Genomic DNA, 144,179 nt, shown 5'->3' on the forward strand with positions numbered 1-144,179 from the left:
CTGTCATAATTATACTATTTGAAATTAGGAGAAGTTTCAGCCGAATGTTATTATAATAAAAATGAATGAATATATAAACTTGCCAAGAAAAATATACGACTGAATAATAATGGACTTTCTTTTAAGAGGGAGAGAAAAATCAAATAAGTTCACAATTTATGACATAAAATAATACAAACAAGAAAAAAAAATGCTAAGTAATTTCTTGTACTGTTAAGCAGTCAAACATTGAGACAGTATTCATTTACTTATTTTCTACGCGAGTTCTTTCGAAAGGCAAGGAAGGGGAGAACCTTTCTGCGTTGTAATCAAAATTCTTGGAAAGTCTCTCAACGAAATCAGATCATAAACAAAGTTTTCCTTTTCTTCATTAGTCCAGAAGAATGTTTTACCTTTTTCGACAGGAAACTCAACGGTTACGGCTTCCTTTCTTCTACATTTTTCATTGTTTTTGCTCATGACATCAGTTCGCAAGACACGGCCTCGATTTAGTATGACTAAGGATCACTAGCATTCATATGCAAATGAAGGAACTTCCAAGCCTTTCCTTAATCGTTAATACACAGTTCGCAATTTATTCATTTTACAGATCATAAATAAGTTCTCGGGGAAAAAATGTAAGTGTGATTGATGTTTAAGTTCGTTTAGACTAATATTTTTTTTTTCATTTTTTTGCCCTATTATTTCTAAGAAAAGGAGAACGAAGTTTAATTTCCGATTACTGATTCTAACATCATAATATATGTTTCCCCTACATGTTTAGAATAGTAGTAGTTTTAAATAGCACCAAAGTATGCAGACACACACAAAGAACCATTTTACCAAGAAGTAATAAATTAAAACTTGTTTTGTATTAGACTCATGTCATTTGCAAAATTTCCCTTACCAGGATAATTTTGATTATTTGAATTACGAATTCATTTCAGGATGCTGCTTCGAGTTGTAATTTTGATTACCAATGTTATTTTGTTTAGCCTTCCTTTCGACTTAGGTTAGGATTTACTACATTTATTACCAAGCACATAATTTTCCACAAGTACCTGCTCATACTTAATAATAAGATACGATAATTGATATTTGCACGGATACTTTATCCCATACCATCTTAAGCCACTTTGTGTGCTTGAGTTAAAGAACGCAATGGAACAATGCTATTGCATCCTAGACCTACGAAATATTTATTAATAACTAGATATGCATTACGGTACTGAGATATGTACTTATAAAGCAACCTCGGAATAAAAATTGGCATTTTCACAAACGTTTGTGACAAATCAGACATTATTTAGTGAACATATTATCGTAAGAGTGCTGCAAAATTAGTTAATTCTACTAAGATCTTCATAACTCTCACTATCAATCTTTTGTACAATGTATTTAACCATGTTATGTAAATTGAATTATACATAGGCTATAATTGCTGATATACACTACCATATAATGATCGCTCAGAGGATTGGATAAATGGTTTCCAGAAACAAATATGTTCGTAGCAGTTTCATAAATAAATAATACTCTGCCATGAACATATTTTCAGATTTTACGGTAAGCATATTTTTGTATAGATAAAGAATTACTTCCTGCATACCTAACATCCGTAAATATGGAAGTACAATTCTAGTTGAACGCAAGATTTTTTAAAATGCGCGAAATTATAACACTCTTTTCGGATCATACCCGATGAGCATTGAAGTTGTATCATATATAATGTGTTGGAAAAGTTCAGGTTTCTAAGATTGACAGCCTTCTCAAATAAAAAGTAACACAATATTTTAGATTTGGTTGGCTGGTTTGAATTTTAGCGTCCCTTTTATCATCAGGGATATTTAATACATGAATCTATGTTTAAGAAAACACGTTCAAATTCCAAGGCTCTCCAACTGGCAACCAAACTGGAACCCCATCCACCGAAGACGCGCGCGCTAACCACTGGACCGAGGATTAAGGCTTTGTAAGGTAACATCACATTTGAAAACGCATAATAAAATGGTTACTTTCATAATTAAATTAAAATAATAATAGCAATAATAACACTCCTCAATATACCGGGTGTTCTAGAAATGGCGCCTACTAACAACAGAGCACTATTCTTCAGCTCAAAATGAAGCGAAAATTCAACATAATGGCAAATCATCCAGGACTTACCTCAGTTGATATAGTGAATCAAAAATTCCCTATGTGGCAACGTAAAATATTAACTTTGAACCATTAGCATTGTTCTGTGAATCTATCAAGCAGATATATTAATTGTTATGTAAATAAATGGTCGTAGTGTGAACGTGTACCGACTTTAACTTCATTCTGGAAAGAATCGATGCAACTATTTGATAGATTGGTAGATTTTTCATGTGGTTAATTATATGTGACGTTGCCACATAGTTCAATTCATGTCTCCACTTGAGGACTTGAAAGTATACATATAAAATGCATATAGGGTGTTTTAGAACGACACCGACAACGTTTGGAAGGTGATTCCTGACACCAAGATGAGACAAAATGCATAGACCAACCTGGGTGCATAACTGCTTCCTTTTGGAGTTATAGACTGTCGAAAACATGAAAAAAATGAACTTTAAAGGTCCATAGCTCCAAAACTACGAGACCTACCTTAATAGGGTTTAGATTTCACTTCGGAGCTAATATGTTCGCTAATAGTTCGCTTAGGAACTATTATATCTTACTGATTCTATTCTATGTGACAAACGTTGCGTATGGATATGCTTGATTTATACCACTTCCGGTTTGAGTATAGGATTAACGGAGGAAATAGAGCCTACTCATAATATGCTGAACCGGTTGGAAGAAACAGTTTATTGATATCTTCTACGATTTGAACTCTATTGAAATCAGTATTGGCACCGGGAGTAGTAGTAAATTAAAACCTTTTCCGTTTTTCTTATAGTGTTGGGGTGAACATGATATGTAGTCTTCAGATGCTGATTTTTTTTTTTTTTTTGTTTTTTGTTTCTTGATATGTGCTGCAACTTTCGTTCGACCGCCATAAACGTTCAAACCGGAAAAGGTTCACTGAACTAGCTCTTTCGGACTGAATAGAAAATTAGCAAATGAGACTAAATCTATGTATGGGGTAATGAATCGATTAAAAACAATTATCGACATATTTACCGTTTCTGCGCTATATAAATCAATATTGAAACCGGATGTAATAGCAAATTTGAACCACTTACATTTTCCTAGAGTGTTGCGGGTAGTAGTGATATATTGTATTGAGACGCTGAATGGTTTGAAAAGAAAAGTCTCTCTTTACATGTTACCGTTTCTGTCCTACAACGAAAAGCATTGAAACCGGAAATGGCTGACTACTACCACTTCCTCCGGGAATAGAAGATTAACGCAAGAAATAGGGCCTACGCTTGGAATACTGATTTCATTACAAAAGTTTTCTTATCGATATATTCCACAATGCTTGCTGTATTAATATCACTATTGAAACCGGAATAGTAAATCTGCACGAACTGCGGTTTCGGTAGAGCGTTACAGGTAGTCATATGTTACAGGTAATCATTTGCAGGAAAAAAAATACTTAGTTGCTATCGTTTCTGTTGTACACCGAAAAACGTGAAACCGGAAACATCTAATTTCAACCACTTCTGGCTTCAAGAAAGAGTTGACGGAGGATATGGAACCTATTCTTTGGCCTCTGAATCGATTGAGAAAAGAAATCTTCTCGATATCTCTTACTGATTTTGCACTGATACCTGTATATAGACAGACATGAGATAGCATAGTATAATCTATAAAACTTACGACACTTACGCGCTACCATAGTACGGCAATGTGTAAAAAAATATATAAATACGTTATTCGGTTATATATATATATATATATATATATATATATATATATATATATATATATATATATATATATATATATACAGGGTGTTAATCAGCTATACGGACAGAATGTAAGAGGTAATTCCTCACATCAAAATAAGTCAAAAACTTCCTATGGACCTTTGGGGAAAAGTACATAGTTTAAGATCTAGGTCCGTCCGAAATCGCGAAAAACCCAAATTTCAAGAGGCCCTATTTCGAATTCAGGAAATCGAGGAGTGCAAAGCAAGTCACGCAAACACAATGCAAAAATGCATATTTCACTAATGTTCAATGGGTGTGCAGAGTATTCCCTGGAGGGTGAAATTCCCAGATAAGCCATCAACCGAATTTTGAGATATGCTCTGACATTATGATTGATCGAACGTAGACAAACGGTAAGCCTTGGCAGCAGTGAACAAGGAATCCTTTGCAGCGATGTCTGAGTGTTGAGGATTGTAAACAGCACCGTCCCTCGTACTCGGGAAAAATCATGCTGTGATGTTTTCTTCACGCTTATAAGTGAAGAAATCTTGAAATATACCGTGATGAAATGCATCGCATCACACATTATCCCGAACACGATAAAACATTGAGCTGTCGATTCCTAACACTTCCGATTTCCCTCCGAAGCACTGGATGTTGATTGCTGTCAAGGTTTACCTCCTTGTAATCAATGTATATTTGAAAACTCTATTGAGAGCATATTTGAGAATTATACCATGCATAGAATACCCTGGACACTCATTGAAAAATGACTTAATATGCATTTTTGGATTGTGTATGTGTGACTTTCTTTACGCTAAGGTTCACCATCCACAGTTTCTAGAATTCGAAATAGGGCCTGTTGAAATTTATTTTTTTTTTTCGATTTTGGACATACCTAGCTCTGGAACTATGCACTTTTTTAATAATAGGTCCATAGGAACTTTTGTCTTAATTTGATATGATGAATCACCTCTTACAGTTTGGCGGTATAGTTCGTTAACACCATGTATATATTAACATAACAGTCCAAAGTATTTCTGCACAGCTTCTATCTAGAATATTAGAGATGCTATTCATATATAATCAAATGATATATATATAATCATGATTATTGGCTAAAATACTGGGGACTTCGAACTCTATTTGAAAAGAGAAATTCATTGACAATGCGTTTATTCGAATAGAATTAGACAATAAATATGCAGTGAATATTGTTAGAAAATGCAAATGCTAGAATATTCACAAAAATCTTATAATTTAACTGAACTTAGGGGAAAAAAATGAAGTATTAACTTATGACGAGAAGTTATCTGAAAATCTTTCATATGATCATTTAATTTATCTCTGGTACATTTAATCCGCATAACAACAAAATTGTATAGTTGATGTAAAACTAGGAAGATTGGCTAATATATTTTAAATAAAACTTCTACTGTGTTGTTTCGACAAGTGCATTTTAGAATAGTAATTACTTCCATTCGAATCATGATTTTAAGATTTTTTTTTTTGTTTAATCAAATTGTTTATTTGATAAAGTTCATAACTTGCTCAATTGACACTTTTATTAAAATCCACTATTATTTTGTTTTTCTTTTTTTTATTTACCTTATCAAATTATATATGTATTGTTATAAAGTGCTGTATTTTTTGCGCAAAATTTGTTCGCAGTACTGAAACCAATGCATTATTATTATACTATTATCACTATTATTATTGCATTATTATTATTATTATTATTATTATTATTATTATTATTATTATTAATAATAATAATAATAATAATAATAATAATAATAATAATAATAATTAAATTGTAGAATAACATTTCTAGTCGTGCTGGAATACAAAGCGTTAGAAAGAGAACATTTGATCGTTTGCTACAAAGGAAACCAAAATCTAAGACCTTTGGGAAGTGTTTTAGATGGTTCCCTGTCCACTGATCTCTGCTCCGCCTGTTCAATAGAAATGCAATGACAAGCTGAGAGAGGTAACTTGTCTAAAGAGCAAATTGAGGTCTTCAGGGCGGAGCCTCCCGTCTCAGCCTCGAAAGATTTACTGACTTAAGACGAGCACACTCGGACTCATGTGACAACAAGAATTGAACAGCTTTGATTTATCACGTGGCACAGATTAGTGCAAAAAACAAGGAAAGCAAACTCAGATCTATTTCCCGGAAATGCTTTCTTTTTTTTATTTTTCTTTTCTTTTTTCCCACAAATTTCCTCCTCATTTACCATTTTATGTTCTTTGTGGCTTTTCCTTCTTTTTTGCTGCTACGAATGTTGCATTAGGAAAGAGTATCATGTGCTTTTAACCAAATCCCAAGTTATAAATCACTGATAGGTAAATACCAGAATCAACGAACAAGAAAATCTACCTCACAAATAAGTCGAGTGAACATTTTCACTTCTTACGCATTTAATATTGATTACATGTCTTATTGTAGGTGATTAGGAAATTTTACAGGAATTCTGCAGAGATAATGTATTATACTTGGTGATTTCCTCTGAGCAATCATCTTACAAATTATATTAAAAAAAATAGAAAACGACACACATGTTCAACATAATGATTTATTTTAAACTACGAAATAACTAGGTGTCCCTCCACCTGGTACATAATGGAGCACTGTTGCAATCTGTACATTCTTGTTCAAAAACCTTGGGCATTCACCCGGATATTACTAATCTGAAGCAAACGAAATGTATGCAGTTTTTTTTTTTAATGTACGGAAGATTATGCATTTATCTGAAGCTGAAACACTAAGTTCGTCATTTAACCCTTTATATCCTGAATTATTTGAGCGTATTAGATTGTTTGTTTGTTTCATGACATATCTGTTTGTGTGCAATTTCGCACCGTCAAAATTATCGGCAAGAAAACGTAGTGGATTGCACACTAGTAGTTGATTTTGATACGCTTATTTTAGTTTCAAATACTGCGTATGATATCTATAAAAAAAAGCTTATTTCATTGTAACACAAAACCACATTACAAAATCATATTATGAATGGAGTTATGACTGAATTTTGTCTATGGCCATATTTCAGTATATTGGGCAAATGTTGGTCTCTGTGCACGAAGAGGATTTTGCTTTCGAATGCTTTTAGGAACAAATTTGTCAATTTCCTCATGTTTTTATTTGCGTATTCTGATATCGTGTTCACTAAGTTCCGTCTCTTTCTTCACAAGTGTCACGTTTTAGAACAACCAGTTACAATTGTTTTATAACAATCAGTAAAATCGAAAGTCAAAGTGTAATTTTTCACCATTATTTTATTTTTTAAATTTTAAATCCATGAAAAATGCCATTTCTAGAATTGCAGAAAATAATCAACTGCACATCTGTTTAGATTTTGGAAGGAAATACGCTTTATCAAATCCATAAATTGATGGGTTTTAAGATTTCTCTACAACAGGAACAGCTTTTTCTTTTCTTTCTTTTTCTTTTTTTTTTGCTTTCTTATTATGTTCTTGAAGTCTTATGTTCCCATGTTCTTATTGTTGTGATAGTTTGACAAGAGATGAACGCATTTGTTACAATTCAATTTGAAGTACCCTAACACTTGATCTATTGTGTGATAGTCAGTATCACAACTTTTCACGTATTTGTTGTCTTGCGATTTTCGAAGAAATTTCCTACTGGGACGCATGGTTCCACAGAAAATGTTAATATTGGCTCCAGATATTCAAACAGTTCATTGGATGTAAAGAAGTTGTTCATCACTCAGATATGCCAAGTGTTGGTGTGTTTGGTAACGACTGTTCTACCCAAACCAAATTTACTATTTTTATTGGCATATCTTGTTTTTTTTCTAGATGAACATCAAACTCGTGGATATAACTATTGATATCGCTTGTGAAGTCCTCAAGGAGCCAGTGGTTTGTTTACCATTGTTTCCCCGTCTCAATTGGTCTTCAACGATGAACTGTGTTATTAAGGATATAATTGCAGTATAATCTATAATTCATCTCTTGTTAAAAATTTAGATGTATCCATTGTTGCAAACGCTTTAAGAACAACTATTTCAAAATATAGTACAGCTCCTACACGTGGCTGATAAGAAAATCATTCTTGCGGTAAAGGACCGATGGTATTTTCTAGTACTAATACATATTTAGGTCAATAGCATGTTATTCATATCTTATATTTATATAAATAAAATATGGATTTACTTACTAAAGATTAAAAAAAGAACAATTAAAAGATTACCAGTCAGTTATACACATAAAAATGACCACAATATTATAGTACAGAATAATAATTTGCACAATCTACGTGCCAGAATTGCTACAGAGCTTCAACTCCACAAAATACCATGTCCATGGTTGAGATACTGAGCATCCTTAAACGCAGAAGGCATTGAATGCATATTACTCAAACTATCAACTGGATGTCTCATAAAATCCTGCCATAAATAACAGCCACAAGATTTGGATACAAGCATTAATTCGAAGCTGTACTCGTAATTGAACTAAAGAGTGACACATAATGTCCGGGTTTGTTTCACGGTTGGAGAGCCATAAAATTTGAACGCATTATGATAGCACGGATTCCATGTCTCATATAGCCTGAGCGCTGAAAGAGACGAGGCTAAACTCCAATCAAGCAAACAAAATATAAAATCTGACACGGTAATAAAAAGTTTGAAATGTATCATGATTCAAATTTTCAAATGTGCAAGTCCCTATGACGATTATAGCAATACATTAATAAAAAATTGGCATGAGATAAAATGCATTATCTCCCTCAGTGATAGATCCTCCCAACGGCTACCTTATTTTCTTCTAATTTAATTTGATTGTGAGATATATTGAACTAAGCATTCTACAACTACTACTAGTTTAATAAGAGTTTCTTCAAATGTCACAGACATTATGGTTAGGAAGTTTAACGAAATGATATACCTCTATCACTAAAGTATGCATACGCGCAGTAGTTAGTATAACGTTCACGATATTATAATTTACTCCTAATATAGTGGAGAGCGTTTTCAAAAAAAAAAAAAAAAAAAAAAAAAAAAAAAAAAAAAAAAAACGCAATAACTTTCGAATTTCCAGTTAGCTAACTCACGATGTTATTTTTGACTTAGTATGGCAGCTACTGATTATGCAAAGCTTTACTGCGTGGGTCAAGTACCTTCATCCATTCCTAACCTAATTAATCTCAAGCAGTTCCTTAATTCAGTTCCATGTCCTCAACCTTCGACTTCACAAATAGATTTTTCTCCCATGCCAAAGTTTTGTGCCGTAATCAGATTCAGTTACAGTACAAACAAATGTACGGATACGGAAACATGCAGCCCCCTTTCCATTTTTTTTCCTATATCAAAGTTTTGCGCTAGTTTTGTGCCACTTCTGTTTTCAAAATATGCTTCTATCTAATAAGCTGGAATCAATTTCCCTAGTTCTAAACTTTAAAAATTGAAAGGTTTTCTGTTTCCCTATGTCATAGTCTTCTGCTAGTTTAGCGACGTTTTGTGCCGCAATCCCCGAGTTTTGTGCTGCCGCGTTTTCAAAACATGCCTCTATTAAATATGTAGGAGTCCATGACTCCAGCCTCCCACTTTACAAATTTAAAGTTTTTTTTTCTTTCTACCAAACTTTAGTGCTAGTTTCTTTAATGTTTTGTACCACCCTCGTTTTCAAAATATGCCCCTATCAAGTAAGCTAGAGTCTATGTTCGCTACTCCCTCACTTTGTAAATTCAAAGTTTACACACACACACACACACACACACACACATATATATATATATATATATATATATATATATATATATATATATATATATATATATATATATATATATAGGTTGTCTCAAAAGTCCCCTAACATAGGGCAACTCTGTTATTTTCATAATTACAATAAAATGAAAGTAAGAGTATCCAAACATGATGTTTTCAATGTAAAGTGAAGTACTTTTTGTTTAATCGGACGAGCCGTTTGGGCTGTACACTCTTTATGCATCCAATGTTAAATAAAAATGTAACGTTGCCATTTACCTGAACCCAGAACATAAATGAATGAATTTTGCTGTTTGAAAGAGAAGTTAGTCATCGACACGTTAGCATAGAAAACAGTAAATTCACTCGGGGCAGGTATATGTATATATGTATATGTATGTATGTATACGAAACTTTAGTACTTATCTTTTTCAGGGTTGTCACGTATACCCCAAGTTTTAATCTACACCTGTTCTTAAGATATGTCCTATCAAATACATTTTTTTTTCTTTTTGTGACAGAGATACGTTATAGTATTGTAATGACAACATATTTGACAGTGTTTCGTAATTATATCACAATTCCAACGTTTTTACAAGTAATTCGTTTAACTTAATACATTTTCATTTATTAATTTTACCAATGGCAGTCCAGCATCGGGATATTCGAAGTTATTGGTTGCATTATTTCCCTGTATAAAACGTTTTAATGATACCATGTGCCATTCCTTGCATAAAATTGGTAGTTAATCGTTCGTAATATTCTATGTTTCCTTATTTGCCAGCGATTCCTTATAAACCAGTCGTATCTTCATTTCTACAATCGGTATGCAAATTCACTGAAAAATCTATACGACGTGTATGATACCACCAAATATAACATCATACAGTATTTATAATTACGCAAACTATCATATTTATAAACGGAACTTGCCTTAGTGCGTCAAGCTTACTCCTAATACCAAGCAATCAATGAAATAGGTTTCCAAATATGTGTTACCGCTTGCATGTTTGGCTCTAACAGATGTCGTTAGAGTCATTGCAGTTTGCCGATTTTAAAACATTGTGACGATTTGATTGGTACCTTAAAATATATGTTTTAGTTTAATGAGTTGGACTGGGATTTAGAATTTTTTTCAATGGCTAGAGTATTATACGTGAGATTATAGCTTATTGAGGATTCGATCTACAACTACAAGAGTTGTTAATTACCTAGGAATTAAACCCCGTTCTTCCGCGCCGTAGAAGTGTGCTCTAACAATATAAGCACGAGGGAGCTGATTCAATCTACATATTTCAAAATAGAAAATCATGATACTGAAAACGAACGTGATTGACATTTTGCCGCAAACTTCAAGTTTTCTGTCGTAACCAGTTTTTAGCTACAGTAGAAACAAATTTAGAAGTGCTGAAGATATACACTTTAGAAATTGAATTTTCTTCTATGCTATTGCTTTGAGGTACTAATGCACAGTTTTGTGCCGAAAACCCTGAGTTTTGTACTGCTCTCGTTTTCAACATATATCCTATAAAACATCCTGGACCGCATGCCTAAAATCTCCCACCTTAAAAATCGAAAGTTCCTTCTGCGCTAAAGTATAGTGCTAGTTTTATGCAGCAAACTCCGTGGTTTCTGCTGCGCCCATTTCCAAGATATACTCGCATCAAATGTGCTGGGATCTGCGTTTCCAGCCCTCCCCCTTTAGAAATTGATAGTTCTTACTATGCCAAAATTTTGTGCTGCCTTGTGGTGAAACCCCCGAGTTGTATGCTGCCCCCATTCTCAAAACAACTCCTATCGAATATATAGGGGCCCATGTCCCCCTCACAATTTGTAAATCGAAATTTGCTTGTTGCAGAGTCTTGTGATAGTTTTGTCCCGCAAACTCCAAGTTAAGTTATGCTCCATTTTTCCAAACAGACCCTGTTAAATATTCTGGGGCCCATATCCCCAGCCCCAACGCTACAAATTGAAAATTTTATTGTATACCATAGTTCTGTACCTAAAACCCTGAGTTTCAAGCAGTCCGCGCATCCAAGATACTCCCCTCTTAAATATGCTAGGACTCTTGTCCAGAACCCACATTAGAAATATTTATATGCCAAAGTTCTGTGCCGCACACCCTGAGTTTTGTGCTGTAACCAGTTTTAAGTTACAACAAAAACACATTTTCTGAACTATAAACATACATCTCTCAATTTACATATTTTTCTATAACCAAAGTTTTGTGCCATTCTATGCTCCAATCTTCGATGTTTATACTGAGCACGTTTTATAAATACCCTGGGCCATGTCTCCAGCCTCACCTTAGACATTAAATGCTTTTATATATCAAGATTTTTTTTGTAAGTTTTGTGCCGTTTTGCAGGCCACACCCATAGTTTTCTACCACAATCAGTTTTAAGTTACAATAAAACAAATTTTGGAGCCTGGAGGCATGCAACTCCTACTTTATAAATTGAAGGTTTTTCTATGCAAAAAATTTTGAGGTAGTGTTTTGTTGCTTTGTGCAGCAGAGCCCGATTTTGAGCTACCATCATTTTCAAAACATGTCTCTATCAATTATAGTATGTTCCATGCCCCCAGCCAACGTACCAGAGAACTTGAATTTGTTTTCTTTCTTTATGAAAATGTTTTACACACCGTAATACACCTGCACTATAGTAAGCCAAAGAAGCCAAAGTCTACCACTACCCAAAGTTTGATTCTGATCTTATGAGTTTCGTTGACAATTTTGTTGTTTTCGAAAATCTGACACAAAATTTGGCTCCCAGTACCTCTGAATCAAAAATGACGATACAACATATTGTACATGTTTATATAGCAGGTCAAAATGTACCATCATATCAAATTTATGAGTTCGGCGTATGACAGTGGTGACTTTTCTATGTTACCGCGTTTATCGCTGATAAGCAAATAATTAAAACATAATTTATTGTCGAAATTCCACAAATTACAAATAAAAATGTTTTAGTGCATGCAGGCATGAGATAACACTGATAGGGACAGCTATTACAGTGAGATGACTGATTGTTATTAGGACTCAAATTGACACATTGGCAGTGAGGCATGTGGCGTTTATAGAGAGGATAGTTTTCGTAATTCTGAATATTGTACAATGTTGTGTTTATTGATATCAATATACACCGAACAAATTGATCACTGCATTTACAGATAAGCACTTGTAGAAATGTTGGTGCATTATCACGAATCACTGAGAAAGAAATTGACATTTAATAGGTCATATCTTGAAAACGGGGAGAGCACACACGTTTTCTTTTTCCGGTTCAAAACTTTGGCATAGGAGACACAACTTTCAATTAGTAAAGCAGGTGGCTGCGATCATGGGTCTCCTTAACTCTTATACCGAATATTTGTGTATAAAAAAATCCGAGGTTACTCAGTTATAAGCAAGTATTAAAAAAATGAAAGAAACTTCTTGGAAACAGGTAGTTTTACATCTAATTTAAAATCGTAGAATCTCTCCAACTGCACTACACTTTTGAGTTTGTAATTCGTTAGGCACTCTATGTTATATATATATATATATATATATATATATATATATATATATATATATATATATATATATATATATGTATGTATGGGTGTGAGTGTGCGTTTCGGCGTAACTCTAGAACGTCTGAAGGAATTTTAACCAAACTTGCTAGATATATGTGCATCAGTCTGGGAGTTGCAAGACTTACTGTGGGAGTTGCAAGACGTGATAACTAAAAATAATACAAAACGAATTATGTTAGTGCGTAACCTGTAGTTTTCGGTGTCGTTGAAATGAATAGTGACGTTCACAATGACGCTTAAGTCGAAGTTCATCCCCATCGGCAGATGGTGGGGAAGGTGAAAAGTAAAATGTAAAAAGATGACTGAGATTTGTGTGGAATTCATAGTTTTCGTGGTGAGGAAAGCATCTAACCTGTTTGAAATAACTTTTAGTAGATAGATAGTGACCACTTCAAGATCTTTTCTTTCTTTTTCAATCATATGCATTTGGCTAGAGATGTATACTACGGGATAGATTGTTTCAATATATCTAGCAAAAGTAGAGCAGGGGAGGTGAAGGCATAATGGACACCTTAAGTTTGAAATATAAATAGCAACGTTGCTATGAATGGAAAGCCGATGATTTTGCAGTAAAATATTCTTTATTCTTTCTTTTACAAATGTAAATAGGTGTAAGGCATAAAAATTTTACAAAACAAGTTGTATGTGGAAATAAACTGACCTATTGTGAACGACCGTTGTACCAGAACCCCTGAGTAAAATGGGACCCATCCTGGAAACATATACATATTAACCAAATCATGTTCTGTTTTGATAAGGAAATGCTAGTTTCCTTATTCATTGAAAATTTTAATGAAACAATTAGATGTACAACTATAAAACAATGAGTGGAAAGCTATAAAAACGATAATAATACTAAAATAAAATTAATAAAAAAAGTAAAAAAAATGGAAGAGAGGGGCTGTGAAGAAAATTCGAGACTAGGTTTCTAACATGCGAACAGATGACAAAACAAGAACGCTCGCTTGATCACAGGGAGCCCTTACCTTTATACGTCAGTGTGTTCAGATACCCTACTGTGTGTATTGGTATGTGCATTCCATGCTATTGTGATTACATGTGTCACCTCTTTTTGCGATTCCAACAAGAATTACAAGCTTAAGTGGCATGCGCGTTTCTAGATTGGAAGAACATCAATGGAAGACGAAGAAAGATCAGGAAGGCATTCCCTGTACAATTTTAAGGGGCCATTTTGATCAATCCCGATATAAATTTCAGAAACCCTTTATCTGCTATCCGCAATCTGCCACAAGGGAATCATCCCTGATTGTTTGATGGCCAAACCTTTCTCACCATCTATATGTGTAACTTGTTTTATTCAAGTAATTACTTTTTATTTTTTTCAGTAACAGGTAGAATATTCACTACATACATTATATCGACCTACCGTGAAAATGTTTTTCTCCGCTTATTTCACACGGATTGAAGGTAGCGTTGTCTCCCTTTCTCAACACTTTGCGTCATACTAACTACGGCTTGTGCAGTAGTAACAGTTCTCTGTCATCAGAATAACACCGTTATATACCGCGGTGACCATCTTGCCCCGGGAGTTCATTATGCCCCCACTTCCCCCTACATTTTGTATTGCGATTATCACACTTTGATTGAAATTAATATTGTAAGTCGGAACAGGTTCCGAATATTTCCCATAAACCTATTCTCCCCATGCAAGGAGGGGCAATAATAATAATAATAATAATAATAATAATAATAATAATAATAATAATAATAATAATAATAATAATAATAATAATAATAACAATAATAATAATAATAATAATAATTCTACTTCATAAGGCTCTTCGAATAAAACGTGGCAGCTCAGCAAACCGGCACGAAACGCGTTTACAATGTTGTGTAAGAGGACATAGAACATGGAATACGTTTTGTATCAACGCTATACTTTCAGTATGATGAGGGCTCAAGGGAACACCCTGCTGGACTGGCAACATTGCTTTATTATTTAACATAGGACGTCATACAAGTGTGAGGTCCACACGACTGGTGCGATTCAATTAAAAATCCACCATTGAAACCCACGTATCTAAGTAACTTTAATATTTTTCCATTTTCACTGTCGAGCGACGAAAGAAGAGCAGGTAGTATAGTGTGGTGGTCGTGAAAGAAAAAAAAAATAATTCAAAATTTCAACACAATTACACGATATCGAAGAAGTGATTTTGCGACATTTATCAGTCTGTTTGTCCGTTTATATTCGTCCTTTCGTCCTAATGTACTTTCACCTAGAGGCCATACCGTTTAACGTATCTTAATCAAATTTTTAATGTAAGGTTTTCATGTCATCCACCAAAGGAGTCTTTCTTTTTCCGATTTTTTTTCCTTTGAAAATAGGGGTAGTTCACTTACGAAGGAAAATAAAAAAGTAAGATTTTATTTTTTAAAAAAGCGACTATAACGATTCCATTACATTTCCAGAAACAATTCCATTACGTGGTAGAAGTCATTTTTCTGAGAAAAATTGAGAACGAGTGGCTTATTCCTTGGGGCTACTTTTCTTCCTAATGATTTTCTCAAAATTAATCAGCGGATTTTGATCATACTTTACGAATACATATTTCATTAATAGCCTGACAATATGACGTAACTTATTTGCCCTGAAAAAATGTACGACGGCTAGTTTGTTCTTGCGCTTTTATTCGTACAGTTTTCTCAAAAACGACTCATATGGCTCTGTTCATATTTCATAAGTAAATATATCATCAATAACGTGACAATACAGCGTAACTCGTTCCTCCTTAAACAAATGTACGAGGGATAGTTTATTCTTGGGACGAGCTTTCTTTCGGAAGAATTTCCCAGAAACGGTTCGTGTGATTTTCTTCGTATTTCACTAATAAATATTTCATTAATAACTTGACAAAATAGAACAACTAACTAGTGCTCAAATAATATACAGGTGTAGTTTATTATTTTGGGAGTGATATTTTGGGCAGTTTTGTCAAAAACGACTAAGGGAGTTTTGTCATACTTCATAAATAAACATTTCATTAATAACGTGACAATATGGCATAATTCTTTGTCCTGAACAAATTAGTTTACCCTTGGAGATAAGTATATCTTTTTTTTTTTCTTTGGGTGATTTCTCGATAAAGTCTTTGGCGATTTTGTTCATATTTCTGAAACGTATTTTTAATTAATAACCTGACTATATGATATAACTAGGCCTAGACATATCTATTAGAGATAGATTATTCATTGTTGCAAGTTTTTTTTTTTTTTTTTTTTTTTGTGGACAGTTTTCTCAAAAATGACTGAAATTTCCTGATACTATTACATATCTCATGTGCTCTTCAAAATCTACAAGGCGTAGTATAATTTTGGAGGTGAGTTTTTTCCTTCGAACGATTTTCACAAAGATGGCTAAAGCCATTTTAATCACATTTCATGCATAAATATTTCATTACTAACTCTATAATATTTGCTTAAATTATTCCTTAGGAATAACGTCACAATATTTAGTACACGCTTGCGGTTGAAATTCTTTTCAGACTACTTTCTCAAAATGAACTCAGGCAATTTTGGCCGTATTTCAGAAATAAATATTTCATTATTATTCTTAGAATGTTACATAAATCACATGCATGAGAATAATCGCGAGATGAGGTTCAATCTGGAGGTGACTTTCTTCTTTCTTTCTTTCTTTTCTTTTTCTTTTTTGTTTTTACAATTTTACAAAATACGATTATGTGATTATCTTATAAGCACGTATTTCATTAACAACCATAGCATATGGCATTGCATTGTACTCATGTGAAAATCAAAACCACCCACTGGACACAAATTCTGGAAGTCTATAATAGCGTCAGACAATAAAATCATCATCTTCTTACGAGAGTATGTGAAGCAAGATATTGTTTGATCCCTCCTCCCAACAAAGTTTAAGCGGACACACAGGTGAACAACTTAATTATACTCAGTGGGTAGTGATATGTGCAATGAAAACAGAACCTAAATTTTAAAGAAATATTAACACATAGTATGTAGGTGAGAAAGCCAAAACACAGGTGAAAACCTGAAACTCAATTCAAATATTGTGAACTAAAAGAGATATGAAATATACTAAATCAAAATTAAACACTTAACACAACATATGGGTGAAATAAAATATTACAGAAGAAACAAACATTTAAAAGAACACTGTAATTCATATATTTTTTAAAGTTTTCTTTATGCCTTACGCTAATTTAGTTTCGTTCTTCAATTTAAAGAAATAAATTTAAAGAATGTTAACAATAGTAATTGATATTGTGGACTGGATCTGCAATTTTACTAACAAATAATGAGACAATCAGGACAGAACTGAAAACGGTATACCTCTACATGGCATGTGCCTCTTGAAATTGAAATAAATAAATAAATAAATAAATAAATAAATAAATAAATAAATAAAATAGTAACATGCAAATGTTACATTTGTTGTTAAGTAGAAGTATCTCATTATATAAAGGTAGCCAGAAACGTTATGTTGTTTTTGTGGAGATTTGTGTTCAATTGGTGGTCATACCGTGAGTTTAATGCGAATGGAGATAATGTGAAGGTTAGCTGTTAGTGTGGGTATATCCAACATACTACCTGGAACAAATTTTAGGACGGTGCGGTGACGAAACACTCGAAAGCGCAGCACAAGTCGGAAGACAAACACATGTACAAAATGAAAAAACTTCAGGCAGCAATTGAGGCGAATAGTGGCTAGATATATGAAGAACTGGAAATACAATTCAGTGTGAGTGGAGAAGCAATTTGGAAGCACCTCCATCAACTTGGGAAGCACTACAAGTTGTGTAGATGGGTTCTACATAGTTTGATTCCGGCCGGAAGGCAACACAAGCAGACACATGTGTTTCTTTGCTGTCTCGTTTGAGGAAGGAGCTATTTCTAGACAGGATGTTGACGTGATGTGAAGTGGGTCCTGTACGAAACCCCACGGCGATGTCATTATTGGTTAGTATCCCATTAATCGGTTGCAAAACAACAGAAACCACACTGCACCAGAGGAAGGTCATCCTATGTTTTTCGTGTACCCCTCGTGTATGGTGCATCGGAAACTGCTACCAGCTGGCCAGATAATCAATGCAACTGTGTACTGTCAGCAGTTGAACAGTGTTCAAGAAAAACTTAAAACTCTGGAGCCAGCACTTCTGAATTGCAAAAGGGTCCTCCTGCAACAGGCAACAGGCAAACGCTAAGACCCATGTGGCCATCATTCTACGCTTTGGCAACAGTCCATTTTGTGGGCCGACCCGCTACAACGCCATCTGTTAGCGACCGGTTGAAATACGTCCATTCTAGCGACGAGCACGTGGTCAGTGCTCTGCGTCGGTCTGTCTCTAACAGACTCATCAGGAATTTTCTAGACCTTCATTGTGTATATATTTACATGAAATGTTGTTTTCTGAGTGTCATGGTACCATAGAAATAAAATATTACAAATAGAGAAAGACTAGAATTAGGGTATAGTTGGTTGGTTGGATTAAAGTTTAGTATCGCTTTGATCAGAAAGGCTATATAAGAAATGGACCTACAGCTTATCGTGGGATTCGAACCACATGTGATCGAATCCCAGGTTCCCTAGCCATAGGTTCGAACTCGAACCATATAGCCACGAGAGAGCTTATTGATAGGTAGTGTTAAACCACATAATTTATATGTAGATATAACCATGTTAAAAGCCAGTGTTAAAAAACGCTTAAGTTCTCAGATCACAGTGTTGTGTTGATTTGAAGTAGAATCCCACTGAAAGATATACTTCGGATTGAAAGAAGAAGACAGAGAGTTAGATATTGAGAAGTTGAAATATGAGAAGGTAGAAACTTTTTTTTTTCATGAAATGTAGAAGAAAATGTATGAGTCAGGAGAAAATAGATAAACTATTGTGGGATCGTTTTCAACTTTTGGTATCGAAAAAAAAATCCTAAATTGAAAACGCAAAAAAGCAAAAAGAGGACTCCTCGAAGAAGTTATTTGAGTCACCAAAAATGACTTTTCTTTTTAAAAAAATGTTGTTGTGTACACACATTATGAACCAAGACAATTTAAATGGTGTTAAAGAGAATATTCACACCACAAGCACTTCCCACAGACATGTTTTTTTTTTTTCGAAGTTCCTACACATATCTTATGATATTATTGTTTAAACACAAAATTTGAATTGTAAGCTTCTCTCTCTCTGTCTGTCTCCCAAAACAGATAGATTGAAAGAGTTCGTAATTTGATTTTGCAAATAAGAAAGTGCCACTCGCAAACGTGATAAACAAAGGCGATATGATAAGCGAAATATGCAAACATTGTATTATACGCAAGCAAATCATTCAGTAAATGTGTATACTACACATGTTTGGAGTCTTATTTGTTGTATATACAATATTATGTCAGTCAAGAAAGTAGGTGCTGCAAATCGCCTTGTTAAGTAAATCCTAACATTCCCTTTAACTGCGGAATAAATTGATAATAATTAAAACACCACAATTTTACTCGAACAACATACTAAAAATTGCTGCGCACAATAAACGTAAATGAAATATTTGAGTTTTACGTCACACGCTTATGCCGGTTAGGCTAAAGGAGACGGTGATGATGAGTAATGAATGAAATGGTAGAATGAAGAAAGTGGGAGGAAACGGGAGAACCCCGAGGAAACCCACGCACACGGTGTTTGTCCATTACAAAGTTCACTTGGCGGGGGCTGGGATTGAACCCAGGACACCAAGCACCAGAGGTGAACGCTCTACCACTGAGCCACCGCGGCCCCGAACAATAAATGTGTGGCGTGTGATTTTCTTATCTTGACTCAAATAGTCTCTTGCTTCAAATAGCCTGGGCCACGTCTAATAAATAATTATTTCATTTTCTTGTTGAAATTATAAAATTTTGGGACACACACTATACGACTGTGCGACATATCGCAACACACCGGTTCATAATTACTGGCTTAATGGGATGGCATCAAGGGAAGTAGATTCTAACCCAAGCCGTATGAGATTGTACTGAGTAAAATATCATACGTGATCTTAATTGAGCTTTGAGCTCCTCCGTGGCTAAGCGGTTAGCGTACGCGCCTTTGGCGCGGGAGACCCGGGTTCGATTCCCGGCGGGAGCTCATGTGGTTCGGATTCCACGTTAATCAGTAGGTCCACGTCTCACATAGCCTCGGTGCTGAAAGGGACGCTAAACTGAAATTCAACTGAATTAATTGAGCTATGTCTTAATCTAATGTCATCTACGAGTAAATGCGACATACTGATATTTAATATTTTCTAACTTTTGAGTAAGCAAGAAATAAGGTTCACCATTCCCATCCATGAAGCTCACTGCAATGACACATACCAAACAAACTTTCCCTAACATCTACAGGTATATTTTCAAAATTAAACTACCTACATACTTTTCTATGCTTCAATCCCAATCAATTCAACCTAATGGCTGATTTTGACCAGAAGAGATGCATCCCATTACGTTCGCCGAAGCCGTTCATATATATCAGTATAGACAGTATAGACAGGACAAAATCAAGTTAATCTCAAAATGTAATTTAATTCTCTAAACCTCAAATAATCATTAATTTATGTTACTTCACTCGAAATTTGTAACCGCGTACAATGTTCTAACATTAATGTTAACACAGTCAACTAAAGAATAATTTCGTAAGTGTGAACTCTTTGGATTTATATGTAAGCAACACCAACGATATTTAGAAAATACTACTTTTAAAGTGAACTGTTTCATAAGAACTTGTTCCTTAATATGTCCACACGAATATTCATTTACGTACTACGAAATATGCAAAATTTTGTCAACGGAACAAAATAAAAAAAAGAGCTTTCACACATGATAACATTCATTGATACTCACTCAATACAGCTTGTAGTCTTGTTACCAATCCCCAACCAATCTTGTTCGAATGACAAAGGATCCATCTCTGCAGATGGCAACAATGGTAGGCAAGTAAAGAATCTTTGAAATCGAAGCCACCTTTCCAGTTCTCCTGTCACACGGAAAATTCATTTTCCACAATTGAAGCCTGCAGCGCCAAGCATGAAGAGAGAAGTCAATATTGGCAACCGGTATTCATTCGTTGAGAAAAGTGTCCACCCACACGGAATCGAAATTAAAAGTTACAAAAAGAAAAGTGGAAAGAAAAGTTGGAAAAAATACGCCAAAATCTAATGGCACAGGAATTTATCTCTAAATAAAGAAGCATGAAATGTAATAAATGCGAAATGATGAGGAATACGTTTTTTTTTTTTTTACATTAAATACAGAGCGCTATAAAGAAAATTTCCAATAGATATTTAATATATATATATATTCTATTCCAGTTTAATTCTTCCTCATTTGCCCCAGTAGCTGTTAACTATACTGCATGAAGTACTGTACAATACTACATGAATATAAATTGTATATACCGTGCTCGTGGGTTTTCTCGGGGTTCTCCCGTTTCCTCTCACTTTATTAATTTCACCATTTTCACTCATTTCTGATAATCACCGTTTCCTTTCGCTTAAGTGGCATAATTGTGGGACATAAAACTTTAATATTTCATTTCGTTTTAAATTGTGAATAGCATGAAACACGTCAGTGAGAATAAATTAAATGTTCGAATATCGAGGTTTACGTCTAAGAAGCGCTACAAAACGCAGTATATGCTAAGTCTTGACGAAAAGTTATTTGCATATTTTTCAGTATTGATATTTCTTATAGTAATTGAGATTTCACAACACACATATAAGAAAGTGATACTTATAGTACACGTTTATATCCTTTAGATTAGACAAGACAGATGATTCATGGACATATGATATTATGAAATAAAAGGTTGAATGAGAATGTGGAAGGAAATTTAATGTTCTCAAGGAAAAGAACAGGATAATATTCACAAAAAGTCACAGAATTTGAGATCGAACCAAAATCACCTTACACTAGAAAGAAGGGCTCTATCACTGAGCCGAATTGCTCCAAGCGAGAAACTGGGATATAGCGTGGTGTATGTGTTATTTAATCGAAAAAAAAAACGAAAGTATATTATTATTATTTAAGAAGTGTGGTCATGATATCACATAAATAATAATTCGTATTATACATTTTAGTAAAAGTAAAATTTTTAACGGTACATCTTAACATGAATGATTTGTCTTGAGATGCATTTACTAACAAATTTGACACTTTTCCTGCGTAATATAATAAACACATTGAACTTCATGCAAGGGCTCAGTGATCTGATCGAACAAAACATGTTCCGTTAGCTGTTCTTGATAATGTTCTCACTTCTCGTCACAAATGCTATATATATATTTACATCCATGATTTTAAATAATTAATTAATCGCTTGTAAGTTTGTAATTTAAGTTTAATTTGTGTTTAATTTTGAAAACTCGAAAGAAAATGTCTTTATCAATATAAGGACATTTTTTTTTCGAAGTCGTATACCACTCTGCATTACCACGTCACTTTCATGGAAAAGCTTCTATTTAAACTTTTTTTTTTCCTTTGCTATAACCCTAATTTTACAGCATCAGTGTTATTAATGTTGGTTTTGTTATGCAGCTTTTACTGCTATACCTTTCAATACACGTTGATCTTTGGCTGGCTTTCGAATTTTATAAATAAATCGATAAATAAACTAATAAATTATGCATATTTAAACTTTTGTTGTTTTACATGTTAATGTGTGCATAATATAAGGTGTTTCACTACTATTAAATTCTAAATAAAATGGATTAGTGGATTCAGATTCCACCTTACAATGTAGGTCCACGTCTCATATAGCTTCAATACTGGAATACACACACACACACACACACACATATATATATATATATATATATATATATATATATATATATATATATATATATATATATATATATATATATATATATATATATATATATATGTGTGTGTGTGTGTGTGTGTGTGTGTGTGTGTGTGTGTGAAAACGTGATATTCGTTGAGGGAGGCTAGAAGTTTGATTCCCAGAAGTACTTGCAGTTTGGATTCCACATCAAATTACAGTTACAGTCTTATGATTAATATAATGATATTACGAGTTAATAAGGAAAAGCATATTGTTTGACAAATTAACAGTAATATTTCAATGTTGTGACGCTCAATAGGGATAATTAAGAGCACATCATTATTTTACCTGAAAGTAAAATGTTTGGCCGAAGCATAGTGAAGTTTTTTCTCCGACAATATTCGTGTTGCATTGTGTTATTTTAAATTAGTTCCAGTGTGTCTTGTTAGCCAAGCGTCACACAATAGAATTAAATGGTGCACGTCACCCATGACAAACAATTGATGAAGAAAAATGTGTGTTCACGAGAAGACACAACTACATTGGTCTTTCATGACAACTCAAAGTCTGAAACATTGCAAAAGGCAACTTCGTTGATTTTTCTGCTCTCTGGTGCTTTAATTTCACGATTTTTTTTCTAATTCAGTAATGCTGGGTTTCCCACAACCAGATAGTTTAGATTTAAAAAAAAAAAGTTTAAATATTGATAATAAAGGAAAGCAATAATATTTTGCTGTGCACTTTGATTACAAAATTACGATTCGGTTGAGCAAAATTAGGGTTAAATATATATTTTTAAATCCCTGCCCCCCAAAAGGATAATAGCCCATAATTAATCAAACTATTTTTCTTCCCAATATGTTTAAACATTATTATGTATTTTCAAAAATAAATCTTACTACCTCCGTTAGAGGAAAACTTCATGCACTTCAACTAAGGAAAATATTGGACCTAATTGTCTTCTTGCGCCCTCAGTTACCGAACATATGTTGCTTAATCTTTTGAATCAAACTCTACAATATTTAAAACAGTTTGGTAGTTTTTTTTTTTCAAATAAGTATGTCGCCAATATTATATTTCATGAAGCATTACATACAGTGTTGATATCAGATTTCCCCTGGGGCGAATTTCAATATACTGGAAGCGAAAAGTAGCAATACTAAAGTATTGTTGATCTACAATGAGGAAAATGTGATGTATGCTCCACGGGGATGTCTGTGGTCTGGATTCGAATTTCCCCCAGGACACCCCCTGATATCATCACTGATCTCAGTTGCAATAATTTATATTCTATCACATCGTAATATATTTATTAATTGTAAATTATGATTCTAAGCAAGATTTTGTGCCAAAAAATAGTATGCATCTGATATTTTTTTTTTTTGAAGAGAGCAAACTTACAAACGCATGTCGTTGGCTGGAAGTGACGTCAGGCATATTGCAGTGTTGTCAGAGATACAGCTTTTAAGAAAATGTCATGTATGTCTTGCATTAAATATGTTCTACAGTGTAGAAATTTCTTCTCTATATGTTCTCAATACTTTACACATAGTTTTCCAGTATCGGATAGAAATACTTTGTGTAGCAACATTTCTGATGCTTTCATGTCATTCTTCAAATCACAAGAGTTAATTCAACAATCGTATGCAATATTAATCAAAATAAGAAATTGGCTATATCTAACTACTGCTGCTTCTTTTATGTTCTCGCAACCCTCTGAAATAATGTAGGAACTTGTTTCTGTCCCATTCAAACAACCTTTTTATCCGATAGTACTACGTAAACACATCATCGACTCCACAACAAATGCAGTAATTCATCAGATACATGAAAGTTGTTTTAGTCATCCAGAATATGAAGCGTATAATCAAAGAAACGTACGCGGAAAATATCTTACATTACATTTAATATACGTAAACCAGAAAGGTATATATTTTCTACCGTTCTTCTATATATTTTCTACTGCTCTATTTATGCATATAATTTTCCATACATAGGGAAAATAAACTCTTTTTATGAAAACATTTCTTTATGTATATAATATGTTATGCATTGTTTTGAAACTGCATTTCTTGATATGGTTTATGTTTTGCAACTTTCTCTGTCATATCGCTCCCTTGAAATGTCCCAGAAGTCAAATGTCAAGTGGTTGAAATCTTTGGACCTGGAAGGCCACTCGACAAGACCACGTCGATCTATCCAAGCATATAAAAATCACTGATCTAGCCAATAGTGTACGTGAATACCAAATTGCTTATTTCCCTATGCATACTATGGGACACTCTATAACACGTATTTATTTGTGCGTGTTTGTATGATGCATATTGTATGAAATTGAATATATTTCTACAAAAGTTACTAAGAATTGACGATTAACTTTAAGTTTTGGGTAGTTTTACAAAAACAGACATAAAAAAAAACTAGCGAACTCGTTAACTAGCCATGCCACAATATGTGAAGTAACATATTAGGAAAGCAATGAAACACGTCAATAATTCGTTATGTGATTGTTTTTAAATACAGGTTCCTTAGTTATCATTTGTGGCTTTAATGACGCGCAATTAACTTAATATTTACAATTTTGTTTGTAGGTGTCAACCGCTGTAAGATGTGTTCTGCCATTTAACAGTGTGATGTGTAACTACTATTACATTTGTTTCAATACTAGGAAATTGATTATGAATCGCCACCGCTAAAGTCACTATGAATATATTAACATATTTACTACATTAATGAACTCGGCCAAAATAATACCTCTAGCTATTTTGCAAAAGAAAATCGGTTGAGTTCAAGAGTTATCGTGCGTGGTAGCAAATCTAATAGCATTACAATTCTATAATATCCTAATAGTCAACTTTATAGAACAATTAAAACTTGATTCATATACTCTTTAATACAAAATTCAGGACAAGTACACATTTACTTATTGTACAAATCTGTTTTCAAAACTACCACAACGACGCACATAGAAACTGATCTACTCGTCCGAAATATTCTCCCAAAATGTCTATTTCTAATCCCGACTCAATGATCAAACTGAATGCATTTTAAATGTTAGTCAGTTCTCTGTATACGTCAGCGAAATTCAAAGAGACTCATTGCGAAGCAAGATTATCACTGCTTCTTACTAATGTTAAAAGTCGTGATGAAAATACTTTGTTTCGCCACAACTGGGAAACTTTAAAACAGAATTTCCGATCCAATTCTTACATTTAAATTGTCCTCAACTAAACGAAGCAATTTCTTCTTTCCGTACTAAAAGGAACGTGAACATTTTTTTTTAAAATAAAATCAGGCGATTCGTAGAATTGAAAATAAGAAAAAAAAAGTTGCCTTTAAAATGTAATTAACTTGAGAGCCAGAGAATAATCTCTCCTTTAAATCCAAATGAAAGGTTGTGAATTAACAATGAAGCTTACAAGTCTGTGAGATTTTACACTTGAATTTTGTATTATTATATATATGGGAAGTTCAAAATTATAATCTGAAAACTTCAGATACAAGTTATAAAAAATCCGGAAAACGAACGAAAATAATGAAAATCTAAATACAATACCATATTCAAAAAAAGTATGCATACTAACCACACATTTGTTTGCATAGAAATGTAAAATATATGTTCAATTTGGTGTATATTTCACCCTTTGGGGATCCTATGGTACAATTTGTACAATCCGAGGCAAAAAACCTGCAACATGAGCATATAAGTTTATTGTGAAATGACGAAGTGTTTTGCTTCAAAATAAGTGTGCACGGGAGGAGGCCGAGGTTTATCCTGGCGTGATTCGTTCCACTTAGACGTTATGTTCATTCCCTGTGCTGGTAGGCGTAGTTTCACAATAAACTTACATCCTCATGTTGCAGGTTTTTTGCCGCGGATTGTACCATACGCGTTTTTCATGGTACATTGCGTTATTTCTCTTCTATTTGAGCTTTTTCGTCCGTTTTTTTTTTTTTTTGTTGTTGTTGTTGTTTTCCAAGTCCAGAGGCCTTGTAGAAGACATTACGTATGGTTTCAGACCGTCCTGCGTCCAGACATAGAAGGTGATGACGTCATAAGTCAAAAATTTCTTTTCTCATTTTCTAAGCCTATGTTCAATATTTTTTGGCGGGCTTATTTTTCTGCGTAGAAGATTGAAATTTTGCACAAACATTCAGTCCACCGAGTAGTATTTACCAGATTTTTTTGTTCCGATGTCAGTGTTAAAACAGGGGGGAAGCAGAGTGGCAAAGTGTTAAAAAAGGGATTTTTTACCCCAAAAATCCCGTTTTTCGTCATTTTCCCGCCTCACATACATGACCACGTGAGTCATACCGTCTGAAAGGGCGTTCAATTCTGAAGAGAACGACGGTCGAATTATTATTCTAGGGTAATTAGGGCCGTCCCAGTGAATTTTTATCCAAATATACTTCTGTATAGGGTAAAAGTGGGGCATGGTAGGGAATTTTTTCTGGCGGGCCTATTTTTTCACGTAGAAGATTGAAATTTTGCACAAACATTCAGTCCACCAAATAGTATTTACCAAAAGTTTTTTTTTTCCGATTTCTGCTTAAAAACAGGGGGAGTCCAGAGGGGCAAAATTGAAACAAAGGAAATTTTGCCCCCAAAAATCCCCTTTTTCAGGAATTTCCCGCCTTAGATACATGATGGAGACATGTGAATGGTACCGCCTGAAAGACAGTTCTATTCTGAAGAGAATGATTGGCGGATTATAGTCCTAGGGTAATTAGGGATGTCTCAGGATTTTTTTCCCCTGAGATCATAGTGTTTTATGGTAATTTGGGGCATTGTGGGAATTTTTGATAAAAATTCTCCCGCCCTTACTATTCAAGATAGAAACTTGAAATTTGGCACACACATTCAGTATACAAAGTACTATTTATCAGATTTCTTAGATCACTGCGATCACACAGGGGGGTCCAGGGGGGCCAAAGGTCGAGAAAAAAAATTCCCTCCGAAATTTTCACTTTGACATTTTTCCCGCTTCTGGTATATGGTATGAGCATGCAAGTAGTACCATTTGAAAACCTGCTCTATTCTGAAGAGAATGAGGTATGAACCATGATCTTAGGATAAATAGTGACGATACAGTAGCTGCTTGACTGAAAGTCTAAAAAATAGCCCAAAAAGCCAGGATCCTTTAAGGGTTAATATTTGCTTGCATATTAATGCTAAACCAATCGCCAGTTGAGATGTGCCAAATTTTTAGCATTTGAATGTCTAATCGATAATTTTATTTATATACATGCAGTCAAACCTGGACACTTGATATCTGGAACCTCTTTTACTGGGATACTTGTCTTTCGGCATTGCGTCTATAAGTGTTTTTTTTTTTTTAACCTGGTAAGAAAATATATAAACGAGTATCTCTATTAGTGGCATTAAGCTGGTGGCCCCATGTGATCCCGCTTATTGACCGTATTATGTTCTACAGGATACATTTTGAGACATGCAATAATTTACAAGCACTATATGTATCACTTTTATTAGTGTCACTGTTATTAGTGTATATCAGGCAGAATATTACATTGCTAACGGACGACATACAATTTAGCGTCATAATACAGTAAAGCCTCTCAACTTGGACACCTCTCTAAGTTGGCTGAAAGGCGGAAATTTTAGCACCGGAAATTTTGGCATCAGTTGTTTTGACACGGTAATTTTGGCACCAAGAAACGAAGCAAACGGAAATTTTGGCACCATTTATAATAGAAGTACAGAAAATGTGAAAAATACTCTGAATGTAATAGATACTTAAATTTACAAGTGACTAACTAGAACTGATCCAGCGCAACGAATCAAACCAGTGACGAATGTACAGTCAGCGACATTTTTTTCTCTTCTGTAAAATTTATTTTGCTTATAACTTTGGAATTGATAGACTGATTTGAGTAGTTTTCTGAAATTTACCGAAAACTATATCTGCTTTAAGTTGCTGAATATTGCACTCAAATCTGTCCGTCCATTCGAGAGACATTCGCGGAAGAAATTTTAGCATAGAAAAATAACTTTTGTTACTGACAGTAAATACACCGGTAAAGATACTATTGACAGTTTCATTATATATTCAAAGCAAGTTAAAATTCCCCTCTAATGGGTTTGTATTTTAGTTTCAAGTGCAAACAGTAAAAGCTAATTGGTACCATGGAAATTGAAGTACAGATAAAGAAAATTAGAAAATGCTCTGTATATAATAGATGTTAATGTACCAATTTATTTTGCAGAGGAGATTACACCGAGATTATTTCCATCGAAACTTCCGGCTCCCCTCTCACGCATATCCCAAAGCCTCATTAAAAGTTTAAGATTGAAATTGAAACAAATTTCTGAACGTGATTGGCTTGTCACACGGCGGTGCTGAAATCCGATTGGCCGGTCAAAGGATATTGTCGAAAAGTGAAAGTATAAAGTCAGTATATGATTTTTACTTCATTATTTTCAGTAGTGTCATTAACTGAAACCATGGAGGTGATAAGTTCAACGCGAGGAAGCGAGAAATTGTGTTTAGAGGGTTATATGTATACAAAACATAAGATTTCGAAAAAAAAAAAGTAGTCGGTGGAGACGTTGTAAAAGAATTAGTCTTCAGTGCCCAGGAATTTTGAACAGTGATTTAAATAAGTGCAATACAGTTTTGATTCACGAACATAATAATATCGGTGACGAAGATGCAGTGAAGGTTGCTGTTAGGCGAGAAGAGATGAAGAAGAGGTGCCTTCTGTATGATGGAAATCCATCACAGGTTTTCGCTGCGGTTGTGACACAGTTACCTGAAAATGCCCGTGCAATTTTGAAAAATGTAGAACATGTAAAAGAACAATGAGGGATCAGAGAAGGAAGAAATGTTGCAAAAAAGCTAGTTGCCGGCTAATTCTATTTTAGGCGTGTTGTGTTTCGTACGTAACAGAGTCAAAGTAATTAACTGAATGTTAAACATTTGAAAGTTAGGGCCTAAACGTTGTCATTTTTTAATCAGTTGTGTGGAGCCTATCAACGTTTTATGACCACATTTTTCTAGCTTGGTTTCATACATAACTGTATTAGATCTCCTGGTGGTGTACCAACAATTCTAATTTCTTTTGTTTGCTCTTTCAGGGAAATGGGCACTCACTAATGGAGCCAAAACATTTTTATTCTATGACAATGGAGCGGAAGCTGAATCTAGACATCATTTTTAGGATAGAAAATTGTCTAAGATAATTATCCAGCAGTGAAACATGGCTTACGGACGGTAACTTTTATATGGCTCCTAAACACTTCACCCAAGTGTATGTAATCCGAGTGCCCACAGGACAAACGTCCATCACAACAGCGTATGCTCTGATGGAACGCAAGACTCAAGCTTCGTACGAGGAATTGTTTCAAGCCGTAATTCAACGATGCAAAGAACTGTCTCTTTACCCTGATCCTGAAGACGTTGTCATGGATTTTGAGATAGCAGCAATGAATGAAATCAAGACAACGTTCGGTGATTCCATTCGTGCACGAGGTTGTTTCTTCCACTTAGCTCAGTCTACGTGGAGGAAAATTCAAGAACTTGGGCTTATAAATCTCTACAAACAGGATGAGTAATTTAGTATATTTTGTGGAAAATTGAACGACCTTGCTTTTCTTCCAATACAATATGTACGTCAAGGGATGCAACTGCTTAGAGAAGAGGCTGCAGAAGAAGCAATAGGGCTTGTGGATTACTTTGACCAGATCAACGTTTCCAGTACATACTGGCGTATTCGGGCCTTTGGAAGAAACGACGATAACATCCGTCTGAGAAATGTGCGCCCTATTTTCCCTCCAAAAATATGGAATGTTCACGACGCGACACTAAATAACGAACCGAGAACAAACAGCATGTGTGAGTCCTGTAATAACAAGTTCAAACATCTGGTTGGAGTCTCTCATCCGTCAATCTGGAAATTAATCCAATGCGTCCAGCAGGATGAAGCCATGGTCTCGCCACTACTTTTGCAGATTGCTGTAGGGAAGCGTCCAGCCAAGAAGACGAAGCGGATCTATGAGCATCTGCAGAAAACACTTTAAAATTTATGCTTGGCCTACAATGCTGGAACAAAGAGCATGCAAGAATTTATGCATGCTGTTTCATTTAATGTTGTGCACAAAAAAGTTAGAGATGTAAAGAAAAGGTGCAATGTTTTACAATTGGGATTATTGTGAACCGTATGTTATTGCAAATCATGTGTTTTTGAAATTCTTTTATTCAAAGTAAAATACAAACCCACTAGGGGATAATTTTGACTCGCTTTGAATACCTAATGAAGCTGCCAATAGTATATTTTACTGGTGTTTGTACATTCGTCCCTCGTTTCATTATTCGTGCTGATACAGTTCCAGTCATTAACATGTGAACGTAAATATCTATTATATCCAGAGTATTTTCTAATTTTTTTTCTCTCTACTTCAATTTCCATGGTTCGAATCAGCTGTTACTGTTTGCACCTGAAAGTAAAATACAAACCCAGTGCAGTGAACATAGTGCAGTCTTCAGCAACTCAAAGAAGACACAGTTTTCCATAAATTACATAAAACTTCTCAGTCCATCAATTCCAAAGATATAGCAAATAAATTTTACAGAAGAGAAATAAATTTTGTCGCTGACTGTACATTCGTCACTGGTTTGATTCGTTGCGCTGGAGCAGTTCTAGTTAACAACATGCAAATTTAAATATTTATTACATTCAGAGTATTTTCTCACATGTTCTGTACTTCTATTATAAATTGTGCCAAAAGTTCAGTTTGCTTCGTTTCTTGGTGCCAAAATTACCAGTGCCAAAATTACTGTGTCAAAACTACTGGTGCCAAGTTGGTCACCTGCTTATCTTGGCCTGCTTCGTCTTGAACCTGCATTTTCCCGTAAGACATTCGTTACTTATTACTCTGTAAATTGGCCACCTGTCTATCTTGGAAGTTGGCCGAATTGAAGCAATGTTAACCCTATGATGATAATGATAAATTTGCATGTGTATCTTGGCCACGCCAAATCCTGTTTTGTTATTTTCTTAACTGTTTCGTACTCTCATATGAGAGGCAGATGTTCTGTATTTGTGACTGAAGACAGAGAAACAAATTCGCACAATTTGTTCTTGGAAGCCAATAACCAAAACACTACCTTGATAAAGGGGTGGTGAAGCAAGATGTGAATAAGAAAAAGCACGTACAGGAATTAAGGAAATGGCTGTACGTATATATTTTTTACCCTATCTGTTTTGGTAAAGGTATTAGGTATACCGGCTTCTTTCATCAGTGGAAAGCTTTAGTAATTCCAGAAAATCATCAAGGTTAAATCTAACCATCTGAATTGTCAACTATTGGGACATGACGGCTTGTCGGAAAGCAGTGGAGGTTTCAAGATGTGAATTCCTTTAAGATTTTCTCAAAACATTTTTGCTAAGAGGAGCTCATAAACAAGGCAAAAATAATAAAATAAATACGTCTAGAATGAGTTTGCAGATGACGTGTTTCGTTTGTACAACAGAATTGAAGTGCATTGGATTTTATCCAAAATGAAAATAACACAGACAAACAACAAGAAAAAAAGAGTAACAACTGAAAACAAGTCATATAAACTACGAATAAATTGTTCAATTTATAATTTTACTTTTCTTCTTTTCAATCTGAAAAACACAGTGTGTTACACTATCAATTTCAATAAACTGCATGCATATGTATCTATTTTATGGTTGTTGTGTTGTTGTATTTTCAATCTGAATAATTCAGTGTACCAGACTAGTTTTCAGATTAAACATACTGTACTACTTTTTTTAGTAGTATACAGGGTGGTAGGTAACTCCACCGAAAAACTGTGGGAGGCAGTTCCTTATACGAAATGAAAGAAAACAATGTAATAAACGTCGAAAAACGTCTCCTTTTAGAGTTGTGAACTACCAAAAATTCGAAAAATCACGTTTCAAAACTCTCTAACTTAGAAAGTATAGGACCTATGCCAAGCGGTTTCAGAAATCACATAGGAACTAGTATGTGCTCTATCTAAATATCAATGTTTTACCATCCTCCGTTATCGGTGAAACAAATTGTAAAAAGGAAGATGAGGTATAGGGATTTTCCTTTAAACAATAATGATGCGTTCTTTCACCGATTACGGAGGATTGTATAACATGAATATTTAGATAGAGCGCATACGAGTTTCTGTGTAATTCCTTAAACCGTTTGGGAAAGGTCCTATAGTTTCTAAGTTAGGGAGTTTTGAAACGTGATTTTTCGAATTTTTGGTAGTTCACAACTCTAAAAGGAGACGGTTTTCGACCCATGTTTATTACATTTTTTTTCTTTCGTTTCGTATAAGGAATTGCCTCCCACAGTTTTTCGGTGGAGTTACCTACCACCCTGTATATTGTTATGATTACTCTATATAGATTATTTAAAATTAGCTGTCATGTCATTGCTTGTTAATATTTTACAATCAAGTAATACTAAAAATCCTATAAGAAATACTAGAAATCAAGTAATAATACACCAATCACACTTATTTTCTGTAAGTTGCCCTCAAAAGATGTAATTTTGGTCATCACAATGCGATCTATAGATCGATGTATGTTGTACCTTCGGACATTATAACTAACTAAAAATGAAAATTTAGTAGTTAATCATTATTTCCGACTGTAAGGTAATGAATATTGATAATCGATATTGTTACTCCATGACGTGACGGTTACGTCATAAGGGGTTAACTGCAGCGTATAGGCTAGTGTTGTCTTTCTAGTACCATAATGAAAAGTTTATGTAGTGTACACATCAGTATTGGTTTCATTTTAATTAGTGGTGTGGTTATTGCCCAGTATTAAGTTTTAAGTTTACAAAAAAAAAAAAAAATGTTTTATCAATTTTCTAACAAAAATGCATGTGATGAGTTACAATAATCCATCAAATTTTATCCAGGTTAGTGTGATCTATATGTCTCATCTTTGGGCAAAATAGAAAAACGTTAAACGCCAATATCTAAAGATATTATTAAAGATACTATAATCTTAGTAACATGCTGCTAGTGAAAATAAAATTATGTAAGAAATTATGCTCTTCAATTCACATGATTGCTTCACTTCCCTTGACCTTCTCCATCAAACCGTCACTGTTGTTGTTTCGTAAAAGAATTCCACTGATAAAGTTTTAAGAGAATACGAAAAACTATTTTCTTCTCCGAGATTTTCCCTCCCTACGGGTGATTGCCTTGGCACATGACCATTTGTTTGATGAGGCGGATACGTGACCAGATTACGAGCAGCATCCATTGAGTTCTACTGCACACTCTTATGTTTGGATCTCCTAGTGGTTAAATAGTACTGGAGAGCAAAGTTTAATGGAAGTTTATGGGGTTCGAATCACATAGCAAATCGTAGAACATAAATAGCTTCAGAGCTGAAAAAAAAATACATTTTAGACTTCAAATCTGCCAAAGTAACCCATGATTGGAGGCAGTACAGTTTATCCCAGTGCAATTGGACTGTATAAATAAGAAATGATTTCTTTATAAAGATAATAAATATATAAGCATAAAAGAGCAGGTTATTTTTACACACACACACTTTATATGTGAAACATAGGAATAATTAGAAATAATATATTTTTTATATTAACGCCCTCTAATTGTAACACAAACGCACTTCGTGCCACCAGCAATTGGAAGACTATTTCCTCAATAGTTACCTGAGAAACACATACGGAACACCTAATGTTAATCATAGGAAGAAAATAAATAGGTAATTATACTGCAACTGGCAAAATGAAATTTGATTAGGACCTCCCTTTTAAGATGTCCAAGGCAGTGCAGGAAGTATTGTCATCTTGACTAATGTTCCAGCATTGTTGTCCGGTTGAACTTAAGCTGCCCTACAATAATATAAGCATGAAGCAATTATGTTTCATTTTGAGTTACACAGATAAATTTCTAATTTCTAAGGATATGCAAATGTGTGAACTGATTTTACAATTTATACATGTCTGGAAAGTTCTGAAAAGAGGAAATGATGATCTCTTATTATTCACATGGTGTACTTTTAAGCAGGACAAATAATCAAGCTACGATTAAATCACTACATTCAATAAGTTAGTTCGGAGTTTATTGTATTTTCAGTTTTGATGATACAGCAAAACCTGTCTATATTGGCCACCATCGATTCCATTGAAAAGTGGACAACTTAGACAGGTGGCAACTTACATGAAATAATTGTGATTGTTGCATTTTTAGAATAGGATTCCTAGTAATACTTGATTCTAAAACTGTAATAAGCAATGGCACAACAGCTACTTTTCAATAATGTATAGAGTAATCATAAAAATATGCAGTAGATCTTTTACCAGAAAAAAAAATAATACAGTATGTTTAATATATGTACTAGTCTGATACACTGAATTATTCGTATTGAAAACAGATTAACACATCATAAAATGGTAACTGTACGCAGTTTATTGAAATTGATATTGTAGCACTGAGTTATTCAGATTGAAAATAAGGGAAGCAAAATTATAAATTGAACAATTTATATGCAGTTCATACGACATTTTTTTTCACAGTGACAAATATTTTCTGTAGATACCTTCGAAAAAAATAGCAAATCATTTCTTATACAAATTTACTCATGGTGGTTCATTCTAAATGTATTTATTTTATTCTTTTTGGCACATATGCACATTCTGATTTTGTAGTTAACTACCTCTTGTTAATGAGCTATAAGTGTTTCCTTCGGAGCAAAAACGTTTTGAGGAGGATGTTAAGGAGATTCACATCACAAAACTTCCGCTACCTTTCGACAAGCAGTCAGGTGCAAATAGTTAACAATTGAGATGGTTAGCTTTAACCTTGGGGATTTTCTGGAATTACTAAAGCTCCCCACTGATGAAAGGAGCCGATATAGCTAATGGTTTCCCCAAAACAGACAGAGTAAACTAATACATAAAACAATTTCCGTATTTCATGTACGTGCTTTCTCTTATTCACATCTTCCTTCACCACCCCTTTATCAGGATAGTGTTCTGACTATTGACCTCCAAGAACAAATCCTGGGAATCATCTGCCTCTCATAGACTATGGGAATATGAAAGAGTTAAAAAAATAACAAATCGGTATTTTGAATGACTAAGACACGCAGGTAAATTTATTATCATTATCATATTATAATCATTGCTTCAATGCGGCCAACTTCCAGGATAGACAGGCGGCCAACTTACAGAGTAATAGGAAACGAATGTATTATGGGAAAATACAGGTTCAAGACGAACCAGGTCAAGATAAGCAGGTGGCCAACTTAGATAGGTGGCCAAGTTTACAGGTTTTACTGTACATGAAACGTGGTGCTATAACTTAACATTAAACCTGGACCACATGAACTACGGCCGACATCCGAACATACATCTCCCACAATAAGGACACGAACACTGTTCATATAGCCAAGATTAAACTCTCAGAAACAACTTACATCGAATAATATTGTGCATGCTTGTGTATGACCAAACTGTATTTGTGTAGAACATTATAACTTACGATGAGAGAATTGTGTCAGGTTTCATAGTAGATAGTGTTGGTTGCATTAAAACAAAACTAGCTCACTCTTTCTAATCCCCTATGTCGATAGGTGATGGCTTTGGTCTTAAAAGGCATTGAAAGAGTCGCTATTTATCTCAGTGAGTCCCAAAACTGAATTGGAGACCAATATCGGTCGTTTTCGATTATCTTTACACGTCACATCTTGCCACACCATCCTTAATCTTCATGTCTATGTAGGTCGAATTTTGGCTTAAACGGCATTTGAGATGTTAATACTCATGCTGGCGACCCCGAAAACTATGGATCGGACACAAATGGCTTTCGTTTTCAATCACTTTTACATGTCACAACTCCATTTTTTGCACAAATTATGGTTGCATGCCCCCTTAGGGTATGAATTTTAATCAATTTGATATCACAAAATCATTGGGAGGCGTAAGGATAATAATCATGTCAAGTATTGTTTTATTTGGTTCAGTACCTTTGTGAGATTTTATTAAACAAAAAGTCACGTTCCCTTTTACATTGGTCTAATGCAACCATGGTCAAACCTTAAAGGCATGTGTGGGTAGCAGCGGCAATCATAAACAGTTAGTACAAAATAATGTTTCTGTTAGTTCAGAAGCGTGAAACAGATGCACGGAGACAAAATAAACACTTGCAATGATACAGGAGCACTGAAAAATTTGGCTGACTACATTTATATCATGTAGGTAACAATATGTTGGCCATCATTAGTCTGTACTTTTGTTGGTATAATTCGTCCCTGTCGAGCCAAAGGGGCGTATCTCATTTTCTTAACTTTTCCGGGAGACAACTTTAAACTTTTTTTTCATTGTTTATTATATCCCCTTCTTTTAAAATTTAGTTTGATCTCGTAAGTTATTAAGAAAACGAGATACGCCCCTTTGCCTCGAGAGAGACGAATTGTTCAACACGAGTAGGGTTACCGCAAACATGTATACAAGATGCACAGCGTGCACTCATACTATAAATTAGATCATGAAACAGCTCATCTGGTAACGTATCCCACTCCTGCACAAGTTCAGCAATCCACCATGGTGGATGTGTTAAGGCTGCAATGCGTCGTCCGAAGGTGTTCCATTACATCCTCAATGGGATGGAAGTCCGGTGAACATTGATTTTACATATATTAAAAACGGTTGTTAAAATGGAATGAAATGAAATATTTACGTTTTACGTCCACGTTATGCCGGTTAGGCTAAATGAGACGGTGATGATGATAAATGAATGAAATGGTGGAATGAAGAAAGTGGGAGGAAACGGGGGAACCCAGGGAAAATCCACGAGCACCACGGGAGAACCCATTGTGTTTGTCCACCAAAAAGTTCATACGGCGCGAGCTGTGATCGAACCAGGGACCCTAAGCACCGGAGGTGAACGCTCTACAACTGAGCCACCGCGCCCCCAATAATTTTAATTGATTCGGTTGTTATTGCATGAAATGAACAGATAGATACTCGTACTCTCTTTTCTATAATAAGTTCAACAAAAACATGTATTGGGTAAAATACAATTATTTTTACATATGTTTGTTTAAAAATAAAGTAGTCCCTGCAGAGCATGACGCACTAACCCCGAATTGAATTATGTGATGTGTGGTTAGCACACAACGTTATTTATAACTTTTTAGACTGGATTTTGCTTCTTCTTAGCTCACGAAATCATCTAACTGTCTCAAAGTATTTTGATTAATACCTAAAATGTTATGTCCTTAAGTGAGTCGAATCTTTAACCATATGCACCGAAAATGCTTGTGCTAACCATTCGCCAGTAAGTGTATGCATTCTTAAAATAATACTTTCAAAGATGTAGTCTTGAAAAAAAAAATATAGTCAGAAACGATTTATTATGACCTAAAAATCGCAAGAACCTTTGTTGAAACGCGGAGAGCACCCTGTAAAATAGTAAAATACTATATAATATTATATTTTAATTACAGGTTCACAACATTTGTTTACCTACGAAGATTAAAGAGGTCCAAATAAACTAAAAATACACGAATATTTTCTTCCTGTGCAGACGGTAGTTACGGTGCAAAATTTTGCTTACGAACTTCAATCTCTCTCTCTCTCTCTCTCTCTCTCTCTCCCTCTCTATTCACACTCCCTCTCACGCACACAGACACACATACACACACTTTTTCTTCGAAGAATAATACTAGCAGACGGGGATCATGAAGAAATGCTTCGCCATAAATGTAACGTGGTTAAACCAGAAGGACTCATACTGGCTGTCTACGTTATTGCATTATCATAGCTTATCTTCTGGTCAGGCTCTAAAATTTTATATCACTGTAAAAAGTTTATCGTTGGACTCGAGCCCTCTATGTGAATGATACTTAAAGCCACTAGCACATGCATTATTCCAGTATGGTTGCTCCGCTCACACCCTGGCGGAATGGCCTGAAATTAAAATAAAACATGGATTCGGTAGTGCTCCCATTCTGCATAATGAAATTCAAAATGGAAACGCTAACGTTCTTAAGACATGTACTGCCATAGCTTTTTTTATTTCTTTTCAGAAATATAAAATACAGAAACGGAAGATTTTGTCAATATACAGAAACCATATTTGATGCACACACTTGCTATATCTAGTATAAAAAAAAATGCACACATTAACTAATTTGAATTTCCAAGTAATAAGATATCAAGCTAATTGCATAAGGAAAACCATATATTGCATTATATTGTAAGAGTTTGAAATTAATAAATATTTTACGATACCAGAGTTTCGAACAAACTGGATACAATACGAGCAAATTTAAACATAGCATTAGTATGAGAACCAAGTTGATTTGTACAGCAACATAAAGAAAATAAGCACAACAAATAAACACATGCATACTACGAAGCTATAACTACGACTGTAACTAACAAGCTGATGGTATCTTCCAACGTACAATTACTGTTCATATTTTAGAAACGTTTATAATAAAACTGACAATGCAATAAATTGCAACAGGGAACGATGCAACAAATATATTAAGATTCAGGAAATGATTTAGTACATAATGCATTCATAAACACTATCCGGTGATATGCATCCGGCGTCGTGAAGTGACTCCGATCAAAAAGTCGTGTCAATGGGAATCGATATATGCGTTAAGAATATACCTCTGAACTTGAAATTGTCTGCTGGTCGGCTAAAATTATTCGATATCTCTTTTTAAAAACTATTCTTTTGTGTTGTTAGAAATTCATTAATACCAAGTTAATAGTACAGAAATGCCTACAATGATTCATTATTGAAAATAAATGTGTGGTTGTAGTCTATTTTATATAAAATTAAAATTAATGTCCTCTATAAAATTAAATTGACAAATGAATATGCAAGCAAATATACACAAAGATGGAAAATATGATACGTGAGACTTTATATATATATATATATATATATATATATATATATATATATATATATATATATATATATATATATATATAGAGAGAGAGAGAGAGAGAGAGAGAGAGAGAGAGAAAACAATTACATATATTAGATAAAAGTAGTGAAAACACTGCTATTACATCAGCAGAATGTGTCTCAGCGTTACAAAGATTCCGTAGCTGGTAAGAAAATACGAGAAGATAGAGTGTGGCGACTGGTAACGAGTAGTAGTACCAGGTGAAGTAAAGAAGGAAAGTAGTAACGGCATAAGAATATGTTTTGGAAAGATAAAAAAGCGTGTGTGGATCACGATTGAAGTGCACGTGGGCGCAGTGCACAACAATCTCTTTAGGGACTTAGTGATGCAATGTTGCCGTTTCGCGAGGTTTCTCAATGTGGGGGTTTCATGAGTGTCGCAAAGATAAGCAGAAGAGATAAATATAATTGGAATATGATACCGGAACACATTTTTAAATATTATTTTCGATTTTGTTCTCATAGGCATATTTCTGTTTTTATACATACTGTTAAGAACAACAAAATATAGGTCTGCTATGCATTTTTAACAGGAGCACAGTTGTTTAAAAATCAACTTAAATGAAAGAGGTATGATATGAAACTAATGAGAACTGTATATTGAAGTGCCAGAAAATACAAATGCAACAAAACCTCCATTTTGAAATACATTTAAAATTGAAAGCTAATGAGATACCTGAGCATGGTGTGATTTCACTAGTGCGGCAATGTCCGGTTCAATCTTCGTGACGCACATTATCAAGCCATTTAAAATAATCATTTTTTTTAACAACTACCCAAGTTACTTTTTTTTAAACCAAAATCAGAAGTCACTTTTTTATCATATGATCCAAGTTAATGGAGTTGTGAAGTTTTAAATTTTTCAAGTGGCCTCCATTTTGAAATAGTTTTTCCGATCAGATTCGATACATGTAATATAAATGAACTGACCAAAGATAGCTATTAATTAATTCGCTTTTAGGAAAGTTACTGTATCCGCTATATACAAGAAATTGATTCTACTATTATAGAAATAGATGGATATTGTTAGTCTCCGCAATAGGTATATTAAAAATCCCACACAAGCTTATTACAAATCGGAAACTCTAAGTGGGTCGCTGGAAAAAAGATGTAATAAAATACGGGTCGCTGGCAAGATGTTGTAATAAAATGGGGTCGTGATAGGGATTAGGTTGAGAACCACTGCTGTATCATATAGTGGTGCGATAGGTGAGAATGTTTCTTGAAGGCAAGGATGCTGTTCAAGTCCGTCCCCATGCGGAATGATCCCAGCAGAAAACAAATAAATTCAAGTCCTTGCCTCCTTACTACATTCAGATCGTCGATGCAGTGCATGCGAATTATCCGCGAAAGTAGGTGTGTGCCACGAAACGCTGCTACTTATTCTGCACGAGTAGTCCACCACAAACTTACTTGGTTGGCGATCGAACCAGGGACTCCCCGCAGCAGAGATAAGCGCTCTACCACTGAGCCACTGCGCGCATCGAAATTAAACGAAGAGTAAAATATATAATATTATGCTTTGAAAGTGCTGTAATAGTATTAAATTTTTGAATGTTGATTCCTAAAGACCAAAAATTGAAAATGCATTTTATAATTTATCATTTTGTGACACAAATCTAATATAATATAGTACACAAAATACTTTAATTTGAAAATTAGACATCTTTGCAAGAGAAAAAAAATATCTATCATTTTATATCATTTCGCTTTTCGATCTACAAGAAACTAACACTTTGCAGTTATAAATCTGTATTTCCCAGTCCATGACACTAAGCCCTATTACTTAGGTTCACATCGACGTGTAGTTGAAAACCAATAAACGTTTCTGTGTTACAGTTTCCAAGCTGAAACGATTTTCGTCCAAACAGATCATCATCCAGTTTGGTACAATGTGTTTACCTCTCATTTCACTGTTTGTTTGGTGCTATCACAGGATGATGTTCAATAAACGAAGTATTTCTACCATATATATATATATATATATATATGCTGCTCGATATTTATATCTGCAAATATATGCAAGACTTTTTTTTAATAAAATCTGTTCTAAAATGATATTTTGTTTTCAAAATTGATATGATTGAAGTTAGTTTTCAAATGCACAAAATATAATACATAAGTACAGTATTTCTGGAAAAGTTTTTGCTTTTACCAATTATAGTGCCATAACCTCCTGCAAATCAGTGGATATGAATTTTTTTTTTTCACTCCTTACATCAGACCAGTTATGGAGTAATGAATACGGAACTAAATAAGTAATGATAATAAACGTTGATAAGTATACTTAAAATTATCAGAATCATTAGTAATAACTTTTAATGATGTGAGTAATGCATTTGAGCTTTGTACATTAACGATAAAAAAATGAGTAACTAAAACGATTAAATAATTTGTAGAATTGCAATAATGTAGGACTAAGTGGGAGTACTCTACAAGCTCAGAATTATTGTTCGCAAATCAGTTAACGCTTCCAGGTATGAGGAAAAACAAACGCTCACTCATGAATCTATTGTTTCTTGAGTTATGAATATATCGATGTTGATATCATGTGCATTGTGACAGATTTTCTCGCAGAAAAAAAAACGCATATTACAGAGGAACAAACAAATATGAAATGTTATATATATAGACAATTACATAAATATGGTGCTCGTATACAATAACCAGTCAATAGGTTACCGCAATGAGATTATTATTATTACTTTTTTGATTTAGAATTAAACATTCATAATACTTATAACAAAAACTGTGCAATCATTTTATATAATCCATTATTCAAATGTGGTTTTTCACTTACAGAAGATACTTACAACACGTAAAGTTGCAAATATGATAAATATCAATCGTCATAAGAATTTTGCTTTTCAAATCCTCTGACATAGTTTTCAAAGCTAACGCGCAAAATGCACTGTCAAATCTTAAAAATATGAGGATAAAATTAAACCAATTTATTTATTGATAATCTGGTTAGTTAAAAAGATAGAAATGATAATGTTTATTATTTACATATAATACCATGTCTTACTAATGTGTGGACTAAAAATAAATAAATAAAAAAGCAATGTTTTAGTTTCACTTATAAACACTTCATATACAGGGCCGGATTTAGGGGATGCACCAGAATACATGTAGTCTCCTTTACTGTAAATATGCACTATCTAAAATGAGAACCTAGCAGTGAAATAGCAACATTTTCCGAAACTTTCTGCTGTCATGTGTCCATTTGAGACTTAAAAGAAAGCTTAGTTTTGCAAAAGCAATAGTTTAAGTCGATTTTCTGAAGGTTAAAGGAAAGAGATTCACTGAACAACGTAATATTCCTCATTCACGTCACAGATGCCTAAATAAATTAAAAACTAAAAAAAAAAAAAAAATACATCAAATATAGTGGTAGTTATTGGTGCATCCCACTTTAAGAAATCCTGGATCCGGCCCTGTACATTTTTATTTAATATTCAACTGATATTATCGTAACTTGAAAATTTTAACTCAAAATTTCATGTCAGATTTTTATGAAAATAATAAAAAAAATGAAGTGTAAATTTTATCTAAAACGTAGTCAGTAACCATAAATATATTGACTCGTTCTAGTTTAGATTTCACGTTTAGTGCTAAATTCCCACCCCAAACAATGAATAAATGATTTAGGAGGGAAGAAAGGAGAATTAGAATGCTATATTTAAACTGAATCAAAAAAAAAAAAAAACTTTAGAATATTAAATTTCAAACTTTAGAGGGAAATACTAAAACAAGTTCAATAAAATGTATAATTTTAATGACTGTGAATAATATTATATTAGTAAATATCTTAAATGAAAGTGTTTTAGCAATACAATATCAACATATAATATTCAACGTGAAAGTGTGCATTGCATTCAAGTTAATGTAAACAAATGCAAGCTTAATTTATCTCGAATATTACATATGGTATCAAATTATCTCGTTACAGACTGCTAAATAATCGATCTATTATTGCTGCTAATATCTATAATAGCCAGTTGATTCATCGTCCCCTCAAATTCAAGGGATGCACTAAATATTTTTTTCCACAATGAGTTCATCAAGCCACGTCACACGTGAGAATTAGATAAACTGTAGCGATAGAAAGCAGACAAGCGAATGTAAATGCCGATGTGTCAACACCACAGAGATATGTGTAAATAATGGGATGTTGATTACCTATGATGTTCCAGGAGGAGAAACAACGATCATCAGCAGACACAAATTCGCAGGATGGGTGGAATTTTGAACGAACCTTGTTTCAAAAAATAAATGCTTATATAATAATTTCAAAATAAATGAACAAAACAATATATTTATTATGGTAGTTTAGACAATGCCTAAGCCTCATTTCCTGGAGATGCGTATCACTAGAATGTGCTATCAAATTAACTGTTTAAATGGGAGCACATTATATGTTTCTATGATCGAAAAACACGAAACTTACAATAATATTCACGATGACACGAAGTTCGGTACTTACACCAGCATGATTGCTATATTATTTTAATTTGATCTACTTAATATAGATTGAATTTTATTGCATCATATGCATGTACGTACTGTTTTGCTTATTCGTTTTACTTTGCGATTATTTATGCTGTATATTTTAAAACCAATAAATCAGTGACACATTAGTTATTGATTGGGTTCTGAAGGAACCCAAAAGTAATTTAAAAAAGAGAAACATATTTACTACAAGATGTTTATTATTTTATGAATTTCGCAATTATGCAAACATTCATGTTGTGAAATTTACGTTTCCTCTCCTCCACCACTATCGAGCACATTAGATGCTATTCAGTCATATTTTCTTTTCTAAAAGCTTTGATTTGTTCCGTGTATAATTTTCGAAGTTTCGTTTGTTCATGCCTATCAGTGCCTGATCTGCAATCATTTGAAAATGACATATTATATATATACTAGCTGAACCTGCGCTCTCTACACAGCGCATCATTCGCATATGATCATAAATCTCCTTCTCATTCCTCACAGCATCTGTACATTTCCCTTTACAGACACAAGTGAAAGACGTATTGATAAGAAAACAAGGGGTATAATAAAGAGGATACTTTTTTCGATTAGTTTTTTTTTTCTCAATATCTCGCACCGTTTGCAAGATTTGAGCCTACTTCCGGTTGAAGTTTCTAATTCATGTATGACCAGTGTTTTCTTTCTTCTTGCCTCCAGTATGCAATAAGCAAATACATTACATACACAATTAATTATAATGCCAGTTATATATGGTGTCATTGGGCAAAACACTCCAAAAATAAAGATTCATCTTAGACTGGAGAAATGGTAATCCTTCCTTTTTCATTATTATTTGGCCATAAAACAAACGCTTGAGACATATACAACCCCTATATACAACACTGTGGTGTTGGAATGTACAATGCGTAGAATGTGATGCTTTAGTTAGTTTTTTTTTTTTATTTTGAACACTTCCAATGTACCCGCAAAAATGTAATAAATAAATAGTGGCCATATTTTTTTTATTAATATTCAATTACAACTGAACAATCTACATGAGATTTGCAATCGATCAGTGAAAACGTCATCTTTCTAGAGCCTGCAGTTTCCGAGATCTCATTGTCGAAAGATTGACCACAAACATATAAATTTAGTATAAAAGATCTGGGAAGATGGCACCATAATTCATGTTCATTGATTTTAGAGAAGGCTTATCAAAATACAGAGGCTTTGAACAATAATTTTATATCATAAACTTTATGAAAATGATTTATTTAACTAATTTATTTAAAGTACACATTCTCAAATTGTTATGTTTGTCTCTGTTAAACGTGAAATCACACATAACCGTAAATGAAAGATTTGAAAGCCAAAGTTATAGGTTGGAGCTCAGTCGCTTTTAACACTTTCACCAGCTTGACGTACCATACGTCACAAGCTGCTTTTTGTGCCAAACCTAGCCTAGCTGGGAAGTGTTAACGTGCTACCGAGGATATTGTGTAGCATACGCTCTCACTGGGATTGACAGTACTTTTCAGTGCTGGAGTGTGGATCCCATCATCATCACTGATCATCTCACGTCACCTCATTTCATTTGGACATCTGTATTTGATCATTGTTATTCTCTTCTCATTATACTTACATCTAACACGTTGTACTGGCTTCGGCCATACCACAGTCTTCAAGATCCGTGGGTGTGTCCCCTCTGAACTCGATGGAGTGCAAGGGGGCCAAACCCAGAACGGGTCCCAATCCTCAAAAGCGATCAGGTGATACACTACAATCACAAAATAAGAAGAAAGAAACTCGATCACGATCTCCTTGCACTCAAGCATCCGATAGTGACATAGATGATCAAAATATGGACATTGCTTCAAACCAACCTCCACCGATTTTGAACTTTCTTCTCACCAATGCTGATACCAAATACTCAACTCCAAAACATATCCTAATCCAACTGATGAAATACTATTCAAGAGCCAATGTATCTGAAATAGTCTTCACTCGCAACGGAATCATCATCAAATCTCCAGACCAAAACTTCGCTACTACAATTCGAAATAAAGCAGGATTCCACATCTTTGGCGACAAAGCCAACCTTCAAGCTCTCGCATCAACAAGAAAAAAGCAACCACCACCACCTAGACGTCAGCCCATGTTTTCAGTAGTAATAAAAGGCGTTCCACCGGCCTATACTGACGAAGAAATCCTTGACGAATTACGTCTTGAATGTTATGAAATCCATAAATGCATTCGTATCATGTGTCAGTCAGGCCCCACCTATCTTGTTCGAGTCCTTACAGCATCCAAAGAAACAGTAGACGATCTGCTTCAAAATGGTGCCTATATATATCGCAGACGACACAGAGTAGAACCATCTCGCACTTCACCACCACTTCCTATCCGCTGCGAACGGTGCCAAACATATGCCTCACACCAAACAAAAAACTGTCCTAACTCACCCCGCTGTGGACATTGCAATGAAGACCATACAACCAACAACTGCCCCAACCTTAAAAAAAACACCTCTATGTAATACCTGCCATCAACAGCATCCAACCTACAGTTACAAATGCCACCAAAAACCTGCTCTACCAACTGACAAACCTGAACTCTCAGTCCTAATCCGCACTACCGATTCCGCTACAACTCCTACAAACTCCTTACGAGAACTTGTCACAGTAGAAGACTTGCTTCGCTTCACGACGCTCATTCTACAAAATATCCATCCCTTCTTACGACCACATATTCTTATGCAGGTCGATCAAATCGCCCAACAATTATTTGGCCTACAACTTTCTGCCACCTATACAGGTCCACATGCTCACTTTTCCATAACTTCTACTAAAACAGATCCAGAATGGCCATCTCTGTAAATACAAAACCCATCCAAACAACCTTTCTCATGTTATCAATCACCATGGCAGTCACCTTCCTCTTTCTTAACATTCGATCCCTTGTCACTCATAAAACAGTTTTTGAACAACTTCTCCGAGAGGAAAAAGTACAGGCTTTTACCCTAAATGAAACTTATCTCAAACCTACTGATTATATCCGCATTCCGCAGTTTCAATTACACCGTCATGACTGTCCTAGACCTTATCAACGAGCTAATGGTGGCACAGCAATTGGAACCTATCATACTATACCTGTGCGTCCTCATACTTTCCCCAAACCACATAATCTCCCAGAGTATTCCATAGTCACACTGTATCTTCGCACAAAAATCATTACACTTTGCACCATATATGTCAGACCAGGCCACCCTATTCCCTACGAATTTTTTCAATACATCGACAATACGTTCAGACATTACATAATCATGGCAGATATCAATATTCATAGTCGTCCTCAGACAGAGAAACAACATTTTCAAAACTACATTTATAATATTCTAGCCGTCGACTACCATCATCTCCCATCGCCATCACGCCCAATCAGCAATACCTCACCCGACATAGTGATCAGTACTCCTTCTCTTACTATTCACAATCTCAGAGTTCTACCACCTTTCGGCAGCGATCATGCTCCGATACTCCTTGATCTTATTATCACCACACACCCCAAAACACAACCCCCGCCAATTCACTTCTTTGATTACACACATGCGAACTGGGCTAATTTCCAAACCGACCTCACAACTTCATTGCAAAATCTACAGGAGCCCACTACTGAAGAAGAACTCTATAATCTTGTGGACCAAATCACAACATCCCTTGACACAGCCACCCAAAACAACATCCCTCTTCGTACACGTCATCCGCACAAACCTCCAATACCTCCACAATATCAATCTATCGTTGCTGCTTCTAGACGCTCTTTCCGTGACTTCCAACGTACACGTAATCCTATATCATTAACATATCATCGTCGCTGGAATCGCATGCTACACAATTACTTAGATGTCTACAAACGAAAACGTTGGAGCTCAGCCTGCAACACTCTATCCACTACCTCGCACCCTACCAAATTCTGGCAAAAATTTAATCAGTTAACTGGCAAAACCCGTCATACTTCATACCCAATCATCTCACATAACAATCCGCTTCAAACCGATACTGACAAAGCAAATGCTTTCGCCTCTTTCTTTCAAGACATTTTTACCCCAACCGTACAACCACTTCATCCAACTCTCACACGTCGTGTGGAACATCTCGCAAACCCGCACGCTCCTCAACTTCAACCCAATCTTCACCACCAACTTACCGCTTCTCCTCTTAACGATCTCATAACTCCTGAAGATATCTCTTCCGCCATCCGATCAAAACGAAACACAGCCCCCGGCTTTAATCACATTACCTATAAACTCATCAAATCATCTCCTCCCATCCTCTTTTCACTTCTCGCAACCATCTACAACTTCATTCTTCGCACCGGATTTTACCCTCCTCAATGGAAAATCTACAAAACTCTCCTTTTCATCAAACCAAACAAACCTCCTACTGCACTCTCATCATACCGACCAATCCAACTAACATCAGTCCTTAGCAAAATCTTTGAACGCATTCTAGTCAGCCGTCTGCATACTCATCTTTCCGACCATAATCTCATCCCTCTACATCAAGCCTGCTTTCGCCCACATATTAGTATTTCTGACCAGCTTCTGCGCCTCACCACTGCTATAACAAATCATTATAATACCTCAAAACCATCTTGTCTGTTACTGTTCGATCTGGAGAAGGCTTTTGACAAAGTTTGGCATGCCGGCCTCATCGCAAAACTTCACTCTTTCAATCTTCCTATCTCATACATCCGCTGTATACTTTCTTTTCTTTCCAATCGTATGACTTATATTAATATCAACCAATCCCTTTCCTATCCGATCTTTCTTCACTGTGGCGTCCCTCAGTGATCTGTCCTTTCACCTCTTCTATATATTTTATATGTCGCCGACATGCCCCCTCTCCCACCAAATGTCTCAGTATACCAATATGCAGATGATACCGCTTTTCTTGCCACATATAATACTGTTCAAAACATAAATAAAACACTTCAGCAGGCAATTGACGCCTTTACCTCCTGGTGTTCCAAATGGCGCCTCACTATCAATTCTCTCAAAACACAAGCTCTTATTTTTCTCCCACCTCGTTGCCGCTCACGAATCCATCGCAATGCTTCCCTTCTTCACATTAATGTAAACGGCACTTTCATCCGCCCTTCATCACAAGTTACCTCCCTTGGGATCATCTTTGACTCTAAACTCAGTTGGAAACCCCACCTACAAAAGATTCGATCACAGGCAACGAACCGCTTAAACCTCCTCCGACGGCTAGTGGGCACAACCTGGGGCTTACATACCGACACCGTCATCACGACCTATAAAGTATTCCTCCGACCTGCTCTCACACATGGCCATATCTGCTGGATCTCTGCCCCTGATGAACTATATAATAGACTCGTCATCTCCGAAAGACATGCTCTCCGACTTGCTTATCATATCAAGCTACCAGCACCGACTGCCGACCTCTATCGCCGAATCAACTTTCCAACAATATGTCCATACTTAGAAACACTTCGCACTAAATATATTACAAAAGTCATTGCAGACGGAAATCCGATATTCCTAGACACCTTTCAACAGGACATAATACATGATACGCCCCCACGTCACCAAGCCACTCCTCTCCAACATCTTCTCACTCTATACTATAACACTCTAGACGACGATGACCCTCAAAAGGCCGACTTTGCCATCTATCATCCACCTCATCTTAGTCCATGCATTTATCCATCTCTGCACTAGTGTTCCATCAATGTTGCTAGCAGCGGGCTTCATCTGTCTACATCAGCCCTGTGACGCCCCAGGGCAGAAGATAACCATTCACTCGTCCATAGTAACGTATACCCTCGTGTTTGTGACGTACACCTGCACTTCACCTCATCTCTCATAAAACAAAAATAAAATAAAAAAATAAAAAAATAAAAAAAAGATGCCCACAAATAAGAATGAAATAAAATAAAATAATGCTCCAAACCCTCAATGCCCCCTATAAATAAAGAAAATTACCCATACCTATAATCCTCGTCCCGAAGAAAGGGCGTAACCCTTTGATCGGCTTAACCTTAAAAAAATCGCTTTTAATTGCTATTGTAGCATTTTAATATATATATATATATATATATATATATATATATATATATATATATATATATATATTAATTTCCCGCCCGCAATCGTGGTATTTCTTATGAACGTGGTCCTCTCTAGGGAAATTAATCTTTGTATGGTGTACTCGAATAAGGTGGACAATATTTTGTAATGGAGGGAAGTGGAAACATTAATATTACATTTAGTAGTGTATCTAGCGGTAAGACATAAACTTTTTTCTTCTTTAGACAACTAACACTAACAAAATTGTCGTATATGGTAGCAGATTGTTCAATGTCAATAATACGATGAACGTATCACAATAGCCATTATGTGATGTATTTATGTACTACGAACTAAAACAGAAGAAACATATGATTTAATAGTTGAACGAACCACTCAATTAAGAGTTTTAGTTTTAAAAATATACTTTAGAAAATCAAGTCGTGTTTGTCATTATTAGATCACTTCTGTAATATTAATCTGACAACACTTATTGAGCATGATTAGCTGTCGTTTTAACTATAAATTGTATAGTATTCTTAGGCATTGTTAAATTATGTGAATATACCCAATGTAATACGCTTTGGGTAAATCGAAATTAAATAGAATTCTTATCGGAGAAACAAAAGTATTGCACTGTACACAACATACTTTATTTATTACATCTTATATTTAGGTTAGCATTCAAATTAAAGTTTTTCGTGTTGGAATGTCTGCAGTCATATTCCTGCCGCTTCCGCGAAAACAATCTGTCAGTTTAACGTCCTAGATTTATGCCCTTTAGTCTAAGGGAGACGAATGACTTAGACAGTGAATGATGATGGAATAATTGGTTTAATGGAAATGTGGGAAGAAACGGGAGTTCCCCGAGAAAACCCACGGACACGATATTGTCGACCAGAAGCTTACTTTTAGGGGATCAAATCTATCTAGAACCCCACGTACTAGAGGTAAGCGCTCTACCATTGAGTCACCGAGCTTCCTGGCCAGTTCATCGATTCAATGTCGATACTACGTCTTGTCCTTGGAGGCAAATACATCAGTCACTGCTTTTTCCATCTCATGCTGGTTGATGAAGCATGGTTTCAGGGAGTACAACATGGATCAAAACAAGTAGTCATTTGAAAGGGCAAAATCAGGACTACATGCCGGGTGTGACAAGTTCGATATCATCAAGTTCCTGATTTTTTGTAGCATTTTCTCGAGCGGAATGTAGTTTTACATTATCATATTACACAAGACAGTGATTTTTGTTCCACAATGCAGAATATTTCTCATGTGTTGTAGCGAACATCTAATCTAACTGATCGGAATAAAGATCGGCATTGATGGCACTGCTGTTAAAAATGAACTCTAACCGAGTTACCCCCTCGTAGTTCCACCACACGCATAGCACTATTTTATACTCGAAATAGCCCTGTTTGGCGACCGACTCCAGAAGTTGCCCCTTCCTTAACCACTGTTTAAAAAAAAAAAAAAACTTTGATTTAGTAAAAAGCAACGTTTCGTCACATGTAACAATCCGTTAACGGAATCGGACATAAACGGATTTTGCAGCAATTGTCGGTATACCACCACACTCCTCTGAACTGAGCTGGGGCCAAGTTATGTGATTAAAAAATAGCGGCAGATCCTGATTGTTTTCCCGAGTTTATGAAGGTGGCGCATGCAATGGACTGGAGCATACGTCGTGTGCTGGTGGAAGAAGTTTCCTGAATGGCGTGCAGCATGACACCGGAATCTGTTACTCTGGGGCAACCGTATGTTTTCTAATCTTCGACATTTTCACAACTTGCACAATGTTTCTAAAACCAACCAGTTTTAGTGCTTTGGTTCACTGCATTTCCTCTTTAGCATGACAAATGATTTAGGTAGCTGTTGGAGAGTTATGCCTGAGTTTGAACTTATGCAGTAGCAGTTTACGTATAATATATTGTTTAGCACTCACCTTCACTTCGACTAAAAACTGACTGATTTTATTTTTGGAGTGGCAGCCTCCCTGCTAATAGTCCGCTTTCCGCATTAATTCTTGGGTTAGTTTGACCTTGTAGTAACGGTCGGGCACGGGTATAGGCACTAATGCTTATTGGTTTGTGTGACTATTGCAAGCTGTTATGACTTTCCCTTGTAACAATAAGTTGAGGCTAGCGGAAGTAAGTTAACATGGCTACGATAGTTCAGAAAATGAGCAACTGATATATTTTAATTCCCAAATAATCGCAACATAATTGAAGAGATTAATTAAACTTAATATAATATTTTAATGTTGGAGATTTTTAAAATGTTATCACTATGTCCAGACTAGTTTAAAATTGATCCATACCGTTGTTGTGCAATTCGATGCTCTGGCATCGGGGATTGAACCAGAGTCTCGTGCAAGAAATGCCACTAGACTAACGAGAAGGGCAACCTTGAGAAGTTTTAAATGAATAAAGTAAATATTTGAAAATGCTAAAAAAAAAGATTTCAAACACAAGAATCTAAACATTATATCTATGCTGTTATTAATCATGAAATATTGAAAACATTTTTATTTGATACCATCTATTTAAAGTAATTTTATCTCTCTTATGTATCATATTTTGTTCCTCATTGAAGCTCTGAGGAAGTAAAGGAGATTTAACAGGAAATATAGCTTAGTAACCGGATCAATTTAACTGTATTAAAAAGATATGAAAGAGAAAAGAGACGGCAGGGGGACAGACCATCGTACGCAGTTAAATTCTCCAAATCGAAGATTCGAGGTTAGCTTTAGTACAGCTTTACCTCTGCAATTGGTTCTCTCAGAAGATGTCTCTCACTAGCGAAAGAATGAAATAAAATCTCGAGAGAGTTTTGACGTTTCCATGGAAAAAAGAGGGAGAAAGGGAACGACATAAGGAGGAAATGATGACTGAATACAACTGTGAAACGGAGATTTAATACTTGAAACTTTCAACATGGGCTGTATGATATAATAATACCTAATCCTAAATTCGAATGTAATATTATATTGTGATATGCTTTCCAGTCGTCCGTCACTTACAAAGCATAGTATGCACGATTTTTCCTGTAATAATTGAAAAAAAAAGAAAAAGAAAAAGAAAATAAAAAAATCGTTCAACATTTTTCCTCAAATACGGAGAGGTATTTAAGTGCGAAAAGGTAATATAGGAGCATAAAATAAGCACAAAGCTATACTTTAAAGATTCAATAGGCTCAACATTACAATACGTGCATTAATAGAATCATTAAGTTCGCAAACTAGACATAGTGCCATAGTTTTATTGATTTTACTTGCAAAACCAATTATCAGTGACTTTTAGTACTTTCGAAATATAACTGATTAGCAGAAAGAGAACCATACATGCACATTGATCAAAAGGCACCCTTTCCATAGGTACGTTAGATTAGAAAAGATGATACTAACTTGTCTATCGATGGTCCAAATCACCACCACGAATTGTCTCTATCTACTATCCTCTGTACTATCTCAGTAACAACAAAGGGTTACTGAATACTGCCTATGATTTCTGGTGAATTTATCCAATGTAAATGATCTTCTAGGTGACATGTGAACAACATGGAATAAATTATGTAATATTATGTCAGAATCTAGTCATTCTGTATATGCATCAGGTATTAAGACGGTATAATATGCAACCATATTGTATTCTAGCAGTAACTTTACCTATGCGTCACATACACCCAATGTGTGGATTGAAAATGTTACAAGCAATATATGAGTAGCTGTTAGGAATATTAGTGTGACTATTGGGGATACATGCGTGTCATCGTTAAGAGAATGTAAACCACAATAGAAGTGACATGTCATGTTTCCGCATAATAAAAACATAATAATAATGTATGCTTATTGCCAACGATCAACACACTTGTCTTGTTCAGCGCCATAAAACAGCATTTCGTTCTATTTCTCTAGAACTATTCATGAGAATTTTTCCTCAGCCATGGCATTTGTTCGACTAGATGCGATCTATCATTTTTATATGTTCTATACTTGGATAAATTTGTAGGTAAGCATAAATTAAAATTGTAGTCTTTATCGTAATATGAAGCTATACCACATTAGCCATGCCCCACAGTATTATCTTGCTAATATCGTGTTGAATATCTAGATTTTAGTATTCTTAAGTATCAGTTCACTTGAATCAGTGGCATAGTTCTTGTACAGCATTATTCTATAAATATGCATTTAAAATCAATTTTCTCGAAAACTGCATTTGAGCTTTCATACCCCTGCATACCACTTTGTCCAATTCAGTGAGATATTGATTGGTGTAAACCTGATTTTCGGGTATTCTTTTTTTTTCGTTAAATGTTAATAATATTGTAATATCCCACACATTGGATTTATTTATTAACAGCCAACCCTTTCTCATATTTATAAACATCAACCATGTGCGTCCTACTACGGACTACTACAGTGGCAGACGACAGAAACACCAGTGACGCCAGTGCTCATCTAACGACCAAGGACCACCAGCGACACCGCCACACTGGATCAACTATTAAACAGGAGGATCAAAGCGATTACTATTAGTGTCGGGTTGGTCAAATCTCTTTCCTTAGCTTGCAGTGGAGCTTTAGAATAACCTTATCCAACCCAAGCCTTTACCTCGCAGTGGAGCTCTAGGCCTCCTTTCCTACTTGGCTTGCAGTAGAGCTTTGTCGAGGTACTTACCTCTATCTCTGCTTGCAGTGGAACATTGAGAGATGCCTTTCACAATATCACCCAGTGGAGCTTGCAGTGGAGCTTCGTCATAGTCCTTGCCCGCTTACCTTCAATGAAGCATTGTCGGAAGGCTAACCCTCGTCCGCTCGCTGTGGAGCATAGAGTGTCCTACACATCCTCACTTAGCTTGCTTTGTGAGGGATCGTTCCTGAGACCGTCATGTCTAGGGGACGCCTATTTTAGACCAAATATTAGACACTTATTTTGTATCATACTATGTTAGAACGAGATATCGTAATAGAAATTTGAGAATGGGAGAAGACTATTCCCAAGTATGGTTGTTCTGCCTTTGCTCTACCTAAGATAAACTTCACAATATTGTAGAATTAAACAAATTGTATCTAGTATGTCTTTATTTTCTTCGGGACATTTTCATAGGTATTGCAAGGAAATACTTAATAAAGTTGAGTATTCTTCCAGTCGTTAAAATATATTAACATGTGTCAACTTGGTAACTAGACCGGAAGGGAATTGTGCCTTAACTTGTAAAGTGAAATGACGTTTCTTAACACTCTTCTTTTCCCACGCGAGACGGAAACGAAAGCCTCCTGTTTGATTTGAATAGCTTGTTCTTCTAAAAAAAGAAACATGACAGCAATATTTCGCCAAGCATTCGACAGAAACAACTATTCATTAGCTAATCGCTTTGAACATCATATTAATATTTAAGGCTTCCAGTACTACGTTATGTATAGTTTCACAAACAGTACCCTGGAGTAAATATCACATTGTGAATGGAGTTCACACAAGATTATATAAAAAAAAGGCGTCCATGTGGACCTGAATATTTTACATACGATGTGGAGCCTTGCTTCAATTTCGACCTCGGTGAAAACTCATACATCTATGACCCACAAAAAACTTCAAATCTCTGTGCCGGAAAAAGGAAACTTTACACTCTAAATAATTCATAATTGTTAAACTGTACACATAGTGAACTGCTGCATTATGTCATCGATACTACGTGTTCTGCCTATTGTTTAACATTTAGATTATGCACTAAGTAATCACCAAACATACGATTTCTGAATATTCCGTACTTTTCCGCACTGCACATATGCGCATCGCTCACGATATTCGTCCGAAACATGTGCGCATAAGTTGGGAGCACGATGACTCAGTGGTAAAGTGCTTCCTTCTGTTCCGTGGGGTCCTGGTTTGATCCTTGGTCGCGTGAGTTTGTGGTGGACAACGTCATGTCTGTGGGTTTTCTTCAGGTACTCCCATTTCCTACCACATTCTCATGACAATAATTCTACCTTCTTTATTCACTGCCTTAAGGTTAGTTTAAAGGGACAAGTGTTGCCGATAGATGACACTACAGTCTTCGTATCTCTCCCATGTAATTTTACCTCTCACGAAAATTTACAATTTATGTTACAAATTTCAACCTAGGTAGTCCAAATGTTTAGAGAAGGAACTTCATAACCAATGGAAGGCAACAATCCGTGCTGATTTTTTATTTAGAATTCTCTTCATTGTTGAAACAATTCCATTGTTAAAGATTTTTGATATACATTTCAACAATCAAGCCATTTCAACAGTGAAGAAAATTCTAAATATAAAATCGGCACGGATTGTTGCCTTCCGTTGGGTATGAAGTTCCTTCTCTAAAAATTTGAATTTTGTAGGTTGAAATTTGTAAGAAAAATTGTAAATTTTCGTGATAGGTAAAAAAAAATACATGAGAGAGATACCAAGACTGTAGTGTCATCTATCGTCAAAACTTGTTCGTTTACACCAACCTTTATCATCCGTCTCCCTTGGCCTAAAAGACGTAATCATGTGACGTTAAACTGAAAAAAAAATAATCATCACAAAATTAAGACATGTGACTCAGATATCGTGTCTCGATAAATAGCGAATCATTTTTCATGCAGTGCAGAGATCAGTTGCCTCAGCGGTGGTGGAGAAGAAAATGGTGGATGAAGCTTATCTATGCTTATTTACATAACTTAACAAATAATTTATTATTATTGTGTGTGTGAACCCTGTTCGTGGGTATCTTGTGGGTTGTGAGCCGTCTAAATTTGAGTCTATCGATTCACTTTTCGAGGCGAAAGGAACGTGGTCTCAAATAAAACCAAGGGGATTAAACATATATTATCGGCCTTTAATTTGTTAACTATTTGTTCACTATTTGTTCACATTTCTTATCAAGCTGTAAATCATAGGTTTGTTTCACTGCATACAATGTTGTGTAACGTAGATTTCGCTACTTTCATTTCTGAGATCATTGTTTTAAGTGTAAGCTCCTCCTCCGCATGACATTTGGCATGTATCCACTACGTGGATAACCTGCTATAGTTACCAATTGACTTGAATTTGTCGTGTTCTCTCTGGATGAATATTTCCGCTACTATGCATTTTCTTAACGTGGTATGAAACCTAAACTGAAACACAAATATTTAACCAAACCATAACACGAAATGTCCTTTCTTCTCAATCAGCGTAATATAGGAATGACGTGATCAATAATTAGTTCATAGTGTGTTCCAAGCGGTAGTTACCCCCAAATGTATAAAATTCACTTTCGGTGCAAGTCTCCGAGAGTGCTCAATAAGATTATCAGTATTTTTACAGTACTATTTTAACCTCTGGTTACTGAAGTTTCAGCCCGGAATAAATCATTTGAATTATCACCTGTTTGTATATGATTTCCTAACTCGTCTTTGTAAATATGCAACATTTTATAGTTTTGCATGTATTAAAATAATAATAATAATAATAATAATAATAATAATAATAATAATAATAATAATAATAATAATAATAATAATAATAATAATAATATAACTTTTTCATTGAAGTATGCTTTTTAGTTTCTAAAGCATAGAGATCCATATTGCTGCAAAAATAAATAAATAAATATTAAATAAATAATAAAATTAACTCTATCCAATTAATTTATTTAAGGCAAGCACGGTGGCTCAGTGCTAGAAGCCTTATCTCGGATACATGGAGTCCCTGGCTCGACTCCCGGACCACTGAGTTCGTGGCAGAGAACATCGTTTCCGTGGGTTTTCTCGGAGTATCACCCTTTCCTCCCACAATCTCATTCCATAAATTATTCTATCATTATTGACTTATCTTAGTCACCCGTCTCCCTTAGCCTAACAGCCATAAACTTCTGACATTAAACTGCAATATTTCTTTTCATTTTCATTTCAACTTAGTCAAACCTTTCCGTTTTGCATAACAGGCTGAATCTAGTGTAAAATAGTTCTAACATGTTATATCTACATTTTTATTAAGGACTCTATGATCAGGATTTTTTTTAAATAATAAAAACAAAATATAAAGTTGTGAGGCATGCTCCGTATAGTACACTCTTATTAGAGTACAGTTTACTTCTTATTATCTTAGTTATCAGACTTCGTTACTCTAAATTTATTGTTTACGTGCAAATGATGAACATGCACACTTTGTTAAATCTTTGAACTTCAACACACACATCAAGGAATTTCCATTACATTAATTTAACGTAATTTCCTTAATATTAAAAGTAATGATACCTCAAGACAAATAAGCACGTTTCTCACCGATAAAAGTTTCCTTTTCCCGTTCCTTAATAGCATATAATGAATATGCCTCCAGCTGTCTGCACCCCACCCTCTCAGCTCAAACTCAAACAAAGCTACGTAGTAAGTTCAAGTAACAATAGTAGTACGTTATTGTTGTTTATAACCGCACACGCTAGTTACGTTAACAGCTAAGGGAGCCAAATTTCCCTTCGGTCGTGTTTACGGCCAAGCTTAGAATTTTATCACCTCATTCAAGATCACGAAAGTGAACGTTGTAGCAATATGTGAAAAGAGTGTGAGGGGTCTGCTTAATTTCTTAAGACTCAGATATAACTGTAGTACTTTGACTTATACATGTAACAGCCAGCACAACGTTTGGTCTGTATTCTGTTCATATGCAGTTGAAAAAGTAATTAAGGATCGACAGTATGTAGTATTCCTCCATTACTCTGACAATGCTACTTTTTGCTATAAAATACCCAATTATTATTGAATTGGCTAGAAAAGCTATAGAATGCTTTCAAGTCAGAAGATTATATTCATACATAAAATATGTGTAACAGCCCTACAATGCCATATATACCAGCTCTGCACAACGTTGTTCCAAGTTCCATAGACTCGTATGATGCATATATATATATATATATATATATATATATATATATATTAATCGCATTATTTTTAGTTTTAATATTAGTACAATAATTCTAATATTTATTATTATTGACAACTCTCAAAAAAATTGCATATGATTAGGTGCAATTAATGTTGATTATACATGTACCATCTCCGTCGATATATTGGTTAGCACACTCGCCTTCCGTGCATAAGGTTACGGGTTAGATTCCCTGTGGAAGAGCCAGAAAAAATGAGAAAATCATGGTGGTTAGGACTCCAGCTTAAATTGCAGATCCCCGCGTCTCAGCCTCGGTGACGGAAAATACGCTATATTTCAATCCAACCAATAGGTCTATATTATTCCTGTACAAAACTACATATTTCCAAGCATTAAATTAACTATATATGCATTTTCACAATATTATATATATATATATATATATATATATATATATATATATATATATATATATATATATATATATATATGCATATTTATTATTTACTTTAACAACGATTTATAACAATAAAATGTATGTAAACTATCTATCCTCTTTTCTTTTTTCTTTAACTTTCTTAAAACAAGTTGTATGATTTCAATAAACTAATTTCTTGTAATTAATGTTTTCGTCCTCAACTAGAGTGGCCAACCGTCTGCTATTTTACTGGACATTCCGGTTTTTGACACCCTTGTCCGGTGTCCGGTACGACCTGAAAACCGGGCGTTATATGTCCGGTACGTTTTTCTCTATACAGGTCTTATTCTCTGTTCTATTTAGATTATTTTGGAATGTCGAAAGGAATCGTTTGTCGATGAGCATGGTTAAAGCAGAGCTTACATAATTCGCCTTGATATCGACATGTCGTGCACAGCCTTTGCTGAAGAGTTGAAAACAGGAAAATATACTGAACTAATCAAAACTGCTAAATGTCAACAAAACTGTATTTTCAAGAGCGGAGCTAGCACTGCTTCATCCTCAACTACATATTCAAATTAAATAATGCAACCAGAGCACCAGCAAAGCTGGTAACACTTATTTTACAAGTATATTTTGTGTGTATCATAATTGTGTTGCCTATTATAGTTGCATTCCTGTTTTAAATGCGATGTACTATTGATGGTTTGCTATAAAAAAAATGCATATGTCGACTCAACCAAAACAGGAATAACTGAAATAACTAGTGCCTCAAAAGTAACTAAAATTATTAAGTTCAAACTCCGAGTCGCTCAATTTTAAGTGAAGGAACCACTTTCAGATTTTTCACATTTTTGACGAGCGATGATGTCACAATCTTACGAGTATACATACTCCAGGAATATGTCCAGTATTTCCATTTTCAGCAGTTGGCAACCCTATCCTGAACAATTACACATTAAGAATGTAATTTATGTTGATTATGTCTTACTGAAATATCACCTGTCCGTGTTTATTGATGTAAATAGAAAACCTTGAAGCTATCAACAAAAATATATTGTAATAATTTCTAACTTGCAGTATATTCATATTACAAGAAAACAACTGGATTATTTTAAGTATAACTTTGTAAAGCCTTGGTAAAGTGAGTTTTGGTTAGATATAGTTAGATTTTCTTTATTTTGATTAACATATGCAGTTAAATGTACAAAGTAATTTATTTGTAGCTGGAAAGCAGACGATTTCCTACTTCGGTTTTTAATAACCAATTATGTATAAGAATAATTAAAATACGCAGATAAATTTGATTGGTTAAATTACACAAATTATTTTGATGAGTGCATTTCTCTAATTGATTCATAGCAAATGAAAAGATGTTTTCGTATTGACATAAAACAGTGAAGTAATTGGGAAACTAATAATAACTGTAAAACATGACTCTTAACTTAGTTTTAGTGTATTTTTCTAACAATTTATACGAACTGAACACTGTAATATAAGTTGCATACTTTTCATGTCAGTGCTCATTTCTGAGACGAACATATGTTAATTATTGCAAATGCATTACATTAAAGTTGTGAATTTATTTAATTAAAATAACACGTAAACAGTGTGTTTGCTCTAAGTCACAAGGAAGAACAATTTTGAATAGTTAACGAAACACCAAAAGAGAGAAAAACAAACCTAGAATAGGGAGGGAGAGAACCTGAATAAGAATAAAAAAAATCACATTACGGGATGCAATTTCCCGCTCACTAAGATTAATGGTGTCACGACGTAGCCAGGGTAGGGTAAGATATCACCTTCGTGAATTTGCTTGTTTCACTACAGTTTTCGAAATTCCTCACATTCTTCTCTGTGGGGAACGTTTCCAATATTTATCTTTCTTCTGTATTACGTATATATTTCTCTGCTTGGTTGGTGATCATTTTGTTTAAGTATATATATACGCGTATTGTATGTAGTCACAATTTGATTCATAAAGAATAATTATGCTGTCCAACTAATATGTTCATTCTTTATTTATGTATATTTCAGAAGAACAGTTGGGGCGTAGGTGCAAGATAAGTGGGAAGCGTTTCTAATGAATTTAAATGTAGACATGATCAAAATGTGAGAATCACAATAATAATAATAATAATAATAATAATAATAATAATAATAATAATAATAATAATAAATGTTCGTTCAAATATGTATATATATGGTGGGAAGAAATTGTTCTTTCGCTGATGCACTGAGAAAAAAGTGTAGGTGGCGTACTTAAAAGATAGGTTGCATGCGTAATTCCTGTAGTTTTTGGACTTAACGTACATCATACATATAATTGGGAACGCATGTTTTATAATACTTTCCGAATAAGTGTTTCACCTATACTTGCTTTCCGTATGAAATAATATAGTTGACCAGGATCTTACATGCAAAAGGACGTTTATAACATATAGCTGAGGAATGTAACATAAGTATATGCATGTGATATACAGAAAAAATGTTAGATGTGAGGCATCCTGCAACGGCATGATGTAACATCTAATAGTCGCCTGCAGATACGGTTTGATCCTCAAAAAAAACTTCTATAAAAGGTTTCTCAACGGTTTTCTGTAGTGTCAAATGTGCTGAATAACATATTGAAAGTTTACCAACATTTGACCACCGGAAAGGCCCAGTTTTCAAGATGGCGTCCAAAGTGGTTGCTAACTCATTTACAATCTTAGGCTTTCGTTCAGGTAGCTATTGAATCATCACTATTTATCCTAGGATTACGGTTCGTACATCATTCTCTTCGGAAGAAAACAAGCTTTCAAGCGGTGCCAGGTATAAAAGAAAGAAAGCATGAATCAGGTATGAAAGAAAGGGTAGGTTGTAGCTTCAGAAATGTTTCATTTGGATACTGATGTGTAAGAGACGGAGTGGTGGACCTAATATCACTTTTATTAAGACAAGATACTGTTTCGATGATAACCCTTTTCCGTGATTCTTAATCCTCTCCAAGAGTGCTGAAGTAAGATTTGTGATGTATTTTCCCTCATCGTTACAATATCATGAAGACGTTCTCCTTGAACAAAATAAATATTTCTGTGATTTTTTTTGTTTTAATTTTTCTTTGATGTAACTCTTTCAAAATGACTCTTAATTTTCTCTTTCCAGAAATTTCATCATTGTGTCCTGTAGGTGTGAAACTGTCAATTGTTCATCGTTATTATTTTCTAGGTAAGGTCAAACTTTCAACCATGCTTGCTCTTGATCTTTGTTTTTGAGTGCCTTTCACCTCTTACTCATTATGGAACTGTAGCAGTATGCATAGCTCAGAACAAAAATTACTGCTACATCAGAGATGGTAAACACAGTCAGGGCTTGGAGGTAAAGTCCAAAATATTATATTATTCATTTCACGATACTCGCCCGTTTATCTAAACGACTATCACAACACTCAATAATACTGTTCACAAAAATGCTTCGGTCTTCACATAACTTATACTAGCACATCCTGGTGTAACTGTAATACCGCAGAAGAGCCAATCTGTTTGGCTGTTAGAAGAACCTTGAGATATCCTGGCACTTCTGTTTGGTAGTTCAGATATTTTTTATTGCTTACTTTTAATGTGTTTTGTGTTGATATAGCGCTGCTTGCATTTGAGTGTATTTTTGCCCCTGCTGAAATTCACAACTTATCTCTTCTTTCTTAACTGGCTTTGTTAACCCCTTCAGTCTCTTCTGACGAAGTCGTACAATGTCTAAACCACAACTTAGGTCTCCATTGTCAATAGGACAGATTTTTCGGGTTGCAACGTTAGCATTCATATTGAAGGTTGAAAGGAACAAAATAAGATATTATTGCATTGTCATACTATGCCAATTAACCCAGTAAAGTAATAGCATATAACATAGTAAAATAATAGGATATCGGAATGAAATTTAGAACCCACATAATATATGCCACGTAGTAATTTTCAAAAAACATTAAGGCATTGTACTCTTATCTGGGGCCGCTTCAGAAGACGCAAAACTTCTGAAAAGAGAATTTGTAGGGGGAATTTTCCGAATTATCCACAATTTCCATTTCCTCCTGCATCATGGACGCATGCGAATGATACTATAGGAAAGTTTTGCTTTAATCTCAAAAAAGTGAGGTTCGAATGATGATGCCTGGATTAATAGTACTGTGTTACAAACTTTTATGTTATGTCCTGTTTCTTGTCTATTATATATTTGGTTAGGAATATTGAGAGTTGGATATAATTAAATATTTTATTCAGTCGTAGCTACTAAAGATTTTACAATGTAACTTGACACGTACATAACATATACCCCATAGTACTTCTCTAGGAACATTTGGGTAGTGTATTTTTACCCGGGCCGCTTCAGAAGGCGAAAAACTTTTGAAAAGGGATTTTTAAAAGGATAATTTCTCGAATTATTCTCAATTTCCCTTTTCGCGTACGTCATGTACACATTTGGATGGCATCTCTTGAAAGCTTGTTTCCTTCTGAAGAGAATGATGTACAAACCATAATCCTAGGGCAAATACTGATGATTCAATAGCTACTTGAATGAAAGCCTAAGATTGTAAAAGAGTTAACATCATTCTGGACGCCATCTTGAAAATTGCGCCTTTACAGTGCAGTGGTCAAATTTTGGTAACCTTTTAATGTGTTATTCAGCACATTTGATACTACAGAAAACCGTTGAGAAACCTTTTGTAGGATTTTTTTGAGAATTAGGTGCGTTTTCTCATATCTGCAGGGAACTACAATGACAGTGTCTATGTAGCATGGATAACGTATGCTGCGTACTCATTTCTGTATGAAGCAAGAGGATTTCGTATATTTGTACAATATACCACTGTCCGGAGAACGGATTTCTCATATTGTGGTAGCGAAATAATATGTATAATTACGTTACACGGCTTGGTGCTTGTTTTATGGCATTGTTTCATGAACCAGATATATTATTTAAAAATGAAGGAAATATTATATTACTAATCTGATTTAATCTCAGTACAACAGAATGAAGCCAAAACAAAGGGAAAGAGTGGCAAAAGTATTGTTAGAATTTAGCAAAATAAGTACAGAATGATTAATGTAATTCATGAATATGCTAATCTGCATTTGTTAAGGTGGTTAACAAACTTCCTAAAATAATTATAGTAATTATGTCAACTAGGTGAAACTAGGTATGCAATTGTTGCACCGTAGTCACTTACTCTTTCATTTGACATAAACATTAAATTAAAAAAAAATAGCTTATGTTAAGGAATCCGGAATGAATTGGTAACTGACCGGAAACCTCTTATGTACCCTACTGAATGAAATACCTTCATATGCTATTCAACTATTGCATGTATTTTGTTCCAATATTATTTTATGCTGCTCCCAATTCGTATGATTTTGCAAGCTATTTTGTATTGTAATATCCATAGATTCCCATCTTATAAAATTTAGCACAGGCAATTGTAGTGATAAAGGTCTTTAGGCATTTTTCTAATGGTACAAACTATTCGTGTTAAAATTCGAATAAATACTCATTTGAATGTTCAAATATCGAATTCTTTGAATAATTGGTGGAATAGGTGAAATTAGCCAATTATCCAATTATTTATAATTACTCGAACTATCATTAGATTAATGCATAATTATTGTAATAATTGTTCTATATTGCGAAAAAATATTAGGATATTTGAATATTCGAATAACATAATAAATAATCGGTTAATTATTCGGGTAATTTTAACAGAAAAGAAAACATGCAATAACTCAGTGCACAATAAAGTCCACAAAAAATGAATATGTTTATTAATACAATACTTTAATTCTTTTTTCTTACTTAACATGAAAAAAGGAGTTTAACATCCTATCTGAGAGTGCTGAAACTTTACGAATCTTTTCGCGCTGCGCTATAAATAAAAACTTGTAGTTTCATTAAGTAAATATTCCCAGTCTGAGTTTAAGAGGTAAGAGAGTACACTTTATCCTTTCTCTCATCAGTTTGATGGATTCAGATGCCCCATTAAAAGCTGCGAGTGACTAATGGGAAGCAGGGAGGTAGTAAACCACTGCCTATAGCTTGCTCTAATGACGACCGAGAAATGTACGGTTCGAGGAAGCCCTCCAGCAGACAACAGAAGAAGATGGAGGTTAACAATAAAAACACAGGCCATTGTAAATAGGTAGTATATATAGATCAAGCCATTAGCTACTTTCTAAAGAAACAAAATAATTGTCTTGGAATGTTTTATTCAAATATTATGCACTTTCTCCCAAACACAACTAATAGCTTTAATGACGTGTTATAAACATGCAAAGTGATATCGGAGATGAATATTCAATTAATTATAATTTGTACTTAAATCAAATCTAAGCAAATCAATACAACAAACAAATGTAATGTAAAGTAGGTCCTATTGATTATTTATACCAAACTGAAACAAACTATCATAGTGTGAATTAAGCATACCTACACAACACAATGACCTTTTCTATAAATTTTATCTCCCACGAACAAAAAAAATATTTAATACCAATATCACACGTCTTCGATATTCTACGCATACAACTTGGCGATTATCAATCATTTAACAATGACATTATTACCATATAGTAGAAATCACTTGTCTCTAGGGCTGAGCATTCCTAGATACTCTTTGGTCAGGAAAAAAAAGTTTGCACAAATATGTTCCGATTCGCTTGTTGAAATGACTAGTATGTACTTAGGGTATAGCCGTACAAGTGACAACTCTTTAGGAAACAACTGTTTCATAAAAAAATATATCCTATGTCAATTACAAGCAACTGATGGTTATTGTTACGCATCTTAGCAAAACAGTTTATTTTCGATCTACTTGCGATCGGAGAAGACTACAAACGGTGCTTCAGTCTGGAAGAGAGGGAGTAATACTCAGCAGAGCCACATCCTGAAATCAGATTGTGAAGTGTTGTTGAAAGAGGAATCCCTACAACAAAGAAATATGGTGTATGTTCCATGGACACTTCTCTTGACCCTGACAATTTCAAGGCGTCTAGAAAAGAGAATTGTTTATCAGTGTACTCCATTTCTTATAGAAAATATGCAGAAAAATCGTGTCCCTACGTGTATGCTGTTCACAGGCGAAACTAATATCAGTTTTGCAAGAGAAGGTACATAGCCAATTTGCGTGGTTATCATATGAGAATAGATGAAGACTTTCCTCAAATTATAGTAGAGTGTCCACAAATTTCTGGGCTGAAATCGTCGTAACTTTTATTTTATATCCGTACTTTCTTTCATATAGTTTACCTAGGGACACACGTCTTGTCATTCTTCAACATCAACTCTTTGGACGATGTATTTTATAGGTGTAAGGAAGGAAATGTAGTTCATACTTAATTGAGCTCCAAATTGTATGACAATGCTGCGTATATTTAGTTTTTGTAAATTTTATTTTATACATATTTTTTTACTATATGATGTCTAGATAGTAGCTACTAATAGATGTAGTGTTGATACAGTTAATTATTATTTTGTAGGTTGATGGGTTATAAAAAATGTAAACAGTCATGCATTGTAAGTGTATTATCAGCTAAAATAATTAGACCCTCATAACAAACGACATGTTTTACCCGTACAATAGTATCCATATCCTAGATAACCATTCCAATATTTCTCATTAATGAATAAATCGTATTTAATTTTCTTACGATAACCAAGGTTGTCACTGCTACCCACTTATTGTAAGTTCCTAATAATTTTGGTTTTATCAAAAATGTCTTACTAAATCTGATCCTTCAGTTTCTGAAACATCCACTCGAATAGTAGATTAGTACCTTCAATTAAAGCCACGATTTTTTGAAGGAATGTTTATTTCTGTAGACATATAGGCATACGCTTTATTTGAGAAAATAATTCAGAAATCCAGTATCAACGATGAAATTATTGTAAAAAAAATAGTGAGCTTTGTATGTGTATTATTTTCAATAAACAAAAAAAAATATTGGTTTAAATTTAATTGCATATTATATTGCTTTCAGTGATAAGCCGAGTGATTACTATGTTGTTGTAGTTACCGTATGTCTAATGTCCAGAAAACATATTGTAAACCACATTGTAAATCTATTCACTCGATTCGCAGAACGACCTCCAATGTTGAACTCGATGATGTACAGTCCACGAGAAGATTCATTTCACCATTTATTATCCTCTACAATACCTAATTTTAGGTCTTTCCAACTAAAATACGAGGCACTGACAATTCACATTGCATTTGTACACAGATGTGTGACAGGTCGTTTTTATTCGAGGCCATAGCTTAGTGTAATTCGTAGGGGAATGTCACACAAAGTCAATTCAGGTCCTTCTGTGGCGAAGGACAATTATTCATTAGATTTTGCATGTGTACACAACCGCTCAACGCAAAGTGTGAGGCTAATGAAGAATGACATTAACGAAAGCTGATTCGATTTGGAGAGCTAGTTAGCTGTATGATTGTCGAGTACTTGCTGGTGATGTTTCACAGTACTGATGGGTGCACATGTCTGAAGGTTAAGTAATATTCAGGAGAAAACAGAGCAAGCGCACATAGAATATCACAAAGCATATGGCTATATTACAACAAATATACAGGAAGTTCGCTTTACCACTATACCAAATTAATTCCCTCGTGGCTATCCGGTTTGCGTACACATCTTTAGCGCGGGAGAATCGAGTTCGATATCCGGCGGGAGATAAACTGTTGGTCCACGTTTCATGTATTTCACTGCTGAAATTAATGCCAAATTCAAACTTCAATCCAATCTCAATAGAGAGCAGAGTGACTCAGTGGCAGAGTGCTTACTTCTCCCTTGTGTGGGGTCCCTGGTTTGATCCCTGGTTAAGTAAGTTTGTGGCGAACATTGTGTTAGTGAGTTTTCTCGGGTGCTATTGTTTCCTCCCACATTTTCATTACACTAATTATTCCATCGTTATTCCTTGCCTTTATCATCCTCTCCTTTTACCTAAAGGACATGATCGTGGGACGTTACACTGAAATATTTCATTTCATTTTCCAATCCAATCCAAATTACATCAAATCTCATTCTGGCAGACATTACACAAAGGCTTTTATTTCGAATTTCTGGATTCACTAAATAATTTGAACGTGGTAAGAAATACGTCGCCAAGTTTGTCAATGCGAGAACAACCATAACAATTTACAATATCATTATGGATTAACGTACAAAGTGTCCAAAAGGTGAGGCATATGCTATTTAGTAGAACTCGTCGTGCTGAACCAAACGATATGTGTAAGTTTAAACTCTCATAAGGAATTTCAGAGAGAAAAAAAAAGCAGTAAGATCAATTATAATAGCGTACCACAAACTAGTTACCTATTAAGACGAAGGTGACATAGAAGCATATTCTCACCCATTCATTAATTAAAAACTCCGCCAAGAGGACAACGCGCAGTGTGGTTAATAATATATAGGCCGATATCAGTGGCGTATTTACAGGGAGGACTATCGGGCTCAATCTCCGCCGAAATTAATTTCGTATATGCACAATTTCATTAAAAATTTTTGGCACCCAAATGGAAAAAGTATAACTGCTTTTTCACGTGTTGCGCATAGCTCCTCCCGAAACAAAGTCCTAAATACGCCACTGGACAAAATTATAACTAATTCTAAAAATTTAGTGTATGTTTGCTTATGTTATTGCTTAAACCTGATACGTATATTAATCGATAAACACCATCATGCTGATCAAAATGAAATTTCCGAAAGTAAGTTATCATATTTAAATTTTGAGAAAAATCTAGAAAATGTGCAGCTTGGTGTCAATAATATTGAGTCTTCGTTTTTTTTTATTATTATTATTATTCTACAAGAGCAGGTTGTTTATATATTGATGTACTATGTATAAAATATGACGTTAAGTGACATATTGTTCATTGTATTCTCTTAGCGATTACTCATATACTCATACCAATAACATGCATACTCATTATAATGAAACACGTACTCCTAATACACACATTACTTGTAAATTGATAAAGACCAAATACTAAACTAATTTATTTCCATGTTTTTTTAAATGCATCTTTTTATTTAGTGCTGATATAATACGCTTCATGTGGTATAGAGGATATAAACATTTGCAGTTTTCTGCTATTGTAATTATTGTGATAATTGTACTCCCGTTCTATTGCTAGATTGACGTCTTATATAACTGGTACATATAATTGTTGTGATAATTACAGGAACCTTCCGCAATACTACTACTACCACTAATAATAATAATAATAATAATAATAATAATAATAATAATAATAATAATAATAATAATAATAATAAGGCTGCAGTTTACTTATAAAAGACTGTAAGAAATGCAAGTATTCAGGGATAAATTATATTCCTATATATTTGATTAAGTACTATTTAAATTCGACACACAGGCAGTATGAATGCGGTCCACATTGGACATATTAACAATACCAAATGTTATATACACTTTCAGAATAGTTATCGAAGGCATTTGCATTTGCATGTACTATATCAATATTTCCGTGATACTTAAAAAATGAACCAGAAAATATCATCATTATGACTGAGTAGCGGGTCTTAACGTGAAACTTCGAATGAAAAACGTTATTTTTTTTCAATATGTTAATTTTCCACTAATATTGTCTGCATTCTTTTACATACAACGGAGTTCATTAGATACACGGTTGATTTCTAGTAAAAACTGTAATTTAAATAAAACATCTAGCGGATATAGTTACAATAATAGTAAATTTAGAAAAAATAAAGATCAAATTTATTCAATAAACTACTTTACAGGCATTAAGAGTTACAAGTGAAATAATTTGTTTACAAGGTGAGAATGTGCTTGTGTGTCTACGTGTGCAAACATCTGAAGTCCATTATGATCAATGTATAAAAATCAAATTGTAAACTTCGCGTTTCTTTTCATATAGCACAGACGGGGAAATGAATTTCCTCTGTACATACAAAAAATAATAATAACTGGATTATTTACCTTATTTTACTTGCTTCATTATTTCCTTTTATATTGTTATGGATGCTATTCTACTAAAATATGAATAATATCATTCGATTAAGCAATAATTTTTAAGTGTTCCTTCCGGCGTCATGAGCTAATTTTATTTGTGCCCGCTTTTTAGCATATCGTCTTTAATATCATGCTAACTCACAAGATTGTTTAATATTCGCATTAAATTAAAGAAAACGAGATCGAAGTTAAGAAGAAAATTCCTCTCTTAATATTTGGTGTACATCAACTACTATCGCAAAGCTCTCATTACAATTTTCTTCCTTTAAAAAGTTACAGAGGAAATAAGGAGAGTTACGAAATTTGCAAGTCAAGAGTGCTACTTTTACTAGAGCTTAAAGCTTGACTAATGAATCAAGAAAATGTGCGTTTTCTTTTATTTTGGTTTTAAATTTTGCTCTGTACTTTTCTATCTCAATTTCCCATTCTTTTCTTTATAATTATTTCACTTCCATTCTGAATACTTAGCTTTTAACATTACAGTATCTTCCTTTTTTCAGCGACAAAATTATTCCCTCAATACTGCTCTACTTTGTTCATCAAAATACATTTCATTTGAGTGATTCTGATATTCTAAGAGAATTAAAACCCAAGACACTTATCATTACATCAGTTATTCTTATTTTAATTGAGAATTTATCAATCCAGAATGTTTAACCTTGTTTCTGTTTCGTACGTGTGGAAATTGAGTTCAGTGCAATAAAACATTTCGTGCCGCCTTTGAGATGGCATGATGCTATAGCTGGCATAATAAATGAATCGGTCATTGCAGAAAGGGCACATGTGACAATTTGGTCGAAATTGTGGTAACACTAGATTCATTATCTACATAGGTAGGCTCATTATTTGCCACAAAGAGACCTCAGGTATCGTCTTCAGAAGGCAGTTATTTTTAATATTAAAAACGGCGTTCAGTGCAACAAGGGCACATGTGTAACACCTGTGCCCTTTTTGCACTGAACGCAGTTTTTAACACATACTATTACTGAAGGTAACTCTTACATATAACGCGCTGTAGACAGTCATTTGTAACACTTTTCCCGCAAAATACGTCTTTATGGTTAGATGCCTAGTACGACACACTATGTCGTAATAGTTACACCGTTCGTTCAATACGAATGTTGAACGTGTTCACCTTGTGTTGTAATTATTAGTGCTGACTTTGCCATGTCTGGAAGTAGCGACGATGAATTTCCGCAGGCGAAGAAACAAAAAAAAAAAAAATATATATTTATACTGAGAAATACTATAGAAATGCCATGAAACAAGCTAAGGACTGCCACATACAGCATATTCTGGCAAGTATATTCCAGCTGTAAGAACACGTGATGATTGCCAGTGTAAATTATTTTTCAAAAATTACCGAAAGTGAGAGACGCAGTATACTGGAATATCGGGACATTCCATGTCAAATCACCTAGAGCACTGTGCTTCAATGTATCAAATTCTCTTCAAAAAAAATTCATACATAAATACAAATGGAATTATGCTAAATTATTTTTTTTACGATTTTTAGGATGAGAAATGCTCCATGGAATTTTATTTTGAAAAATTTGAGTTTGGCGTCAATTTCACTTTCTGGCACTCAGTATCATGGAACTAAAATTACCATGACTTCCTTATTTTTAAAGTTATTGGGCTCATCCAGCTGTCAAATGAAAGCTTAATTTTTGCTTTTTCAGTAGATCCTAAGAAACCTTGCAAAGGGTTCCACTGTCAAACATTAATGGGCATACAAAAAAATAGGTCTTTTTATAAATTGCGCCATTGCTCAAAAGTTACAACTATGAAACTTTTGAAACTATTTTGTACATTCATCTTAACACGTACATGATATGGTTAAAAATAAAGAGGGTGCTTTTTTTTGTATTTTTGTAATTATATATAACAATGTAGCAGTGGAAAGCATTAACTTTTATTTCAGAGCGAATATATTGGAAACATCAATTATGCATGGTAATTGAATGCTCATCATACAAACATTAGATGGCTGTTTGAAACCATACTCAAAATATATTCTGAATTTGAAAAAAAAAATCGCATATGTTGTGTTCGTGCTTTATGCAAAATTAGAGTTAGATTAAAAATGGGTATATCGTGTTATTGATGTGGCTATATTTATGAGACAAAAGTAATAATCTAAAATACAATAGTCTCGACATAATATAGAACTCGAAGCTATGTGCACACTAAGGCAAGATGGTGTTACAATTTAAGAAGCAGCCCTAACAGGAGAGATTAGCTTGGTTGGAGTTTAGCATCCATTTTCAGAACCAAAGTTATGTCAGAATGAACCTAAAGTTTAAGGTGGAATCCGAACCACCATAACTCGTTCACATTCCAATACTCTACCATCAGGAATCAAACTCACGAACTCGTGTACCAAACACTCGCGCGCAAGACACTAGTCAAGAGAAAGTGCTAGCAAAGATTTATTTTGTCGACTAAACCAATGCAAGGCTAAGTGAGTGAAACTTTTATTTGAATAGGAAACATTATTAGTTGTATGGTTAATCAGGTGATACGTTCCTCAAATTTGCGTAACGCTTCAAAGCATTCCGTACCAAGGGTACTGAGCACAATCGTTACCTATAACAAGACTGATTGATCTTATATAGGTGACATAGCAAGGAATGCGCGTATTACAAATATAAACTAAACTTTATGTTATCCAAAAATAGCACCAAGGAAGAGTATAAAAAGAACAATAAAATGTATTCAGGAAACAACGACACGTAAGAATAGTCTATTAAAAAGTACCAGAAATTATATTGCTTCGCTGATTTTTTGTTACAGCTGAACGCATTCTTTGAATTACCTTTTCTTTCCTTCTTTTTTTTTTAATTTTACAGCTTGTCAAAGAATTCATCATATGTCACAGGCTTTGACGTTTAGGTTCCTGAAAAGTTTTGCGTCTAGAATAAGAGAAAAGGAGTAGCCAAGAATGGTCTATTGTGTCGGCGGATGGAACACTAAGCTTAAAAATAAGTGGGAAAAAATAGGGAAAATCTGAAGCTTTCGTCTAACCCACGTCCAGAAGTGTTTTCCTTGTACGCGGAAAGAGCGATCGAAGCAATAGGGTAACTCAAGTGAAAGTGACGAATGACGCTGTAGATTTAGGCTAGAATCTGCACCGAACTTTTCGCACATTTACAGAAAATGTGATAAAATACCGTACCTTTAGATGGCAAGTCTAGCACGAAATTTCTACAAGATTTATGTAACCTGCTATAAAGCAGAATTAACTTATATATCTTTGTCTAATATTTCAGTTCACTACAAAAGCGCAGAGTGAGACTGTTGCAAGGAATTAACACAGAAGTTTCTGACGATTAAATGAACTTGAGCGTGTGCATCAGCTCTTCCCAGAACAATTAGATAAAATTTCTAGTTGAAGTAGATTTCAAAAGAAGTGTTGTATAAGTTATATATTTCTAAATATATTCTGAAGATTACCAGCATTTCTAGAATTCGTTAGTGGTAATTCTGGATGACTGACTAACAATTTGGAATTTCGAAATAACAAGGAGCTACTATGCCGCAAATAGCCTGTCAGAGTTAATTAAGTTTTAGAGGGATGAAGGTATGCAGCAAAACAACATGATGTTATGGAGTAAGCTTCAGTGAATGGTCATATTTAATGCGTTAAAAATTATTTAAATTTGTGCAAGAGCTTCATTTTCTGGTCTGAGGCGCCGACTTTTAATGCACTCAACGGGTTCTAACGCTTCGGTACGGAAATCACTACGTGTCATGGTTTAGGGTACACTATGACTCTGCGAAAGAGCACTTATTTCTAGTATGTGGGGTACCTGGTTCGATTCCCGGTCAAGTTCGTTTGTGCTGGACATAATATTGTCCGTGTGCTTTCTTGGGTATTCATATTTTCTTCCACATTTTCATTCCGCCATCATCCTGTATCCTGCGATTATTCTATCATCATAAACGTGTCTTCTTCATTCGTCTCTCTCAGCCTACAGGACATAATCGTATGGCATTAAGCTGGAATGTTTGATTACAATATGGCATTTTAGTTTTTTTAACAGAACTAATAAATTATTGGTTCTGTTTAGTATATGATATATAAATATATAATATACACAATATATTACATACCAATATAATATACAGTAAAACCTGTCTTTAGCGGAATCGGACCTACTCTCAAAGAGTCTGTTAAAGGTAGATTTCGGTTAACAAAAGTAAACCTATGCTGAAAAAGTGCATTCATATAATAAATATCCTGAGATAAAATGAGAGAGTGTACGCACTTTAGTCAATTTACAGTATTTATTTATGGAGCATTACTAAAATGCAAAACTTACGATGGGCAGAAATATACGTACTGTACACACGTTAACTTATTTTTATTTTTTTTTTCATAATCAAGAATGGTTTTCTGTACACTTCCATTTTCTCCTTCCCTTTTCTCAGAGACTTTAGCCTGAGGAACCACATTAAGCATCTCACTGTCATTTAGAAGTAAGACAAATGTTACAGTACCTTTAAACTTTTAACAGACTTTGATACGTATTTAGTCTACACTCTTCCTCCAATTAAATGTTTTATTTCTCTTCTTCCTCCACCTCCTCTTCTTCTTTCAGACTTTCCTTATAATTCTCAACTAAAACATGTATATCCGTCGTGTCTGCCTCGGTTTGTATATTACTGTCTATTTTGCTTAAAATATATCTAACATCTCATAGGATGTCTAAACAAAACCTAAATGCTGCACAACGAAACTTGAAATTTTCCGTTGAAATGTGTATTTTGATTTCCGTTGCCCACGTCATATAGCTTCTGTTTAATGAATGGAATCTAACACGATTTTTGCCAGTACGTCCATCCAACCGTGAAATATTTCCGTTTCACACAAGTTTCCGTTTAATACAAGGCCTATTGAAGACAGGTTTTATGCATATTACTATGATTGTCTAAATTGTATATTGAACCAAACTTAAAAATAATCAAATTTGATCTTCAGTTTTAAATATGTTTAGCAATATTGGCTAAAGGAAACATAGCAAAACTAAAATAATAATACTTACAATGAAACCTAAAACACCTGGAAATCATAGAACAAAAACTGAAAGCGACACAACCGGTTTTAAGGGTGCGCGGTGGCTCAGTGGTAGAGCGTTCACCTCCGGTGCTTGGGGCCTTGGTTCGATCCCAGCTCGGGCCGTGCAGACTTTGTGCTGGGCAAACACCGTGCTCGTGTATTTTCTCGGAGTTCTCCCGTTTCATCCCACTTTCTTCATTCCAATATTCCACACATCTCTCATCATCACCGTCTCCTTTAGTCCAACCGGCATAACGTGGACGTAAAACTTAAATATTTCGTTTCATTCCATTTTATAACCGTTTTTAATATACGTAAAATCAATGTATATACACGTTTCTTACATTAATAATAATAATAATAATAATAATAATAATAATAATAATAATAATAATAATAATAATAATAATAATAATAATAATAATAATAATAATGCATAAGCGTTTCCTGTACAACATGGTGATGAAAAGATACGGATACACACACAAAAATGGCACGGGAGATTTGCACGGTGTTATGCGAGGAAACCTAGAACAGCTCGATTTCGTTTATCAACAATGATGCATTCTTGACATCGTGAGGAACTACGAAAACAATCTGCTGAATCTCTATAGGAGATGAAGGTGATCGTCTAATGAATGGACCAGGTGATAATTGAACGGTATAATGTTTGGGGAGTATAGTGAATGCAATAGTGTTTCCCGCTCAATGAGTAGAATGGTGCATCAGGTCATCGTAACCACGTGCGGAGTTGTGTTGTCCTGTAACAGCAGGCCCCCTCTATGATTCAGAAGTGCTGGCTCCAGAGTTTTGAGTTTTTCTTGAACATGAATCAACTGCTGACAGTGCATAGTTGCATTGATACTCTGACCAGCTGATAGCATTTTCCGATACACGATACCGCTATTAGTTCACCAAACACACAGGAGGACTTTTTTTTCTGGTGCAGTGCTGGTTTCTACTGTTTTGCAACCGGTGCATGGGATGCAATCCGATTATGACGGCGTAGTGGAGCTTCCCACAGGAAAAAAACTTCCCATCACATGCCAACACTCTGTCCGGAAATGGCTTCTCCCTCAGAAGAGACAGCAAAGAAACACAGGTGTCTGCTCGCGTTGCCTAATGGACCGGAGTCAAATCATGTGGGGCACATCGACCCAACTGGTAGTGCTTCCCAAGGTGATGGAGGTGCTGCCGAATGATTTCTCCACTCACACTGAATTCTAGTCAAAATTCTTCACATGTCTGGACACTGTTCGCATAAATTGTTGCGTACAGATCTTAATTTTGTGCATGTATTGGTCTTCCCGCATGTAGTACGTCTTCGAGTGTTTCGTCAACGTTCTTAAACTTGTTAAACCCCCTCTGCACTGTCTGCATAGTCACGATACCCTCACCAAAGTCCTGGCGTATCTTCCGCCCCGCTGCTGCAGTGTTTGACCCCAGTTTAAATTCATACAGCATGCACGTCCTTATGACGCTCAGTGGAAGTCCCATGTTCACTATGTCCTTACGCAAGTTCACGGTGTAACTGAACTCCCACAACCAGGTAGTATGTTGGATATACCCACCCCAACAACTGACCTTTGCCTTATCTCTATTCACATTTATTTCAGGGTGTGAGGGCCAATTGAACACATACCTCCACAAAACGCGAAAGAACTTTATTGGTTACCTTTATAATAATAATAATAATAATAATAATAATAATAATAATAATAATAATAATAATAATAATAATAATAACACACCTAATCGGTAGATTGTCCTTTTTGTATGTAGGATCGGCACAGGTTTGGTTGCAGTCTTTACGACTATTTACCTACATTGGTCCAAATAATTATGAACCACGTTTTTGTTAAAACTATCAAATTCACACACAATATTGTTTTTTATTTCGTTCACTTCTAAAATGTTTAAAACGAAGACTAATTATTCTAGAACTAAATTATATATATATATATATATATATATATATATATATATATAAAGTCAAAACTGAATTGTACTGAAAGCGGTTAAATTACAAGAAAAGTTTAAGCCAGAAGGAAGTATAGGAAACTTCGAGTCGCTGTTTCTGCATAGGCTGGAACCTCTATTTCAATGTCTCACTAATGAAGTTACCAACGTTTCAGTATACTTAATAGTTTTGTTCACTCTCTGTTGGTGATGCCTACCCACATTAGTCAATTTCATTATACGTTATTTCATGTTGCATGACATTTCTTTTTTGTATGAAATTTCAGGTATATGATCCAGTCCGGAATTGTTATAGTTGACAATACATACAAAAATCTTATCTTATTAAGTCAATACAGTAACACGTTCATTTTCGATGTATCAGAATTGGAATTAACAAAGCTGCTCGTAATTTGGTGATATATACGTATATGTTCTGCATTAAACTTTTACGGATTCTTGTAATACAAACATTAAATTCTATTAAGCTGCATAACCAAAGCAAACTGCGCATTAGTTCGAAACGCGTAAATGCATATGTAAATTAAGTAGTACATAGTTTATTCATTGTGCTGTGTTTATGATCGCATCGTTGATGCTGTCAGTGCTAATAATATGCTGTAGTTAATAATTATGCTCCTCACTTAAGCAGCGTCACCTAATTGTTGTTGATAACACGTGTATGCAGAACATTTTCCAGACAATAATAGTTTAACACGCAATTATTCATGGTGTGCGCAGTGTAAGAATTTGATTCTAATTAGTATAGGTTTCTTGTTTCGATTATAAAATAATTTCTGTATTTTTTTTTCGATGATTTAATAATGTTCGATCAGCTTTGATATTGGTATATCAATAATGTTTTGAATGTGAGTTTCTAGCCCATTCCAGTACGAAAACTATATGTGACGAAGACCTATAGCTTAACGTGGTATCCGAATTACATGGGCTTCCACTGGAAATCGAATCCGGTTTTCTTATATCTAATCAATTACCGTGAGTGTAATGTAAATGTGCATTAGATTGCATCAAAATCAGAAAAAAAAGTCATATGGACATGGAGCTGTGGCGAATATTAGACAATTTAAGAGTTAGAGCCACCTAAAGGCGTGAAAAATACATTGGAATATACGCTATTTCGAACAGGAGAATATGTGGAGTGACCGTCAAAGTCGGCACAGAGTAGATATAACTCTCACATACGCCGTCCAAAAGTGAATATTTCAGCCATTTGTAATAGGGAGCAGGGAGTTGGAAGTGTTAGGGAACACTAACTCAAGGATAATAGTGTTGATAGAATTTTTTCCTTTTTGTTACGTGTTTGAACCGGAATTATGCACTTCACCCCACCTGCTAATACAAACTTTTTTTTCTTACTTTGATATGAGGAATCACCTCTTTCAACTTGTCGGTAAAGTTCACTGACATTTTGTACGAACACATGCGCACACACTTCATATTCCGTATATTACAGGGTGGGAGGGAATTAAATCCCTATTGGAAATTGCTTATTCTTAATACTTAACCAATTTTCATTAAGCAAACCAAACAACAACAACAACAAACGTTGTTCCTAACAGTAGTATAACGTGTTACACTGCATCTCATTAATATCATAGATCTCAGTAGCGGACCTTTTCGCAACGTATGACCTTCCGTGACTGGGCTCAGATAACATGCCGGTACGAAGTATGGCAGTCCGTTGTACACTCAGCATCAAAAAATTGCGACAGTTAACGCCGTGCAGTAAGGCCACCCTATATACACTTTATTATCCCATGATAGTGTCAGGTAAAGAGACCCCTCTCACTCTCCTCCTTTCTTCTCTCCCATACTAAAATTAACCAACAACATGAGCACAATTCTAATTTCGAACTACACAAGTATTAGTTTCGAAGAAATGAAATAACAAAACCGAGACGAAACAAGACTCATAAGTTGAGTAGGGAGAAACTGCAACATACTAAAACTAACTAACTCTATGGCCTATGAAACCCGGAGGTTCAATGCCGCGTTCACAAAAGCTCTCCACTGACTTCTATACTTAGCTAAATGCATCCAGTTTCTACTTGGTATTCCAATCTCTGCGAGATCCATCTTAATATTGTCCTCCCATCTGCGCCTAGGTCTTCCTAATGGTCGTTTTCCGATTGGTCTTCCAGTCAAGACTTTGAAAGCGTTTCTACTTTCTTCCATCCTAGCTACATGACCCGCCCACCTAAGCTTCCTAGACTTAACGACATTAACAATGTTGGGTAGACCATATAAATTATGTAGTTCCTCGTTATGAAGTTTCCGCCATTCCCCATTCCCGTTCCTCTTGGGTCCGAATATTCGTCTCAGGATCTTGTTCTCAAATACTTTCAGTCTATGTTCTTCCCTCAGAGTAAGTGACCATGTTTCGCAGCCATACAGAACAACAGGCATAATTATCGTTTTGTATATTTTAAGCTTCAAATTCCTCGATAGAATTCGCAACGACAAGAGATTTTGAACCGAATAGTAACACAAATTCCCTGCTTTTAGTCGACATTTAATTTCTTCGTGCATATGATTTTCCTATGTTAATATTGATCCTAGATATGTGAAACTATCCACTTTATCAAAAGTATTATTTAATATTTTAGCGCATCCATAATTTGCTGTATTCCGGTCCCGACGCACTTCAATGTATTTAGTTTTCTCTGCATTTACTTCTAAACTCATGTCCCTGCAAGCGTTTAATAATATATCTGCATTTCTTTCTATTTTTCTCCCATCATCCCCTATTAAATTTGCATCATCAGCATATGCCATAACCTGGTGAATACCGTTCAACTCTAGGCCCTGGTTGCTATCTTTGATTTTCCTTATAGCGTATTCTAGAACGAAGTTAAATAATAATGGCGACAACGCATCTCCTTTTTTCAGGCCATTTTCGACGTGAAAGCTCGTGGACAAAAATTTTCCAACCCGGACTTTACTTTGGGATTCATTTAAACATATCTTAATTAATCTAATTAGCTTTCTCGGTATTCCAAGTTCTGTAAGGACGGTGTATAATGCTTCTCTCCTAACCGAGTCGTACGCCTTTCTAAAATCAATAAATAGTTGATGTACCGGGGTATTGTATTCCCACTTTTTTTCGAGTATTTGGCGAATGGTAAATATTTGGTCGATAGTTGATCGATTTCGTCTAAATACGCACTGATAATCTCCAATAGTTTCATCTGCGTATGGGGTCAGTCTTGCTAACAGAATATTTGAAAGGATTCAAAAGAGAAATTCCTCGATAATTATTACAGTCAGTTTTGTCGCCTTTCTTGTTAATTGGAACAATGATTGATTCTTTCCACTCTTGTGGCAATTCTTCCTTGTTCCAGATAAGGAGAATGAGTTTGTGTGTCTTGTTCCACAATTTTTCGCCTCCAGCTAAAATTAACTCAGCCGGAATTTCATCTACACCCGGAGATTTGTGTTTCTTTAATTTCTTTATAGCGGTTTCTATTTCTATTCGGTTGGGTTCTGGAATATACGGTTCTGCGGTGTGTATAACCTTTTCTCCACGCACACTAGTTTTTGGTTGCGTGTTATGCAAATTGTCAAAGAAATCTTTCCATCTATTTAAGATGCTATCCGTGTAAGTGAGAACTGTACCGTCAGATTTCTTTAATATATAAGCGCGAGGTTGATAGCCTTTCTTAAATCCGTTGATTCCCTTATAAATGTCCCAAATGTTTTTTATTTTTACTATTATCTTCAAGTTTCTTAAGTTTAGCTTTCAGAAAATCGCGTTTCTTTGTTCTAAAAGTTTTGGAAGTTTCCCGCCTGATATCTGCGAAATTTTGTATAGTTATTTCATTCGGATTTTGCCTGTTTTCTCTTCTCTGCTAGTTTTATGCATTCCTGGTCGAACCATGATTTGTTCCTACGTATTTCCGCATGTCCCAATTTTTCTTTTGCTGAAATTTTAATGCTATCTCTAATTTTAATCCAGGTATCCTCAACACTAGTGCCCTCCGAATCTTCTAAGGCCGAGAATCTACTTGAAACTTCAATCTGGTATTTCTCTCTTACCTGGCTCTCTTCTAATTTCTTGAAATTTAATCTCTCCGTTTTCCGACAATGAATATTACCTTTATTCAACGATAACCTCTCTCGTATTATCGCTGCTACCACACTGAGAAAAAAAAATGTAGGTGGCATACTTAAAAACGTAGGTTACATTCGTAATTCCTGTAGTTTCTGGACTTAACGTACAACCGTATACAACATCCTGCAGCAAACGTATAGCTGAAGAAGTATGTATTATACAAACTGTCTGCATAAGTGCAATGACGTCAATCGTATGACGTCATCTTCAGTAACAAGTATATACGGAGGTGATATCTAGCTTTGTGACGTCAGGATCGTATGTAGCATGTGGGTTAATAATGACGACACACACTGACTATCAGGACGGAGCATAATTTCAAGAAGTATGCAATATACGTTCTGTACGTGTGTTTCTTGCGTTCAACCCCGAGACAGCATCTATATTGTACTTGTGCCCCGTACGTACGACTAGATACAGTATACGTATTGTACGTATGTATTATACAGATTTTCCTTATGTCGCACACAGCTTGTCCCGATACAGCATACAGAATATCCGTATGCACCATACAGATTGCACATATGTAGCTTACAGACTGTCTGCATGCAGCATATAGATTATACGTATGTCGCGTACAGGTTGGCCATATGTAATGTATGGATTGGATGTATGTAGCTTATAGATTGTCCATATGAAATATATGGATTTTACCTGTATCGCATACGTATTGCCTTGTTGTAATATATGAATTGGACATATTCAGGATCTAGATTGTACGTATAGTGCACCATTATTGAAGTGCTGCAACATACTGAGAAATGCATGATACATTCTTACTGTAATGTTGTCACTACATTGTTTTTCTCTGTATGGAAATAAAAATAGCTTAAAATATGGTTGATCTCCAATGTGCCAATAATAATAAAATTAACAATGCTACACTTTTCAAATCTTAGTTTAGAGCAGTGAAACTGTCCAAAGAAATGTATTAACCTACAGGGTGTCCTGTAAGTTTGGGCTTCCTGCTAATTCGTTGGAAAGCTACTGCAAAGCCAAGTGTTGAAAAGTGACACAAGCGTTAATTTTAAAATTATGGGCACAAAGAAGGTTAACCATATGTTAAACTATTTTCGTTTTCATACAGAGTAAATCAATATGTGATATATTACTGTAAGAATTTATCATATGGTTTGCAGTTAGTTGCAGCACTTCAATAATAATGCAAAATGCACAGTCATATACAATCCTATATTCAAACTCAAACCACAAGAGGCCTGAATAGAATTTTCCAGAAATAACATCTGTGTACATTTTAATTAACAGGTATGTTTTTTTTTTTAAATGTCGTAATAATTAAAAGTATGCTGATAGCCGAAAACGTGTTCGCTCACAAGATGATTCCTACTCAGTTCTCGCCATTAAAAAAGAAACACCAAGAAGGAGACTGGGTAGCTGCACCAAAGTTCCCAGGCAGATACATAATAGTAAGTGCAGAATATTCTTAAACGTCCGCTATATTCGCTGTGTGACAACGTGGTGACAGCGGAGGCGTTGTGCAGCCATCGACTAAACATATTTATCCTTCCCTGCTTTAGACATACTGCAAATTTGGACTTTCCTGGATGCATCCTTCTTAGTGCAACATTTTAAGCAACGATCAGTTTAACAGTCTCATACATTGCTTAAAGAAAGAGCAATGATTCTCAGAATTACTCGGAAGATATATATACAATAATTTAAAACAGTTATTTCAATCTTTGCAATTCAGAGCACGAAAAGAAGTATAGCTAAAGGAACACTGATTTTAGCCAGATAGTAACTAGTAAACTCAATCACACTCAGTACCATTAGTTGCTTGGTGTTATCCGTAAGTCAGAGATCATGGTATCTCATTTCGTGTAGATTTTTGCATTTGTTTAATGCTAAAAATGTATTTTATCGCTAATTGAACCCAGTACCATATATATACCGACAGGACCTACCTTAGTCACAAGGTGACATGAGTGATACACTAAACTATTCGATTAACACCTGCGGCCTTGTCAACACTAGATAAAGTTACAAAGTGATCAAGTAAATACGGAACATAGTTCATACAAAGTATAGCGATGTATGAAGTCTGCGTTTCATATGACTTGGATAAAGGATACATCTGAAATAGCAACAAAGAAATATATAGTGTTTTCTCTGGATAATTTAAATTAGTCCAGAATTCGAACACGTATACGTTGGTAAGTCCAGCTTTTTTTTCTTTCTTTCTTCGGATTCCCAATAAAACAACACCTTCGCTAGACATGTTCAGTATACACATTGCCTTACATACAGAACAATACATTAGTTATTAATGCATGTCTGAAATAATAGTGCTTCGTATAGAATTTTACTTCATCCAATTGTAATAGCACAAAGATAAAAAATATTGCGAGGGATAATGTTCTTATTACAGAGAAAAATAGTTGAAATGACTTAACACTAACAAACATTTTCTTTAAACAGAGATAATATTTTATTCTAATTTATGGGGGGAAAGAAATAATTTGTAGTACAGTATCTTTATTAGGGTTATATATTCGTACAAAAGAATGTAAATACAATTGGGTCTGTCTTCAGAAAGGACGTACTTTTAGCCACAACCTACACTGCTTCTTTTCACTGTCTTCCAAGCAGAATCCTGGTTTTGTTTTGATGCACGAAATACCTGAAACAAAAATCAGAAAATATTTAAAATATTAAATTCAGTGTGCTTAACTTGGTTGTACTTAACAATACAAAGTATCTTAACATTTTTGAGATTAAATGGACAAAATCTATTCGGTCAGGTATGGACTTTTGGGTTGCACGTAGAAAAACTATGAAGTGTTTATTGATGCTGAACAACTCAAAATGTATTACTATTCAAAAGTAAGTGGGTACCTCAATGGTGTTTGGGGTATCATGGGGTACCTAATGTCTGTATTTTTTTTAGATATGTGGAAATGTATGTCTCTAAAATGTAAGGAACTGACATTTGTTTACCTAAAACCTCAACTCGGTAAGCCTTAGGGATATTGAGATATGGGAAAACAAAGAGCGACACCATAGAAGTGTGGGGTTTGTGTACTAGGTGGTGCAGTTTCGGAAACGTAATTACGAGGGCTTACAACACCTCAAAAGTAGTTTCAATTAAATACACTACACACACGCCCTCATGGGGGTTTTCGGGTACCATGATATTCGCAGAACTCTCATTTCTAAATATTCTAAAATATGTCTTAATAACGTTTTAAAGAACGTTAGAGGTGTGTGTTTACCGAAACCGCAAGTCGGTACGCCTAACAGTTACCGAAATATGGTGAAATAAAAAGCGACACCATAGGTACGTGGAGCTTGCATATTAGACAGTACAATTTAGAAAATTAATTAAAATATGACTATCAAGATATTGTCAAATAAAGGGAGGATCCATATAGTTATGGGTTTTTCGTGTTAGGTGGTAAAATTTCCGAAACCGGTCATGTAAAGTTAATAAGCATCAGTAGCAATTTCATCTTAAAGTAATTAGGTATTTCCATGGAGTTTAAGAACATCATGGGGTCTACCAAGATTAAATTTTAAAAGCTTTGTAAAATATATTTTGACATTTTTAAAGAGTATTAGAAATATGTATTTACCTAAAACTTCCAGCTAGTACATCTAGCAGCTAGAGAGACACCATACAATACAAGCGTATTAGATCTTGAAATTTCAGAAAACAATTATTGATCCTAACAAAAGTTAAATAAGATGGTACTTATATGGGTTAAGTGAGTACCTCAGACTCGTCAGTACAATTTTGATCGAAAGATTAATTCAGCTCTAAATTTTCTTTGGACAATTCCAAGCGTTCATCGGGCTCTGAAATAAAGTGAACATTTTTTGTCAATATCTAATATAGCAAGCGAGATATAAGGAATTATGCATTTTATGACGTCGTAAAAATAGAGACCCACATGGATTTGTACTTTTGAGTATTTGCTGTAAGAAGAAGAAATTTCAGAAAACAACCGTATATACCTTAATAGACAATTAAATGGGCGAGGGCACGATGGCTTAGTGGTAGAGTGCTTACCTCTGGTGTACTGGGTTCTTGGTTCGATCCACGGTCAAGTCAGTTTGTAGTACACATCGTATTCGTGGGTTTTCTCGGGGTACTCTCTTTCCTCCCACCTTTGCATTCCATCAATTCTGTCAACAACATTCACTTGCTTTAATCATAATCTCCCTGAGACTAAAATGCATAATCGTGGGTCGCTACACTGAAATATTTCCTTTTATTTAATTTTAAAATTAAATAGGGAGTTAAGTATGATCGTATCTCTACAGGTTAAGTGAATACTTCAATAGTTTCTGCAAAAAAGATTAGTTAAATACCCTACCACTAAGCTACTGTGTCTCCGCCCACTGAATTGTCTATTAAGGTATATACAGTAGTTTTCTGAATTTTTTTCTTATAGGAAAGACCCAAAAGTACAAATCCGTAAAGATCTCTATTTTTACGTCATAAAATATATAATTCATTATATCTTGGTTACTATCTTAGATATTGACAGCGAATTTTCATTCTTTTGCACAGCTCGATGAACCCTTGGAATTGCCTGAAGAAAACCTAGGACTGAACTAATCTTTCGATCGAAATTGTAATGAGGTACTCATTTAACCCATAGAAGTACCATCTTATTTAATTTTGTTGCCACCAATAATTGTTTCCGAAATTTCAAGATCTCGTACGCTTTTATTTCACAGTGTTTCTCCAGATGTTAGATGTACTAGCTGGAAGTTTTGGGTAAACACATATTTCAAATTCTGTTTACAAATGTCAGATTATATTTTCAAAAGCTTTTAAAATTTAATTTTGGTAGACTCCATGATGTTCTAACACTCCATGAAGATATCTAATTACTTTAAGATGAAATTGCTACTGGTGTTTATTAACTTTCCATGACCGATTTCGGAAATTTTAGCATTTAACACGAATACCCCTTAACTGTGTTGGTCCTCCCTTTATTTGACAACATCTTGATAGCCGTTAGTCACATTTTAATTCAATTTCCGAATTGTAGCGTCAAGTATGCAAGCCCCACATACCTATAGTTTATTTTCCCATACCTCGGTATCCATAAGGCTTACCGAGTTGCAGTTTTCAGTAAAAAAAAAAAAAAAATCAGTTATTTACATTTTAGAGACATGTATTTCCATATATCTAAAACGCAGAAATTAAGTACCGCATTGGAACCCCATTGGAGTACTCACTTACTTTTGCATAGCAGGGTAAAAACGCCAGTGGTTCTCATTTTAAGGTTGAAAACATACTATTTTGTCTCTTCTCTGAGCATCGTGAATCTGTCGGAGCTGTACCATAGTTGGAAAGACTCACTGATCCTTCCTATAATGACCATGTAGTTAGAATTAAAAAAAGGAAAAAAATGAAATGAAATCTTTGAGTTTTACGTCCCACGGTTATGCCGGTTAGGCTAAAGGAGACGGTGATAATGAGAGATGAGTGAAATGGTGGAATGAATAAAGTGGGAGGAAACGGGAGAACCCCGAGAAAACCCACGGGCACAGTGTTTGTCCATCACAAAGTTCACTTGGCGGGGACTGGGATTGAACCCGGGATCCCAAGCACCAGAGGTGAACGCTCTACCACTGAGCCACCGCGCCCCCCAAATTAAAAAAGGAGTAGCCGTTGGAGGAAAAACAATATTTTAAAATCCTTGCACCAGTAGTTGTCACCTTAAAATCAAAATGTTCCAGTAGTAGTCAGGATTTTCTACCAGTGTTCGTCACTCAAATATCTTGACATAATTTACACAAAAACGCACTGTGTATCAGTTTAGGGTTAAGAATACAATATAAAGTAGTAAGCTTAATAACTTTGCATCACTTTTAGCACTCAAGAAATAAAATAAAAACGTTTTTACATACTTTTTAAAGCAATTTCAGAGAGAAAAATGTTAACTGAATTCAAAAGTTAACTGTATATCACTTCCACGTTAAGAGTACAATATTAAATACTATGTTTAATAACTATACGTCACTTTAAACTCTCAAGAATGAAAATAAACGTTTGTACATACATTTTAAAAAACAATCTGAGAAACAAAATAAGTTAACTGAATTCAAAATTTAATTATACATCACCTTAAGCTTGAGAATACACTATAAAATACAGAGATTAATAAAAAATGAAATCTTTAAGTTTAACGTCCCACGATTATGCCGGTTAGGCTAAAGGAGACGGTGATAATGAGAAATGAATGAAATGGTGGAATGAAGAAAGTGGGAGGAAACGGGAGAACCCCGATAAAACCCACGAGCACGGTGTTTGTCCACTACAAAGTCCACACGGCGCGAGTTGGGATCGAACCAGGGACCCCAAGCACCGGAGGTGAACACTCTACCACTGAGCCACCGCGCCCCCCGGAGATTAATAACAATGCATTACTGAAGAATGAAAACAAAAATGTTTTAGCTACCTATATTGTATTTACATGTTACCGGTATTTCTCATTAACTTTTTTTTTTTTGATACCTCATGATCAAATGTAGGGATGCGCAAGAGAAAATTTTTGAGATTGTCTCCTCTCGAAAAGGTGCCGCGAAAGTTATGTCTCGTCTCGAAAACTGGATCCGTTTCTATTGGAACAGCTCTATCTCGTCTCGAATTTCGTAACAAAAATTCTGTCTCGTCTTGTCTCGTGCGCATCCCTAATCAGGTCCATAGCCAAAAACTTCATTTCGGAGGGGGTTCGATAGGGCTTTGGGATATCCGAATTTAGATATAGATAATCGATATTGACAAACTATCGAAACTTGTTCGAAATATCGAAAAATACAGCAATATCGAAATATAAACAATATCAAAAATCGAAAATATAGAAATATGAAAGAGATCAAAAATATGGATATATCGATCAAAAATGGATATATGATCTTGGAATACGATTTGGTGGAATAATGAGGGAGAAAAATAATCATTGATTAAATATTAAATTGAAAAGAAATAAGAGCCTGACGCTCAAATACTTATCTATCCGACACCCATCTTGATCCCCATAAAATATCATGAAGTGCTTGATTGATTCTAAACCCAATAATAGTAATAGTAATTTAACAATAAACACAGAATATATAATTTACGCACCTTGAAATGTAGAAATTAATGTTTGTAATCCCCAGCTTTCCAATAGACGTTTGATTTCTCCAAATGAAGATTCGGATATCTTGTTTCTTCTCAAGCAATAATGGGTTACAATAATCAGTTGCAGTCCAAAGCCAAGTCACTAAGTTAAGCATGAAAATAAAGAATTCATTAGTTAGATGCATACAAAATCCTACGCATATAAATCCGAATCTACTTGTATTAAATTGTAAATTTAAACAAACTAAATTATACTACTTTGGAAAGCGTCTCCAAATATAATGTTTTCATTCTAAAGTGAAGGAATTTTTAAAATCGGATGACCCGTTTGCGCTGTACACTCGCTATGCGTCCAATGTGAAATGAAAATGCAACATTGCCATCTACCTGGACCCACAACGTAAGTGAGTGAAGTTACTGTCTTTTACGCTAACATGTAGATGTCCAGCCCCCATTTTAAACAGTAACTTCATTCACTTATGTTGTGGGTCCAGGTAAATGACAACGTTGCATTTTCATTTAAAATTGGGTGCATAAAGAGTATACAGCACAAACATCTCGTCCGATTTTTTTTAAAAAGTGTTCACTTTAGATTGAAAACGTCATATTTCGAGATGTTTTTCCTCTTACATTTTGTTGTAACTCTGATAATAACAGAGTTATCCTATGTCAGGGAACGTTTGAGACATCCTGTATACATCACAAGAAGTTCCTTTCTAAATTCTACACGGATGTGGTTTCATTGAATGTGAGGTGGGTGATACACATTAGGCCTTTTGGGAGTACGTCACACGGACGACCGTAATTTTGTGTTCAAAATTTTTATGAACTGATGGGATATGTGATACATATGGCCACGGACTAGAATTTTCTCAGTATGTCAAATATGCAATCAGATTTCATGCAGCTTAATTTGGTGAAAAGCTATTGCCAATTGAACGTTACATTTACCTCTTTCTTGCAGATGTTGAACCATGCCGTTAGCACGTGAGGAATGGATCGAAATAATCAAACTGTGGGGCAGGAGGAGTATATGTGCAGTGGTTGCCAATTGCAGAGTCATCCACAATGTGACTCTGTGTCACATGTTTCAGTGTCACAGTAATTAACTAAATTTGAGAAGACGGGGACATTCGTGAACATAAATCGTAGCGGTTCAAACCTTCCTACCCCTTTTTCCTTCCCCATTTTGAACCGGTACATGAAAATGCCATTTTCTCCATGTTTGCCTGCGCCGATTTTGAAAATTCCTTCACTAATCGATTTCTCTCGTCGAGTACTACAAGAATCAGTTAAAATCTCGCGGGCCCTTTTTTCTTCCCCATTTTGAACTGATACATGAAAATGCGATTTTCTTCATGCTTGCCTGCGCCGATTTTGACAATTCTTCACTAGTCGATTTCTCTCGTCGAGTACTACAAGAATCAATTAAAATCTCGCGGTTCTTTTTCATTCCCCATTTTGAACCGGAACATAAAAATGAGATTTTCTCCATGTTTGCCTGCGCCGATTTTGAACATTCCTTCACTAGTCGATTTCTCTCGTCGAGTACTACAAGAATCAGTTAAAATCTCGCGGGCCCTTTTTTCTTCCCCATTTTGAACTGGTACATGAAAATGCGATTTTCTTCATGCTTGCCTGCGCCGATTTTGACAATTCCTTCACTAGTCGATTTCTCTCGTCGAGTATTACAAGAATCAGTTATAATATTGCGGCCCTTTTTTCTTCCCCATTTTGAACTGGAACATGAAAATGAGATTTTCTCTATGTTTGCCTGCGCCGATTTTGAAAATTCCTTCACTAATCGATTTCTCTCGACGAGTACTACAAGAATCAGTTAAAATCTCGCGGGCCCTTTATTCTTCCCCATTTTGAACTGATACATGAAAATGCGATTTTCTTCATGCTGCCTGCGCCGATTTTGACAATTCTTCACTAGTCGATTTCTCTCGTCGAATACTACAAGAATCAGTTATAATATTGCGGCCCTTTTTCCTTCCCCATTTTGAACTGGTACATGAAAATGCGATTTTCTTCATGCTTGCCTGCGCCGATTTTGACAATTCCTTATCTAGTCGATTTCTCTCGTCGAGTATTACAAGAATCAGTTAAAATCTTGCGGCCCTTTTTTCTTCCCCATTTTGAACTGCAACATGAAAATGAGATTTTCTCTATGTTTGCCTGCGCCGATTTTGAAAATTCTTCACTAGTCGATTTCTCCCGTCGAGTACTACAAGAATCAGTTAAAATCTCGCGGGCCCTTTATTCTTCCCCATTTTGAACTGGTACATGAAAATGCGATTTTCTTCATGCTTGCCTGCGCCGATTTTGACAATTCCTTCACTAGTCGATTTCTCTCGTCGAGTACTACAAGAATCGGTTAAAATTTCGCGGGCCCATTTTTCTTCCCCATTTTGAACTGGTACATGAAAATGCGATTTTCTTCATGCTTGCCTGCGCCGATTTTGACAATTCTTCACTAGTCGATTTCTCTCGTCGAGTACTACAAGAATCAGTTAAAATCTCGCGGGCCCTTTTTTCTTCCCCATTTTGAACTGGTACATGAAAATGCGATTTTCTTCATGCTTGCCTGCGCCGATTTTGACAATTCCTTCACTAGTCGATTTCTCTCGTCGAGTACTACAAGAATCAGTTAAAATTTCGCGGGCCCTTTTTTCTTCCCCATTTTGAACTGGTACATGAAAATGCGATTTTCTTCATGCTTGCCTGCGCCGATTTTGACAATTCTTCACTAGTCGATTTCTCTCGTCGAGTACCACAAGAATCAGTTAAAATCTTGCGGCCCTTTTTTCTTCCCCATTTTGAACTGCAACATGAAAATGAGATTTTCTCTATGTTTGCCTGCGCCGATTTTGAAAATTCTTCACTAGTCGATTTCTCTCGTCGAGTACTACAAGAATCAGTTAAAATCTCGCGGGCCCTTTTTTCTTCCCCATTTTGAACTGGTACATGAAAATGCGATTTTCTTCATTCTTGCCTGCGCCGATTTTGAAAATTCCTTCACTAATCGATTTCTCTCGACGAGTACTACAAGAATCAGTTAAAATCTCGCGGGCCCTTTATTCTTCCGCATTTTGAACCGGTACATGAAAATGCGATTTTTTTCATGCTTGCCTGCGCCGATTTTGAAAATTCCTTCACTAGTCGATTTCCCTCGACGAGTACTACAAGAATCAATTAAAATCTCGCGGTCGTCTTTTCTTCCCCATTTTGAACCGGTACATGAAAATGCGATTTTCTGCATGTTTACCTGCGCCGATTTTGAAAATTCTTTCAGTAATTTATTGCTGTTGTCGAGTACTATAAGAATCAGTTAAAATTTCGCGGGCCCTTTTTTCTTCCCCAAGCCAATATTTTTGTATATTTTGAATGTATTCAAGTATGGAACAAAAGTATTATATAATTCCCTTAGTAGGTTTCTCAACTTAATATTTTTCAACTTAAATTTTATTTATTTTAATTATTTATTTTCTTGTGACTCAATATTTAATTGCAATCGTTCATTGGGGGGAAGGGTTGCCATTCTCAAATATATAAATATAGTATTCTTAAAATTTATGTGTTCTCGTACTATTAGTTTCTTCCACTAGACCTGGAAATTGCAAAATTAATACCTGGAAAACCTGGAAAATTCAGGGAAATTGAGTTTCATATTTATGTATGAACACTGCTATTTACATTTTTTTTTCGAATAGGGAGAACTGTACAAAAGGGTGTTTTGGGAATGGTATAACAATAGGTTTCTGGGAGTGTTGTTCGAAATGAAATCTTTAAGTTTTACGTCCCACTATTATGCTGGCTAGGCTAAAGATAACGGGGTGTTGTTCGGTGGGGGTCAATGTTGCCAATTTTGGGTAAAGTCGCTAAATAAGGCGAATTCGACCACAACGATAGCGTAGGTTGACCATAAAATTTTCAGTTAAAAACGGGACAGGTTCTTGCAACCCTAGACTTTTAGATCTACCTTTGTTCTTATCAGTGCCTTGATATCAGATTTCCTCCTCTCTCTCTTTGTTACAGAGCGGGTACTTATGAAAAAGGAAAGACACGTTAAAATTTTTTCAACACACAACCAACTGCTAAAACCTCTGCTGCCTTTCGAGCAGTACTGCGAACTATAGAGTATGTTTAATATAGGGAATTTCAGTTCAATTATTGCCTCTTTGTTATTATTAATTATTAATACTTTTAAAAGGAGTAAAGATACTGGGTTTGTTATTTACTTCTTTCATTTACATAAAACGGGACGAATACTACTTTTTTTCCATCTACTGACGGGACGGCCGGGACACGCCCCTAAAACGGGACTGTCCCGGTCAAAACGGGACGTATGGTCGCTCTAAGATAGCGACAAAAATATTTTTTTTCCGATTGGAGACTTTTTTGGGTGATTTTTAAATGACGATTTACCTACTTACACATTTAGCGACTTTTTGATCCAAACAAAATGTTCATCTGTAGAGAAGCATTATTAGTTCAAAACAGTTTTTACGTTCTTTTTTTCTGTTTGTTTGTTTTAATCAGCGCAACTGATGAAGAGTTTGGAAATACAGCATACTCACTGCCCCACAATCCTGCATTGTTATGTTACCCTTGCCCTCTAACGAAGAACAACCACAAACTTGATGTCCTTTAGTTCGCAGAGTTTCCGTTGAGAAACACACGTAATACATCATTACCGATAGCAACAAGATTAGCTATAGATGCGTGAATAAAGGCGAAGAAGATGTTTGTTATATTTGTCCTTTGGGGTCTTTTAATTATTCTGCACTTTTTATTTTACAAAAAAATTGCTTAACGTAAGTACTGTAGTGTTAATTATTTCGGATCTATTTTGACCACAATATGAACAAAAGTACCCGAAACAACCTGAAATGATCCCTGAATTAAAGGATTGGTTGCGCCCTATCTACAAAGATGTGAGTAGAACCAGCGGCGCAAATCTGTCTTCAACATTGAGGGGGGGGGGTGTTAGACCGTTACCATACTTTTTTTTGGCGATGTCCAAAATACTTATGAAGTTGAAAAACAATGTTGTGGAGGATCAGAGTTGTCTTCAGCGTTGGGAGGCTGCAGATTTGAGGCTTATTCTGGGGGACATCTATTTTATCTCACGTTCCTTTGTAGCAATCGGACAAAAATAATCAAATTTCTCCCAAAAAACACATTTCAAATCGGATTATTGGGGAGAAGTCCCCCTCAGTTCCAAGATTGGAGGGGACATGTATCCGTCATCCCCCCCCGGATTTGCGCCAGTGAGTAGAACATATTGTTTAGTTTACATCTACAACTTTAAAACAATGCTTATAGACAATGAATTTCTCGATTATTTTTTATAGCGACTTTTCACCCAAAATTGGAGTCGTCATCTCTCGTTTCGCAAACTTATTGCCAACATTTTGGAAACTGGTTGCGAAGAGAGCTACAACGGATGAGTCGAGTTATTTCGTCGCTTCCGCTGTGAACCTAAGTACAAAATTCCAAAGAGATTAAGAAAAAATGAAATGAAACCTTTGAGTTTTACGTCCCACAGTTATGCCGGTTAGGCTAAAGGAGACACTGATGATGAGCAATGAATGAAATGGTGGAATGAAGAAAGTGGAAGGAAACGGGAGAACCCCGAGGAAACCCACGCACACGGTGTTTGTCCATCACAAAGTTCATTTGATGGGGGATGGGATCGAACCCGGGACCCCAAGTACCGGAGGTGAACGCTCTACCACTGAGCCACGCAGCTCTTAAGAGATTAAGAGTCACAAACATAGTCACTTTCAATTTTGTAATATATATAGGTCTATATATTGCATCACTGACTAATAACTAAAATCCTTGGATTGTATATATAAAAGTCGCCCCCTGCACGTAGAAAGCTTCATTCGAACTCGGAATCGAACAATTGCATCTGTAAAACAGTGCTGAGTTGATTTTAACTTTCCTTTCAGCAGCAAGGCTGTATGAGACGTGGACCTACAGATTAACGTGGAATCCGAACCACATAAGCTCCGGCCGGGAATCGATAAAATGAAATGAAATCTTTGAGTTTTATGTCCCACGGTTATGCCGGTTAGGCTAATGGAGACGGTGATGAGTAATGAATTAAATAGTGGAATGAAGAAAGTGGGAGAAAACGAGAGAACCCCGAGAAATCCCACGCACACGGTGTTTGTCCACCACAAGGTACACTTGGCGGGGCTGGGATCGAACCCGGGACCCCAAGCACCAGAGGTGAACCTTCTACCACTGAGCCACCGCGGCCCCCGGCCGGGAATCGAACCCGGGTGTCCCACGCCAAAGGCGTGTTCACTAACCACTTAGCCACGAGAGAGCTCATCTGTAAGGCAGTGTAAGCAAACAAAAAACGCACACTGGATGTTTGCGCAACTGAGGATCAAAACATTCTCAATGGAGTATGAGAAATAGTTAACGCCAATCAAAGTGTGCTTTTGCTTATTCATTACTTCGTTAATACTTAATTCCTTCTAGAAATAGTGAAACTATACTATGAAGAAACACTAATAAACTAATAACAATTACGTTGTATTTCTTACCACACCACGAAGGTAATATACCATTTTTACCACCCATAGAATTTGAACCTAGTACTATACTGCATTAGTCACGCCGTAACGAAAGATGAAATCCAAACACCTGGCACTCGTAGCTGTTGAAGCTGTGTTGTAGCTACCTGTATATCACGCGGCCTGCGTTGGTACTCCTCAACATAAATACCTCACAGCCCAAAGCCAGGAAACATCACAGACAGAAGACAGGGGCACAAGCAGTGCCTGACACTTCACGAACTCAAACCCGCCAAGACTCAACTCAACATGACCTTCATTACGTTCTAGAAACCAAACCAATGCTAAGGCACAAACTTACCAACTTCCTATATGAAAACACAAGAAAAAAAATCTAACTTTTTTGGTTCCAAAGTGATGACATAACAATAATACTAAAAAGGTTTTAATTTTCAGTAACCCAAACATTAATTAACTAGGGAACATAACAAAGCTAAAATAAATAAAAATAAAAATAAATTAAATTAAAAAAATAAACATCTGACAAGTAAACTCTCCCTGACTACTTTTTTTTTTAATTTCAGTGAGGCTGTAAAATATGTCAATATCTTCGTAAAATATATACATTTCAATGTAAACAAGTTCTTTAAACAAAAGAAAGCTTTGTAGTAGAGCGCTTACCTCTGACGCGTTAGGTCCCTGGTTCGATTCCTGCTCCCGACAAATAGCCTTTTGGTGAACACTGTAGGTGTGGTTATTCTTAAGACTTTCCAGTTTCCTTACATTTTCTTGATTCCACCATTATCATGTATCTCATTGTCACCTTCTCTCTTACATTGATGTACAATCATGGGGCGTTAAACTAAAAGCAAAAAAAAAAATCTTGCAAATATCCTAGTAAAAATGAGTTTTCTAGACTACACAAGTGGCCCCGCGTAGGGTAGTCGCTAGCGCTCTCGCCTTCGGTGCGAACGGTTCCGGGTTCGATCCCGGGGGAGAACTCGGTCGAAAAAGTATCAAAAGATTTTAAGTCCAGCCATCCTGAATGAGGTTTCCTTGGGTTTTCCTCATTCACAGCAGGCAAATGCCGGAGTGGTACCTAACATATAGGTCCCAGGCCGTTTTCTTCCTTCCCCAATCCTTTCTTCCCTTCCTTTCCCCGGATAGTGTACTCGCCGAGGAAAGTCATCCCTCATATGTGATGGGGTAACAAGGCCATTGATGCCGAAAGCCCAGAAATCTAAATCCTAAATCTTCACTACACAAGGAAATTTTCGTGCTGAAAACGGTTTATTAGCAATTATGTTAAGCAGTCCTGTAGTAAATCTGCACCAAGTAATAAATCGTCACATATAAAACGGAATGAATAAACACATAACATTCATTTTGCTACCTTGAAACGTAAAATGTTTCAAAACATTAATATTCAAAGATTTCTCAAAATTCAGATTCACCCATTCCATTCTCCTCAATCATTAACGAGTTACAATAGTAAGAATTGTCATAAACTACATTACTTAGTTAGTACTATATTAAAGCAAGTTACACTAAAAGAATATATAATTAATGGAATATTTAACTAAAATAATAGTTAACTATTGTACTTACCCAGGCTTTTGTTTCCTTCCTCTCTTCTTTTCCGTTTGTAAACAACCTCGTTTCGCAAGCAAAAGACGGTAGTTCAATGACGTCAGCCATGGCGAAAGAAAGAGTGTCTATAGGCGGTCAGGATCTCACACACAGATGGACGTATATAATATATAGCTGACGTATGAAACATACGTATACGTGTGTAATATACAGAAGATTGTTAGATGTCAGATATCCTGCAGCAGCATAATGTAACATCTAAGCGGGTAAAAGGCAATACCTGTGTAGCATATGGATAAAGTACGCTCCGTACAGATTTCCTTAGTAAACATAACGAATCCTTGTATTTGTACAATATACCGCTGTCTGGATAATGGATTTTTCTCAGTGCAGGTAGTGGTCAGTGTCACAATCAGCCCCTCTAAACAATCGGACATCAATTATGCTAGATTGCCTTCTTCTATCTACTAAAACGTGATCAATTTGATTGTGTGTTTTTCCGTCTGGTGATGTACAAGTGTATATATGAACGTCGCGATGTGGGAATTTTGTACTCTTCACGATTAGGTTTTTGGATGTTGCAAAGTTCACGGGTCTAATACCGTTGTCATTACTTTCCTTATGCAGACGTTCGTTCCCTATAGTCGGTTTGAAAATATCCTCTCGTCCTACCTTCGCATTGAAATCCCCTAATAGAATTTTCATATGGTATCCCGGGAGTTGGTCAAATATCCGATCCACTTCTTCGTAAAAACTGTATTTTATATCGTCATCCTTATCTTCAGTCGGGGCATGTACATGTAAAACAATAATATCACACCACCGTCCCTTAAGAGTAATAAAAGAAAGTCTATCAGTAACAAATTCAACCCGTTTAATTGCTGGTAATATACGTTTATGAACGAAAAATCCTGTTCCTAACTGGTGATTTTTATTTCCTTCCCCGTAAAAGAATGTAAAATTTCCGGAATTCTCATATCCATTTCTTTCCCACCTAACTTCCTGAACTCCTACTACGTCCATCCTGTATTTCTCTAACTCACTCGTTATGGATTTTAACGCGCCTGCCCTATAAAGACTCCTAATATTCCATGTTCCAAATCTCATGTCCATTTTCTTTTGCTGAGGTCGTGCCAAGTTATCAATCCTTGTCCGAGGCTTTTGCGAATATTTCTGAACAAGTGCTTTTTTTACATGATGAGGTTGTTAGCCCTACCCAAACCCCCAAGCTGGAGGACCACTCCTAGTCGGCTGTCCGCGACTGCTTATTCAGTATATTCGCAGCTAACCTCTATATCTAGAGGCCTTCTCCTCGATCCGCAACCTGAGGACGCGCCATGCCGTGGTGACAGGAACCAATGAATGTCTATTCAGATTCCAATGGAGATTCAGAAATGAGACAGAAATAGAGAGACAGCGAGAGAGAGAGAGAGAGAGAGAGAGAGAGAGAGACGAGGAGACAAGAAGAAAAAAAAAGGGAGAACAGATAAAATGTGGAATTAAAATGTAGTAATAACATAACCTAATATTATAAAGTTTTGTTTCCAGAAATCCAACAGTAATATAGAAATATTTTTTTTACATATTTTTCCAGGACTATTCGAATATATAGAGGATGCTTTAACATTTATTAAGTCACTTTTATAAAGGATAGCATACTCAATTTTCAGTATAACTGTATATCTCCGAGACACGTCTGGATAATGTCAAAAGTTTAACACACAATCTTTCCGCGTGGTTAGATTTCAAATTCGATAGTGTTCATTGGACGTACTGATCCAAAATACATTCTAAAAAACCCAGTAGATAGCGTTGGTCATATTCTCCATTTCAGACTACTAATGCAAACTAAAGAAAAAAAACCCGAAAGGACACGAAAAGAAACAGAAAGAAATATAAAATTGAATGAGCGCTATTTTACTCCTAAATTTCTATCACAAATATCCTATATTAAAACTCCATCGTAACAAAAAGTTAGAAATGTTCGGAACGAAAAGTTTATGCTCCTCATAGATGTTGCATGTTTCAAATTTCAATGTGAATAAAACATATTGAATTATAGGATGGAAACAAATTTTGTGTCGAAATGTATAAATACAAATTTGTTTTCAAATAACCAAAGTATTTACCATTTTCTAGTCTTTCCGAAGATTTATCTGCTCTGAACATCCAGCATCGATTTCAACTCTTGTTTATATATATTAATTTGCACAGATAGAAATGGATTATCGCGTCAGTCGTTGATGTTGGTTATACCTCCATTGGGACGAGGAATCAAACCCGGAGTGACCCGGTAATTCGACTGAGACTTAGTAACCCAGAAGATGAAAAAAGAGATTTCACTTATTCCCTTGCCTATAAATAGTATTTCTGTCAGGGATGACCAGGACGTGAGATGTTTTCCCCAGAGGACGAAAAACACTACGCCGAAGTTCCCAGTTAATTATGTTTTATTGCTTCGTTTTAACTTTGGAGCACGTACACGCACACGAAGTGCGTATATGTGTGTGAGATAGAGGGAGAGAGAAGTGGATGATACAAAGTTAGGGTAGGGAAAGTCAAGAAACAGAGAGAAGGGGACGAATAAAAATATAAAACATACTTATCATTACAGTGTATGATATAGAACAATACACTGTTTACTCGAAATGTCGCCAGTGATGCCTTGTAAGTTCTCTAGCAGAAGATGAATCTCTGTTCAAAGCCATTATTTTATGCGATAAAATCATACTACCTGATGGGGAATCGAACAGAGATTTTTTTCCTTTGAAATTCTAGCACTTTACCACTACATAACCGATTCCTTTATCAAAACATTATTTAACAAATGGTGTAGTGTTTCTTTCTGAGAACGATAACACGTAAAGTACATACAGCAGATCAATGATGTGTTTGGAATGTCCTGGTAATTCCTTTGCCCCTTCCCAACCAACATGCGTAAATCGTCTCTATCACGATACTGGTGTTTGTTTCAACATTCTCACGAATTGCTTGTACAGTATGATAAATCGATTCTTCTCAATCACTATGTAAAAAAAATCAACTTTGTCGTGAACAGGGTTTGAAGCTATGCTAGAGAAATGTATTATTTATTAGACCATTACGTTACCCCTACACTCTCACACTACCTTTTACTACAACCCAAATATTACTTACTTTAGCCCTGATCTTTTGAACGAACTGGCTTCTTCCTGTAATGTTATTTGCGCTGAAGTGCACAACGAAACTAATTTATTCGACGGCCTAGAGAGAAATTAGTTCCCACTAATAAAGGAAAACACACAATCCGGAAAAATTACAGAAATAAAACATTTGCTAGTAATTTTGCAGGGCAAGTTCAAAACTACGCAAATAATAATAATAATAATAATAATAATAATAATAATAATAATAATAATAATAATAATAATAATAACCTATATTATACAATGGAGAGTAATTATATTTGTGGCTAATAATCTCTCGAACCACCTAACCGATCTCGATCAAATTATCAATATTGATAAAGTTCGGGCCTGGGAATTTTTTTTTTATCTTTTCATTTTAGCATTACAACTTAAGGGGAGAATAAGGGCGGAGGGGAGATATATGAAAATGGATAAAACGTAATAACTTTAGAACCACCAGAACGATCTCTATCAAACTTTCAACTTAGATAAGGTTCGATTCTTGGACTACTATTACCATTTCAGATTGACGGTGCAACGTAGAACCGGAGAGAGGGAGATATAAGTAAAAAATGAAAATGAAAGTGACTGTCAGTAACTTCGTCGCTCTTGAACCACCCGAAAGATCTCGATCAAATTTTCAACATAGATGAGTTTCGGGCCTAATATGGGATTTAAGTTTTTACTTTCACGATATAATTTAGTTGTGAGGGGAGGGAGGAATTAAAGTAAATAAATAAAATTTGATAACTCTTGAACCAAACAATCAATCTCGATCAAATTTTTAGCATGATGAGGTTCGGGCTTGAAATGATTTTTATCATTTCACTTTTACGGGAGAACTTGAGGAGGGGAATAGGGAAGAGAGATATATAAAATAAATAAAACTTAATGACTCTTGAACCATCAAACTAATCTCGATCAAATTTTCAACATAGATTGAGTTCGAACCTGAGATGTTTTCCGTCATATCACTTTGATGGTGTAACTTAAGTGAGGGGAAGGGGAGTGACATTTAAAAAGAACGAAAAATGGCATGTATTAGTGGCGAATTTAGGGTTGCTAAGGTTAACAGTGTCACATCTGATGCTGTTTAACTCCAAATATAGCTCCTCAGCTTGGAGAATGGGGAGAGATATAAAAATGATCGAAATAACCAATATTGGTGTCGAATTCAATGTTTTCTTTCGAATAAACCCGAGCAGGCACAAAAATACCGAGGAACGGATGAGAAGCTGTGCGTTTGACTAGTTCCGCCCACTGTATTAGGTATAGTAAAATTTTATCTCTTCATACTGTTCAGTTTGTTTATATAGTTTTAATTTGCTAAATAATACAGTGATTTGTCCATTCTTTAGCATAACAATGTATGCGGAATTGCACTGCTTAAAAAATGGAATCGTGAAGGTTTATACTTAGGATTTTAAATTTCTGGGCGTCTGGCATATATGGTCATTTAGCCGATCACGTTTGTGGGATGATGTCATTCGGAGAGCACACTATCCGGGGAAAGGGAAGGAAGAAAGGATTGGGGAAGGAAGCGGCCTATAACTTATGTTAGGTACCACTCCGGCATTTACCTGCTGTGAAGAGGCAAACAAAGGAAATCCTCATTCCGGATGGCGCCCTGAAAATGTTTTCTTTTACGTTTTTCGACCTAGTGTCCCCAAAGGGAGTCGAGCCCGGGACCGTTCGCACCGAAGACAAGAGTGTCATTGACTACGCTACGTGGGAACACGTGAAGGCTTAAAGTTGATACTCCTAGTTAAATATGTTGATATAAGATGACAAAGAAACAGTCGAGTAGTAACTGTTTCTGGGTCACAAATTCATAAATGTCTTTTGGACAGAAATGAACTTTCCAGTGTACGATTGACCAAGTGTACTTGAGTCATTTCGGTGTACTAAATTTTACGATAATGTACGGCTATTATAAATAGCAGACCTAACCCTCACCTTACAGAACTTGAAACGAAACCAAAATATTATATTAGGCATTCCTAAAGTAGTAAAATAATTCAACGAATCGCTTAATTGAGCGTTCATTAAGTGATATACTGTCATATGCAATGAAGTAAGAAAGTTTGCAATGTCTCAAAATTCAATTATTTATATATATATATATATATATATATATATATATATATATATATATATATATTAAATGCAAACAGTAGTCATCATGGCTAGTCCCAAAAACTTTTCCACATAACTACTACGTTAAATACGTACGATTACACAAGGATTGACACTCAAGTGAATTGAAAAATGAAAAATGAAATGAAGTTTTTGAGTTTTACGTCCCACGGTTATGCCGGTTAGGCTCAAGTGAATTCGTAACATCAATGTGACATGGTTAGACATAATTAAAATGTAAAAAAGAAAGAAATGAAAAAGAGAGAAACGAGAGAGAAAGAGAACTATGGCTATTGCCAGAGACTTTTTTGAGCAAAGCAGAAATTGCAACTTAGACATGGAGAAGGTAGCGAGTCAATAAAAGAAATGCATTGAACTGTTGAATTTGCAAAAAAAAAAAAAAAAAAAAATGATATATGGAATTTGAAAACCCTTTTATAAACTGCTAGAACTTGTAATTGCATTCCGAAGGACGTGAGCAGGTCTGTGAAAGGGTAAATATCTAATAAAGAGGCATGAGATTTTAAGCTCTCCATGTTACTTGAGAAAATAACAGTCGTAACAACTTTGAATATCATTACAGCAGTAGCGCCGATTTCTGCGCAACTTTTGGTAGAGGCGTTAATGTGCTGTGTGTTGTGTCTCAGAGTGGAAAATGATCCCCATAATCTGCCAATAATACTGGTAAGCTATCAGCTGCTGTATTGGCCAACCACATGAAAAAATTGAAATAAAATTTTTAATGTTCCACGATTATGAAAATTTGCTAAAGAAACCGATGTTTATGAAATAGTACGTGAAATGATAGTGTGGGAAGAATCAGCAGAACCTTAAAAAACTATGCCATGGGGATTACGTGCATGTTACGCATACTACGAGTGCTAATATTGGCTATGTGTTTGTCAATGCCGAAGGGTGACGTTTGTGATCTGCTCCCCGATCGGAAAAAGCAACACACATCACTGATATAGCATTTCTATAAAAGCCAATCCTTAATGTTTGTCATGTGCAAATTGTGTATACAATCAGAATTTTTTTGCCACTGATCGAAGAAGAAGAGGTTGGCTACAGAAAACAGACACTAGAAGTTACTAACATTATAGCCTAAGATTTCACAGAAAACCGTTCAGTAAGAATAAAATAATGATAAGTGAAATTAAATTCCATCTCGTACCATGTCACGCATTATTAACTAATATCTTACCGACGAAGCATCCGCAGAATCCAAGAAGTACGCTTGCGTCACGTAAGAGCAACACGAACAAAGTAAAGCATTATTGCAAAACGTCGAGTCTTCCAAACTTTCTCACAGACGAAAATAAAGAATATTTTAATTGCGAGGGAACTCCGAAATGATAGATAGCTCTCAGAATGCCAAGGAAGAAAAGTCTAAGCTAGAAAGGGGCATTACCCAAATTCAATTGTGGTTTGATAGAGAGTGTTATATCTGAGTGTTATTCAATTACATTTCTGCGAGGTAGGGGTTAGAACACGTATCGTCAACTGTCAAAATGATGTGTTGAAGGCAGTTCTGAAGGCACCACACTATTTGCAAAACAACAATGAATTTTCCAACAAGATTCTGCATCTTCGCATACATAAAAAACGATACAACCGGCTGACGTCTAATGTCTCTGTACTCGTCATTAGTGGCAAATTGACCTTCAATCACTCCTGATCTTGATCCTTTGGATTATCCATTATTAAAAAAAATAGAGGAGAAGGCCTGGTTTCTTATCGCAATCTTGGAGTGTCAATAGCAAATTTGATGAAAAGCAGCATCCCACTTAAAATAATGTATACGACAATAGTGAGAAGTTGGTGTGTTAGCGGAGATACGTGAATTCCAAATGTGGGCACCTTTGATAAATATATGTTGCTGCAGATACTATGTACACTCATGTTCAAAATGATTGTCGCATATCTATAAGTGTCTTCTTGTAAGAATATAATTTGATAATAATTTTGCAGAGTACTTTTAATAGTGATACTATGCGTATAATCGGAAAATATGTATTTGTATTAAATTTCATAGGAAAAGAATTATAAATACAACAATTAGAATGAATAAAACAAAAATGTTGCTAAATGGATCAAACAAGTTTTATTTTCGTTTTATCGTTCTTATTTACTGATTTTTTGAAATGAAATTTGCCACATACATGCCTTTGCCAATTATACACATACTAACGTTATAAGAAATTCCGCGTGAATTCGTTATCAAATGATATTCCTAGAACAACATATTTATAGACATGCGATAATAATTTTGGACATGGTTGTACAAGTATATCGTGTTCTGTCAATCGATCTATATACTAGGTGGTTTTCTCTGAGGGACGGAATGTATGGCAGCACTATGTGTACGTTATTCATTCAACAAATATACGCTTTGTTCTTACGGGGTTTGTAAGGAAAGTTGAATAATTCGGTTTTGGTAGGAACGTCTTTAATTTAAGCAATAATACGAAATAAATTTCAGTTTGTGTTCGCATAAATTACGTATTGTAATAATACCTGTATCTTGAAGAGAAGTATTAAGGGTTCATAAATCCCTGAATGTTACTATCTAGAATTGGCTGGTTTCTGGCATAAAACTTTAAATCGTTATGTAAAGCCAATCAATACAAGCTGGAGTTTCAATACATATTGTAATTTCTTCGTTTCATATACAATTTCAAGAATATGAAAAAAAAAATGTTGCCAATTTTGTTGGAATTAGTTTTAATTATTCGTGAAAAATAGTTGCAGATGACTGGGTTGATCACAATATTTCCACCATAGCAATTCGTATAAGATAGAGCACTCTGGTACTTGATTATTTCTGACATGGTTATTTACAAACGTTATTAATTAATGTATACACATTCTGCTTGCCCAACCAAGGCACTACAGCTACATTTATTAAAATGTACGAGAATTCTTCATCTTCATATTCTCACCTTAATTGCATACGCATACGCATCCTTGCATTTATCAAAATAAGTTTCTAGGAAGTATATTATACTGTTGCTTAAGGACTAAAATCCCACAGTTTACATTTGAAGCAATCCGTAAATTTCCTAATTAACTCAGTTTCGCTGTCTACATACACACTACTTAAAATTTAAATAACAAAATAAGGGTGTTTATTGACATAATAAGATTAGTATAACATCTCAAAAGATTCCTCTCATTGTTGTGTTGTATTTTTTTTTTCAATACATAGACATTATTAACTTTAAATGTGCGTTCTTACCTAAATTGCACTTATTTCCGTGTTTATATACATGTGCACTATTTGTAAAACATGTATTTTCAAGACCTGATATGAATAGAGTGTTTTATTATAACGAGCTACTTAAGTTACTACGTGCATTCAGTATTATATGTTTATTATTTTAAATACGTTGTTCCTGACTATAAAATCAGGAGGTTTTTACAGATTATAATATTCCGTATGGCATTTTTACTCTTACTTGGCTCAGATGGTTTCAAATCACGTATCAGGGGATTTAAAGTTGACGGTGGCTGCACCTGAGCACGCCGACGGTTTCATTGTCATAATTTTAGGTGCATTTTTCGAGAGTCTGCAAGCATGGGAAAACACATTTATATTTTCCTTGGCAATATTGAGACCAGCTTAACAGAAGAAAGAACTAAGTCGTTTCCTGTCTTGGTGCACTATTAATCCTTCTTTACATTTCTCTCTCTCTCTCTCTCTCTCTCTCTCTATCTTTCTCTCTCTCTCTCTCTCTCTCTCTCTCTTTATGTATGTGTGTGATATTATGCATTTGCGAGACTTTGATCATTTGTCTAGCCCTCGGGCTGGCCTGGTCGATAGTGTGTGCTCCTCTGGTAAACCTGATCGCGACGGAAGAGAATTAAAATTGAAGGTATTCCGATTGTTTCACCTTAAACTGTAGGTCCAAATCCTGTATAGCATCGGTGCTGACAAGCGAGAGTGAACTTCAACAAATAAATATACATGTCTGTCACAAATATGTAATGTACATTCCATTGAACCCGTTTCAAAAAAAAAAAAAAAAAAAAATATAACTGCATATGTTTCTCATATCTGAATGACACTTTCACTCAAGACTAGCTTTTTGCATACAATGTATCAGACACTGCCCAAAGGCAGATCAGAATTACTATTACACGAAACTTGCTAGGGTGTTGCTATCTAATGTGATTTTGGTCGCCAAGTTATTTTAGTTAAAATTATAAATTATTCAATCAAAATTGAAAGAAAAATGAATCTGCTAATTGAAACTATCTGCCAAGATTTCCTACGAACGCCATTACATAAAATGAAAATGGAATATTTCAGTTTTACGTCCCACAATTATGCCGGTTAGGCTAAAGGAGACGTGATAATGAGAAATGAATAAAATGGTAGAACGAAACAAATTGGAGGAAACGAGAGAACCCCGAGAAACCCACGCAAACGGTGTTTGTCCACCACAAAGTTCACTTAGCATGAACGGGGATCGAGCCAAGGACCCAGCGTACCAGAGGTGAAAGCTCTACCACTGAGCCACCGCGGCTCCGTCATATAAAATTAGCATAACTTAAACAATTCAGTCCCTCAACAAATTAATTCGAAGCCGCACAGTCTTCATATGTTCGGGCTTTACAGTTGAAACGTTGGTCATTATAACCGACATCGTTTGAAAATATACAATTCAATTATAAGAACAGTAAATTCAGTGAAGGGTATTGAAGGAAGTCATATCAATCAAAATTAAACTTTTATCGCTTCAAACTAAGATAACTCACCTAATATATATTGATAATTGTAGATAAGCGTTACAACATTAAACTTCAATAGCAATCACTATAGTATATTATGCATTTTCAGTTTTAATTTTGATTTTCAGGCACCACTTTTCTTAGTGTGTTCCTCAGTCAACAAATCCCGAAAGCGCCCAGTGTTCGAACCTAAAGTTGTCGTGCGAGGAGCCAACAAGCAAATGTGTTGGACTGAACTTGAAATTTTGTTGGTGTTGCAAACTGTATGGTGGTTCCATTACAATTAGCAATACGGTCCTACCATATTATTTTAAGTGTAATAACATATTGAAATGCTAAGTGTACAAAAAGATCATTCATTGAAATATTTAATGGTACAGTATTTCGAAATTGTGCAAATGTTGAGCACGTGCTGGTTTTGCTATATGTTTCTTCGTACGGAAAAGAATGCTTTCAATGCAAGGAAATACTGCGAACATAGTTCTTACATCAAAAGAATCAAAAAAGACAAATGATAAGAAAACAACATTTACAACAGATATGAATGTCATAGTCTTGGAAATTCTCGTGCATTTCTTTAAGAGCTCATGTTAGCTCAGTAATAGCCAGTTACACTAGCCGAGTGGTCTCTGGCTTTTGGCTTCAGATAATGAGGCGCAATCCACTGTAACTCCGGTCCCTCTGAAGAGCGCGGTCGGGTTTTTTAACTGTTCTCGATATGTCTGTGTTCGTGTTCCTTTAGCATTTGGATTATGCAGGATTTACGAAAGATGACCATGGGGAAATGTGTCTCGGTTTGGACGAACTTTAAACAAAAGTGATTAACTTCGTGACTTCATAAAGCAAAGATTTATGGTTCGAAACCCGTCTATGAAATTTTTACATTTAAAAGTTTTATTTTTTGGTATGTAAAGATATCTTTTTCAATGATTGCATAATCATATAAAATAATCACATTAAAATATATTTTATATAGCATGCATACAATCATTTCAAAATATAAGTAATTATTACGTTTAATATACAGCATTTGAGATGCGTTGGACGTTTATAGAACGTCGGTATATGTGAATGTTAAGTACAAGTTAAGTGAAACGTGTAATGGAAATACATAAGTATGTGTGTAATGTATTGCTTTCAGCTGTTTGTCATATGGAAGATACCTTTCAATATTCTGATTGCATTATGGGATTTACGTTCCCAAGTATAGCATTATAGACCCTAATTACGAGAAATTTGCATTTGGCGTTTACTTAATTCGCTGGCAGACTTATGCATTATTGTATATGTATTTTATTTGTGTAATGCATTGCCAGAGTTATACAGAGTAAAACGCACAATTTATTGCATAATCTGAGCAAAGCAGTTTATTCTACTCTTTTAAAATTATTAGCATTCATCATCACGCTTTAAGTAAGAGACTGAAACATACGTATTTATATTTCATTAAACACCTCCTACCTGAGGTTTTGACATATATTGCACAACAACCAACAGTGGTCGAATAGGTAGTATTAGGAAGAAATTAGTTCAATTTCCGAATTCTAGAATGTTTAAATTTCGGAGGCTGGGAATTTTGCAATTGTCGAAAGTGAAAATTTCATAATGGAACATATAAACATGACAGAGTTGTAGGAAGAAACTACAAAATCTACACTTTCACTAACTGCGAGATGCAGGTAAATATGAATATGTTCATTGCTATTTGCTACTTAAGTGTGTTGAAACATTTGCTACATCGAGACTCCGGAATTTCGGAATATCTAAAGTTTAATACATTTTCAACTGATATCAGTAACATTGTCATCGAACTCCGGAAATTCAAAGTTTCTTTTTTTTAAGAATGAATTTGTAAGTGTGTTTGTGGTGGCTCACTGGTAGAGACATAATTCAGAATCGTAAGGACTTGATTTCAAATAAAACAGACATTTCTTTATTAATTGAATTGCATAAAACACGATACAAGGAGTGGTTGCTACAAGAAACATATCAGAAAAGATTAGGTAACCCTAAAATGATTGTTATGGGAGTTATCTTTGGAACACGAATGCCGTTTCCAAGACACTTCTGCACTTATTACACCTATTCTTCTGAACATTGAATTTATTAGATGGAGAGAAATCTCTCTCCCTCCCCTACCTCCATTCACGCCTTGAAAACAAGCCCCAACAGGTCATCCTGAGTTCTTGGTGGATGTGCCTCAGCCAACTCTCTCTTACAGTACGCTCCACCTCTGCCTACACATTTTTCAGTGATTGAAGTTTAATGCACGAGGTGACCAGTTAATAAAATTAATTTCAGGCTGCCCTGTGAACCATTCCTGAACAACAAGGTAAATGTGTATTGGGGTCTAGTCATTCTAGAACTAAATAACACCATAAGACTGAAGTACTCGTACTCATGGCACCATGATGTTACTAGTAATGTATAAGTAATGAGCGTTTTCCAATCTGGGAACCTGTCCTTCACCGTCACTGGAAATCCAACTCCAACATGACAAAGATACGTGACTATGCAATTGCGTGAAACAACATGCCAATGGTCAATATCGGGCCCCTCGGACAATACACTAAACCACGTCCCTCATTCGATGTTGTGGATATGGATTTATCTGAGGAAATTACGTTTTGCCAGTTACGGTCCACATTCACATGTGCAAATACGGGACAGTAAATTTTGTGTTTGTCTGAATGTTTTTTATTCATGGCAGCAACATTGCCACGTAACTCAGCATGAAGCCTTTGGAGCGCTGTATGCGTACCATCAGGAAATTTGGAAGTTATCCTTAACTGTCTAGTCGTCATTACTGGGTCTAACCGTGTTTCTTTTACTAATTTCGCGTCTTCCGCCTTGACTGGCATATGAGGACGATCAGGAGACCATAAATTACCAGTCAGATATGTAGTAATATATTGCTAAATACATCGCCTGACTATAGCAGTCGGTATGCTTATGCGTTCACCAGTTACTGTTGCAGTATATTCCTCCAACTAACCTAAGGTAATTACAGTTGAAAGTATGTCCATGATCAACAATGCTGTGAGTTATAAGCAAGAAATAAATAAGTGACAGCTGGTAAATGACATGCAATTCGCTGCTTCTAGAACAAGCCTCTTTTGATGAACAATTTGGTGAACATTCGCGCAAGGGACATTTCGCAAATAATCTTAAAATAGTGCAAGGAATATAATGGTAGTAATAATAGTTTTCATAAATTAATTTTCATAGATAAGAAAAACTGTTTTAGCAAAGTGAATCATTATACTGTCTTTACACGTATAAAAATGTACATTATGCATTTGAACCTACAGAAAAGCACACATAATCTTATCCTCTTACTAAACCAATAGATGGAAACATAATATAATTCCTTACGCAAGCAGTAAGTTTGCCGTATTTATTAATAGCTTAAACCATGCTAATCTACCTTATACCGTATAAAAGCACTAGTGTATAATAAAATGGTTCATTTAAGGTGACTCAATTTTGTAAAATATTGAACTCTTTTTTAAAGGCAAATCTTGACCTCTTTAAATATTTTGGTTTCTAGAATAGTGACACGGATGAGAGTCTTGCTCAAGTTAATTACGTTTTCCTATTAGTCAATAAGACAATAATCACTGCTCTTTATCAAATGATATATAGTGTCCCTTATTTAGAGTAATGTCATGTTGTGATACGCACAACCCGCTAAATATATTATTCGTGATATTAAACATGCATTAGTGAAATGGCAGCTTCCTACGAGAAAGTTAATCCGTGCTGACTTGACGACAAAGTCATGAAACGACGTTTCCACATTATAATAGGGCCTATAGTTTAGAATGTCCAACCATGATAACGGATAAGTTAAAGGAGATAGGGGACCGAAATTTGCATGAAGCAGGCAGAGAACGGAGGACATATGCCAGTGTATTGACGAATATCACCGAATGAACAATGTTGCCAACCCAAGGGAAAGTTGTGCTTTTTGTAAATCAAATGGCCTAAATTGGATATCACCATTGGAAGTAACCATGAAAATGAATACAAAATAAATGGTAAATGCAGATCGGTGTTGCAAACTTTTCGAAAAATAACGTGAAACATGTATTAAATGCAGACGCCTTGGCGCACACATGGTGTGAGGTATTAACGTTTTGAAGACCTTAAACTAAATATTTACAAGAACTGTTTATCCTGACTCCAAGCCTAGAAGGGTTCAATGAACAGTGTTGCCATCAAAAGAGGAGAAAAGTTGAGTTTGGAAAAGGTATAATAACTTTAAAAAAGGTCACTAGTGTAGTATGGTTTAAAACGTATAATGCAAGGCGGTAGAGCATGAGGAGCAGTACCATGGTCATGAGAAATCGATAAGTCATTTTTGACGTCATCATCGCTATAGCGACCTCGAAAACCCACTAGTACATAAACCCATACGAGTTGCGCTGTTTTTATATTTTGACAAGGTTCTTAGGATTCCAGCACACGCTCAGGGTGGCCATCTTTTACAAATTTACTTCTCAGATTTAACAAGATACCGAATATCTCGGTCAGTACGTGACATCGATCTCACATAACCACGCTACTGCTACCAATGCTCTACCGCCTTGCTTTATACCTTTTCGTCAATACACAAACATATGTCCTCCTTTCTCTACTTGCCTCGTGCAATGTTTCGTTTCTCTGTTTCTTTTAGTTTCTCCATTATCATGGTTGGACATTCTAAAATATATCATAATGTGGAAATGTAATTTCATGACTTTGTCTTCAAGTTAGCACGGGTTAAAGTTCTCGTAGGAAGCTGCTATTTTATTAATGCTTTTTCAGGATCACATAAAATATATTTGGCAGTTGTATGTATGGCAACACGAAAGTACCGTAAATAAGGGGCACCGAGATATATATATATATATAGAGAGAGAGAGAGAGAGAGAGAGAGAGAGAATTTGAAAGCAATCAAACAAGTTGTCTTACATATTTCTTCAAACTAAGGATGACCTTGGACATTTTTTTTTTTTTTTTTTTTTTTTTGAAACGCATATGAAGTAGTGAAGAATTAGAATCACTGAATAAGACATTCAGACACAATTGGCGTGGAATTCCTTTCTTCTTATTCTGATGAATACAATTATAACAGTCTTAGTAAAGACATATTTAAGTCTGACGAAGTATAACAGTTAAGGTGTTGGAGTTTGAATGAATAGATCAAAGTTCGATCTCAGGTAATCTACATGTTTTAGCAATTATGTTTGTATCAGAATCATGTCCTGGCTACGAAATCTAAATCATTGGACAATCAAAAATCGTAGTATATCAATGAAATTCTTCCATGGTTGGTCTATTGACTTCCACTTTCTCTCGCATTATTCGTCCCTTAGATCGTCGCTTGCTTGTATCATCTTTTAGTTGTCTTTCTTCTTGTGTTTTTATTTGCTTATGTGTAAACTAGAGATATAGTGTATGTGTAAAATATTCGGAGAATGAGAGAAAGAGAGGATAGGATAACTGTTGGTATTCCTACATGTAAAAATAAATAATTTTTCCCCACTTCTCTATCTTTCTCTCTCTCCTTCTCTGTTCATATATATACCTGTGTGTGGTGGGTAAAGAATAAATATTTACAACATAAAGCAGGAATCATATAATGTAATAGCATTAGCAGTAACTGAGAAATAACTATTAATAATGCAATTGCAAACTAAACTGGTAATATATTTTGTTTAAATTACGAGATTCGCCAATGCTTTGTCTGTTACTAGTTTGTGATATGCAACAGCGCGTCTTACATAAGAAGAAACACAAACTTAATTTCAAAACCTGGCTATGTATTTGTTAGGCAATCATTTACGACCTACATGCATGCTGACTTACAAAAAAAAAAAAAAAAAAAAAAAAAAAAGAAAAGAAAGAAAAAAGAGTAAAACCTAAACTAAGTAGCATAAAAATAATCAAACAATAAGCATTATAATAGTAACTATGATAATAAATATTAAGATGAAAGAGAAATTGATTAACAATCAGAGCGCAATTTGCCGCCGCGTGTTAATTTTTAACTTTAAAAGTCGCAGTGTTGTATAATGGAAGGAAGGAAAAACCAACTAAATATATGCATATATGCGTAAACTACCACATTACTATTTATAGACTAATAGTCAAACTCTAATTTACACTAAATTCAGTCCTGCCAATGTAAACAATTTATTGGTTATAACGTATTCCAAACCAGGTCATCTCGTTGCCATGTGTGGAGCGATGTACTATGAAACATCCTTATAGCGGCGGTAATAATCTAACTTTAGTTCCTGTTCGAAATCCAGGTTTTAGATTTTTATCAAATTTCAGTTTCTGTTCAAACAACAGAAACATATTATTAACCTTCGTGAAAAAAAAAGTAAGCCAACATTAGAAGAAAATAAACAGAAAAAGAGAGAATTTATATAAATACTTTACAATATTAGTGTAATTTTTTGGAGAGCCGAGAGCTGACCCCAATATTTTGCTCACGTCATCTAAACACCATAAATGAGTTCATCAGTAGCGATAAAATCTTAAACGATTTATGTGTAGGGCCGTAGTGACTCAATGTTGGAACTCTCTTCTTGCTATATGGGTCATAAGTTTGATCCATGCTCATGCCACGTGGACTTCGTTGTATAATGTATGAACTGTATTAATGTGTACATAACTGATGCATTTATGTAATTGTCGCATATAAATATTCATCCATTCATAAATCTATCATTACATACCAAAACGGTTGATTCCAAACGGGAATCGAACTCATAACCTTAGAATTACAAGTATGGCATGCTACTGCTGAATTAACATGAAAACGTCTACCAAACTCCTTCTAAAAAATACAACAGAATCTCTAAAAACAATGGCATTTATATCCGTTGCAAATACTGTCGCTTTTTCTCCTTTGTATTTTGTCGTTCAACAAAAGATTCGAGAACTATATTCACTGTCTTTCTTTTCATTTCATTAGTTTTTCTACGCATAGAAACGTAGGTGATAAAAGCAGCACATGTTCAACACATGTTGAGCTTCAAAACACTTACTTATTTCAATTGAATTCTACTCTTTTCAATACCGAATAACATCTTAACATGTTTTATTGCACTTAACCCTTAATAGGGCGCATAAGGAAAAGTTACGTAATAGGGCGCGTGGCGTACAAAGTACCACATACACTCATTTGGTCCCTAAAGACATATTTACTGTACTTTTTCAGTCCTAAGTTGTTTTTTAAACTATTTATATGTTAAAAAATTTCAAATTTGACAATTTTTTAAACAACATTTATTTAAACATCATTTTAAGCAGTTACAGATAAAAAAAACAAAAGTTAGGAAAACTTGACTTTATTACAAAAAATTAATATAAAATGGAACGTTTGACTGACATTGTGGAACGAAAGTACTCAATTCCTAGTCCATCGTTTGCCTATATATCTTCCATACGTGTATGCGAGGACCGCAACACATCGGCAAGAAATAAGAAACTCATAACAGCATGGATTTCTAATCGGTCAGTCTCTTTAGCGTCCCTTTCAAGAGCATAATTTGCTTTATTTGTCCGTATCCAAACATTGGTGTACTCAACAATTTCGTCAATGAGCGAGTCAGGGAAAAGTAGCTTCCAAGTTTCGTATGGGGTCTTCGTTGCCAAAGCTTCACCTTTTGGTGTAGGAAGACGCACTCCTATTCTTTTCGCTCGAATAATATTTTGTCTTCGCACTCTTCCACGTAAATTAGCATCGTTCATGTGAGCATTCCATTCAGTTTCCTTGTCTTTTCCAATTAACACATTCCGGTTTACTGTTCCATCACTATCATCTTCTATTGCAGTTTCTTCATTAGCAGACATTTTTGACTCCGTATCGTGACCACTGTGTTCCAATTCATCTTCGGTCTGATCAGATCCTTCCCCTTCGATGATATCTTCTTGCACAGGTTCATTACTTCTACTATCATCTTCGTAATTTGCAGACAAACGTCTACGCAAAGTCTCTACACCAGGTTCAGCATTTCTTTCTTCTTCTTGGATTACTTTTTTAACGCTATCAAGTAAAGAAAGCAAACGATTTCTTTCTTCATTTTCCATTGTAGCCAATATATCTTTACCACAAAATTCTACAAAGTAATAGGCCTATTTACAGATTCAAATTATAATACATTACAAACACACAAGACACGGCGACATGAAACGCAAAACAAGACGATTTCACTAAAACAAGTACGTAAAATGTTTGTAAAAACAATGGCGGTGTAGGGCGCGCGGCGTACAAGTGTCCGCACAAAAACTCACACAATAGGGCGCGCGGCGTACAAAAGACAACACTTCTTCCTAAAACGCCTAACCTAGCCAGAGCTGAGCGTCAAACTGGTTCTCTTTCTAAGGGTCAGGTAGAGGGGTAGTGGGGGGTAGATAAGGTGGGAGGTGAGCGGCGGGGGTGCCGCATTGTGTCTCATACAATACTAAAAGTATTTGCTGCGGAACTTTGTACACCGTGCGCCCTATTACGGGTTAATAACAATAAAACACATTTGTATATTTTTTTTCCAATTGCGAAGGTTTCTTGGAGGCTCGAACCCGGCATGTTTGGTTTACTATTTCTAAATATATCAGTAGTTCGATTTAGATAATTTTCAGCTGGAAACATCTTAATCTATGTGGCTGACTAATTTCGAATAAACTGTACATCGGTTAAACTATGGGTTTTGTGCAATGTACTTTCACTGCTTACAAAACACTAAAATAGTAATTAATAAAGCACACTTTTACAAGCCGTATTTTAAAATATTGCTTCACTATTATAAATGTTGTCTCTTTATGTTGAAATGCGGATTATGTCAATATTGCAATATGTACAAGAAAATCATCCTCCTGACTTGCATATTAAATGACTTAACGCAATTTTGTACCTGTGACCTTAGGTGTTTCGTAATATACCTACGGCTAAAGTAAGAATTCCAAGGTTTTATTTTTTCTTTCTTTTCTTTTCTTTTTTGTAATCTTTCCAACATTACACTTAAAACTTCCATGTAATGAATGACTATTGAAGTAAAAATCAGGGATGTAATTATTTGAGTCCTTACATATAACGCACACACACACACGCACACGCAAAATATCATTAAAGACATAATCTTCATTACATGGATATACACCAGAATAATATTGTTCATAGCATAAGTTTAAAACATATTTTATCCTAAAGTAACATCTAGTATAGGTTCTCAGTTGACACTCTTTGACGCTACCATGATTTATTTCATTTTCGTACTCATGAGCCCGCCAGAAAATGTTCCAAAATAAGCGAAAAAAAGTCTTATATAACTGCTCTAATTGTAATGTAAGTTATTTTTCATTAGAAACAGCATAATCGATTAGCTGTATTTCATATACCAAAGGAGCAAAAGTAGCAAAGAAGAAAACGGAGAAGTGAAGGAAAGAGAAGCGGAAAGAGAAGTTGGCAATAAGCTTTCCAGGTTTCACAGTATTTTTTTTTCTTTTGAACTCTGTTTCCTCCTTTCATTCTCCCTGTGTCTGTGTTTCCTTAGCTTTTCAATTCTTTTTCTCGAGAATGAGCGGACTGAATGGTGTTGTTGGTTTTCGGAAGCCAGATACGGCAGAGATGTTTGCCCGGAAGAGGCAGGCTTTATTCTGCTACGTGAACTAAGATACGAAGCCCGGGAAGGCGTTGAACGGTAAAGGGATGACTTCGATAGGATTGAACTATGAGAAAACTGAGAACTTGCGGAAGATGAAAGTATATCTTAAGAGAGCACGGGGAGATTGAAAAAAAATGATTTCCTCTGAGCCAGGTCCAACTTCAACATTGTAATCTAACTTATCTAACATGCCTTTCCTTATATCTTCCTTTATCCTTTGCGCCTTTTCATTAGTTGTGGTGTAAATAATGTGCGCTTGCATCAGTATTTTCGTCTCCTACCGTACAACGTCTCCACGAGCCAAAAAAAATCCTTCTTTATTTCTTCTCACATTTCCCGTTCACATTTCCTCTGTACCCCTTTCTACTTCCTTTCACTAAGCTGAAGCCCAGCAGACTACAAGAGAACTTCTCGACCATAGGAAACAAGGGCATTGCAGCCAACATCAAGATAGTTTGTATGCATCCTTCGCTTTAAAATTGCGTAAAAGAAAAGTTCACAGAAGCCTAGGTCTCTATTTAGATGTAAATGGTCCTAAGACCACCACTCGACTACTTACACAAAAGACAGAAAACTCGGTCGAACTCTGGCTACTTCAGTACTGCTTTGTTTAATCAATCTTTATCGACGTCGAGCTTCGCCTTCCTCCGAAGTTCCTCTTTGTTCTAACACACAACACAGGGTTTTGCGCTAACGTTAGCGAACCAATTTAAACAATAAATTACTTCATCCACAAGCGAACCAATACAAACCTCTGCTCATGAGATGGGTATGTGTTCTTCCTTTCTTTCCTTCTTAGGAGCTTAAATATAATAGCAGGGACTATGCTTAAAAGTAATATGATGCTTTGTGTTTCACAAAAAAATGTGGCAGTAAGTAAAGACAGGCATGGTACAAACTATGTCGTTTAGTTATTAACTTAGAATTTTTTTTTTTGTAATATAATAAGAAAAAAACTTGCATTTAATGAAGTTTGTTTTTATTTTTATTTTTCTTAGTTCCTTTGTATTATTGTTATTATCAAGTGCTCAGTCTTTTGGCAGGTTGTGAAACTAATGAAATGTAATTCTTTTGTTGTTGTAGTCTTAATTTTTGGTTCGGTCTGGAAATATTGTACAAAAAAAAAAAGAAAAAAAATCAGGAAGCTATGCGTTTGATGGTTGCTTCTACGAACCATTATTATGCAGCATTACTCCGATTCTGATTTAGTGAAGAATCCAAAATGGAAATTGTCTTCTATGAGAAATAACATTATTATTTCTATACTAAATAATAATAATAATAATAATAATAATAATAATAATAATAATAATAATAATAATAACAATAACAATAATAATAACTTTATTTTGAGTGCTGCGAACAGTTTGTAAGCAGAAATGCAGGATCTCCAATAGGATACAAACGACATAATAATTGTAATGAATTATAAGTCGATTGCAGATTAGGACCCTTGTCAGAAATTAAAAATACACAAATTATTTAATTCATTTTAAAACTTCAAGAGCTAATAAAAATGGTCAATGTACTAAAATATTTTCTAAACAATGCAGTAACTGTTTCATTTAGTATTACTTTACAAATTCCCATGCCTATCAAGCTAAAAATATATCTTCTGTTTACAATTTCTTGAAAATATACTGATATATGTAACACATTTCTAGAAAGATTGGCAGATATCCCTTTGTCGTAAATTTAATATATTCGTTCATTTTTGTAACAAATACTCTTTTTTAATGTATATGATTTTGGTCAATTTAAATTATAAAATTATGTAGCATCTTTTAGTATCTACGATTTAAAATTTAAACCTAATTAGGCGCGTGGTGGTAAAATTTACCCCCAACTAGTTTATTTTTGATTATCTAAAATATAAGGTTGGCTACACCGTTGCCACACTCAGTTCATCCCTAAAATGGAACACGTGTTTTATCACAGTCTAATTCTCCATTGTTGGAGAAGGCATTGAACTGTGAGAATGAGCTAATTTGGCTGGGATAAATTTAACCCCCACGCTTCTACTTACGTTTATATTTTAAAAAAATTACTTGTGAGTTTTTTTTTTTTTTTTTTTTTTTTACTTAGAAGCGGATTTCTTTATCTGCTACAGTTGCTTTCTTCAGCATTATTTTTTCATTGTTTTTAGTGGTTTACTATTTTTTTTTTTTTTTGCGTGTGAGTTTTTGTAGAGAAGAGCCTTATAAAGACAAACTTGAATTCAAAGACTTCTTCTTGATGAAGCTGGAGTCTCAGATATTGATGATATTTTAGGTGAGGAGTATCCTCATCATGAAGTTGATCGTGTCAGTGAATCAGAACATGACACAAGGTTGGAAATAAGTAGTGATGAACACGGGATTGAAGAAGAAAGTGTTAACATTTAGATTGGTAAAGACAAAAAAAAAAAAAAAAAAAAAAGCGTGGGAGAAATTTCCGCAAACAGTCCAGAATCCTGTAAAGTTCCAGTACAGAACAGTCTAGTGAAACAATGCAGTAACTAATGTTATTAGATGCCTTTATTTACCTGAGGTTAAAAAATAGTCTGGTGAAGCCGTAATTTAGAGAAAAAAAAGAGAGCTGCTGAAGTATGTATTATAAGAGTTGTAAAAATCGTTAAATACCATGTGCTTCGGCTGTTCTAGAGGATATACCGCTAAGACGAAGACTGTGTTGTTTGTACACGAAAGAAGGACATGGAAGCAGTGATCGAATTGGGGACGGTATGCGGTCGTATGCTATACTGTCTCTGGTTTTTCAGTGATGAAGACATGCCATCTTTTTTTTTTTTTTTTAACGATTAGAACATACCGTCACTGAAAAGTAGATGCTAGATACGTTTAATAAAACACAGTAATTGACCAATAGCTCTGCATGTAAAAATATGTTATTTCGTATGTTGAAATAATTTCTAATCTGACAACACCGACATTTTTGTTGCTTTATCCTTTTTTTTTGTTTTTAAAATGAGATGCTTTCAAAGAAGTCCATCTAGTTTATATGTTGATGTGCCATTCTTTTGATTCTTTATTTTGTATATGTATGTGCCTTCTTGCCTTAATGCATATAAATGCCGTAGCATGGGCAGATTCAGAGGGAGCGGATCTTCCAGGGATTTGAAATGTCCCACAGTCAAGTGGGGGAACCTAGAGTTTTCCCGCAGGAAATTCCTAATATCCTCATTCGATTTTTGAGTATTTCAGTGTATAATTCTCTATAGTACAACATAAGAGAATATTTCTTTTTTTTTCAGAAAGTTGTTGGCGGTGATCAAAGTGTTTGCATATATCCCCCCGTTACTACAGAGAAGCTCTCCAATGGTAAGTCATTATGCAAATAGAAATGCAATTTTGTAGGCAACATACACTCACTGTATTTCAACATTTCGACAGTCGGTATGTCGAATCAAAATCGTAATAAAACATACCGCCTCTGTTTTTTTTTTTTTTTTTTTTTTGCATTTATGGAATGATATCATTTTGCAGTAAGTGCCGGAAAAAAATATGTTCGTCTCACATGGTATATATTTGTCATATGCACCTAAAAGTAAAGATAAAATTCGTGAGTGTGTAGGGCAGTTTTAAGACTATTACTTAAGTATTGACTGATTCATTATATTCCTAGCATTGTTATGGTAGTATTTTTGAGTTTATTTCTTACAATTAATTGTTCTTGATAAATATAACTATAGTCAGAGAGATACCGAAATTACGAAATGTTTAACATATAAGTGTCTTAGAATGATTATTGTATCACCACTAGCACTACCACAACCATCACTACTACTACTACTGAACTACTATTGATAATAAGACTAATTGTAATGTTATTAACAAAACTTACATTAGACTTAGAAATTTAAATTTCTACTGTAAAATTATAGAAAAAATTAACAGAAACAAAAATGAAATATTGTGGAAAATTCCATATTCTGATATCAAAATTAATGTAAAACAATATGTTTGAAAAACATATTCAATTATATGTTTTTGTAGTTTTTTTTTTAAGTATACATATCAATCATATATCAAGATTCAATAAATTTCATTTTTGTTCTTCGAATACTATAAAAGTTTTGTAAGTTATTTTATATTAATGCTGTGAGTTATACAATGAAAACATGTAAAAATGCTACATTTTTACATTTTCGTTTTTTATAAGAGAAGTTACTACAATTTTGAGACTAGTCAGTCTTTCATTATAAAGAAAAGGTTATAAGGATAGCCTTGTGAAAGATCTCATCAAAATTGCCATGAATAACTGAGAGAAACAAAATACTTAATGGGGTATATTTTATCCCCACGCGTTTACTTACGTTACAAAATTTGACCCACCTACTTAAGGGTTAAAGGAACAATCGCCGATTCCTTAATATATAATGCAGTATTTTTATACCTACATCTTCTAGGCATTATTTTCTAGTGTCATTTGAATACATGATTTATCGATGAATTTTCGTCTCTCAAATAGACTTTAGAATCCCCAATAACTTGCCCAATAATCATAATTATGCAAATAATAATACTTTTTTTTATTTTGTAATAATGTAGCCTGACCTGCTTCTATTCTGCTTATTAGCGTGTTACAGACAGTGTTCCATACACAACAGTATTGTGACGTTGTTTGGCTTTACAAAGTACTTTTCCCCTTTAATTTGTCAATATCTTTAATGTTATGGTCATACAAGGGTCATTATATTTTGTTTTGTTACTACACGATTGCTTAGAGATATGAGCGTCAAACACTGCATTATACAAGTGATATTATGTCAGGATTGTTAAGATGATGCTTAATTTCACCTACTGTTTTTATTTCTTAATATACCTCACAGAAGACGGATTTAAAAAAAAAAAAAAACATAATTAGTGGTTTAGAGTCATTATTGTTTTTTTTTTTATATTATTATATTCCAAGTATGAACAGATTGTGGACATAAATGATCATTTTTTTTTCTAGTGCAGCAGAGTCATGGTTTATTGGGCTGCTTTCTAAATGCGTAAAGAGAATATCTAAGTAGTCTATCCTGATTCTTATTATCGTAGTACTTGTTTATTTAATTTAAATTAAGGATGTTCTTAATTTTCTTGCGGAATAAATTGGTAGAGATTATATTACCAGTTTTCCAGTCAACTCTTCCTTCATTAGAATATCTTATGAAATTACCATTCGTTGTTTATATGTAAGAACTTAACCAGCCACAATTGTTTATAAACTTATTTAACGTGTCATAGTAGGCAAACACATTAAAAGTGCCTTATTGTTGGGAATTACGATTTTATTTCTAATATCATTACGTCTAGACTATCGTCAAGGATATTCATAGGTTTATGTTCTTTCTAATGACGTATTTATCGGATAACTGTACGAAATACTTGTATGATTCTTTGAATCATGTGTCAGTAATACACAGAAATCACATTTTTATTTTTACAATTAATTTATTTTGTGAATGAATATTCATTTCTATTGAGCCTATTAGCATTTGGTTATACAAATTCAAGTTCATCATGTTTTGGTTTATGCTACTTTATTAACGAAACAATTTATTTACCTGAATTTTGCTTCATCTCGTTCGACTGATTTCTGGATTCTTTCACGACCATTTCATTCTTTGCACGGTTTATAAATCTGATGGACAAAACACCATCTGGCCAAACATTTGAGTTACACATAATATGAAATTCATTTTCTTGAACACTAACATAAAATGAAGAGAAGCTGTTATGTTTAGTTTTTTCAAACGTATTTTTCAACCTCAATGTTAAAACTATCTTTCACAAACGATATAATATCATTACACGACACTGTTCTGTCGAGGCGCCTCACAAATACAGCAACTGCATGGGAAGAGTTTTTATTGGCATTCAGTTTATCAGTGTTCATTCTCCTTTGCATTAACTTGGAACGTTTTTCTTTAAGACCTGATTCATGAATTTGATTTTATCCTGTATGTTTTTTTTTTTCTTCGATATTACGCTCAAACGTTTGGTAACTACCTTCCAGTCACTATTACCTTCAATTCTGTTGAGCTATGATCTGTTGTTTGCTGTTTTGTTGACGTTTCACGCATTGCTTACGTTATCCCTTTGTGTTTTTTAGTGATTCACAGCCCATTACTTATACAAGTTTTTTTTTTAATCAATATTAGTTAATTCAGCTTTGTGTTTACTTGTTTACTGATTCCATTTTTGCTTTAAGGGAACCATGTTTTCTTTTTTTTCACTCATGTCCTTCAATGATGGTAGCACCTGACGTAGCTTGTTTTTCACTATACCACAGCACATGGAGCAATTTATATTTCTCTTTAGGAGAGCATCTTCAGTGACATCTAAATCTTCATTTTAACCTACTTCATGATCTTCGTTCTCGCTTTCATTATGTTGTGTCTCATACTGATAATTTGCCAGCACCCGAGTTGTCACTTTGCTGTTGTCCCCAGTCCGTATAATATTCTCACATTTGTATCTTGAAATGCCCTTTCCTGAATACATATCATACCTTATGTCCACATTTAAGACGATTTTTCACATGAAACCCTTTACTACATAAGCTGCATAAAAGTATAACCTGTTTGCCAAAAAAGAAATATTACTAAATAATCCATGTAGGGTTTCAGACGAAGTCTCTTCAATAATAATAATAATAATAATAATAATAATAATAATAATAATAATAATAATAATAATAATAATAATAATAACAATAATAATAATAAACAAGGCTGTTTTAGTTCATTGTCCCATGATTATGATATAAGGCTAAAGAAGATGCTGGTGATGATAACGCAAAAACGGTGGAATTAATGAAGTGGAACGAAACGGGAGAAACCCGAGAAAATCCACACATACGCTGTTTGTCCACCACAAATTATAGTTGGTTTAGTTGGTATTGAACTACGAACCCCATTCACAACAGAAGTGTGTAAAATACAAATCATGTAGTGTGTCATGGTAATCTTATAATGGTTAAATGGCATGCTAATAGATGCCACTGATTGCTTTGGCTGCCTACCTGACCCCAACAGATACCGTTAGCGTGCAGCAATTTTCATATTGAAAACCAAGTGACGATTTAATTACACTTCAAACTATAATTAAAAACAATTTATTTAATTCAAATTATACAATGATGATCCTGAACATGAATCTGCTAGGGTTTCTATTCTTAAGACTAAAGTCCTAACCTTATTTAGATTTGATAATTAATACTTGCGTAACTGCAAGTTACTTGTCAACTGACATACTTGTGGGACGTTAAAAATAAATGATTATTTTATTTCACAAGTTAGTTGGTCGGTAAAGTTGAAACAAAATTTAAATGTAAGTAACTAGAGTTTTAAATTAAACATGTTTTGAATCTATACATACGAGACATATAGGCGAGCCAGACGATATATATATTTCATTGAAACTTAGCGTATCCTGTCGTATTGAATTCGTGAGGTACTCAGCTCGCTATGTTCTTCTATTCGTATCAAGTAGAAGAGAAAAAAAAGTGCTACTTGTGTAAAGTGCAAGGACACACTAAGAGAAATTATATAAGAAATGAACACAGGAGGAGAAAGAGGTAAGATTAGAAACGCGAGCGGAAAATGAGGGAGCCAACAAAATTTCCGTAATGGATTCCAAGCCCTCAGCCATTAGTCTTCGTCTGACAGGTTGTCGCAAGGTCGAAAGAGAAGCACCTCGCATCACTTCCTCAGTTCTGTAGCCATGCTTCCTTGTCTTTTTCCTTTCTTCTGTTTCTGTTTCAAAGTAGGAACAGTCCGCACGAAGTGTGTACACCACATTCAACCCCAATGGTTCTTCAACTGTGAAGAGATTCTGTTTCAGCTAAGAGCGTCTACTCTTATTGCTTAAAAAAAAAAACTATTCTTTCAATGCCCTACTTTTTCTCGTCTCATCTTACAAAAATTAGTTGCTCTGCACTTAAGCTTCAATACTTATTCATCTGATCGCAGAAAGCGTGAGATAAATATGCCGGTAGGCCTTGTTTTCGTGATAAAAAAAGAAACAAACAACTTAGCAACAATACATCTAATATTTTATACGTCATAATTGATTATAAATATCGTTAAATACATCAGAAAGTGCATATTGGAAACACCGATCAGCAATAAAGTTGTTAGGATTACGGCGGCTCAGTAGTAGAAAGCTCACTTTGTTCGAACCCTGGTCCGAAGGGTTTGTGATAAAAGCATTATGCTTATTTATTTTCTTGAGATTCTCCCGTTTCTTCACAGATTATCATTCCACCTATCTTACAGTCATTCACTTTCATTAGCTATTCGTTTCCTTTAGCCTGCAGGATAGGACTACGGGATTTTAAAATAGGAAATTCATTTCATTTAATTCAACAAAGTTGTTTTTGTGTGTCTGTGTGTTTATAAAGACAGATTTCCAAGCATTTATGTAACATATATATATGTATTATTAATATGGTATGAAATTTGGAAGCTCGAACAACTGTGGAGTTGGCCTATAACGCATCCAACGTTTCGATGACGAACGGAGCGCTTCCACATTCGTGTTCACTACTGGAAAGGCTTATCGTTTACCTATTTTGGATCCGTCGTTATGCACGAGCAAATATGGGCATTCCTTATGCATTGTAGGAAATGTCTTACACATCCACTGCATGCTGCTGAAATATGCATTTTTGGATAGCATATTCGTGGCTTCCTTTATGCTGTCATGGACTGTAGATCTACGTGCCCGAAAAAGAGAATGTTTTAATGTATTTTTTCCACGCTTTTGAACGAAACTAGCTCCAAAACTATGCAATGTTTCCTACAACTTCATATTAATTATTTTCTTATTTTGATATAATGAATCACCTCTTACAGATATAATGAACCTTTTTGAGCTTAGCCTCTTCTTGGGTGAATGCGATTGTACTGTGCGCCCACGTCACCTTAACAAAATACACCCATACACAAGGCTGAACGTGACTTGGACGAATGAGCATAACAACGAGAAAGAAGATGCAATACATAAAAATCAGCACTGAACAATATTATATATATTGCAACAACATTATGCTTCTAAAATTTGTTTTGCATAATCCTTCCTTTCCCTTATAGCCTCCCGATTTTTATTTTTTCTTTCTTTTTTTTCTTTTTTTTACTTTCATACATATAAGGTTGCTCTTCTTACTTTCCGAAAGAAAGGGACTAACGAGTGTTTATTTGGTCTACATTTTAAAAGCAATAACAAGCATGTTTAATGTCAGTTGCATATATTTCATCACTGCAAAATGTTTATAAAACTTACCCAGACAACACGTACGTATACGACACATGTGCACTATCCATGCATAAGCCGTACATTTGCACATGTGCATTTGTGTGGATGATGAACACATACATAACCCATGCATAAGCTGTACACGTGAATTTGCGTGGATGAAGCACACACACATAACCCGTGTATGTGCACATGTGTATTTACGTGGGTTATGCACAGGTACATAACCAGTGACTAAGTCGTGCATGTGAACATGTGCATTTGCATGGATAAAGTACACATTTACATAACCCGTGCATAAGCCCTTACATACACATGTGCATTTGTGTGGATGAAGCACCAGTACAGAACCCGTGCTTAAAGCCGCTATGTGCACATGTGCATTTGCATGGATGAAGTACACATTTATATAACTCGTGCTGTAGCCGTTATATACACATGTGCATTTGTGTGGATGCAGCGCACGTACGTAACCCGTGCTTAAGCCGTTATGTACGCATGTGCATTTGCGTGGATGCAGCTCACGTACAGAACCCGTACTTAAGCCGTTATGTGCACATGTGCATTTGCATGGATGAAGCACACATTTATATAACCCGTGCTTAAGCCGTTATGTACACATGTGCATTCGCATGGATACAGCGCACGTACGTAACCCATGCTTAAGCCGTTATGTGTACATATGCATTTGCATGGATGAAGCACATATTTATATAACCCGTGCTTAAGCCGTTATATACGCATGTGCATTTGCATGGATGCAGCGCACGTACGTAACCCGTGCTTAAGCCGTTATGTGCACATGTGCATTTGCATGGATGAAGCACACATTTATATAACCCGTGCTGTAGCCGTTATGTATACATGTGCTTTTGCATGGATGCAGCACATGTACATAACCCATGCTTGAGCCGTGCATGTGCACATGTGCATTTGCGTGAATGAAGCACATTTAAATTACCGGTGCTTAAGCCGTTGTGTGCACATGGGTATTTGCACGGTTACTGCACGTGTGTATGAGACGTCCATAATACCGTGCAAGTGTATACTTTTACTTTCATTCTTTTACTCTCATTTTCATCAACAGAAAGTAACCTTCATTTTTAGTAGGTGTCGTTTTTCCTCCAGGAGGTTTTATAGAGACTTTTCGACGAATAACAGCTGAATGATTGTAAAAACTCCATAACGTCCACTGAGCTAGGATACAAGATAAACAGGTGGCAGCATTGTACTGATGTAACTACAGTCAGGCAGTTCATAGGTTTACAAAATTATTTTCATGACCGATTACAGCAGAATATGTTGCGTTATTTGTTACTTGGCAAACATGTCAAAGATACTACCTAAAGCTTTGCTCGTTGCAAATAATAAACTCCAAACCTAAATTCTCACTGACAATTATTAGTTACTTGTTATATACTTTGAAGGTGATGTCTTTGCAGTTATAGATGGTGTTACTGTGTAAGACACCAAATATATAAACTCCTTTTTTCGTTGCATCTCGAATTTGCTTTTACATCACCTCTGTACTACGAGGAAATCACCTGTGCACTACATGTAAATCATCTGGGTACTGCTTCAAATCACCTCTATCGTACATGTAAATCATCTGGGTACTGCGTGTAAATCACCTCTGTCCTACATGTAAATCACCTGTGTGTTACGTGTAAATCATCTCTGTCCTACATGTAAATCATCTGGGTACTGCGTGTAAATCACCTCTGTCCTACATGTAAATCACCTGGGTACTGCGTGTAAATCACCTGCGTGTTGCGTGTAAATCATATCTGTCCTACATGTAAATCACCTGGGTGCTGCGTGTAAATCACCTGTGTGTTAACGTGTAAATCATCTCTGTCCTACATGTAAATCACCTGGTTACAACGTGTAAATCACCTGTGTGCAACGTGTAAATCACCACTGTCCTACATGTAAATCACCTGTGAACTACATGTAAATCGAATACGTGCTACTTGTAAATCACCTGCGCGGTAGGTGTAAATCACTTGTGCATGACGTGTACGTGTGCATTGCACATGTTCTGTGCACGTGAAGATGTTGAATAGAACCTAGCATGTATATGTGCATCACATGTACAGGCGTGCATTTATACAGATGATGCACATGTTGCATCCGTGCAATTGTACATGTATTATACGGATACTGTACGTGCATTGTGCTGTCTGGGTAGGTTATAAATACAGCAAAATATTAGGTTTTAATAAGTGGATAGTCTTCTGAACCATTGCATCTTTAGCTGCTGATTGGAAAATAATAATAATGGTTGATAACGTATAAAGTTTTGATAATTTTAAAACGTTTTCGTTCAATAATAATAATAATAATAATAATAATAATAATAATAATAATAATAATAATAATAATAATAATAATAATAATAATAGTAATAATATCGAATAGAATCGTGACAACTGGAATGGAACAGAAAGATCTGCGCATCTTTCTATTCCGTTCCAATTGACAGGATTCGAGTTTCGATTCCAATTTGGCACCTCTGTCACTCGTACATTACTCGGAATTCGAAAATATGCCAAAGGGTTGTTTTTCTTCTTTTGATGTCACAAATCACCTCCCGAAGTATGTGCCATCATTTTGTTCCGTTACAATTGTCACGATTATATTTTCGATTGCAAGTTGTACCCCTGTCACTCTTGCACGACGCGGAATTCTACAATATGCAATATTAGTTTTGTCTTCTTTTGACGTCACACATCAACTCCCCGAGTTTGTGCGTATCCTTCAGGTTCACCCTATATGAACTTGTATTTTGAAAGATGGCTTTCTAATTCATAGCCATAGAAGAAATGTATTAGTGAAAAAAAAAATATCGCTTTGTTTGATGCACTAACATATGAATTCATTGTTCAAGCAGGTACAACTGCATTGAAGATAAGTTATCAGTGAAGAGAACACAAATTTCTCTAATAATCTTTTAACTTTTGCTTTACCGAAGTTAGAATGCAATAGTAAGTTCTAGTTTAACTTACTACGATTATGCTCCGAGGCAAGGAAGATACTGTGATGATGATAACGAATAGCATAGTGGAAATAACCCCTTACCGTGTACCGTGCCATATACGGCATATACCCTTTTTCACTTTAGCTTTTTCGTGATTTATCAAATGCATCAAATAACTGTTTTGTCTGTTGTGTGAGATATTAATGTGCATGAATAAGAGATTTTGGTGCCATCTGGAATGTTCTTTGTGAGTTGTAACTTTAATGGCACTTACTTATTTTTCGTCGGAATTAAGTGAAAAATCTAAAATTCAAATTTTAATTCATTTTTCAAGTTCCCGTAGGATGATTTCCAAAACTGATCTTTTTTCGTTAAAATAAAAAAAAATCATGCAGAAAAAGGTTAAGAAAAGGTGGGATGGAACAGGAGAATGCCTAGAAAAGCCCCGCACACTGCCTTTGCCCAACACGAAATTCATTTGAACCGAGTTTGAGTTGGACCAGAGACCCCAAGCACGAGAACTGAGCGCCCCGCTGCTGTGTATCTGTGGCTCCAGCAAGAGAGTTAAAGTTTGTACTATCTATCAAGAGGCTAGCTTGTAATATACGAAGGGATAAGTGAATTACGCGTAAGACATTTCTTGATCTAAACTAAAAGAAAATTAGTGCATTAATAAACACGCTAATGTGATAAATTCTTATTGTAATAAACAACATATAGAAGAAAATCTACTTCTCTCTTAATGTTTTAATTTTAAAATGACAGAAATGCAGGTGTTGGACTAACCGAATTGCCCCACTTGGTAAAAGAAGGATTAATATGTATTATAGAACAATTACTCCATCATGTATGCATTTTCTACACTTTGTATTGTGTGAAGACACCCGTGTTTTAATATACTGATGTGTAATGTTGAATGTGTGTGGATAATAAACGTATCCTTTTGCTTCACAACTCCACAGTGCCATGTTAGCTGAAAATAAAAGTGCCTGCTATTTTATTATTTATTTATTTTCTGGAAGTTGAAAAGAAAACAGATACGCAAAATATTGGTAATGGAAATATAAACAATCACGTTTTAGTTAAATATTTGCACCTTAATATTGCTCTGAATCGTGTTTATTATTCATTCCTTTGTATCATGCGTATAGTTTTATTATGTTTCTTGTTATTAGTAACTACTACATATTCCGTGTACTATTGTGCATTATTTCAGTTGACGCGCAGCAAATTCCAAAATCCCAGAACGTCAACCACCGTGAAGTTTCGAAGCCAGGTCCAAGCAACTAACTCAAGCGCTAATACATTATTTATCAGACTACTCCATGAATGCTGATACCCGTAGAGCTTTACTATGCTATGGTTAAATAATCCGAGAAGTGACAGCGGTCAGGCTTGGAAATCAACAAATCCTCTCATACACAGAGCGAAGTTATTTTGATACACATTAGAATAGCTATGCAAATATGTAAATTAAAGTCGTCTTCCATTCCACTCCCAAAGTACATAACAGCAAGTCACTATAATTACCTCTTGCTATGGATGATTTCATTCAGAACAGAAAGGGTTGGGAACTCAAAGATATGCGTACATAACATAACTAGAAAACAAATTTGTTCATTTGTTACTGCTAATGGCTCTATCAAGAAACGTAATTATGACTTGCTTTGTGTTTAATTTTATCCAAATTTCCCGATCTGTTTCCAACAAATTGGGCAATCATATTTATCAATTTCTAAAAATCTGATTATCTTTAAAGAATATCACATGTCTATATTCAATTATATATACAGTATATAAAATAGATAATTAAAGAGCTTCACTAATGTTAGCTATGACTTTATACGTTAATGAAATGAATTTTTTGAGTTTTACTTCCCATGGTTATACCAGCAGACTAAAGGAGACGGTGATAATGATAAATTCATAAAGAGGTGGAATGAAGAAAGTGGAAGAAACGGAAGAACCCCGAGGAAACCCACGTACAGGATGTTTGTCCACCACAAAGTTCATTTGGCGCGAGTTGGGATTGAACCACGAACCCCATGCACCAGAGGTAAACGCTCCACCACTGAGCCACGGCGGCCCACTTTATGTGTTAACTACTTAAAATTGTACATTTTAGAAAACTGAACAGAATATTATCCAAGAGCAAACTCACCTGTGATAGTTTAGAAATAATCTTAACATTCAACACAATATACGACTATTAATTTAGACTCACTGGCTCGCATGTGTCATATGTATCATATTGTGTTCACGTAGTTGACGCACATGTTCTGTGTGTGTTATGTTCCGGGTTCGATTCCCGATAAAGGTATTAGTCCATAGTACAGATTTCAATTGGGGTTTGGACACCGCTTTAAGTACAATATTCCATCTCGTAGAGAATAGCCGCTGAAAAGTAGCAAATTGCAATCAATGAATGGATCTGTTGAGAAACAAATATTTATAATCATAAAATAAAGTTACATTAAACAAATAAACTTCCCAAGTAGCATGATTCTGTTCATAATATATTTTAAAAGGTCAAAATAATAGTTATCGGATCAAAATAATAGTTGGTAGTGTATGACTAAAATTAAAATACAGGGTGTTCAGAAAGTAACTATGCAGTTCGGGTGGCATTCATAAGTCCTAAACGGCACAAGTCCTAAACGACATGTCCTAAGATTATAGTCGCAAGACCTAAAATTTAGGTCTTGTGCCGTTTAGGACATGTGCTGTTTAGGATTTGTGACACGAAATGATTTTAGGACTTCTGTCGTTTAGGTCTTCTGCCGTTTAGGACTTGTGCCTTCTAGGACTTCTGCCGCGTCCCCTGCAGTTCATAACTTCCCGTATTTCATTTTTAAATGTCTCTCCCCCCTCTCTCAAGATACACCACAAAGTGATATGACTAAAATATCTCTGGTTCGAATTTAATCTAGGTTGAAAATTTGATTGAAATCGGTCGAGTGGATCACGAGTTATTAACTTTTGTATATATATATATATATATATATATATATATATCCCTCCCATCCACTATCCCTAAGTTTTACTGTCAACATGAAATGATAAAAACATATCAGGCTCAAACTTCATCTATGTTGAAAATTTCATGGTGAGCGGTTTAGAGGTCCAAGAATTATTAATTATATATATATCACATCTCCTGCCTCCCCTCCCCTCCCTTCCCAGGTTCGAACCTCATCTATGTTGAAAATTTGATCATGATCGGTTGGGTGGTTCAAGAGTTATTAATTTTTATTTATTTTTATGTATATATCTCCCATACCCTCCCATCTTCGCCCTTAAGTTGTACCGTCAAAGTGATATGATAAAAAACACTCCAGTTTTGAACCTCATCTACGTGGAAAATTTGATTAAAATTGGTTGGGTATTTTGAGCATGATGAAGTCACAAAGACAGTCACTTTTATTTTTATTTTTTTTGAACATATATCTCCCCTTCCCTCCCCTACGTTTTACCGTAAAAGTGAAATGACAAAAAAAAAAAATCTCAGTCCCGAACCTTATCATTGTTGAAAGTTTGATTGCGATCGGTCGGATGGTTTAAGTTCTATTAATTTCCATATAATTCCCCTCCTGCCGTAAAATCTACCGTTGAGTGAAATGAGAAAAATCTTCCCTGGATTCGAACCTCGCCTATGTTAAAAATTTGATCAAGATCGGCCTAGTGGTTCAAGAGATTAAGAGTCACAAGTATAGCCATTTTCAATTATATATATATATATATATATATATATATATATATATATATATATATATATATATGCTATATATATACATTCTTAGCCTTATACATGTATAAACTGAATGTAAATTTATGTTCTATATTTCTAAACACACCCAACCTTTTTTAATATAAATCACATTTACTTATTAACTCTAGGTTCTAAATATTTAAATCTTATTTTAAAATTCGAGTTATGCTCGTATATAAAAATACTGACCACAAAAGTGTATAAATATATTTTCTAAGATTATTCGGAAAATGGTGTCCACCCTATTCGCCATCAAACAACATTAAAATCTATATAACATCAAACCTGGCAATCAGTAACAATTACCCAAACAATATTATGTCCATAATGAGACAAACACTCCTTGTTTTCCCCACATCTTTAGTCGTTACTTTATCCTTTCCATAAAGTTAGACAACTCTGAGAAAAACAAGGAAATGCACTGAAAAGAAGCTATTTGCAGTACATATAAACCACCAAACTATTTGTAAACAAAATTTGCTTATTGCTTGTATGCGATGACAAATGACGTACTAACTCTGATGACAGGAACACTTTTATGACGCTGTCCATTTGTAGGCTCCGGTAAAAGATGTTTAGCTTCTGTCAACACGGTAAATTCTAAAATGGGTTTTATGTTTCTGAAACTTTCTTCCATCCTTCAAACTGAGGAATTTTATTGAAATCCCAAAAGCTGCATTCTCAAGCCTCAAGTATTCTCAACGAGAGTGGCTGCAAATGGAGGAAAAAAAAAAAGCCTCCAAGTTTCAACTTTCTATATGGACTTCGTGCCTTTCGCTTTTAAGAAGCGATTTGCTCCGATGAAAAGAAGTTGCAGATTTCTTTTTCCCATACTCAAATGCACTGTGGGATTGGAATTTTGGTTCCTGGAACTTCTTCACAATGATTTCCTTTTGTACTCAACATGTTTCAGAAAACGGGACAAAATGTTGCATCCTTTTGATGTTGAAGCAAAAGAAAAATAACTTATACTTGAATAGGTGATATTGAGGATTTCTAAACATTATATTTTGTACATCACTTCTTGATGTGTATTTCTTTACAGCAGACTCCTAATGCATTTAGTTTTGTAAATAATGGACAGTTACCATTCTGTTATTTAGGCAAAGTTAAGATAAATCATACATCATTTAGATATACGGCTGTTAGTTGCTTCGGTCGATGAACAAATAAATTGATTAAAAGCGGTGAGTGGAAGAACAGAACAAGTCCAAATTTGGGCTTCATGAATATCCTATCATGAATATATATCCTTTTCATGTTGCGTATTTGAGTGAGAATAACAATAAAATAAAACAACAACAACCTCATTTCAATTAAGTGTTACATTAGCAATGTATTTGACATGGTTCAGCCGTTTTATTTTGATCTCAGCCCTTAAGATGAGCGTTTTAATCAAAGTTAATTGACAGAAACTCAGGTTGATGCAAGTGCTAGTAATGTTCAAGAACTTATTTTATACGATTTGAACATTTCCTCGTTTTGATGATTTGTAAATAGGATATGGAAAATTACATTATTTTAGAAATTATTCGCCCAGAAATTACCTTTAAAACTTTTTTCCTTGTAAACGTTAAGGACTTACGTAAGTATATTTAGTAAGAAGGTCATGTACCTAGGTACTTTTGTTTAACTTTAGAAGTTTGTAAGATACTTTATCTTATACATAAAGTGGATTCTCTCCCTGTTATAGAATATGTGTTTCAATGAAAGTGAAATACAAATACTCCAATCGCTTTGTTTCGAAATCCATTTATAATGGCTCAGCATTTTATTTTATTTTATTTTATTTTATTTTATTTTATTTTATTTTATTTTATTTTATTTATTTTTTTGCTGTTCAGATACTCATCGCAGGAACTATTATAGAAATTGCCTTTGACGTCTGTCCCTCCTTACAAGCAGAATATTCAAGCAAACACTGGGACATGGGATCACTTGTTTTAAATAAGGAATTTATAATCAAGCTACATCTTTCTAATATGACAGACTCGTGAGATAATTATTGGCGTACAAGTTTAATAATCTCTCCTTAATACTTATTATACTCATTTAAAGCAAGCGACATAATGAATTCTTGGTTGAAGAATATTACTATAATTATTCCTTATTCCATTGTTTCTATTTATGCGTTTACATACTGAATTTCACGCATCCGTTTTAGGTGAACTGGAAATTGGATGTTTCCTGAATAAAGAGTGGGCAATTCCAATATTGCAAACATGTATTCAATTGATAGATTTCAATATTAAAGAAATTGTCTCCTTCCCCCTAAAGTATGATATTTTAGAAGCATTTTCAATTACTTTTAGTGAAGAAATTATGTACCTAATGTTATACTTAAAACTTAAGAGTTTTACAATTTTATGAATAAATTGTGGTGCACTTTAATATTTCTGAAATTGACTTCCTTCTTTGAAAAGTGAATGTTTGGTTATTACTAGTGAAAAAACTGGTATTTCGAGTTTTACCTTTGCTTTTTACTTCAGAATCTCGTGAAATTTTGTATTGTTGACAACAACAACAACAACAACAACAACAACATAATAATAATAATAATAATAATAATAATAATAATAATAATAATAATAATAATAATAATAGTTATTAATGTGTTGAGAATAGCTGATTGAAAAGGTCCAAGGTCTCATAATTCAATGACACTATCTAGTGCTACAATGTAGATAATAATTAAATCAATAATATGATGGTGAATTCTGAAAATAGAGTCTGAGTTAATCTTTAGAATGTCAATAAATAAAAAAATAAAATTTCTACTAAGATACATTAAAAATTTTATAATAAAACCTGACACTAAGATGTGTTGTATTTTGTTAAAAGCTGTGATATTAGAATGTGTTTATCGTTACTATGCTGTAATAAATGTTTAGTTCCTGTATCATATATTGTAACTTTCATATAACGGTCATCTAGTATATTTTCTGCAAATGTAAATTCAATCAGATTTATCTTGTCCACTAGTGGTTCCAATTTAAAATATGTTCTATGGTAGTCTGATATATTACAGTAGGAATGTAGTCCCAACTTAAAACATATCATTCTAATAAAATATTTCTGCACTATCTTAATACTGCATTTATAAGTATGTTTGTGATGGACTGTTTCAACTCATTGATTCATTTTTCAATTTTGATCTTGTCTGCAGTTTATAAAACTATATGTGCGTGTCTGGTTGACAAAATACAGACCATTGTTTAAACATGTACCTAATTAGTTGTTTGTATCATTACACATGTTATCTACTGTACGTAATCAGTTAACGTCAAGGACTTATCTAATATTGCAACTAAAATGTCTTATTGTGTCCAAATATTTGCAATATATGATATTGTGAAGTAACTATGTATTGGATATAAAGAAACATGAACTTTTGAAAACTTTGAAAGAAAACTTTGACTAGATGTGTACATTCACAGACACCTGTTGTAAATGCATATTTGTTAAATAAACTCGACTAGCTTCCTTCTTTCCTTTCCGCATACCTTCAAGCACAGCCTGATACTTCCCGATTAGGTCATCAGTCTTGAATTGATCAAAACCACGAGGAACAGAACAACAAGGGGTATTGAACACACGATTGGGACAGGTGCAGGATCATCAGAGAGAAGCGGATCCCACCGTTGGAGGACCACCGACTCCACAAGTCAAAGAGTACCATTTTGTTGGTTTATCACCGCAGACTTAACAAGTTCCAGCAGTCTAGTAGAATGAAGATGTAGAAGGACATTATCGTAAAGAAGCATCATCGACGCCCCTTGCAGTTCAACAGGATTAAGATCCAAATGTTGACTGTCTCCAGCTAATCCAGACTTCTCCAGAGAAAGATATTCATCATTCCAGATGACCAGGACGACGCCAGCCCTGTTGGATCTATCAGGCTAGTGCTCATCCTTTATCTTTTAGTCATAACCTTTTCTCTTTCCCTCTCCCTTTTCCCCAACGAGTCATTTTCTAAATTAGAAACATTTGAATTTTATTTAAATTCAACCATAATTTTACAGTTAAGTACCATGTTGTGCATCAGTTCCATCCCCATTTGATTGCATGTATTTATTTTGTATTTTGTGCTACAACTGATGACACAGCACCGGCACAATATTGTATTTTGTATTGATTGACATAACATTGAGATATAACCTGACCAGGATAGCTGTGCGGTTTTGGGAGGATGGCGCTGCTGTTGTGTTTACATCAGTTTCTTGGCAAGCGCGGTAGGACAGGGGAGCGGAGAGTTTCACTTTTCAGTGTATCCAACGGTTTTTTAAAGTTGCAGTTTAGATGTTATGCATAGTCTAATCTCTTTACACTTAATAAAAAACACCGTAACTTATCTATGTATTGTAGTGAACCATTCCTGAAGTAATGCAGATGTATTGTGAATAGTGATATATGAATGGAAATTACCAATTTAAGAACAACATAGCACAGTTGACAATTCAGTGAGCTTTTACCGTGTATTAAGCAGAATGTATAAAAATTGATTACGTTTTATTCGATTTCATTATAAAACAGTAGCAGCCTGTAAAACGCAGGAATGACAATGTCCATGGCGTATTTAGGGGGGCTTCCGGGCTTAAGCTTCCCCCTCCGAAATCTTACTTACTATAGTAAAGTATACGAAATATCTTGCAGAATTTTCACATTTTCAGGCAAAGCCCCCCCAAAAGTTAGCAAAGCCCTCCCCGAAATAAAATCGTAAATACGCCACTGACAATGTCAGGGACTAAATTTTAATTTTGGGTTGATAGCTTAGAGTTTTGCGCAATATCTTGTAACTGTAAGTTTAAATCAAGTTAAGGTTAAGGCTCATGATGCTGCTGTTTAAGTGTATGTTTATCGATTGACAAATAAATTATTTTTTCGAGTTTTAGCCAGGGAGGAATCTCGAAACGTTTTTTCTCGAGAACTGTGAAAGTCCTTTCCGCTGGTCTATTGGCCAGCGCATGTGCTTTTATTCTATGTGGTTCTGGGTTTGATTCCCATTGAGAAAACAAAATTCATTTTACAATCTTTCACTTTCATTAATCATTTGTCTCCTCTACCATAAACAACATAATCATGGGACGTTAAAAAAAGAAATTTCATTTTTTTTTGTTCGAGAAATGTGAACCCTTTGGGGGAAAAGGAGGTGAAGAAATTTTTCCTTCATTTTTTAAAGATTTATGGGATTGGATAGCTTGCCTTTAGGGATTGATTTGTACAATTCGGTTCAGTGCACCCTTCTTTTAGGATCATTACAGAAATCCAGCCCTTTGGTAGAGTTCGAATAAAAGTATTGATAAAACATCAGCGTATGGGTAGTGTAAGAGTAAGTATCATTGCTTCAGCACACAATAAATTTTATTTATGAGAAAAGAAATTACATCTGGACTAACTCTGAATTTCTCTCAGGTTTTAGCTATCAGGTCACAAAGAATTAAATCTACTAACTGTTTTCACACACAATATAATTTTGAAACTTGGGAGCCTAGTGTTATATTTGTGTCTGTAGTATATAATAACGCTGATACGTTATTCTGTTGAACATCTTAAAGGTATTTGTCGATTGACTTCAGAGGACTGAGTTTAGCCTGTAAACACAAGTTGCCTATAGTTCAAACATATCAGATGTACGGTCTTGTTTAATAAAACCTGCTCCTCCCTGTCCTCTATCTGAAAAGTCCTATATTGTTATTCACATATGAAATTCAAAGGCAAAGTCAATCGTCTTTATTCAGTTGTATTTTTATTTCAAGTGTAAGTATTAAAATGCGCTACGCATGGTTGCAAGAGGTTGGGTGGCTTTTTTTTAAAATACTGAACTGACATATTTAACATTGGCACTCATCTTCTTTATAAATTGATATAAGAAACGGCCGATTGATTTCCAGCCAATTACTTCATCACCGGTATCTTTGAGCAATGAGATAACAATGGAAGACAAACTTCGTTCTTTTCAAACTTGATACTTTGAAATACTTATGAAAGTGGTTTTGTTATTCAAATACATATTCGCTCTAATCAATTTCAGAAGTAACATTAATCTTAGAATAACGTAATGGCTGTAAGAGTTACCCTGAAAATGTATTTTGTATATTTTCTTTTTTACGTAATTCAGAGATTTTGTCTGAATTTTACTGGAGTTATAAGGAACCTTCAATTATCAGGCACCCCATTTTAATTTCTCCCCCTCCGCCGTCAATGCAACACTTCTAACCGTCTGCCCAGGGTCCACGATATTTGAAAAAAAAAAAAAACGATATTTCTGCCACATTTTGAAAACTTTATTTGAAAGTTTTCAAAATGTGGCAGAAATATATTTTTTTTTTTAAATTACTAAACCATGCTAAATAATGATAGAGATTAGACAAAATTATCTTTATGTACCATCTCAATCAGGGGGTGGACCCAGGATCCCTGGGGAGACGGTTAGGAGTGTGGCGGTGAAAAATTATCAGTTCTCTCTCTCACCAAACTTTTGAAGTACATCCGAATATGATGTCAATGCAAAAGAATTTTCTTACTCAAAACCCCGATCGCTCCGCCCCTGACTTGAGCATATGTGTGAAGTGGTTTATTACGAACAAGACAGAAAGACAGAAAGAACTGTGATAGATTGGTTACAGAACTGTGATAGATTGATTACAGAACTGACAAGTAAACCTTACGTTTGGGTGAATCGAGTTGCTGACTGAGACACACATGAGAAAGTAGTACTAAATGTGGTCAGTATTTCAGTGAAGTTGTAGGTGCGAAGCTCCAGGGGTTTAGGAGATACAGCTACCAGAACATCACAGGGAAGTACATAATAGTCTTCATACAGTTGGAGATAAAAGCCCTGTAAGACCTCTTGTAATGACAAAAGATGAATAAGAAATGTATGGGTAGATATTAGGACTAGGGGGAAGTCATATAGTAAGGGTATACCTGACGGCGGCCATCTTGAAATCCGCCATTTTGAATTAAGTTTAAGTTTTTAAATTAGAAATAGGGTCATGTGATACATGATTTAAGGCGCAAATTTAATCAGCAGAACAATGGTGACGTTAATTTTGATTTACGCGCAATTGGTAAAAAGTTACAGAGAGATTAAATATTGTTCCAGCATATGTATTAGTCCTTTACCCCACCTTGTAAATTTTGTGTTAATGATAATAATTAAATAAAAACCAGGGGATAAATATCAGGTCTATGGTAAGAGTTGCCTTGATGGTGACCATGTTCAAATTTGCCATTTTGAATCAGACAAAAGTTTTAAACAAAACGCATAACATTGACACCTTATTAATAGCAAATTTTACCATAAATCCAACGATATAACCATTTTTGCTTTATCATTAACCAGCATTTGTTATCGCATAAACAAGTTGCTCATTTAAGGAAAAATGACCAAAATGGAATTGAGTCATAATTGAACTTGGGTCTTTCTTCCAGAAAAGTCCTCAATTAGTACAATCAATATGTAGTTCAGAAAAGAGTGCATGACTTGCACAAATGCTCTGTTCACAGTGAGCACACCTGAGAAAGACACTCGAGTTACACTTGACACATTTGTCGTTAACAATTCCGTCAAAGCAGTAGTCGTAAGGAGCGATCCAACGTCCATGTTCTTCATTCAAATATCCAGCCTGATTGAAAGCGAATCGAATCATATTGCGAAAACGAGGAACACTGAACTGTTAAATTGTAAACGACTGAAGTTGTATGAACCTATCACGATGCCATATGCTCACGTCACTTTCTGTTACTGCTGTATCAGTAATGAAACGAACAAATGCTTTGCACGGGCGAAAGAAGTTATACCGTTGGATTTATGGTAAAATTTGCTATTAATAAGGTTTCACTGTTATGTGTTTTGTTTAAAACTTTTGTCTGATTCAAAATGACGGATTTGAACATGGCCACCATCAAGGCAACTCTTACCATAGACCTAATATTTATCCACCTGCTTTTTATTTAATTATTATCATTAACACAAAATTTACAAGGTGGGGTAAAGGACTAATACATATGCTGCAACAATATTTAATCTCCCTGTAACTTTTTACCAGTTGCGCGTAAATCAAAATTAACGTCACCATTGTTCTGCTGATTAAATTTGCGCCTTAAATCATGTACCACATGACCCTATTCTTATTTTAAAAACTTAACCTTAATTCAAGATGGCGGATTTCAAGATGGCCGCCGTCAGGTATACCCTTACTATATGACTTCCCCTAGTCCTAATATGTACCCATACATTTGTTATTCATAATTTGTCATTACAAGAGGTCTTACAGGTCTTTTACCTCCAACTGTATGGAGACTATTCTGTACTTCCCTGTGATGTTCTGGTAGCTGTATCTCCTAAACCCCTGAAGCTTCGCACCTACAACTTCACTGAAATACTGACCACATTCAGTACTACTTTCTCATATATGTCTCAGTCAGCAACTCGATTCACCCGAACGTAAGGTTTACTTGTGAGATAGATTGATTACAAGTAGTCCGGTTAGAAACACTGCTGCTTGCATTTTAGTTCCAAAACCGGCCGCCCGCACTCGTTCGCTGGTTGTGTTATAGTAAGATACTTTGTTTTTATACATTTCATATTCATAGAACATTTAAAAATTCCGCTTACGCCTTCATGTAACATAGATTGACTTCAATATTATTAACTATTCTGAAAAGCATGATGTTACCGGCAAAAAGTCAAATTTTGGAGAGGTTACTGATAGCGGATTAATCAGATACAACACTTCCAACTGCAACTCGATATGTTCTACCAGTTAAATGACTTTAAAACATAGATACAAGGGTGATACGCTTATGTTTGACAGTTTCTTGAATAGCAATAAGGGTTGAACAGAATAAAAAACTTGACTTACATTAATATATATAACATTTGTTTGTGATCTGTGTTTCACCCCGTAGTAGATATAACTGTTAATTCACATATGTTAGTGACAATTGATTTGTCTTAATGAAAGCTGTGCTCTGATTCTTGTAAGAGTTATTGGACTGGAGTTGTTTAGATTTATAGTTGTTTTTTCTTGTAAAGTGGAACTGCATGCGCATGTATACATTTAGATATAATAATAATAATAATAATAATAATAATAATAATAATAATAATAATAATAATAATAATAATAATAATAATAATAATAATAATAAACCCCAACGTTCCCATTTTAGATTACATATTTTCACAAATATTTCTTTATCTAATGGTTTCCTGTGAAGAAAAAAAAAAAAAAACAATATTCATAATTTCACGTGTCTAACTATTAGAATGCCCTGATCCAATATGGTTAAGTTACTTATATTTTTGGTACAATATATGCACTATACTAATGAGTTACTAACCCCTCAATTTAATAATGCATATATTTCAGAAGAAATGTTATGAATACGTTTTTCCTCGGTTTAGGAACAATATTTCGGGCTACGCATAGGCGTGCACTCACAAATCAATGCTACCATTAATACTTCTAGGTTTTGCTTATAAACATTATACGTCAAAATAATGCAATGAAAGGTTGTCTTTTGTTATTTTTGTTCATTTTTTTTCTGTGTTTAAGCCCTCATTATGTTTTGTTTAATGTAATACTACTTGTATGTCTTTAAAAAGGATAATCTTATTGCCATTTTATATTCTTCATCACACAACAACACTTGAAAATCCAAAAGAATAATAATAATGCATACAATACAATGTTTTTTTTTTTTTTTTTTTTTTTTTTTGCGAGAACGGATTAAACCTATTTACATTAAATTCAATAGAACAAATCATTTCAGTTTACGAATATATTGGCTCAGAAACAATGTTATGGAACAGAATACGGCTTAACCCGAAATATATAAGTTGGATGCTGGAATAATGGCGAGAGCAGAAATATTCATTTTACAGGGTGCATCGAAAAAAAGAAGAAAAAATGTGATAAACATAACACATACAATACATCCTTTAAACATTATAAGCTGCTGAAAGCCACGGAAAATAAACTTTAAAGCTGCATATCTCGAGAACTATGGGTCCTATAGTAATTGGGTCAAGCGATTACTTAAGAATTTAGTACTTCCTATCTAAATATTCATATTTCACAATCCTGTGGTAACGGCGAGGCGAATTCTATAAAATAAGTTTGGGTACGAGGAGGCACATTGGGGTAGTATTTAAGCATAAAATACATTAATCATACAGATTACATTTTAAAATAAATTAAATTCCTTGTTAGTAATTGAAAACAATTTATATCACTTTTTCCTTTCATGTATTGGTGAATATTATATTAACCAGTCGTGCAACCACAAACAACATAGTTTATAATAAAATAGAAGTGTTGGATGCTAGATGGGATCAAATTTTGACTTTAATATATATATATATATATATATATATATATATATATATATATATATATATATATATATATATATATATATATATATATATATATATATATTAAAGTTAAGAAAACATTTTATATATGAGAGTTCATACCTGGAAATATTTACGATCATAATCATTTAGTGCGATCAAACAACTGTGATTTAGTAGATTATTAGAAAATAGAAGTGTATGCTAAATAGAAAGGAAAAAAATGTATCGTTGAATACTTACACAACCACATTATTGAATCTTTTGCGTCCACCTAGGACTTCACAGTATAAAGTTTAAGAACCACTGTTATAACCTATACTAACAAAAATAACGTTATTAAAATAAGTGCGTTTGACGTTAACATCCTTGAAGAGTTCTGCTTATTCATAGTATCAAGATAACGCACCTACACACTATAAAGATTGGATTACAATATACAATTTTAAATTCCAGCGTCTGGATATATTATTACCTGAATTTAGAACTCGTCTGATGAGCGATATAATGCTGTGCACGACACAAAATTAAAGTTACAAGTTATTCATAAAATTACTCTATGTATGATAACTGACATTAGTGTAATTCATTTTTATAATGAATCAATAACAACAGTAAAAATCATAGGCAAATACAATGACAGGGAAATACGAACAAATGAAACTATAATCATGATTATTTCACCAATATCCTGCGAAAGGTAAATTATACGAGTTGCATACCAAAAGTACGTGTCGGTTTATTCTAAGGTTCACACTTTTTATGCTTTCAGAAAAGCAATTGCGAGGTCGAGGATCTCCCTCCTTCGTCTCTAAGCAGTGCAGGTTTTTTTTTACTAGGTAGCAGTAGTCACAGTGCCTACACGAGTAAGACGTGTTTGCGATACTGTGTCAGACATGCAATTTCCTGTTAAAGAGCAACAGGTAATTGTGAAATTCCTCAATAGCTGGACGTTGTGCTACCTA

This window comes from Thermobia domestica, chromosome 6, assembly GCF_964235325.1.
Source record: "Thermobia domestica chromosome 6, izTheDome1.hap1.1, whole genome shotgun sequence".
In the NCBI taxonomy this organism is placed as follows: domain Eukaryota; kingdom Metazoa; phylum Arthropoda; class Insecta; order Zygentoma; family Lepismatidae; genus Thermobia; species Thermobia domestica.